The 141472-nt window shown below is 55.5% G+C and overlaps 1 protein-coding gene across 2 annotated transcripts; it reads left to right on the top strand.

Moving 5' to 3' along the window:
* The first annotated feature begins 66229 nt into the window (after positions 1–66229).
* TMEM132E (transmembrane protein 132E) lies at positions 66230–117406 on the top strand. Of its 2 annotated transcripts, XM_059670563.1 has the most exons (9): positions 66230–67816; positions 104723–105653; positions 107121–107267; positions 107529–107721; positions 108587–108730; positions 111142–111347; positions 113039–113324; positions 114219–114410; positions 115337–117406. In XM_059670563.1, the coding sequence occupies exons 1-9, from the start codon at positions 67750–67752 to the stop codon at positions 116372–116374; spliced, it is 3204 nt and encodes a 1067-aa protein (XP_059526546.1). In that variant the 5' UTR covers positions 66230–67749; the 3' UTR covers positions 116375–117406. The 2 variants fall into 2 exon arrangements, with proteins under 2 accessions (XP_059526546.1, XP_059526545.1); XM_059670562.1 differs by lacking the exon at positions 66230–67816 and having other exon boundaries at positions 104629–105653.
* The last annotated feature ends 24066 nt before the right edge of the window (positions 117407–141472 follow it).

The raw sequence follows: 141472 nt of genomic DNA, 5'->3' as shown, positions 1-141472 counted from the left end.
GGTTCTGAGAATAAAAGCCTTCTTCCTAGTTTCTCAGTCCCTGCAGGAGCTGCTGGTTTCTCTCTGGCCTCTGGCTCATTTTCCCTGCTGCTGCCGGAACTGCTCCTTCTCTTCAAGAGCTGAGCCTTGAGCCAGGCTCAGCTGCCTACAAATGAAGCGAAGCGCAGAGGGCAGAGGGCAGAGGGGCGCTGCCCTTGCCCCCCCCCCCCCCCCCCCCCCGCCGAGGCTGGAGTGCAGAGCTGAGTTGCCAGCCCCTCTCGCAGTGCAGGGAGCTGTGGGAGTGGAAGGAGGAGGGAAGCGGGAAGGCAGGATGTTCGCTGTAATTATTTTCATTGATTTGTCTACTCGGATCCCAAGAGCTGCGTAGCCGTTGTGACATTTAATAAAAATAATTCAAGGTAAAAATACCTCCTTCCTCCCTGCTCCCTCCTCCTCCCTCATCAACACCCTTCGGCTTTCATCTCCCCTCTCGGACTCAGGCCAATTACAAAAAAAAAGGCAGGTGGAAGCAGGCACCCACTGACAAGAAAAGGGGAGAAAAGGCTGGGGCGGGGACCAGAAGCCCCGAATTGGAGCCAGCGCTGGAACCAGCTGCCTGCTGACCCGGCACCCTGCTGCCTCTCTCTGAGTTTTGGATGCCCGGCCTGCAAAACTAGGAGGCGCCGCAAACATGTAATATGTCCTAATTCAGAGCCAGTAGTCTAGGCCTGGACCCTTCTGAGGCAATGAGACTTGCCTTTCACATTTCCTGTAGACCTTGCTCCCATCTGCTGAGTTTATTTCTGATTGCTAGCATTTGACCATGGAAGGGTCCCCGCCCCCCCGCCCCCCCCCCCCGCCACCAATACCACCATTTCTTGTTATTTTTCTGAGCCATGATAGCCCATCCTTCTCCTTCTCCTTCTCCTTCTCTATCTTTAATTCATTGTGAAACAAATACTATTCAGCCCATTATACAGAGAGGATAAACTGAGGTGCTAAAGTGTTAATTGGTTCCTTGTCATGCTCACCATCTATATGCCTCATACTTTAAGTATATGGGCTTGTATCCTGATAACGATTCTTCCCTATAGGGACTCTTGGGGAAACTGAGGCTCGGGGGAGGTTAAAGCTGCTGCCCAGAGTCACACACTGGGAATCGCCAAGACCAGACACTGACTTGGGTCGCCGTGACTCCGGAGCCCACGGCTCTGTCCACTGGCACTTGCTGCTTCTCCATAATGTGCCACAGCTGGCTCTAAACCAGGCCTCCTGCCTTCCAGGTCGAAAAACGCGGAGAAGCACCCTGACTCGGCAGAGTGAAGGGAGCGGAGGAGAGCTGAGTTTGGAAAAGCTCCTGAAGTCTTTCGGAAGTCTTCTGAGGCCTGGAGCCTTCCCGGGCTGTCAGGGGAGGATGTCACCAGGGTGACCTCATATGTTTCACCAAAGCCTGTGTTCTGGGGTAAATGACGGCTTTCCCCCGTCCCGCTGAGGAGAAAATCGATCGCCGCCGTGGAGATTTGGAATGGGACAGTGGCAGTTAGAAAACACGTCCCCAGGCAGGTGCTGGGAAAGGGGCCTCATTCCCCCTCCTACACATTCTGTCAGTGAAGCCGGCTGTGCCTCCTGCTCGCAGCAACCTGGGGAGTCCCAGCTGGGCCAGGGATACGGCTGAGGCCTCACTGGGGTCCCCCCTGGCTCCCAGTCCCACCTCCACTGCTGAGGCCTCCACTGCTGAGGCCTCCCTGGGACCTCTGCTCTCTCTGCCCAGGCCCCCACCCCCGCCCCTGCCCCTGTCAGCTAATGGATATTTTTCTCTGCACAGAGAGATTTACTAAACAACTGAACTAGGACGCATTAAGTCTGTGGGTTTGGAGGTTTGTTTTAGAGCGATTCTCGCCCGGAGAACCGGCCTCTGAAATTAAGATGCATTCTTCTCAGCAAATATTGATTTCAACTAGAAGCAACTCTAAGAAGCTCACCGCTCGCGGGATGTGAGCGCTGGCGGCTGCAGCTCGGACTCCGGGAGGGGTCACCTAGGTGCTCCCGCATGGGGCCCAGGTGAGGTGATGAAGAAGATTCAGGGTTAAGCACAAGCTGAAAACTCACCACAAAAATATACCAAACAAAAGCTCACTTTGAGCCTGGTCGGTGTGGCCTAGTGGTTGAGCATCGACCAGAAGGTCACGGTTCAATTCCCAGTCAGGGCACATGCCTGGGTTGTGGGCTTGATCCAAAGTGGGGGCCGTGCAGGAGGCAGCCAATCAATGATTCTCTCTCATCATTGCCACTTCTATCTCTCTCTCCCTCTCCGTTCCTCTCTCTGAAATTTTTTTTAAAAAATGTGTTAAGGAATGAACTATTGATACATGCAACACCACCATCTTAAGTGGAAGAAGCCTGACTTGAAAGGTTAAATACTACATGCTTCCATTTCTATGACATCCTAGAAATGGGATAGGTAGCCCTAGCCAGTTTGGCACAGTGGATAGGGCGTCGGCCTGCAGACCAAAGTGTCCTGGGTTTGGTTCTGGTCAAGGGCATGTACCTTGGCTGCAGACCCCTTCCTGGCCTGGGCCCTGGTCGGGTTTCATGCAGGAGGCAACCAATCAATGCGTTTCTCTCACATTGATGTTTCTCTCTGTCTTTCCTTCTCTCTTCCACTCTCCCTAAAAATCAATGAAAAAATATCCTCGGGCAAGGAGTAAAAAAAGAAAAAAAAGAAAGAAAAAAAGAAAAAGAAAAAGAAAAGGGATGGGGAATCTCTATATAGAAAAGGCCAATATGCTAAGTGTCTGTCCGGGTAATGACATCACATAGCAATGCTCGGCTTCCTCTCCCTAGCGACTAGCCTTCTTGCAGTTTCTTCAGCCCAGAAACACGACTTGCTTTATAGCCAGGTGGAAACATTTTACACTTTAACCAAATGTCTGTGAAGCATTTTCCCATGCCTCATCTCATTTGATCCTCACAGAAGTCCTGGAGTAGGTAGATAGGAGACTCAGTAGAATCCTATTTTCTTTTCATTAGCCAGAAAACCGAGATTTAGAAAGCTTAGAAACTTGACCCGACTGAAAAGAAGTAAAAAATGGTGGACCTTGAAAATGACTTCAGGTTTTCTCACTGCACAGAATATAGTCAAACACTGCAACAGTTAAATATTGTACCCTTTGTTCTCCCTGAGTGAGCTACAATAATAATCTGCTTCGTGTTGATATTTACTGCTGTGTTGCTGACAATTACCTGAAAGAGAAGTTGGGGTGCTTCACTGGGCTGGAAAAAATGTAGCTAAATCAGAAGGCAGGTCTAATTAAGAAGTTTATTCTCTCTATATGAAAGGCTAAGTTGACTCTCACATGCACAAGACATATAAAGCTCTCATTGGCACCAATTGCACATGTGTGTTTTGATCGGTCATTGTCGATCGTGAATTTTGTTGACTCTTCTATTATAGAAAAAATGCGAATAGCAATATTAAAATATTTCTTCTAATTAATTTCCTTTCAATGTGCACGAATTTGTGCACCGGGCCATTATTATATTAATAATTGCCAGGTGGAGGCCTCAGAGGAGAGGCTGACTACAAAAGGGCAACACAAGGAAACTAGGAGAATGACAGAACAGCACTATTCTGTGTCATGATTGTGGTGGTGACACCAATGCTATGCCTTTGCCAAAACCCATAGAACTGTCCTCTACCAAACAGCAAACTTGCTCTGGCAGGTGTGACTCGGTTGGGCATCATCCTGTGCACCGCAAAGTCGCCAGTTAGATCCCCCAGCACAGGGGGCATGCAGGAGGCAGAGATCGATGTTTTGCTCTCACATCAATGTTTCTCTCTCTCTCCCTCTCCCTTCCTCTCTCTCTGATAAATAATAAAATATCTTTAAACACACACACACACACACACACACACACACACACACACACAGAGCAAAGTTTTCTGTGGGTAAATTTGAAAATAAAATTTAAAACATAAAAACAAACAGCCACAAAGACTTTGTAAACATGGCCATTTGGACATGGCTCTGCCAAAATGATGGCATCACACAGGTCCTGTCTTGCTTCAGACCTCCTCTTCCCTCCAGCCCTGTTCTCTCTGGTCTCTGAGATGGAGATGGGAAATCTTTCATGGGGCGTGAAGGAATGATCGTGTGTGCCTCCTCCCCACTTCAACCTTTTCTGTCTTCCCTTTATGCAGCCGTTGGCTGTCAGGCTGAGGCAGGCGAGTCTCTGGGGGGATGGCGAATCCTCCTGCAGGGAGGGGCTGAGCAGGCTCAGGGCAGCCAGGGAGGCGGCCTGATCTGTGAGGGGTACTTTCCAAGACCCCCAGTGGATGCTGGAAGCTGTGGATAATACAGAACCTGATATACTACACTACATTGTTTCCTATGTGTGCATGCCTGTGATGAAGTTTAATTTATAAATTAGGCACAGTAAGAGATTAACAACAATAACTATTAATACAATAGAATAATTATAGCAATAATACAAGGGTCACTTACACAGGCACTGTGACACTATGACGGTCCATCTAATAATCAAGGCAGCTGCTAAGTGACTCGTCAGCGGATACCCTATACAGCGTGGGAACACCGGACAAAGGGATGATTCACGCCCCGGGCGGGAAGGAGCAGGACCGTACGAGATTTCATCACGCTACTCAGAACAGTGTGCAATTTAAAACGTATGAGTCGTTTATTTCTGGAAATCCCATTTAATATTTTCAGACCACAATTAACCCCAGGTACCTGAAGCCATGGAAAGTGGCACAGCGGATGAGGAGGGACTACTGTACGTGGAGCTGGCAGCTCAAGCATGGAGGACAAGGGCACCTCAAGGCCCCGTCTTCCTTGTTCAGCCTGAACTCCAGGGCAGAGCAGGCACCAGGCACCAGGGCAGAAGCCCAGGTGGGTGTAGAGGGAAAGAACCCCATAAACTCCCATGTCGGAGGACGAGGAAAGAGGTGAGGGAGAGTCTCACCATTAGTGCCCAACTGCCAGCCCGATTGGCCAACTCCATTTCCCCACGTACTTGTTGTGTATCTTGAGCACATTTCTGGTTGCTCAGATGTTTAAATCCATGAGTTTGGGTGGGTTATAGCTCTGCCTTGGCTTCTGTAAATGGAAAAATAATCGTACCTACCTCAGAAGATTACTGAGATTATTACATGAGTAAATATCCATTCATTTTCTCGACAAATATTTATTGCCCATCTATTATGTACCTGTCACTGTCTTCTGGGCTTACGATACAGATAAAAATGCCTGTTTTCACGAGGTTTGCCTTGTAGGGAGCAGAACAGATAGTAACAAAGACTAAAGATATGATGTGGTGGGTGGTGGAAATGCCGTGAAGAAAAGGGGCTAGAAATTGAGGGCATGGGGGCGGGGGGGAATTTATATAGGACAATCAGAAAAGGGAAGATGTGCCCAGGAGCCAGTGTTTGAGCAGGGATCTGATGGAAGTGAGAGAGTGGGTGGGGAAGGGAGCGTTTCATGCAGAGGGAACAGCAGGAGTGAAGACTCTGAGGCTGTGGTGTGCGTGCCAAGAGGCCAGCGTGGCCACTGCAGAAAGGAAAGAGTAAAAATGAGATCAGAGAATTGCGAGAGACCCGGTGGTGAGGGGCGGGGAGACCCTTGTGTGTGCTCTATCGTTTTGTTCAGAGTAAGATAAGAAGACTTTCAAAGCCTTTGAGGAGTGACATGATCTGACTCATGTTTTCAAAGGATCTCTCTGGACAGTTTGCGAAGAATAGTCAGTAGGGCAGTGCGGGTGAAGCAAGGAAGTTATTGCTCAACCTGGAGGAGGGAGGGTGGTGGCTCAGACAAATAGAAACACGTATATAATACAATAGAGCCCGGTGTATAGAAAGCACTCAGTCAATGTTATCTATAACTATTATTGCTAGCATCATCAAGTTCATCATCATCATCAAGGGTCGGAGCTCAGCGATACTGAAAACATAAAATAAATCTAATTGGTCACTTCTGAAAAATACTAGGAAACAAACTCATTCTTTTGAAAACTGGCAAATAAAGGTAAAAAACCCAACACATATCCTATCTTTCCCATACAAATGATACCACAGGTAACCAAATATTTCATGAAGAAAATTTCATCTTTATAGAAGAAGAATTACAGCTGAGAAACAAAGAGTGAATGACTGGTATCATTTTGTAATAACTAATGGGTGAATCAGTCTAGGGCAGGGTCGTGGACAGTTCCATGACCGAAAGACAGCTAGATATTGACACCTCCTGATGGAAGAGCACAACACGGAAATAAACCAAGCCTTCCTGATCTATCTAGTTGCCAGTTTAAGGAAATGTAGGGACAGAATAACACATTAAATGGGACCATGGCATTCAGCAAAATCAGAGTTTGGGAAAATCTACAGGACAAAGGACCCAGTTACTACAAAAAATTAATTCCGCGGGAAAAAATATATACTGGAAGTGGGAATTATAGATTAAAGGACATGTAAGAGACATACCAATCAATCAAAATATGTAGATCTTATTGGATCCTGATAAAAATAGAGTGCAAAAGAAGCCTAGAGGCAATCGAGGAAATGTCAATGCTGATTGGGTATTTAATGAAATTAAAGAATTAATGTTCAGTTTTTGGTGTGTGCATCAGTTAGCTGTTGCTGCATAACAAACCACACAAAATTTAGCGGCTTAAATCAAGGACTGTTTTGTTTGTTCATGGTTCTGTGAATCACCAGTCGGGGCAGGTGTCAGCTGGGATGGCTCCTGTCTGTCCCACATGGTGTGGTTGGTTCACCCATATGCATGGACTCTGTGGGAATGGCGGTGCTCCATATGGCCTCTCATTCACAAGGGGGCTAGCCTGGGCTCTGGGGTGCTTTATTTGGTGGCAGAAGCATTGGCAGAAAGCGGCAAGAAAGGGAAGACCCAGTAGCCAAGTGCTTTCTGAGCTTCTGCCTTGCATCGTGTTTGTTTTTGTCTCATGGGCCCAGAAAGCCACATTGTCAAGCACAGAGGCAATGTAGGAGGGGATGTCACAAGGGCATGAACACTGAGAGGCATGGTTCATTGGAGGTCATGCTGTAACAACCTACCACAGTGCGATTGTAGTTTCAAAAGACTGTTTATCAACTAGATATGCATATTAATATATATATATATATATCTAAAAGCCTAAGTGACCGAATGACCAAATGGCAGAACGACGAGTAGACCGCTCGCTATGATGCACACTGACCATCAGGGGGCAGATGCTCAATGCAGGAGCTGCGCCCTGGTGGTCAGTGCGCTCCCACAGCCAACCTCTCATGGTCCCTCCCCCTGGCCGGCTGGCCCGATCAGCCCCTATTGGGACTGGGCGAGATGGCCCCGATCGTTGGCCAGGCTGAGGGACCCCACTAATGCACGGATTTGTGCACTTAGCCTCTAGTTTCCATATAAAATGATATACTTCGAAGTAATCAGGGTGAGGAATGGAGGAGTGGGTGAGTGTAGAGATGAAATGAGATTGGCCATGAGTTTTTGAGGTTGATTGATGACTATGTGGTGGATTGTTCTATTACTGCCCCTACTTTTTCGTGTATTTGAAATTTTTAATGAGATGGAGTTCTCATTTTAATGTCTGGTCAACTGCCAGCACTAGGAGACCCAAGGGAGACAAGAGCATTCACACCATCGTTGTTCCTCTCAAGATATCGTGTTCTGCTTCCCAAAGTAATGAGGAGTGAGGCAGCACCAGGGAAACTCTCCTAGGCACTCTGCTGCCTTCCTCTCTTTGGAGAATAACGTGAAGCTGAACTGCTTGCATAAGCATCATGATAAGAATAACTCCATCAGCACCTGTATACCCAACACCTATGGTTTTATTTGTTAGTGTTCACTTTTCCCCCCAGATTATTGGAGGACTTAGGACATGGACCTATTCTAGATGATAAATTGCAAATTGTTGTGATTATTAAAAGAAAGAAGAACGAGAGAATGAGAGCTCAGGAGCCCAAGGGGGTGGGGCTCAGAGGCAGGGGCCTCTATTAACAGGAAGTTCATGGAGGAGAAGGGAGAGATGAGGAGATGAATCGCCTCCAACTGGGATCCACCAGCATTCACTGCATGCATAATGTGTGCCGAACATTTGTCTGGATAGAAAAAGGGAAAATTGTTAACGTTTAGACAAGATTTATTCCCTTAAAGTGCTTGCAATCATTTATTCACTCAAAACACATATTGAGTGCCTACTGCACGCCAGGCCCTGTTAGATGCTAAATGGGAATAAAAAGATGATTTAAGATATTTTTTCCAATCTGTATTAATGAGGACAATTCCAGTTGTAATAATAAATTACAACTCAAAGAGGCTGAAGCAGAAAAGATTACTTCCTGGCTCATGCAGCTGGAAAGTCTGGGGGTAGTAGCTTCAGGCACATCTGGATCCAGGTGCTCCAGCAACTGTCGCCAGGATCCTGTCTCTCTCCATCTCTTGCATCCGCCTCCCTCTGTGTGGGCCTCATTCCCAGACAGACTTGCTTTCCCACCGGCAGCCACAGGTTTGCCTCCGGCCACCCTGGCAACAAATGTCCCAGGACTGGGTCTCCCTGCGGCAGCCTGGCCCAGTGCCCGCTCCTGGTCAGGGACAAGGAATTAGCTGATGGCCGGGCCTAGGCTGTGGACGTGGCTCAGAGACCGAGGAAGAGGGGAGTCCTACCCAGCAACATAGAGTGAGAGAATCCCCAAAGGATAACCACCGTGTGGCCACCACAACAAGGAGCCTGGGTATTGGCTTGGCAAAGCCAGTGTGTTCTTCAGGTGCTTACAGTCATTCATTCATTCATTCATTCATTCACGCAATACATTTCCATTGAGTACTTGTGTCCCAGACTCTGTTCTAGATGCCAGAGTTACAGCAATTGGCCAAGACAGACAAAGCCACCGGGGCTTGTATTCTAGAGGGAGAGACAGAAAACAAAAAATGTCGACAATAAATTGTTATTTAAACTCCAGATCATGATTTCCTATAAAGCAAGTAATAATGAAGAATCTGAAATGGGCTGGCAGGGGAGTAAGGGGTGCACAGGAGGGAGGGAAGCTGCGAGGGCCAGACGTGAGCCTGGGTCTGTCCTGGGAGGAGCCCCCTGCCCTTCCTCAGCCCAGGCTGCTGTGTCTGTCCCCACCCTTTCCCATTAGGAAGTTGGCTGCTTCATAAATGTGTGGGGTGGGAAGAGCACTGAGCAAGGAGTCAGGGGGCCCCCGCCCAAGCCTTCTGCGCCCCAGCTTCACAGCAGCACCGCGGGCCACTCAGCCCGTCTCTCTGGGCCTCACTTTCATCATCTCTAAACGGGGTACCTCCATGTTTCGACAGCGAATTTTTCTTAGACAATGATGACAGCACTCATTGATTGCTGGAGGCCATCAGTTGTGCCTGGCCAGTGTTGCTCAGTGGTTGAGCATCAACCCATGAACAGGAGGTCGCAGTTCAATTCTCAGTCAGGGCACATGCCCAGGTTGCAGGCTCGATCCCCAGGTGGGGCTGTGCAGGAGGCAGCCGATCAATGAGTCTCTCTCATCACTGATGTTTCTATCTCTCTCCCTCCCTTCCTCTCTGAAACCAATTTTAAGAAATGTACAGGCCATCAGTTGTCATAGTCTGTCCATTACTGTCAGATTGGGCCTTTGGCCTTGGGATTCAGGACGGTGCCCTCGCAGCCAGGTAGATGCTCAAGGACCCTCCCAGAGCAGTTAAGACTAGGTTTGCCAGATAAAATGCAGGACCCAGGTGAGGTTTGGGGGTATGAGAGGCAAAATACCAGTCCTGAGCACCTAGCTGCACCCTCCATCTCTCCACTCCTTCCTCCCTCAGTCCTAGTCCACCTCCTTGTGGGCCTCACGCCGTGGGGCTGGGAGGATGCTAGAGCAATCGCAGGGCTGGGAGGGAGTGGGAACATAAGGGAGAAGGACAAAGAGAGAGGCAGAGTAACTGTATCAGAGAGAGGGTGGGGGAGGGAGGAGAGAGGCAGGGGGGACCTTTCTGGAGGCTCCTGGCGCTTGCAGGGGTGGGACGTGGGGTGATGCAGGCTCCGCAGAGCACCAAGTTCAGGCAGCAGCGGGCCCTGTGTTCCAGCCCCTGAGATGGTGGCGGCAGGAACCATAAAGCTTCTTAGAGGTAAATTGTCTCCCTTTGAGGCAGCCCAGACGCCAGCAGAGAGCAGAACAGAAGCCGATTACAGCCGGCAAGCGGGGGGTTCTTTAAGCCTCTCTCGTTCTCACTCTCTTACAGATCCAGTCCTGCCACCAGTCCTGTCGCCTCCAAGGGGGTGCGAGGATTCCCAAACCCCATGATAATCACTGTCTTCTTCTCCGTCGGGGGATGAGCACGTGGCGGAGGGGGCAGCAGGCTCCACTGAGAGATGGAGATCTCATTCCCTGTCTCGTCTCAGGATCCCAGCCCCCCCACTCCTCCCAACATTAGCCCAGTCCTCGGTGACTTGAGCCTCTGCAACAAGCAGCTGCACCAGCGTTTTAATCCTGTACACACACACACACACACACACACACACACACACACACCATGCTCTCTTCAAAAGCCCTGTCAGGTTCCCAAGGGCCCTCCCTGCACACAGCCCCCCAGGACTTCTATCCAGAGCCCAGAGGGACCTCAACAGTCAGCCTGCATCCAAGGCAGGGATCCCCACGCCCCGCTCAGCCCTCAGGGAGCAATCCGTCCCTGGGGGAGAGTGACAAGGGCCAGGGCCCACCCTACTCCTGCAGCCTGGAAGGGGCTTCGGGGAGGCTGAGGGGAGAGCCAGGAAAAGGGGGACCCGGGGACCTTAAGCCTCAGTGTGTGGGGGGTGGGAGAACGGTGGGGGCCAGGGGCTGATTCACAGCACAGATTAGCCGGTTCTTCTCCGGTTGCAATTAAATTTTCCCCGGGGTACGTCCACCTCCCAGTTGTATTTCCTCACCCCGGGGCCTCCGGGAGCTTGTGCACAGTCCTCCAAAAATGTGCAGATCTTACTGAAACTTCCCAGCCTGCCCTTCCCCAAGGCCGGTCCTTCAACTTTGCCCCAGATGGCTCAGGGTTCAGGGTCATCACCGCCTGCATCCTGTGTGTCAGCATCCATCTCACAGTGGAATCCCTAGGACTGGACACCAGGTTCCCACACAGAGTGGTTCTTTCACCTCCTTTACTCTGAGAGCCATACCTTTATTAATGCTGCCCAAGATTTTGCGAATTCTGGCCAAAGGTTAGACTGAGCTCTAGCCACTGACCCCAGTTACCGCGAGAGAAGAAAACTCCCCAGATGTCAGATATTTAAAGATCCCTGAAGGAGAAAGAGAAACTCCAAAGGCCTGAGGTTGGCTTTCGCAAATACTGCTTTCTCTCCCCCATGTTCTTTTCTGCTGTCTGCCATCCAGAGCCTCCCCTCCACCCTCCCTGGCCTTCCTTCCTCTTTCCTCCTCTTCTCACGCAGACTTCGGGTAACTGCATGACCTTGGGCCAGTCACTTTTGATAATCCCTGGCCGCTTATCTCACAAAACCTGCGTGAGACTCCGTGCAGATAATTAATGCATGAGAAAGCACTTTGAAAACTATTCAACACTGCACAAATGAAAGGCATTATTTATTTACTTGCCCACTTATTTATTAATCTTGCACATGACCCTGTGCTGAGAGTTCCATAAAGGGAGATAAATACGCAGAGCAAATGGCTGCCCAGAGCTTGAATCCTGGAATGTCAGAGCCAGAGGGTGGGGGTGGGGGGCAGAGGGAGCAGAGAGAGCAACCCCTTCATGGTACAGCTGGGGGAACAGAGGCCTAGAGACGAGGAATAGCTGGTGTTGTACTTTAGGGTGTTGACTTATTTAATTCTCCAAACGCCTATGCAGCAGGGACTACAATCACCCCATTTACAAGATGAGGAAATGGAGGCACAGAGAAGCGGGTAACTTGCCCCTGGTCATCCAGCTAACGGGAGCCACAGCGGAGTCCAGCCCTTCGCCACGGGCAAGGTCACCCAGTGCATCAGGAGCAGAGGCTGCCGGCCAGGGCCGCTTCCATTCCAGCCGCCCCCACATGGAGACATGAACCGACCACTCAACATGGACAGGGGCCTGGAGAGCAGCTCAAAGTGGCATTAAATGGTCCCCTCATGTGATCCTGGGGGCCAGTATCCATCCTCCTGTTCAGGGCTCCTCCCAATAGCCCTCCTGACTCCTTGCAGTCCAAGCCCCAGGGGCCTGTCCCTCTGTCCTGGGCTCCACACTGGGCCAGGCCTGAGGTCAGTGCTGCTGCAGCCAGGGCCCAGGGAAAGGTCAAGACGCCAGCCTGTCCCGGGCCTCTTTCCACGGGACTCAGATCCACTTCCTGAGCGCAGCCTTGCTGCCTCCCATCTTCACGCCCAGCCCTCCCTTCTCCTCAAGGCCCTCACCTCCTTCTGGTCCCACTGAAATACTTCCCACCCTCCACGCTCTTCGGCGTTAAAAAGACCAGAGTCCGCACCCCAGCCCCGTGGCTTAATAACAGCACTGCCTGGGCCGCCGGCTCCCCTCCTGGCTGCAGTGTCTGCATCTGTGAAACAGGGAGGATGCTGATGAAAAGTGAGGTTTACCATTGCCCTTCTCAACCCGCAAGTGCCAACAGTTACCTGGGGATCTTGTTACCAGAGACTGACTCAGCAGGTCTGGGTGGGCCGGAGTGTTTGCGTTTCCAAAGGCCCGCTGATGCCATGGGCACACTTGGAGCCACAGGGCTTTAAAAGACCTCGTCTGATGCCTAGCAGACAGCGCCAGCTCCCCGGTGGTGGCGGGGTGCGGCCGGATGGAAGGGACCCAGGATGTCCCTGGGGCTCCATGGCTCCCGGAAAAGGAGGTTGCTCCAGGCTGCTCCTCCCTTCACCCACCCTGGCAGCTTTTTTAATGTGCTAGCACTTTATCAGGGGGTGCAATCTTGGCCTTTTTATACAAATCAAGTTGCCAAGAACCTCAAACATGGCCTCAAAGATGGTCCCCTCCCTCCCAATAAATTAATTTATTTTAGCCTTTTAAAAAATATTTTTTTAAAATTAATTTCAGAGAGGAAGGGAGAAGGAGAGAGAGGGAGGGAGAGAGAGAGAAAAACATCAATGATGAGAGAGAATCATTGATCAGCTGCCTCCTGTGAGCTCTGCACTGGGGACCAAGCTTGCAACCGGGCATGTGCCCTGACTGGGAATCGAACCATGACCTCCTGGTTCCTAGGAGGATGCTCAACCACTGAGCCACGTCAGACGGGCTGTTAGCTTTTGGAAGAAAGATGATATGACAGTGGCTCCCAGAAGGCAGCCTGAGGGGCAAGGGGAGGGAAGGCACCCACACATTGCCTTGGCATTGGGAAGGGGAGCTGCGGGCAGCTCTGGGGGTGGCCCTCGGGCCTCTGCTGACTCTGAGAACATGCCCCCAAACTTGGGCTGAGCCCACTGTCCACCTGCATATCCTGCCAGGCCCGTGGGAGAGGGATCCTGGATCTAGTCCTGCCTCCAGGTGCCAGCCACCAGACCCTGGTGTGACCTGGGCCCCTCTGGGCCCCGTCTCCTCTCAGTAACTGGAGGGGGTGCAGTGGCGTCTCCCTCCTCCCATGAGGCTGCAATCAGCGGTGAGGATGGAGGCAGGAAAGGAGGAGGAGGGTGTGAAGGGATAAGCGAGAGCGCGTGGGGGATGGAGAACTGAAACACCCGAAGAGAAACATTCCACTTGGAAACTAAATAGAGTTACTTTGTCAGGAAACAGGGCACACGGCACCATAAATATTCAAGTAATTTACTATAAAACGCCATCCTGTTTTATTTTGTTTTATTCCCCAGTCAAAAATCACAGCGCGGACCCAAGTCAAGAACATCAACAGTGCGGGCAGGAGCAGAGGAGGAAATAAACAGAGGGCAGCCTCGCTCAGCACCAACTTGGGGCAAGTCAACCCCACCACCTGTCTCCATGGAAACGAAGCAGGGCCAGGTGGGCCACTCTGAGGCCAGAGAACCAGGGCACTGGCTCCCTCTGTTGGGTAAAGCTGGACACGGCGTAGCCCAGGAGGGAGACCCAGAGATGGGGGCCCCAGACTGGCTAGGGCAGGGTGGGGTCCAGCCTCTTAAAAGGTTCTGAACGTGAGCAGGTGCCCATCCTGTGCCCTGTAAGCACAGGTGCCCCCCGAAAATGAGGCTGGGCTCAGGGGAGATGGACAGAGCCAAAGAAACCAGGTTTTGCCCAGCTGGTGTGGCTCAGTGGTTGAGCCTCGACCTATGAACCAGGAGGTCACAGTTCAATTCCCAGTCAGGGCACATGCCTGGGTTGTGGGCTTGATCTCCGGGGGGGGGTGGGGGGGGCGTGCAGGAGATAGCCGATCAATGATTCTTTCTCATCATTGATGTTTCTAGCTCTCTCTCCCACCCCCTTCCTCTCTGAAATCAATATATATATATTTATGAAAACAGGATTCAAATCCTGTCCTACCTCTCACTGGTTGTAACGGGGTAAGTTGTGTAACCTGTCAGAACCTTAGTTTTCTCATCTGCAAAATGGGGATGATTCCCGCAGCTCCTAGGGTTATTGGGAAGATTAAAGGAGATCATCCATGTCAAGTATCTGACCCTCCTAGGAGCGGGCACTGCCAAGAAGTTCAGGGCCCTAAACGGGCCGGTCGCTCTGGGAAGCAGCTGCCTGCCCCTGCCACCCTCTGCCTCCACATCCTGCCCACCCCTGCTCCGCCCCTCCTTCCCTGTGGGCTCTGCTGGCGCATGAAGTCCCCACAACAATGAGGACAGCAAGCAGCACTGAGCGCTCTGCAGGTGCCTGTCTCCCTCAGGCCTCACAGCGGCCCTCACCCACAGGCATCCTGTGAGGAGGCAGAGATGTGGCAGCAGGTGCCCAAGGTCACACAGCGGTCAGCCTGGGGTGGGCCCACACACGCACCGAGGCCTCCCGGGCTCCGAAGCTATGCTCTTCCCTACATCCTCGCTTCCTCTGCTGCCGTGGAAAGAACACGCCCCGAGATCCGCACCCCAGTCTCAGCTCTGCCCGCGGTCAGCCGTGCAGCCTGGCGGGTCTCTCTCCTGCAGGGCTTCCGTTTCCCCACCTGTCACAGGGGCGGTCCCTAAGGGCCTCTGGCTCTGAGGCTCCCTACTGAGCTGGAGTAAAGGGGAGGTTTGGTTCTTCACCCAGAAGGTGATGACAGGGTCAGAGGGCTGACAGCTGGGCCGTGGGGCACCCGCCCAGGGGCCTGCCGCCTCTCCTGTCTCTGCCTGTGCTGTCCCTGCTGCCTGACAGGGACAGGCCCCGCAGAACCGCGCTGGGTGGGGACCTCTGATCCGAGCTGGGTGTAAACCTCTCACACTCATGCTCTGGCTCTTCCTCACTCGCTCCAGCTCCCCAGGGCTTCTGTGATCAAAGTGCTTTACCCTACGTCTCCCAGGGCAGGCTGCCAGGAGGCGGCAGGAGACCGTCCGACAGGCCCCAGCTAGGGATAGAGACAAGCTAGGCGGCTTCCCGATGTGCCTGCCCAGCCCGGGCTGTGGGAGGCTGGTAGGCAGGGTCTCTGCAGGGAGGTGTCAGCAGGAGGTAATAATGATGGAGGGGGGGGGCGGGGTAGGGAGCTGGGTTCCTGATCTTTCAAATAAAGACCATCGTGCCCAGCCCCCACCAGCAGATGCCTGATGTTGAACCAGAAGATGAGTCCAGTGTGGTCCCTAAGAAGCTTCTCAGTCCGGCCGTGCGATGTAGAGAGAGAAAAAACTTCGGCCCTCCCACCCCCAAATACCCTCTCCCTTGCTGTTACCAACCCCCTCCCCACCCCAGCCCAGTTTTCATTCATCCAGTGGGGACAGTAGAACCCACCTACCTACGACCTCCCTGTGATGGCGACCAGGCACATGCAAAAAGCTTGACTGGTGTCTGTGCACAGGAGGGCACAACTCACAGCCATCTGCCCTTTCTCCCCCACTGTCCCTCGAGGAGGCTCAAGCTCCTAATCTCTAACGCTCACTCACCACGTCCACCTCTCAGGGCGGATGTAAGCGTTAAGCAGCGAGCATAATGCACAGTTCTCCTGAATCTCAGTCTGCATCTGCGAACGAGCTAACGCTGCTCACTCCTCAGGCGACCAAGGGCATCACGGAGACGGGCGCGGGGCTTATGTGGCGTGTGGCGTGTGCCTGGCGCTCACAAGGGGCCTCAATACGCGAGTCCCAGGTCTCCCCCGAGGCCTGGAGTTCTGTGTTGGGTGCATCGCAGGATTTGCCGTTGGGAGCGGCAGCTGGTCATGTCCAAACACACAGGGCCGCCGCGGAGGGCAGCCAGCCGTCCCCCCAGGAGCTGGGGGACAGGCATCTGGGCAGCGCCGTCCTTCTTAGCCACCGAGCGTTATTGTTGCACAGGGACCACGTGGGTCGAGCCCTTACTCTCCTGGCTAAACGGTTGTTGGCCGTTGAGCAGGAGAGGGATTGGGCCAGGCGAGCGGGCTGTAGATCTCCCACGGCCTCCCACGGGGTGGCTGTGACAGTAGCTGCTCAGATTCATCGGGAGGGCCCACTCCCAGCAGATAAGCAGGCCGATATATCTCCGTCAGAGACTCCCGCTCAAGGGCAGCTCCATAAATCCCGGGGTGGGAGCAAACGAGCCAGCCAGCCACTCCTGGGCGAGCATCTCCCTCCGGGGCCCGTCACTCCGCACTCGGCAGCCGGAGCCTGCACGTAGCATAATCTGCAGTCCTGCGTCTGATCCATCAATAACCCCAGGAGAGGCGCCTCCCGCCCGCTCCGCGCTGGCTGAGACAACTGCCTGTTCTCACCTCCCCGGGAGCCGGGAGCTTCATTCTCCCCCTGGACCAGGATCTCTCTGGCTTCTTGGAACAGCTGTGTGGCTGCGTGCCTGCATTCTCCCGCTTGTCAACCCTTCCCAGCCTGGGCTCCTGAGGACAAGGAGTGCTCCCGACATCCCACGGGAGTGGGTGGGTGGGAAGGGAAGCAGGGGAGCCCCAGCAGGGAGAGGCGAGCAGGATGGAGGCCCAGAGCCACAGACTCAGGCTGCTTGGACCTGGATGGTCCCATCTGTGCAATGGGTCTCCATTCATTCATACGGCAAATACGTACTCGTCAGGCTTCGTTCTGAATGCTCTGTGTCGCCATGAACAAGCCCTGAGCCAGCGTGCATGCTGGTGCGGGAGATCAGCAGTGTCAGGTAAACACACAGAAAGGCTAGATCATTTCGAGCCATAATGTCTATGAGAAACACTGGAAGGGTGCTGGGAGAAAGAGCAACTGGGGTGAGGACACCCCTTACACGGAGGGTTGAGGGGAGTCGGAGGAGGTGGGATTTGAGCTCTCAGTGATAAGGAGTAGCCACGTAAGGACGTGAAGGACAAGTGTTCCCGGCAGAGGGAACAGCAAGTGCAAAATCCCGAGGCGGGATAGAGCGTTTCGTGTTCAGGCAGAAAGGGAGCCAATGTCTCTGGAATAGGGAAGGGGGATGGTAGGAAATGAGGTCTGCAAGGAAGGCAGAGGACAAGATCCCACGGGACCACGTAGAACGCAGACAGGCAAGGATTTCACGCGTAATGGGAGCCACAACATGTATAGGAAGGTTCTGAGCTGGGAGGGCCATGCCCTGGTACCCGTAACCCTGAACCAGACCCCTCTAGCTGCTTTGCGGAGAGCGAGGTGAAGGGGACAGGAGAGGGAGCACTTGGTAAGGAAGGAGGCCCCATAAAATGTGTGAATATTTGATCCAAATGAGCTTAGAAACAAGGCAGGTAGAAGGAAGCTCTGAAAGGGGCAACTCAGCCAAGATAAGAAAAGAGCCAAAGCCACCTCAGCCTGATCCGTATACCAGGCAGTCGGGAATCAGACACGAGGAAGATGCAATTCCTGCCCTCAAGGAGGCCCAGGCCTTGGGGGACACCAGCAAGGAGACAGTGACTCCAGGCACAGGCAGCCAGTGCTCAGTCTGACCCAGAGAGATCAGGGAGGGCTTCCCGGGGGAGGTGACTATCGGCCAACACTTATGGGAAGAGGGTGTTAGGACAGACAACAACACACAATAGGGGGACCCCAGACACAGTTAGACCCAAGGCCACGCAGAAAGACCAAGGCCTGGACTCAAGTCCCCCCTCCCTACCTGGAGAGGCCCAGGCTGGGTGACCGCCAGCATCAACGGCCAGATTCCAGCCCCCGCCTTTGAGTTTTCCAACGGAGGGCCCAGACATCGTGGAGCAGTGAGAAGCCACCCCTGCTGTGCCCTGACCCAGCTCCTGGCCCGCAGGCTCTGTGACATAATAAAGGTTGTTTTCCACCCCTATGTGCTGGTGACATTTGTTACACAGGCGGAGTAACTAGAACAGCTCCCCATTGTCTGCCCTTGTTATGAAGTTCCCGAAAATGCCTTGGCAGGCCCCCTCGCCCTGCCCTGCCAGTAGTCTGGGCTCCTGTCTTCCCTCTTCTCCTGGCACGGCCTTTGCTTCTGCTGGGCTGAAACACCGTGGCTTCTGGACCAGGGCACGCTCCCTCGCTTCACACTCCCCCGCCTTTCGCCCAGTGCGCTCACCCCTCTCCACACCCCCTGACCACTCCATCTCCGAGTCCCACTTCCTCCGGGCAGTCCCTCCTGAAGCCGGTGATGTGCCTCGGGGACTATACCCTCCACCCGCAACACGGCAGTTACCACTCCCTCCACGGTCGGCGCCCGTCCTCCTGTCTGTTCCCCTCACTCGACCGGGACCTCTGGGAGGGCAACAACTCTGTTCCTTTTGCTGTGTTGTCCCCAGCACAAAGCCTGGTCCAGACTAGCTAAAGAAATGCACGCTGGCGTGTAAGATGAGTTCTTCCTCACCGAGGGGGACCAAGGACACACGGGGCATCTCCTGAGCCCCTCCTATGCCCCAAGCACTGCTGGGTGCAGAGGACACCCATCTACCTCCCAAGCCTGGTGGGTGTTGTCAACCGGGAGGAAGCCAGGACGAGGGCAGCCAGAAGGACAGCTCCCTCCAGGGGCCCTGAAACGTAGACAGGATCCCAGTACGTGGACAGGGAGGGGGAAGGAGCAGTCGGGGAAACACAAGGAACTGTTGAGATTAAGTCCCTGGCGGTGCTGCTCAACGGGTGGGTCCAGGGACCACACGCTGAGTCGCTCTGGTTCCGTAGGACCCAGAAATGATTCAGGAAAAGTGGATTTCAAAAGGGAGAAGCCAGCCTGTGTGCCAGCATCTGGTCACTGAGAGCACACAGATGGCAGCTGCTCAGAGCAGGGGGTGAGGACCAGCCCCGGGCGGAGCTGGAGTCTAAGAGACAGAGTAGCCCGACAAAACACCTCCCCAGAGGCCACAGGGCCCCACCAAGACACACCCCTGTCCGCAGGGGCTGTTGGCCCCGTGGCCTCCATCACCTCCAGGTGGGTGCAATGGCTCCTCCCCGGTTTACAGTTACAGACCCTTTGAGAGGGTTAGAGCTGTGGACCCTCCTTGGAAACATTCCCACTGACACTCCGACCTGAGATTTCAGAAGCTTCCAGAATCACAGCCCTTCCCCCGCTAAGTACTAGAATACTAAGCAGCTCCTTGGACAATGTGTAGGAGACCCCCATTCCAGGGCCACTACAATCAGGTGGTGGGAGGGATGGCAAGGCACCAGAAGAAAGGTTGCAGGCATGTGGAGGCTGGGCAAGCAGAGGAAGGGGAACTTTTCAAGGTCTGCCTGAAGGCAGGGCGGAGGCTGGGAGAGGTTGCAGAGCCCGGTTGGAAGAGCTAAGGATCCTGGGCTGGAGGATTGAGCTGTGGGGAGGGGAAGAGGCCTGGAAGGCGGAGGCAGGCCCGGGGGAGGGCAGGGGGCTGGCAGAGGAGCAGAGCCCAAGTGCCTCTTGCCTCGGTCTTCCCACCTGCGGAATGGGAAGATGCTCCCCCTGCCCCCTTTCCTCCCCAGTGGATTCAGTGAGGAGGCTGAGATGAAGCCCGCCTCGCCGGCCCTGGGAGAGGAGCGCTGGATTAACATGCTCAGAAAGGAGCCATCTGTGCTGCCTGGGAAGAGGATGCACAGAAGCACCCAGCCTTCAGGGAGAGAGATAACAGGTGAGAGTGATAATGCCGGCCAAGGAGGAGGGAGAGCGACCAGTGGGTTTGTAGGGATAGGAGGGAGAAGGCAGCTTCTAAGACAGAGGGTTCGGGGAGGAATTGGGGCTGCTCCTGATGCTTCCACGGGGCCCTTCTCGGGGACAGGCCTTTGGGGCGTATGAAAGTGGAGGGGAAGCTAAGACAAGGAGGTAATTGGCAAATTGGGCATCTCTGACTGGTTCCTGTCCCCTTGAGGACATCCCAGTGGGATTAGGGGGAGGCAGACCCAGCCTTGGCCCTCTTGTTGACCCCGGGGCACCCAGTTCCTGAGTCCCCCTGAGTATCAGAGCCAGGAGGGCACTCTGTGGGTGCTCGCAACATGCCGGCACCCACGTGGCTCTCCGCCTCTGCAGACTTAGAGCGCGGACCCAAGGCCTCCGTGCAACTATCCCCGTGTATAGATGAGGAAACCGAGGCACCGTGCTCTCAGCCTCGAGTTCGTTACTCTGGCTCCAGAGGAAATGATTGGGGCCAGAAGGGAGAACCTGGAGTGTTTAGACCTCGGTAGGGATCCCTTCTCAGGGCTCCTGGAGTAGGCAGCTCTCTGACTAGGCCCAGAAGGATGAGGAGGCTGGAGTGGGAGCCGGCTGGTGGGGGCGGGGAGTGCAGAGGGCATGGCAGGCAGCAGACAGGGCAGCTGAGCTAGGCTGAGAGTAGAAGAGAGGCAATTAGCCATTTGTAACAGCTGTAACTTATTGATGGAAGGTCAAATCCACACAACTGAATCCACACACCTCTATGAAGAGGACTCGTTATCCCTTCGTGGCAGGCACTCAGAGAGGTTGAGTGACTTGCCTCTGGTCACACAGCTGGAGCCCCAAATTGAGCAAAGGTATGTGGGGGGGGGGCGCCTGCTTTGTCTGCCCGTCAAGTCAATCAGGGGCCTCACTGGGTCTCTGGCCTCTCTATGCCCGCACATGCCTGGCGGCACTGCCTTTGCCTCACATGTTAATTTTTCAATCTGATAAAAGCTCTTTGTCTCCCAGCCACCTCTCAGCCCTGCGGAGAGAGGCACAAAGTCCTGAATCCTGACTCTGGGGAAACAAATGCTGTTAAAAAGCCATCAGCCTTCAAGTGAGGCTCGAGGCACAGGGCGGGACCTTGTCACCTGGCTCCGGGCCCCGGGCTATGTGTCAGGATCATGAGCAGAATCCCTTCCCCCACCCCTTCCCTTCCCTCCCCGTTCACCCTGCACTACTGCCCCTTCTGGGGACGCTGGCATCTCTGAGCCGTACACTGGCCACCCTGCCTCTGTTATCATCCCTATTACACCAGCGTCATTCATTCACACATTTGTTACTTGGTTCACCCAACACCTACCATGTGCCAGGACCTACTATGTGCCAATAGTTGTGCTAGGCCCAGCATACCAGAGTGAAAGACATAGTTCCTGCTTTTGAGGAGCTCTCAGTGTAGCAGGGACACCATGGGAGTCAACAGATTTGAACCGTTTCAGAAAGGTGTGGTAGAGGTTAGGATACGGTAAGCCAGTGCTGTAGGAAAAAGGGGGCATCAGAAGGCATCACTGAACAGAGAGGGAGGGATGCGTTTAGTCTTAAAGGATGAATAAGAGTGAGCCACCTGGTCTTTCCCCTTCCCTACTTCCCATTTTTTGAATTTTTACTTAGCCGACAAGGCCCAGCTTAAAAATTCCTCTTTGATTTCCTTAACCTAAACCAGTCTTAATTTGCCTTATGTTTTCTCCACTTCCCCACAGTATAAGCTTTTATTCTTTTTTTAAAATGTTTTTATTGCTTTTTAGAGAGAGAGGAAGGGAAAAGGATAGAGAGATAGAAACATCATCAATTGGCTGCCTCATGCATGCCACTACTGGCATGTGCCCTTGACTAGAATTGAACCCCGGACTCTTAGTCTACAGGCTGATGCTCTATCCACTGAGCCAAACCAGCTAGGGTGCTCCTCAGATTATTTCCATCATTATTCAGACACTAGAGGCCTGATGCATGAAATTCGTGCAAGAGTAGGCCTTCCTTTCCCTAGTGGCCAGCACCGGCTTCCCTCTGGCACCTGGGACCCGGGCAGTCCCGGCTTCATCCGGAAGGTCTTCTGGAAGGTCTTTTGGAAGGATGTCTGGTCTAATTAGCATATTACGCTTTTATTATTATAGATGGGCTCCTCTTCCTGTTGGAGATTCCACGGTGTATATTTGAGTGGTGAGCGTGAGTGATGGCGGGAGCTGCAGCAGCCCCATCCTCACGCCCATGCTCTTGGATCCCAGCAACCTGGCCGGCGTGAGTCAGTGCGGGCCTGTGCCAGCTCTCCTGGAAGGCGCTAGCTGGGACAGGGGTTCTGCCAGATCCACTTTGCGTGGAGCCACTGTCACAGCACCCAGGGAGGCCGAGGAAGCAGGAGTGTTCACACAGCTCCCGCAAGGGTGCCACGAGGCTGAACAGATGATGTTTTCCAAGCTGTTTGAGATGATCAGGTGAAATTCCCTATATAAATATGATTCCCTAATGGCTTCAGGCAGCAAGGGAGATGCCATTCAACTGACTATTTAACAAAGCTGTTTAAAGAGGAAAACTGTGGGGATCATGTTTTATGCATTAGCTGTGAAAAATTCTCTTTAAAAATCTGTCTCCGTCATCTGAGCGCCAGAGTTCCGATACAGGGCCAGGTTTTCTGATGTGTGTTTTACAAGCATATAGACACTCTCACGCACACTCACAGCCTTCGCGGCTTTCCCCCGGCCCCGCCCCCATCCCTGGTCAAATCTTCAAGAGAGGCATTTAATCCTCCCCCATCCCCGAAATGTTCTGAGGCGAGTAGGCAATACCATTTTTCATGTGCGCGTTAATAATTCAAACTTCACACCAAGTTTTCAAACTGGATTGGCTTCCCAGGCTGATGTGGAAATGTCTGGGTCAAATATACTTTAAAGAAAAATTCCTTTAATTAGCTTCTTTTGAACACGACAGAAAGGCCCCAGCTCCATAGCAAGGCAGTTTCTTGCCATCTTGACATTGTTCATCAGTTCAAGGATTCGGTTGCGTCCGAGATAGGACATCTCGGCTCCAAAGGCCCTCGTGGGCTTGTGCGTTTGCTCTTTCTCCCCCTGCCCGCTTTGTGGGAGGCGCTGGGCGCCGTTCGCTCTGGTCGGAAGCGGGGAGCAGCCTGGGCGGGAGATCAAAGTCCTTTGGCCAAGGTCACAGGGAAGCCAGAGTCGGTTTCAGAACTCCCGTCTCCAATGTGTGTGATCTCCGCACGTTGCTCCATCACCCCAGCCTGAGTTTTCTCACCTCTGAAATGGGAATAATGACCACAGCTCCGCCCTAGGGTTGATGTGAGGATAACATGAGGTCATGAATGCTTAGTGAATGGTTGATGAACTTGAGCGGTGATCATGATGATCATTCCTCTTAGTCTCTTCTCATGTTGTTTTCTCTTCTCTCCATCCCTGAAGTTCTTGCACTAAAACCCGCTCCGATGCCATGATGTGGAAGAAACCCGACCGCCCTCTTAAAGGAACAGACAAGGTTTCAACAGCCTTGCCCTCTAACCCAGCGCTTGTCAACATTCAATGTGCACGCAAATCCCATGGAGATCTTGCTGAGTGCAGATGCTGGTTTTCAGTAGGTGCGGGGGGGGGGGGGGGGGGCCTGAGACTCTGCATGTCTGACAGGCTCCCAGGTGATGCTGATGTTGCCGGTCTATGGACCACATTTTGAGTAGCAAAGAGTAGCCCACAGGGTGAACATTTATTCCTAGAAAATGTACATGGTGGAGAGGAAGGTGGAGGAAGGAGAGGGTACTGGTCTTTTCCCTCTTTCTCTCCCCTCTTTCTCTCCCTCCCTCCCTCTTCTCTCTCTCTCTCCCTCCCTTGCTGCTCCCTTCCCTTCCCTCCCTTCCTTCCTCTCTTGCCTTTTAGGGTAGCTTTGAAATCAGACCTTCACAGCTGGGCCTCCACTGTGGGGAGAATGGAGAGGAGAACCAGTCTAAGGCAGAACAATTCAGCCATTTGAGCCCGGCCTCCTTCCTTCATCTTTCAGCAGCAGGAACTGAGACACTATGGCCCGATGCTACACACAGAAAGGCCAAGACACGAAACGCCCTTCTGTCACCAAAAGCATTTGTGCATCGAAAGAAGTCCTGATGGCTGGGAGGCTCTGGGGCAGGTACTTACATCGCCCTCTTCCAGAAGCTGGGGACCTGTAGTGCCCTAAAGCCGCTGCAGAGGTCACCGCCTTTGTTGTTTCCATAGCCACTGTTTTCACCTGATCAAGAGGTCAGAGGCCAGCCTGTTCCCAGGGACCCTGCGGGGCCAGAGGAGGAGAAGGGCCACAGCAACATGGACGCAGACTGCTCTGTTCGGTGGGAAAAGCACGCAATGGGGACAGACAGGCCGTGGGCTCCACCCGGGCTCTCCATCTCCCCGAGGCTGAGCCGGACCTCCTGAGCCCGCCTCCTCATCTGTGATGGACGGACAGGAAGAGCACTTTCCTCACTGGGATGCAGGAGGGGTGAGGTAGACCTGTGTGCCCAGCACAGCGCCTGGCCCGTCCTTCTCCCCCCAGGTCTGTGCGCTCCCTTCCCCGTCCGTCTGTCCAGGGAGCCGCGATTCAGCCTGCAAGTGACAAGTTGAACAGCATTGAATCACAGGGGTTGGTTCTTTTGTTTATTTCCCATCACAAGCCTGTCTACTCAATAATTCAATTCACCGAGCCCTGGCTTAAACGAACCTCATTCTAAGGGCTCTACTGCCCAACGGGAAAGATAGGAAAATAAAGCTAGATAAGCCCGTCCTCCTGCTCTCCAGGAACTTCCTGTCTTGGCAGGAGGAAGCCAGAGCCTCGCTCCCCAGAGGGGCAACGGGAGCTGGTGCGAAACACACAAACCACAGTCACAGGGCAGGAGACCGGCTGTGGGGACTGTAAGGACTAAAACTCATCTCTGTTCGCTTTAGAAAAGGGTTAAAACTCCTAACTTTTTATTAAGGGAGGAAGCAAAAACAGAGATTCTGACTGTCGTCTGAGGAAATGGCCGATGGGGTCCAAGCTATCTGAGCATGCTTGGAAATGCACTCCACGTGACAGCTCTGGGCTCAGTATGCTGCGATCGATGCCAGAATGAAGGCACCCAAACAGCCCAGATTCTTGGGGGACCATCACAATGTCAAACATGCCATATCCTGCTGTCCCCTTAGGTACACTTGCTCTTGCCAGACCAAGTGTCCTGATTTGGGGCTGGGAAAATGTCGTTGCCATAACGATCATACATAATCACCCGCCCTGGCTGCCGTGGTTTGGAGCTCCCGGCACAGTGCAGTAGAACCGACGGCGTACCAGGCTCGCCCCGTGCCTAGGCCGAATTCTCCCGGAGGGCTGGAGCTGTATCTTTTATCAGTGGAGGCTCTGTGCTGAGGGACTGGGACACCGTGGCTGCGTTTTAGATCAAGAAATAACGAAATAACCAAAGGCCCATTGTATTTGGCATTGGTGAATGAACTAATAAAGGGAGAAAGGGAGAAGGCAGGCAGGGGAGGAGGAAGGGATTAAAGAGAACGGAAGAGGAATGGATCCTTCCACCTGGGAGGAAGCGACCCTTTGAAGAGGCAGGAGTTGTGTCAGCTTGCGATGGTAATAAAGCCTGACTTATTCTGGCAAGTTCCCAAACCTCTGCCTTTCTCCTCCACCCCAATGTCTCCCTCCCATTAATGATCAATGTGATCATGACAGCAATGCTGTTCTCTGTGAGTCCGGGGAAGCCAGCACTGCTGGAGGGAAAAGGCATTTGGAGACACCTGCAGCTCTCAAACCACACGCAGGGCCTGGGGGTGCTGGGAGATGTGTGTAGCAGAGAGGACAGGCCAGAGCTAGGATCCTCTTGGAAACCCAGCGCTGTGCCCTCCATAACTCTCAGCAAGTCACAGCCACTCCCCCTGCCTGAGCCTTAGTTTTCCCATCTGTAAAATGGGCAGTTGCAATGTGATCCATGCGTTTCAAACTCTGTTACCTGCAGTTGTAAGGGTGCCACAGGGATGGCTGGAAAGAAGAGACTGAAGAAGGGAGAGGCCCAGCCCCAGCCCCACTGTGGTCAGAACAGCTCAGCTTTTGTCTATATATAGGCTGGAACTCGGCATAAACTTTCCCTTTGAAGAAAGGGTTTTGAGGTTAAAAATAAACTGCGGATTAATGGATTGGATGGCCTCTGAGGTTTCTCTCAGTTTTGACATTCTACTTCCCGTCCTTGAATCTATTTCTTGAGTCCCTTCTGCAAGGTAGGCACAATGCTGGCCAGGAGGGCCGGGCTGGTCCGCAAGCCCGCCCTGCACCCAAGGGCCTCAGTCCGAGGTAGGAACCAGGCAAGCCATGCCTGGTAGCCACCTTAAAGCAACAGCTGCAAGTACTTGGAGACAGGGGCCAGCTCCTAAGGGCTCTCACTTGATCCAGGCAAGATGGTACCCAGGTCATTTCTAGGAAAGGATACACAGGAAAGAGGTTAGACACGTAAGAGGACGAGCCCAGCGACCAAAATGTGGAATTGCCCTGGCCTCCATCTCTCATCCCCCAGGACCCAGCTCTGTGGGCAAAGGGACACAGGACATCAGGTGCCCACAGCTACACAGGCCCTTTCCCTGAGCTCTTTATCGCTGCCATCTGAGCACTTCATCGCTTCTTGTACAACGGAGGCTCGGAGCAGTGGCATGACCCGCTCACGTTCAAGCGGCTGAGCCCACCTCTTCTTCAGCCCTGCGTGCCACCTGTCAGGGGTGGGGAACCCTCCTTCTGCCAAGGGCCATTTGGATATTTCTAACGTCATTCCCGGGCCCTACAGAATGATCCACTTAAAAACCAGCCTGCTATATTGGTCAGACGTTTAACGAACTCACCCCTGATGCCTTGGCAGGGCCAGACCCAGAGATTTCTTGGGCCTTATATGGCCCATGAGCCGGACGTCCCCCACCCCTGCCGCACAGTCAAGGCCCCCTGGAGCCTTTGTGAAAGGCCATCCGCTCTCTCCTTGGCTGGGCTATGAGGTGTCAAGGGAAGGGCTTGTGTCCAGTGCCACTGAAGTCTCAGAGTCTCCCTGAAGCCGGCAAGATGGCAGCAGCAGAAACCAGAAAACCTTTGCAACGAGGTGAAACTGGAGCCCCAGTCAGGCCTGCTTCCCTGTTGCCCCCTCTTTCCTACACTCACCTTTGAAGTCTGGAGCCTTTCATCCAGGCAGGGGGCGTTCCTTACATCACGCGGGCTGGTGAGTGGGGAAGGAGGTCGACCTCGTCCACTCATGGCCCACGCCGAAGCCCCCAGAGACGATGGTTTTCAGGAGCAGCGCGCTGATCGTCCTCTGCCGGCCCCCGGACAAGGGCTCCAACAGCAGGAATCAAACTGACCCGAGCTCTAATTCCGGCTCCTCTGCTTATTAGGGATGGACCGTGAGTGAAGTAGTTATCCGCCTCTGAAGCGCAGCTTCTTTCTCTGTAAAATAGGAACAATGATACGTTACAAGCTTTCCTCACTTCAGCAGCACGTATACTAAAATAGCGTACCGGGTTATTCCCTATTTTAGGATCAGGATGTGATTTTAATTTAATTTTTGTTTTATTCTGTTACACAGGCTCACAGCTTAAGCACTAAATCTTTACACAAGACTTATAGGGGAAATAGCAGCCTTTGCCTCATTTCTGTTCCCCTTTTCTGACTTCCCTAAGGAAAATTTCCACTTTTTAAGCAGCTTTATTGAGATATATTCTACATATTGTACAATTTCCCATTTAAAGTGTACGATTCAATAGCTTTTAGTATAGTCACAGAGTTGTACATCCATCACAACCATTAATTTTAGAGTGTTTTTATTAACTCCTCCAAAAATAAAACCAAAAAAACTCATATCACTTAGCCATCAACTCTGGAATGGGTTGCCCCATTCCCAGCCTTAGGCAACCACTAATCTATTTTCTGTCTGTATAGATTTGCCTCTTTTGGACATTTCATAAAACTATAAAAGCAATCATACAATATATGGTCTTTTGTGACTGGCTTCTTTCATGTAACAGAGTGTTCTCAAGATTCGCCCCATGTTGTAGCATATATCAGTACTTCATTGTGTGTGTGTTTTCTTTTTCTTAATAATATCCTATTGTATGCATTTACTACATTTTATTTATCCCTTCACTGGTTGATGAACATTGGGTTGTTTCCACATTTTGGCTATCATGAATAATGCAGGATGAACATTTGTATACAAGTACTTACGTGGACATATGTGTTCATTCTCTTGAGTCTAAACATAGGAGCGGAATTGCTGGGTCACGTGGTAACTCTCTGTTTGACCGTTTGAGGAGCTGCCAGACTGTTTTCAAAGCAGCCGCATTGCTTTTACAAGCCCACCAGCATGGATGAGGCTTGGGGTTGTCCCTAGAAGGTTGAGCTGAGATAATGCTTATAAAGTATTGAGGATGGTTTCTGCCAAGTACTGGGAAAAACAGCAGTTCTCCGTTCCCCTTTCCTTATTACCATATCAGTGTCCAGACCACCTCCAACATTTCCTAACACTTAGCCTAAATCCTACAGTTTCCCTCTCCAATTTATTCCACATTTTCTGAATCAAAGGCACTGTTTCCCTCTCCAATTTATTCCCCATTTATATAGTGACGGTTTCTCCAACCCAACCCACCCCATGCACCCCGGGGACATTCTAGGAGCCCCACACAGCACCCCACTTGCTCATTTTCCTGGCATGATTGGGAGGACCAACTCTTGGCTTAATGGTGACTATTGTTCGTATTCCTGGCACTGTGTGGGTCTGCCCTGGCCAGGAGCACTTGGAAGCCTGCATCCAAATCAAGAATCTGCTGATTTCCTGGGTTTGCATCTTGGACGGCATGTGTCCTGCCTACCATTCAGTATCTATAGGTAAGGCCCATTGAACAAGGTCTGTCTAAATATAGAATCGCAGCCCTGACTACCTAAGGCGCCTTCAAACACAATAGGAGGCTGTAAAATGCTCTAAGATAAAAGGACATGCAAGATGCAAGAAATTGGTACAAGTACGAGAACAATGGAATGGGAAATTCATCTCAGGACAGCCTTTCCTGACTTTGGACCCCGGTACCGTTAGCTCGATGCCCACTACGGCTCACCCCAAGTCTCTCAGAATGCTTCCTTTGTAGTAATTGGGTTTCTTATGGTTGAAAGTTATAAAGACCGAATTCAGGATAGCTTCAGCTAAAAGGGGACTTTATTGACTCATTTAATGGAAAGAGAGGTGCATCTTAGATGAGATCACCAGGTCAGCATTCTCCCTCTTGTATGAATATGTATGCCTCTGTCCTGGGCCTTCTCCGGCTGGAGACAGGCTTCTCTGTGGGCTGGGTAGGAGAGACGGAGAAGTGGGGGTAGGTGCCATGCCTCAGACATTTCTGGGCTTAAATAAATCCAGCTTATTTATCTCAGAGGGCAGGGAAGGAGTTTGCTCCCCTACTGTTTGTATATAAAATTCCAGGAGGGGGACTCAACTAGGCCTACATTGGGCGATATGCCTACCTCTTGGCCATTCCCTGTAGACAGACATATGCCAACCCTGAGGCTCAAATAGGGTCACCATCCTGGGGTTGGCAGTCCCAACAACACCACGTGGAGAGGGAGAGGGGACATTCTCCAAAGGAAAGAGGGAGGCTGGTTCCTCAAGAGAGGAATGTTGAGTAAACAAACACAACAGGGCTCCCCTACACGCTTGTTCCACCTTCTCATGAAGCCCACAGCCCTCCCAGTGCCCGGCTCACATGATAGTCAGTCTCACTCTTCTCACAATGACAGTCCTCTTACTGAACGCCCGGGGCCCGCTGAGCACCTCCCCTGGGCTTTCTCTAGCCTCCTGTGTTCGCACCCCCATTTTACAAAGAGCCCAAGCCTCAAAGAGGTCAAGTCACTTGCCCAAGGTCACACGGCTAGGTAGCGGCTGAGCCGAGACTCCAGCGCTAAAGCAACATCGCAGCTCTTTGCTTTGTTCCTTCTCCTTCGTGGAAACCCCGCAGCCAGCTGGCATCCCTGCTCTCTGCCTGCACAGGTGTCTGCTCTCCGCTTCCTGACAATGACTGGAGGCTTCTGAAGCAGGCTCGCTGCCTCCCTCTGCTCCCCACCATCCTTGGGCAGCCTGGCTCCCACCCGAGGAGGCCGGGACATTCATGACAAGTCTAAGGAGCTCTGGCGTCTGTCACTCAGTCACAGCGCCTGAGTCAGCTTTGAAGGCCGCGGAGGGGCTGTCTCCTGCCGAACAGGAGGGGTGGGGCTGCGGCGGGGTAGGCAGAGTCTGGGAGCAGCAGCGGCCGCCCCCCCCCCCCCCCCCCCGCAGGGGCGTCCCATCCGGAGTGTCTGCGGCAACTGGTATCCATCTCCTCAGGCTCGAGGCTGACGAAATGACAGCCTGGGAGTCAGAGACTGCCGTTTCTATTTCCAGGTTTCAACAGGCAAGGCAGCACGTGGGTTCTGAGCGGGGCTGCTGGGGTTTGAATCCTAACTCTCCCGCTGACGGTCTCTATGAGCTTGGGGAAGTTACTTAGCTCTCTCTGTGCCTCAGTTTCCTCGTCTAGGTGTTGTCGCAGGGAATAGTAGGATAACACAGTGCTCCGCGAATGCCTGCCGTTACTATTCCAGTGTCCCGTGACCGAGGGGACAAGGGAGGAAGAGGAGGGGTGACAACCTCTTAGGCTCCAGGGGAGAGTGACTAGGCCTAGCTCGCCCCCAGGGGCAGCTGTGACATATTAGCTAGCACCCCAGCTCTGGCTCCAAGATGTCCTGTGACCCTGGACCGTTCCCTTTACCCGGAAGAGCTGCAGTTTTCTTGTCTGCAGAGCAAAGGGGATAACCCGCGCTCTGTGTGGGTTACAGCGGCGGCAGTATCCTGGGCACTCTAACGGCTGGTTAGCATTCACAAAGATGCCCCGGTAGCAATGTCAGGAGAGTAGAAACAGGGAAGGTAAGTAGGACTTGGGGGCCTTAAGGAGGTGGGAAAGCTATGACCAGGCTCTGGCTTAGGGTCTGTCGGAGCTACATCTTTGTCACTATCATCATCATCATCATCATCATCATCATCAAAACCTTGGTACTAGATGCCTGACTGCATACAGCAATGGGTAGTACTACTGATGTGAACCCTGCACTAGCCTGTGGATAAATTATTCTCTACACCAATGGTTCTCAACGGGGGATGACTCTTCTCAGCGCCCCCCCCCCCCCTCGCCCCCGCAAAGGAACATTTAGTAAAGTCTACAGACGTCTGGTGGTCACACCTGGGAGATTGTCACAACTAGTGCGTAAAGGCCAGGGATGCTGCTGAGCATCCTACGATGCATAGGACAGGCCCCTAACAAAGAGTTATCTGGCGCAGCATGTCAACAGTGCCAAGGCTCTGAGACCCCGCTCAATAGCTACATCCTTGATATTGAACGTGTGACTCAGATCCTGCAACACATGGGCGCTTGTTTCTCAGGCCTGCCAAATAAGCATCTGTCCGCCTATTGAGGTTTGAAAAACATGATCTTAAAAAATGCACAGAGGACCTAATCAGCAACGTAAACTACGAACCAGAGGGGCCAAATGCAGGCATCTGAGGCCGGGAAGAACAGAAGACAGACTAACAGAGGATCGCAGGTGGATGAATGGATTGGTGGAAGGAAGATATTTTTGCCAATCATCTAGCATGTGCCAGGCACCATGTATCTCATTTGCACAGGTATCTCATTGATCTCCAAGACAACCCTAGGTGGTAGGTTACTGCTACCAGGCCAAACCATGGCCTCCCTATTATATTTCTTGAAGCTTTCCAGAATCTGTCTACTACCGTCTAAAGCAGGTTATATAAAGGCTGTCATTTCACACTGATGCTTGCATGTAAAACCTTATTTACAGTTAACATTTAATGTTAACATCCAGCATCTCACGAGCAGAGGCACATGATTTTTATATGTGCAAAGATGCAATTTTACCCTTTGTTCTCTCTTTAAAGATCAATAAACATCTTGTTTTACCTTCCACAAATGTATGAATTCTCTATCATCTGCATTTGTTTCCTTTTATTAAGAGAATAGATCTGAGGTTAACAATATAATTGGGTAACATTGACTCTTTATGGTCCAAAAGCTCAATAAATGCATCACGGTGATATAATAACAATAATACTGATCATCTATTAAATACCTACTATTTGCAACATGTTTAGATCGGTGCCTCTAATCGACCACACCTCATTCCCATTTTTTCAAAAGAAGAAACGAAGACAGACTTGGGCATGGCACTAAAGTGACAGGACCAGGAATGGCCACGAGACCCGCCTGGCCAGAGCCCAAGTTCTCTGCCCGCCCCAAACTGCCTCCTAGTCAGAGTGGCCCTTGGTTTGCCCTGGGATGCCAGCTGGCTCTAGGGCAAGCACTCAAAGTTCCCATGTTGCTTGACTGCCCTCATCCCATCCCTGAGGCCTGTTTTCCCAAGTCTCCTCCTGCCCTCCTCCTCCCTCGTGCCCTCCCCCCCACCCGCCCCACCTCCCTCATCAGCAGAGCCCACCGTTCCCTCTATCTAACCTCGTTAGCCCTGGGTTCAGAAGTTATGGCACAAGATCCTCAGTACAGAGCTGGGTGGCTGCTGACCTGAATCAGGGCTCAGCAGACTTCCCCTGGAAAGGATAATGTAATGAATATTCTAGGCCAGCGGTTCTCAACCTGTGGGTCGCGACCCCTTTGGCGGTCGAACGACCCTTTCACAGGGGTCGCCTAAGACATATTTACATGACGATTCATAACAGTAGCAACATTACAGTTATGAAGTAGCAACGAAAATAATTTTATGGTTGGGTCACAACATGAGGAACTGTATTTAAAGGGCCAGAAGGTTGAGAACCACTGTTCTAGGCTCTCCAAGATACATGGTTTTTATCGCATTTATTCAGCTTTGCTATCACAGCACCAAAGTAGTCACAGTCAATATGAAAACAAATGGACATGGCTGTGTTTCAATAAAACTTTATTGACAACAACAACAACACCAGCAACAACAAGAAGGGGGCAAGCCAGAATTAGCCCCCAGGCTGTAGTGTGCCAACCCCTGCCTTTGTGATCTCTAGGGTTTCTTTACTCTCTGGTACTTATTTTGTGGCTTCTGCGTGAGAGAAAGTCCCCGACTAGAGGTTGAGAAATGGCGGTCTCAGCCACAGCCAGCCCACCAACAGGTTTGGTTCAACCCACACAGAGCGTTTCTCCTTTAATACAGTTTAAACACATCTGAAAACAGACCGAGTATAATGAGCCTGAATGAACCCATGGCTTCCGCCACTGCCCCCACTTCGCCAATCCCACATCACCTCTTCCCCCCACACATGTTTTTCTGAAGTATTTTAATGCAAACCCAGACATCTCATTATTTCCCCCCTAAGTACATCAACACACCTCTCTAGCAAATAAGCACTTAAAAAAAACACATAACCACACAAACATTATTATCACCCTAACAAAATGAAGGATAATTTCTCATTAGCATCTGGTACCTGGTGCGTATTTAAATTTTCCTAATTGCCTCAAAAAATGTCTTTTTACAGGTGGTTTATTTGAATCAAAATGCAAGTAAGGTCTACACATTGTATTTGCAAAGAGCTTTTAAATTTTTGAATTGGTTGTCAACATGTGAAAATTTGGATTTCACATAAGCATCAGATTTCCAAGTTCTCTTGGAAAAAAAAGAAGTATTTGCCACTTGGCAGCCTCATCCCCATGGCGACAGCAGCACGGAGCAGGCAGCACACGCCAGGGTTGAGGACCTGTGCTTCCCGGGAAGGCCCCCACTGCACCCCATGTTGTCAGTCCTGCAGCAGGATCCCGCAGGCATTAGAATTTGTGGTGCCTGCTCTGAACAGCCTAGCCTCTCCCACCTCACACAGGAAGTCACCTGAGCGCTTCCTGGCCAACCTTTCCCTCCCCTCCTCCCCCCAAAACTGTCTCTTTATATTTTTTTTAATTAATATTTTAAAAAAATGATTTCAGAGAGGAAGGGAGAGGGAGAGAGAGAGAAACATCAATGATGAGAGAGAATCATGGATCAGCTGTTTCCTGCACACCCCAAACTGTGGATCGAGCCCACAACCCGGGCATGTGCCCTGATCTGAAATCAAATCATGACCTCCTGGTTCATAGGTCGATGCTCAACCATTGAGCCACACCAGCTGGGCTCTTTATCATTCTTTTTCTTCCATCAAAGCAAATCTTCAACATCTACCCAATTCCAGGAGTAATGGTACAGTGTGGGGTGGAACAGAGAGGAGGGGTTTCCCAGAATAATTGGGCAGCCCTCTAGCCCCCGGGGCGGCAGTTCCCAGAACACTAGGGAATCCCCCTCACCCCTGAGTTCACCCCCACCAGCTCACCTTGAGCCTGATGCTCACTGAGCTCAGAACTCATTCCCCCACTGAGAGCAAACTTGCCTTGAATTCACTATGTGATGTCGAAGAAACCACTCACTCTTTCTGGGCCTCAGTTGTCCCTTCTACACAATGTGGGGGTTAGGGAGTTGGGTAAAAGAAGGTCAAGTTGAGTTCCTGGGTAAGACATCAATAATTTTTAACAATATTTTTTCATTGATTTTTAGAGTGAGAGGAAGGGAGACAGACAGAGAGATAGAAACATCAATGAGAGAGGAACATCATTGATTGGCCCCTACTGGGGATGAGCCCACAACCTGAGCTTGTACCCTGACAGAGAATTGAACCGGCAACCTCTGGGTTACTGGGTTGATGCTCAACCACTGAGCAACACCAGCCAGGCGACATGAATAATTTAGAGCCAACAATCTAGTGATCCTGTGATTCTATTGGTCATACATGGCCTCTCCACCCCCATCACCTTGATGGCCAAGGGGAAGGGGAGGGGACAGGTGCCACCCAGGGGCTGAGCAAGAAGAGGAAACAGTCCACACCCCTACTTTCCCTCTCCATCTTCTCAGGAAAGTGACGGTGATCTTCAGGCTGTGGGTGCATGCTGGCTCTGGATTCTCTTTCCCTCTGGGTACCGAGCAGCTGTGACCCTCCATGCCTCCAAGTGGCATATAGAGGAGATCCGCCAAGACAGGAGGGGTCCTGAGCAATGCTAAGGCTGCCTCTGAGCCTGTGTGCATAGGTGGGGGCGAGGGGCAGCGGTGGGATGGCAGTGGTGGGCTCAGGGTCTGAAAAATAGGATTTGGACAACAGCCCACCCTGGGTACTCAGCCATGCAGAGGAGTCCAGCAAAGGGAAACCAGGTGGCAGTCCCAGCCCAGTGGGGGAGTCAAACACGTAAACAAGCAATTATGATACAACTAGAGGTCCAGTGCATGAATTCGTGCACCAGTGGGGTCCCTCAGCCTGGCCTGCAGGATCGAGCTGAAACTGGCTCTCCAACATCCCCCTGCGGGGTCCTGGATTGTGAGAGGGCACAAGCCAGGCCAAGGGACCCCACTGGTGCACGATCGGGGCCAGGGAGGGACACAGGAGGTTGGCCAGCCAGGGAGGGACTGTGGGAGGGCTCCAGGGCATGTCTGGCCCGGCTCACTCAGTCCTGATTGGCTGGACCCCGGCAGCAAGCTAACCTACCGGTTGGAGCACCTGCCCCCTGGTGGTCAGTGTATGTCATAGTGAGCAGTTGAGCAGCCTTAGCATATCATTAGCATATTACACTTTGATTGGTTGACTGGACGACCAGACGACTGGACACTTAGCATATTAGGCTTTTATTATATAGGATGTGATAAATGCTAGAATAGAAGCTTGCGCCTGGCACATGGGAGCATAGAGAAAATAGTCTATATGTTTATATATGCCTCTACCTTGTTCCAAAAATGGTTTGAAGGGTCTAGCAAAGCTAAATACAGAAAAACAAAGTGGAAATTACGCAAATGAGTAACATAAAGTAGGGAGGACAAGGCGAAAGCAAGGGTAAAGTTAATACTCAAAATATCCACACTCTTCCAAGAACTGAGCCACAGACTGGACTCTGAGCTTCCCAGCAGTCAATGTAAAAGGAGAAATGCTCCAAGTTGTACAGCTCACAGTGCTCCTTAACATAAGGCACAGGAGGAACTCGGGAAATGCCCAGCCTTCTGATGCCAGAACCTGACAATTTTCCTCTCTGGGCAGTTCTCAAGAAGAGGTCCTGAAGCTTGGTGAGGCATATAGGGGAGCTCTCTATACCACATCTGTAACTTTTCTGTAAATCTAAAGTATTCCAAAGTTAAAGGTTTATTTTTAGAAAAACTTTAAAGTCCACAGGTGGAGCCCAACGGACTTTAACACTGCAGGCTAGACATGGGCTGGTGCTATTTCTGTTTGTAACTCCAGGGGGGCCACTCACATCTACACATTTCCTGACACATAGGTTCTCTAAATGCCGGCTGAGCCCCGCCCCTGAGGCTCAGTGGCTTGAGCACAGTCCCATGCATTGGTTCGATTCCCATTCAGGGCATATGCCCAGGTTTCATGCTAGCAGGGGGCTTGCAGGAGGTAGCCAATCGATGTTTCTCTCACATCAATGTTTCTATCTCTCCCTTTCCCTTTGTTTCTCTCACTTTCCCTTCCTCTCAGGCTAGAAGTGCTTGTCTATAATGTGTAAAGGATGTGGACCCTGAAATAAGGGAGTATCCAACAGACAACCCAAGATGTTTTAGGGGCATTTTAAGGTATGCCAACCGACAGGTGTCAACAACTTGACATTTTTGTCTATGTTTATTGGTTCCTGTCAGTGTCATGTACCTGGGCAGTGACAAAGTCACAGACCAGAATTTGGAGCAGAACACGACAAGATCTGGGAGCAACACCGATGGGAATAAGCCTGTGGACTCTAACTGGCTCTTTTATTGTCTTTTTCAAAACTATTAACTTTCAAGTGACCCAATAATTATTTTTCAGTTAAGAACCCGACTGCTCATGGACAGAACATTATCCAGGACATCTGACTTTAAGACTACAAGGGAAATAAGACAATGGGGAGGTAATTATGGAAAGCACGGGAATGATATTATGCCTAATTTTGTAACACACTGACTGCCTAATTTTAGTCACTCAAAATCTTGTTACATTCAGAATCTCCAGTTAATATCTAGACCAATTCAACAAACTACAGTCTAACTCTGCAACTGTGCCTCACAATAAATGACAGGATTCTTAATCAGGAAATGATTCTTAGAATGAAAATGCAATCATTTTATTACAATGCTATAATGGACTGTTTAGCTATATCTTTATAATATAAATAAACCTACTTGAGATTTCCAGCCTTCCCTCCCCCCCCCCCCAAAAAAAAATAATGTCCCTGCGTAATGGGATGAATGAGCAAAGGTCTCAATCAAACTAATGACAAACAGTAAGCTTCCCAGAAGTAGCCAGCTCCGCCTGCAGAGACCAGGGAAGTCTTCCCAGAGGAGGTGACTTTGGATCGAGTCCTCAAGGATCAGTAGGAACCCAAAACAATCTATAAATTCAACGCACTTCCCATTAAAGTACCAACAGCATACTTCAGAGATCTAGAACGAACTTTCCAAAAATTCATCTGGAATAAAAAAAGACCCCGAATAGCTGCAGCAATCCTGAAAAAGAACAAAGTAGGTGGGATCTCAATACCAGATATCAAGTTGTATTACAAAGCCACTGTTCTCAAAACTGCCTGGTACTGGCACAAGAATAGGCATATAGATCAATGGAATAGAATAGAGAGCCCAGAAATCGGCCCGAACCAATATGCTCAATTAATATTTGACAAAGGAGGCAAGAACATACAATGGAGCCAAGATAGTCTCTTCAATAAATGGTGTTGGGAAAATTGGACAGATATATGCAAGAAAATGAAACTAGACCACCAACTTACACCATACACAAAAATAAACTCAAAATGGATAAAGGACTTAAATGTACGACAGGATACCATAAAAATTCTAGAAGAATCCAAAGGCAAGAAAATCTCAGACATATGCCGAAGCAATTTCTTCACTGATACAGCTCCTAGGGCACTTGAAACTAAAGAAAAAATGAACAAATGGGACTACATCAAAATAAAAAGCTTCTGCACAGCAAAAGAAACCATCAACAAAACAACGAGAAAACCCACTGTGTGGGAAAACATATTTGCCAATGACATATCTGATAAGGGCCTAATCTCCAAAATTTATAGGGAACTCATACAACTTAACAAAAGAAAGATAAACAATCCAATCAAAAAATGGGCAAAGGACCTAAATAGACACCTTTCAAAAGAGGACATCCAGAAAGCCAAGAGACATATGAAAACATGCTCAAAGTCACTAATCATCCGAGAGATGCAAATCAAAACAGCAATGAGGTACCATCTCACACCTGTCAGACTGGCTATCATCAACAAATCAACAAACGACAAGTGCTGGAGAGGATGTGGAGAAAAAGGAACACTTGTGCACTGCTGGTGGGAATGCAGACTGGTGCAGCCACTATGGAAGACAGTATGGAGTTTCCTTAAAAAACTGAAAATGGAACTCCCATTTGACCCTGTGATCCCACTTCTAGGAATATATCCCAAGAAACCAGAAACACCAATCAGAAAGGATATATGCACCCCTATGTTCATAGCAGCACAATTCACCATAGCTAAGATCTGGAAACAGCCTAAGTGCCCATCAGTAGATGAATGGATTAGAAAACTGTGGTACATCTACACGATGGAATACTATGCTGCTCTAAAAAGGAAGGAACTCTTACCATTTGCAACGTCATGGATGGAACTGGAGAGCATTATGCTAAGTGAAATAAGCCAGTCAATAAAGGAAAAATACCACATGATCTCACTCATTCGTGGACAATAGAGACCATTATAAACTTTTGAACAATAATAGATACAGAGGCAGAGCTGCCTCAAACAGATTGTCGAGCTGCAGCGGGAAGGCCGGGGAGGGTTGGGGGGCAGGAGGTAGGGGGGTAAGAGATCAACTAAAGGACTTGTATGCATGCATATAAGCATAACCAATGGACATAAGACACTGGGTGATAGGGGAGGCTAGGGGACTGTCTAGGGCGGGGGGATAAAATGGATACATATGTAATACCCTTTGTAATACTTTAAGCAATTAAAAAAAAAAAAAAAAGGATCAGTAGGAGGTTGCCAGTCTGACAAGAGAGAGTGAGCAAAAGGATTTCCAGGCAGATGGAAAGGCAGAAGCCAGTGCATCAGATACCTTCTATTTGCCCTTCAAACGCTCTCTCTCTATCCTGCTGTGGGTCTCTAGCTGTACTGAGTTAGGCCCAGGGGATGCTGAAGATGTTAGTGCACATTCCCTGTCTCAGCCAGGATGAACTTCCTGCCTGAACCTCACCTGGGATCCTCACATGCAGAGAGCGATCATCTGTCTCCAGGTCTCTTCTGTTAAGGGCACTAATCCCATCATAAGGGCCCCACCCTCATGACCTAATTACCTCTCAAAGACCCCACCTCCTAACACCACCACACTGGGGATTAGGGCTTCAACCTATGAATGGGGAGGGGGGACACACACACATTCAGTTCATAGGATTGTCTTATAAACAGACCCCCATTCAGCCTGCTCACCCCTGCTCTTAGTTTTATGCCAACCTCAAGCCAAAAATCCTATCCTGACTCACTGGGAGGTCAGAGGTGAGAGGGACACAGCTGTCTGCCTACATTCCCATCACAGGTCCAAATAGGTCATTCCTTCTGTCAGGCATTTGCCCGGAAAGGGCTGGAATGCTTGCCCAACACAGGAAAGTCAGTACAGGGTCAGTCACAAAGCCGGAGCCTGTGGTCTCAGAGAAACTGCTCAGAAACACTAGCGCTTCCGCTCCTCTGCCCTCACCCCCTCCTGACCTTGGCCTTGTGGCATCTTCCCAGACCCTGGCAGGGAAAGAGTCAAAGGCCAAAACAATACTGCTCAGACTTTGCCGCACATCAGAATTCAAGGGGCTGTTGACAACACAGACATGGATGGTTAGCAAGCGCCCCTGGTGGCTCTGAGGCACACCAGAGTTCCAGCCCACTGGACCAGCGACATGTTGTGATGAGATAAAAGAAAGCACTTCTCTATTTTGTGGGTATTTATTATCGTCATTACTACAGGGCAGGGCAAAGTAGGTTTACAGTTGTGAGCACCTGCAACACAGAGTTTATTCTTATTTATTAATTGTTGCATTTTTCCCCCCATACAAACCACTGTAAACCTACTTTTGCCCCACCCTGTATCATTCAATTATTGAAGAATTGTATTTTACACTGTTTATAACAGCCAAGTAACTGAGTGATAATAAATACCACAATGATAATATCACAGGGCTTGTACTTACCTGTTACCAGGTTCATCACATGCATGAAAACACATCTTCATATAAACAAATTGTGGTGCACACACACAGTGGAATAGTATTCAGCCTTAATAGTATTCTGCATGCCGACACATGCTATAGCATGGATGAACTCTGAAGACGTTATGCTAAGTGAAACAAGCCGGTCCCAAAAGGACAAATATTGTATGATTTCATGTACGTGAGTAGTCAATTTCAGAGAGACAGGAAGTAGAATGTGGTTGCCAGGAGCTGGAGGGAGGGGGGAGTGGAGGGAGAGTGTTTAATGGGTGTGGAGTTTCAGTTTGGGAAGATGAAAAAGTTCTGGAGATGGATGGTGGTAGCGGTTGCACAACAATGTGAACGGACTTAATGCTGCTGAGCTGCACACATAAAGGAGTTAAAATGGTCAGTTTTATGTGATGCGTATTTTAGCACAATAAAAAGAAGGCACACACGTACAACAAAGCCAGGCGAGGGGAACAACCGTGAATGTCGGAGTCAGGCAGGTCTGGACGTGAATCCAGCGGATCGAGTGATCTGTGGCAAATACGGCCTGGCCTCTCTGAGCTCCCAAACTCTCTTCCTTAGTGTGGGGGGAGGGGAAGAACTAACCTCTCTGGGTGTTTATCATGGCAGTCATGTTGCAGGCAGCTTCTCCAGTCACTGTCCCACAGCCCTCGGAGGTGGGTGGGCATTGGTAACCTCCTTTTGCTGTCAAGGAAGTTGAGACTCAGAGAGGTTGTGTGATGTGTCCAAAGTCACACAGCGGGGGTGAAAGTGGTAGGGTTCCAAATAGAAATACGAGTCTCACACTGGGCACTGTGGTCCTCCAGATACCCCTGGAGGCACCTGCAGAATCTCACCTTGAATTTGAAGGGTGCAGACCCAGCTGCCTGATTCAGGGCCTCGTCTTCAGGTGCTGGTGTAAAATGTATTGTTTTGGAAGCCATTACCCAGCAACTCAGTTTATGGGGCTCCTTTATATTTACAAGTCCTATGAATGTGCAATTGAAACAGACCCAAAAATGTGTCTCTAGAAACTTACGTGCTTGGAAATCAAAGCACAACGGTGAAGGGAGAAGTTGTTCTGAAAGCTGAAGTCTAAATTATGGGAATCAAGAAGAAATCCCAGTTTGGGGAGTAAAGTTCAAAATGCACAAAGAACTGGACGAGATAACAGGTATTACTGCCAAGAGAAGGGAAAGGAACTTCAGCAGGAGAAAAACAAACCCAGGGAGCTCTCCGCCGGAGAACTAAAGGCTGCAGATTGCCATGCCTGCCTCGCTGCCAAGGGCCCCACCACGTACAGCCATAAAGACTGTGGACAATTCCGGGCTGGGGGTGGGGTGGGGTGTTTGAATGTTCAGTGATACGAATGGCATCCCCGTCAATTGTGCAGTGGGCAGCCCTCTCTGCCTCCACAGTAGGCGGATTTCTAAGGACATCGTGGTGGAGGTTCAAGGGGAAGTGATGAACAAAGGAATAGGAAATGTCCTAACTTTCCCAGAACTTGCAGACCAGGTCTTAGAAGGTGAAGGGGATACCGCCAACATGTACAGAACTGACTGTGTGCCTCCACTTTTCACCCATTTTGTCTCATTTCATCCCCAGCATCTCCCATTTGAATGATAAGGAAAGATGTTCAGAGAGGTTGGGTAACTTGCCCATGGTCACACAGCGAGGGAGCGGTAGAGCCAGCATTGGAGCTCAAAACAGTGACTCCACGTCAGCCCCTCCCTATCCAGAGCTGGGAAGACTGAGCCAGGCTGGGCATGGGTTTCTCTCTGCAAAACTGGGCTGAAACAGCCATCGGGGGCAGATGCAATGAGGAAATTAAAGCCACAAAAAGGCCACAGTGAGGGTTTGGGGGTAAACAGCGGGTGGGGGTAGGGGGGCAGTTCCTCTAAGCCCTGAGGACTGGGGGACTGCAGGGCAACGCTCTGACTGTAGATCAGGGAGCCTGGGGCAGGCACTTGGATCCAGAGGCAGCTGTGAGCTCAGGGCTGGAAGACAGGGTCTGTGTCGTCCTGCCTTGGAAACTTTGGGCCTGACTTGGGGGCAGGGGGTGTATTTTACCCTCCGAGACCCGGTTTCCTTACCTCCATACAGCCCAGGGAGGTTGACGTAGGTGGTATTTCCATCTCTCATATCCTCTGCTTCTGGAATTTTCCTCTGCTTCCATCAGAAAGGCTGGCAGGATGCCTCCTCCAGGGTGGCGGCCTCTCTTGGTCTGGGTGGCTCAGCTGTGCCCTGTCCTTCTCCCCCAGCCCCACACGCCAGGGCTCAGGCCTCATTAGCTGACCCACATGGGGAGCGGAATCATCTCGCCTCCCTTGGTCCCAACACCTCCCTACCTTTCTGAATTTTTAAAAGTGCCTTTACTCAGAATTCATCAAAGATTCATCAGGCCTGGGATTGGCCCGAGCTGTTGCCTGAGAAGCCAAGTGGAGGTGGAATGAGGGAGGGAACCAGGAGGCCGGCAGGCTAGGCAGGCTCGTGAGCATCCAGAGCTGCACTGGGGGCCTGCAGCCTCTGCCCGCCTCGATCAGGGCTGAGGGGCCGGAGACCAAGGAGGCACCCTGCCCGAGGAAGCTCCATTCCAGCTCTGGGAGGCCTCCATTCAGGATTCTGGCTTCACCTTCCCCACGGTGGGGTACAGCCTGTCTGCCCTCCCATTTCACAGTACGGGGTGGGGGGGGAGATCAGTGAGACCATAGGTGGGACCCCACTCTCTATGGGGAAGACCCAACCGACTTTAAATGAAGGCCTCTGAGTGCTGTTGGGCTGGTGCTGTGTGACAGACAGGCAGAGGCAGGGGCTAGGGAGGTGGGCGGGTCCTGCTCTGCTCTCTCCTGCTCCCTCCCTTTGGCTTCTACCAGAGATTCCGCAGAGAAAAAAGGGGGTACCATTCATTGTTTAAAGTCTGTGAATCATTGACCGGAATACCCCTTGATTTTGCAGAAGAGGAAACTGAGGCCGTGAGTAGACAAGCGATTTGCCCAAGACCATCCAGCCAGTCAGCGGCAGAGCTGGCTCCCAGGCCAGGGCCTCCCCTCGTCTCCACTGGCCCCACCTCGCCAAGGCCGTTGTCTGGGTGCATCCCGGTCTCCCCGACCAGAGGAGAGCTTACAGCACGCAGACAGCTTGCCTGACCACAGGAGGACAACCCTTGGGTCAACATCACTAGGGTGGTGGCTCTTCATGATGGAACGTTCTAGACTCGGTATGCCTTGTAAGTGCCCCCGGCTTGAGTGGTTCTGTGGAACAAAATGAAGTCCCTCCAGCCCCAATGGACACTTGGATTCCAGTCCTGAGAGCACTAGGTCATGTGGTCCAACTCTCCCAAGTTCAGAAGAGGAAATCGAAGCCCAGAGAAGTCGTGGGCCGAACTGGCACGAGGCTTCCGGGTGCCGGGTTAGTGCTCTTTCCACCTCAACATTGCCCCTCCCCAGGCCTCTGCCCCCCTTCATAGTGTCCCTCGGCCCCCACTGCCCCCTCCTCTCCTAGGAGGTGTGGCCAGGCCAGAGGGTGGACGCCTCTGGGGGTCTTCACCCCTCTGTCTCAGAGAGGCTTGGCCAGCTCTCAGCCGCCGAACACCCACCGAGGACCTAGTGAGACAATGAATGACGATAATCACGTTTTTAATAATCGCCTGGAGTTTGTTTAACATACAGTCGCGGCCAGCAATAAATCCAAATTAAAAGCCCAACCGGGAGGCCTGCGTTAAGCTGTGGGGTTGGGAACGGAAGACTGAGGAACAGGAGGGGGAGGAGAGGAAGGGCGGGCTGGGAGAAGGGGCGGGGGGATCATCCTCCAGGCTAGGATGCCCTCAGGAGGGCCGGCGTGGCCGCAGGAACACGGGCAGGTCGGGGCCTGGCTCAGCATCCACCCCAGCCCTGGCTCACGTCTTGCCTTCCTACCCCAAAAGGATTTCTTCAGTGGTCCCGGCGGGGGAAAGATCTGAGGTACCAAACCTCAGAGCTGAAAAGAGGTAACATCACACCCCTGCCTGCAAGCACTGAAGCTCCCTAAGGCAGGGACCTTGCTTACTGAGTCCTGCGTCCCCGGCCTGGGCATCTAACAGGTGATCAGCAGATATTCCTCTCCATCTATACATTCGCTCCTCAAATACCTATTGAGCACCTGCAGTACCTGGGGATACAGAGATCAGCAAGATCTCCGCTATCTAGGAGCTTACTGCCAAGGGTGCAGGAAAGCAGATGGACGACTCCTTCCGTGGGATGCATGCTGAGAGAGAGAGCACCCAAAGGGGTGTGGCCAGGCCAGGTGAAGGGCAGGATTAACAAGGGCTTCCAGGAGGAGGTGTCTTGCAGTGGAATCCTGAGGTCAATTCAGTGTTGGGAAGGGGTGGCAGGGAGAAAGTCGGGGGGGGGGGGGTGTTACTGACCTGAGCAGAGTATTCCAGACAAAGGGAACAGCATGTGCAAAGTCAGGAAGTGAGAGAGGATGCGGCCTGTTCCGAGAACTGAGGAATGTTCGGTGAGATGGGAGGACAGAATCAGGACTGGAGAGGAGGGGGGTGAGGGAGGGATGAGGTGAATGTCGGCCAGATGGTGAAGCGCCGTGGGAGCACGCTATGAAGTTTGGACTTTATCCTGAGGGCAAAGGCAAGTTATTGAAGGGTTTTAAGCCGGGAGATGACATGACCAGAATTACGGTTTGGAAAGCTCGCTCTGGCTGCAGTGTGGAGGATGGATTAGAGGCGAGGGAGCCTGGGGCCTGGCTGAGCGATGAGGAGGCTGCTGCAGGGATCCCAGCCAGGAAGAGTGATGGCCTGGGCCTGGCGGAAGCAGGAGGTGGAGGGACGCACACACATTCCCTGGGAAAAGTCCCAGAGCGGGCAAGGGCCCTGGTGACTGGATGCGGGGTGACTCCCAGGTGTCTGGGGTGGGTGGGCAGATGGCAGCGCCTCTGAGGGCACATGTTGCAGTAGACTGGCGAAGACACTGCCTCTCGGGGGAGAAGCGGACCCTGGCCCCTGTGCCTCTCTCAGGAGCAGACGGCAGGACACATCCGAGCCCCCAGACCAAGCGTGCCTGCCACGGGGAGCCCCGGCCCGGGAAGGGTGACCCTGACCTTTGGGGATGGAGCAGAAGCAAATTCCAGGACCACGGGGGCCGCTTGCCACAGTGCGTGCAGCGTCCGCGGGAGGACGCACTCCTGCATGCCTGCCCTACGTCCAGCCTAGTGACTTGCCCAGGGGCCTCTCCCAGAAGGCCAAGTGTGACTCCTCCTGTGTCCGAGCTGGAATGGGCCGCCCAGAAACGTCGAGATCAGCCTCTTGCTGGACAATCTCGGGAACGGAGGCCTGAGGAGGGCGGTGACTTGCCCAAGGTCACCCAGTGAGTTCGTGGTGGAACTGGGAACAGAGTCAGTGTCCTGACTCGGGACAGAGATGTCTTACAGGATCGGTCCAGGTTTCCTGGGTCATCGTCCTGTCCAGCCACGCCCAGGAGTACACTCGCGTCTGCCAGACTTGCGCCCCACTGACGGATCAGGAACACTGTCCTTGTAGCCACACCGCAGTGCAGAGCCCAGAGGGCTCATTACCCTATGGATTCTGAAGTCTAGACTGAACGACAGGGTGGGAAGGAAAGAGGATGGGGTGGGGGCATCAGGAGATCCCTGTGAGTCCTGGCTCTTCTCCGGGCCCTGCAACTTCCTGACCCTCTCTGAGCCTCAGTTTCCTCATCTGTGAAAAGGGAATCAAATGGGTTGGAGGTGCAGATTAAATAAGAACATGCATGACAAAGGCTTTCTGGATTGTAAAACAACACGGGAAGGAATAACAGCTTCCTGTCTTTCATTGTTGCCCCTTTCACCAGCACTGGCCAAGGCCTGCTCCATTCCAGATGTGCCTCTATACGCCAGGGGGAGGCAGAGACGACGAAGACAGGGGCCATCAGTGGGGACTGTGCCCTCCTCACCGGCACGGGCTCCAACGAGCCAGGACAGAAGGGACGGGGAGCTGGGGCTCAGTCATTTCAGCAGGAGGGCCCTTCCTGCCGGGGCCCGGCTGGCCACCTCAAGCCACACCCACACCCCCTCCGGGACCCCGAGGTCCAACCCAGACCTGTGATCCCCGTGAGGGCACGGCTCACAGGCCTTCCAATATTCACTCAACCATCCTCTCTCATGTGCAGGGCACTGTGCTAAGCGCTGGGCTCTCCACCCGCAGGGAACTTACAATCGATGGGCCCGAGAAGCATAAGGGGCCCATCTGCGGACAGAACATGTGGTAACACCACACTGAGGGTCAAAAAGGCCCTGGCAACCACACTGACGGCATGTGCCGGCTCTGCCCCTCACTCATGCTACACCCGCCACACGGGACCCCACCTGCTCTTTAAACATGCCAAGAACGGAGCCACTGCAAGGCCTGGGCACTTGCCACTCCCTGTGCCTGGAATGGTCCTCCCCAGGCACCCACGTGGTTCTCTCTGCCCTCATTCAAGCCTCTGCACAATGTCCTCTCCTCGGACAGGGCCCTGGCCACCCTATAAAGGAACCATTCCCGGTCACGCTCCCACCCTGCCTTGCATTTCTTCAGAACTCGTGCCGTGACCTTCCTCCTGCATTATGTAGATTAGACTTTTGTTTGCTTACTTCTTGCTTCTCCCAGAGGAATATAAGATACGAGGTTAGAGACCTGGTTTTGTTCACTGCACCACCTCAGTGCCTAGAACAGAACTCCATAAATATGGATAGGTGGATGGATGGACGGGTGGATGGGTGGACAGATGGACAGATAGGTGGATGAAGTCAATTCGTGTGGCCCTTGAGCCATGAAAGAAGCACCTACTGCATGTTCCTGTTTCTAAAACGACTTTTCAAAACCACGTGCACATCTCTGAACTGTAGAAATGTCCATTTAAAGCAGGGTTTCTTTTTCCCCAGAAGCTATTATTCAATCGATGGTGTAGCTCACAATCGATGGCATCTTAAAACTGAGGAAATGCACAAGAACCCAGAGAGGCAGGGACTCATCCTCCCCAAGGAGACTGGGCGGAAACTTCCCCGGGCAACGCATGTTTGGCAGAGCTCTCAGGATGAGCGAGCATTTTCTGTCTAGAAGTCCAATGCGCTATCCATTGCGCCACAGAGCCAAGTGAGCATTTTCTGCAGAAAGGACACCCCAGGCAGGAGAACCAGCACATGCAAAGGCACAGAGGTCGGCAATGGCACCGGTCCATGGTAGGAGCAGACCCACAGCTGGTGTGCCTGGGGTGGAAGATGTTAGGCGCAGTAGCGAAAGATGAGACGGGGCAGGAGGGGGGGCGGCATTTAGAAAGGGCCTCAAATGTTCCTCTACGGGTCCTGGAGGCAGATAGCAGCCATGGAGGAGTTCTCCCTCACTCTCCTGCCTCATGTGCACCCCATACCCAACCACGTGGAAAAGCATTCTTGTGGCTTAAGCAAGACAGGGTGAGTCCTAAATCTGAACCCCAAATGGCTGTGCTCCTCCCTCCTCTCAATTATCCTGGTTCTGTGTGACTAAGACCTCTTCCATTTGGCCTTCGGAGGCTGAGCCCCTGGGGCACGGCGTTCCCTCTGGCATGCCCTAGGAAGCCTGGGTGATGGCAGCAAAGTCCGGACCTCCGCCCACCCAGGACCACCTTCCCGCCCCACACAGATTGACTTCCCTCCTGCTCGGGACTACCCTTCCCCGGGTGGGAGAAGGTCGAGATCCAGCCCCGCTCCTAGTAATTCCATGTGCAAGTCACTGTGCCCAGCACATCACTTTCGTTACCTAGGCTCCTTGCGAGCTGAGTAATGTTATTATACCCATTTCACAGATGAGAAAACTGAGGTGACCATTCCAGCACCTGCAAATGCCTGGCCCATAATAGACACTTAATGAATGTTTCATTTCCCCATAAACATTAACTCAGCACCGACTGTGTGTAAGGCCTCCACCAGGTCCTATTCTCAGTAAGCCCTACGCATATCAGGCTTACGCGGGTCCCTGTGCACAGAGCCCTTCATCATCCAGAGGCTTCAAGATGCTGCTCAGGCACCACTTCTTCTGTAACCTCCCCAAGCAGGACCTGTCACTCCTTCCTGCTTCCCGGGCATTCTGCGGGGCCCTCTGCACAGCATGAGGGGTTCCCCTCTCAGCTCAACCCTTCTTCTAGCATGGAGACGGGGCCTAGCACGCCACCCGGCACACAGTAGGCCTCCCAAAGACACTGGTTAAATGTGTGACTGAGAGGATGAACAACCAAGCGATTGACAAAATGGTGCTGCCCTCACAGACAGCAGTATCAAAATGGGGGACACAGAGCTGAAACGGGAGTCAGGGAAGGCCAGCCCCCACCCCCACCTCCATGCAGCCAGGCTCCGTGGAGCTCTGAGCAAAGAGGGAGCGGCCCTGGGCTGCCTCCAGCCGGGGACAGAGGGACCACGAAGGTCTTCATTGAGGAGGTAGCTGGACACAGGGAGCACTTTCCCAGGAGAACTGGGAAGGGGGGCTGGATACTGTCAGGCCTGTCCGGACAGCAGCTACGCCTGGGGCAGCAGGGGGCGGGAGCCCTCCTTGAACAAATGACGCTGCCATTCCCCAGCCCCTCACCAGTAGAACAGAAGTAATCTTTGGGTTTTCAGCTAATTTGTTCTTCTAATGGACCCATCTTGTTATCAGCTATTAAAATGGGCTTTCCCCATTAGCTGCTGGAGACCAGGGAGGCAGCTGTGCCCCCGCCCTTCTGCCTTCACAAGGAGCGAATGGGCTGGCACATGTGTTCAGGCGTTCGGGGAGCGGGGGAGGAGGGCTGTTAACTTGCCAACGCACATTGGCTCCGAGGCATCAGAACCCTGTGGCGTGCCCAGTGAAACGTATACAGTGAACACAGAGAGTCGAGAGTCCCACCAATATTCACACACGGCTGGAAAAGACCCAGTGATTCCTGCCTGAGGGAAAGGCAGAGCGGAAAAGGGCCTGGAGACCACTGCGCTTAGGGCTCCTCTTTTGACAAAGGGAAAAGCCCAGAGAAGGAAAGCAACTTTCCCGAGGCTGCACAGCACCTTGGTGCGGGAGCCAGGCCTGGAACCCAGGTCTCCCAGTTTCAATGGTTTCCCAAAATATGAGCTGCAGAGGCTGGTCCCGCAGAGCTGGGGTTCCCAACAGCTCCCGCGGGCCCCTCTTCTTGCTCATTTTCCACTCCACCAGCCTGTCTCCTAAACAGCATCGCAGCTCAGCCCACACGAGTTACAGTAGCTACACTCCCTGGCTTGTGCACAGCACTTTACAGTGTACCAACCGCTGTACCTCATTAACTCTCTGTCTCAAAGGTAGACGGAGCTCGTGTTACTTTAATCCCCATTTTCCAGATAAAGAAGCAAGGCTCAGAGACAGTGAGGGATTTGCCCAAGCGCAAAACCAGGCCTCCAAAATCCAAATCCCAGTACACCCCCCCACCCCACCCAGGGCTGCTCTGCAATTGTGGGTGCAGACACCAAGGCTCCTTATCCCCAAACTGCACTCAGAAACGCAAGCAGGAACACCCAATGTACCCATCACCCCAATGCATGTGCCCGAACAAACAAGCAAGGCTGGAGTGTCCATAGACAGACGGCCGCCCCGCCTCCTACATCCCTCCCCCAGCCAAGCCTGGCCCAAATCTGCCCACACTCCAGGCACTTAATAACCAAAACATCAAGTCACTCAATCAATAGGCTCAGCTGTTGACAACAAGCGAGGGCTGAGCACTCCTAAGAGCTAATAATGCTTCGAGCCATAAACATGGCCATTAGCCGGCTCCCGCCCTGCCAGGCCGTCTCTGCTGTGATGGGCCGGGGCACCCGTGCCTGCAGCCAGAGGCCATGGCATTTCGAGGTTGGCTGAACCCACTTGGCATGCCCACACTGGGCTGCTGCTGCCTCCTCCCTCCCCTGGCTTCCTGGGTATCCCTGCCGAGAACCCAAGAGGGGCTGCCAGGATGGGCCAGCCCCAGTGGGACCCCACCAGAACCCCAGCAAGACCCTGTTCAAAGAGGCTGCCAGACTCCTGGCTCAGCCATAGCTGTTGGACCTTAGGGAAGTTGCTTGACTTCTCTGTGCCTCAGCTGCCTCACCTGTAAAGGGTGAATCACCACCACCTCCCAAGGTGACTGTGAGGCTTAAATGTGATCACTGAGCCTAGCAGAGTGCCCAGCGCATGGAAAATGCTTGGGGATCGAGGCAGCAAGAGAGTCACTCATGGGAGCCACCCGGGAGGAGGCAGCTCAGTGGGGAGCAGGGAGGAACATGAGCCAAGCGACATAGCTTGGTGTCAAACACAGTCAGGCAGCAAGCAGAGGGGCCGCCTGTGTCCAGCTGTTTTCTCCAGATGATGTCTGCCCTTAAAAACCCTGTGCATCCAGGGCAGGTGGGGAGGCGAGGGGTGGCAGACCTGGATGGCACGGGAAGACAGCGACCTGCCACGATGCCAACCCTGGAGTGAGGAGGGCATCGGGGGCTGCTTCACGGCTCCTAAGTCTGGGCACAAGATCACAGCAGCCTCACCTTTCAGATGAATCCCGGCCCTGGCAGGGAGTTGCAACATCGGAGGGTTGCCCTTAATTATTTGTTATTCCAGCAGATAGAATCAGGGGGCATGTACTTCTCCAACTTCCCAGAGGGAAATAACATGCCTTCTTAGTAAGTAGGATTATTTGAAAGAGGTGTCAAAACAGAAGCCTTTCTTTCTCTTTAGAAATATCTCAATATTTCTGACTTTCCAGTGGATTCTCCTCTCCTCTCCTCTTCTCTCCTCTCCTCTTCTCTTCTCTCTCTCTCTCTCTCTCTCTCTCTCTCTCTCTCTCTCTCTCTCTCTCTCTTGTCTCTATCCCTCTTTGTCTCCCTTTAACCCTGTCTCTCATTTATCTCTCACAGATAGTCGTATGTGCTCATGTAAACATATGCAATCTTTTTAAAAAATATATATTTTATTGATTTTTTACAGAGAGGAAGGGAGAGGGATAGTCAGAAACATTGATTAGAGAGAAACATCCATCAGCTGCCTCTTGCACGCCCCCTACTGGGGATGTGCCCGCAACCAAGGTACACGCCCTTGACCAGAATCGAACCGGGGACCCTTCAGTCCGCAGGCCGACGCTCTATCCACTGAGCCAAACCGGTTAGGGCAAGCATATGCAATCTTATTTCTCCTACGACTTACTCTTTTCAGCCAGTTTACAATCCCTGACAACTTTGGATAAGAGTTCCCACCGATGTCCCAGGACTGAGGCTGGCAAGTGCATTGGAGGTACAGTATCCTGGTTCAGCACCACGGACAGAGTTTTGCGTTGGCCAAGCTAGAACCTGCAGGCCGGGAGGAAGGGGGTGCTGCTCGCAGAGACCTGGAGCAGGGTGAGCCCCATGAGAGGGGGCTGAGCAGTATGAGAAGAAGCTCTGGGACTAGAGAGGGTGGAAGACGAGGAGCCCCCAGTCGATGAGAATGGGCAGGGCTGAGAGCAGAGTGAGGGTGGAGGGCAGAGGCATGAAAGGAGGTGAGCGTGCGTGGAAAGAGGGGAGGCTATGAGTTCAAGTGTACCTGAGCATAAGAGTGAGGCGAGCAGTAATGCGAGTACCCATGAGTGTATAAAAGATATGCATGTTCATCTGAGTAGATGTGAGGCAGGTAGGAGAGATGTGCAAATGGGTGCAACTCAGGATGACAGCTAGGCTCCCTGTTCCCTCCTCATTGCCTCCTGGGAGGCATCAGGGGTTCAGGGCTAAGTCTAGGGAGGGCGAGTGGCAGGCTGGCTGGGCCCTCACTTGGGGCCCTGCTTGCAGAGGGAAGGCAGGGAAGGAAAGCCGGCCGCTCCACCCGGCTGGTGGGTAAATATTTAGCGGGCTGTTTCCCATGGTATAAACACTCAGCCTGTCTGTGAGGCAGTGTGTGCAGAGGCTGGGAGGGGAGAGCTGGCCCCAGGCCAGCCAAGAAGCCTGTTTAAACCCTCTAACTCACAGCTCCCCCACCCACGCTGCACCGGCCTTCTGGCTCTCAGACTCGCACAGGGCACTCAGCCCATGGGCGCGCACGCTCACATCCAGCACCCTGCGTACGGGGACATTATTACACACTCAGGGCTGATTGGTCCTCACACAGGCACACCTGTGAACCCACCCATGGCACCCCCAGGTGCACACCATGTACTCCTAGCTAGACAAATGTGGATAGCACCTGCATGCTACCTCCCTCCCTCTCTCTCTCTCTCTCTCACAAACACTCCACACAACCAGACCACAAGCTCACATATCATTACAAATCCATCTACCGTAGCCTGTCCAGCATGGGTGTTCCGCCACATTCCCGATGCCAGTGCAGGCACTTTTGAAGTCGTCCATTTGTACAATGCAACTTCGGTGCAGCCCGCATGCCAGGCACTGGGCCAGGAGCTGGGGACGCTGAGATGAAAGACTAGGTCTCAGCCCCTGGCGAGTTCCCAGTCTAAAGGGGAAGACAGACAGGAACCAAACAGGCGGGGCAACTGCAGGGGCCTATGAGGCAGAGGAGGGTGTGATCGTCTTTGCAGGAGAGGCAGGGGGTGGTCAGGAGAACCTCCCAGAGGAAGCAACGGAAAGATGCGTGCCCTGGGGGCAGCTGGGAGGGGCATTCCAGGCTAAGGGCACAGCAGTACAAAGCAGCTGATAGCATGATGCCTTCAGAGAACACAGGCCTCTGCGCTGCAGCCTGAGGTGCAGAACTGAAGAAGAGTGGGGTGGGGGGCGGGGAGGGAGGGCAAAGCCATCAGGGGATGTGTGTTTCAGGGTTGCTTTGTGGAGTCCTTCCCTCCACCCATGGGAAGAAACCAGGTTGTCTCACCTGGGAGCTAGAGATCTCTGGGGATCCCCAGGCCCAGCAAGGCTTCCCTTCCTCCTAGCTCAAGCCTCCTCCTAGCTTGTGCTGGCCGTGACCTCTTACGGCCCTGGCCCTGCCTCATTTTCCTGGACTCTTTCATGCCCACGAGTCCCCTGCAGCCTTGGATTGCCTGCCCTCTACCCCAGCTGAAACCTAGGTGGAGCCTCTAGATGCCCCTTCAGTGTGGGCTTTGCAGAGACAAGACTGATGGGGAGTGGCGGGCTGGGGCGGGGGCGGGGCGTCTGGTGGTGGTGAGCGGCTCAGCCACCTCCAGGTCTTGGGCTGCAGCTGTCCCAGGGGCCCTGGAGGAAGCAGCTGGACTCTGCTGAGGACAATGGGAAGCCATAGAGGGGCTCTAACGAGGGAAGTGATGCTGCCGCATCTGTGAACGATACAAACGATGGGAAGATGCGCAGGATGGCCCCACGGAGTGCCCGGGACACTCAGCAGGGACGCGCCCTGGCCCCTCTGCCCAGAGAGCAGGGCTTTGGGGCCCAGGGTGCACTGATGGGAGCTGGTCACTTCCTCCCCAGACTCGAAGGAAGCACAGTGCACCCATTCCCACCTCATCATGAACATGGGAACCAGAGTCGGCTCACACCATTGCTTTACACCTCAGCCCCAGGTGGTAATGAGGACGGTGGTGATGATAATAGTGGTGTTGGTGGTGATGAGGATGGTGGTGATGGTGGTAATGGTGGTAATGGTGGATTGGTGGTGATGGTGGTGATGAGGATGGTGGTGATGATAAAGGTGGTATTGGTGGTGATGAGGATGGTGGTGATGATAAAGGTGGTGTTGGTGGTAATGAGGACGGTGGTGATGATAATAGTGGTGTTGGTGGTGATGAGGATGGTGGTGATGGTGGTAATGGTGGTAATGGTGGATTGGTGGTGATGGTGGTGATGAGGATGGTGGTAATGATAAAGGTGGTATTGGTGGTGATGAGGATGGTGGTGATGATAAAGGTGGTGTTGGTGGTAATGAGGACGGTGGTGATGATAATAGTGGTGTTGGTGGTGATGAGGATGGTGGTGATGATAAAGGTGGTGTTGGTGGTAATGAGGATGGTGGTGATGGTGGTAATGGTGGTAATGGTGGATTGGTGGTGATGGTGGTGATGATGGTGATGATAATGGTGGTGTTGGTGGTAATGAGGACAGTGGTGATGATAAAGGTGGTGTTGGTGGTGATGAGGATGGTGGTGATGGTGATCATGGTGACCATGCTCACAGTGACTAGTTATAATGCCCTGGTCCAGCCTCCTGGGGCTGAGGTGTGAAGCAATGGGTACGCTTTGGAGACAGCAGTCCCGCTCCACCTCACCCAGGGACTCCTCTTCACCCCCTGCCAGCCCAGGCTTTCCATCCCACCTTCTCCGTTAAGTTACCCCAAACCGCAGATGCAGGCTCCAGACCTTCAGCCCCCCACCCCATAGATACCACCCTCAGAGGGGTGTCCGAGTCTGTGCCACCCCTCTCTCTGCAGCCTCAGCTCCCCTTCCCGCCACCTCCCCAGCCCATTCCTTCCCTCCCTCACTCCTACGCCCAGGCAAGGAGAGTGAGCACTCACCGAGGCTATTTATACCCAGAACACCTCACATTTCCCCTGTCTTGGCCTCATTCCATTCAGCACCGGCCTGCAGCCAGATTTCTAAGACGGGAGGCAGGATGGACAGAGCCCTGCCTGCTGCCCACCCCAGTTCTTTCTCAGCTCCTGGCACAGGACCCCTGTGAATGTAAGAGGGTTGCTCAAGGGGTGGCACGAAGCCCAGCTCTCTGCCTCAGTTTCCCCCACATGGAAGTGACCTGTTAGTCTCTGGAGAGGATGAGAAGAGTGTCTGTCTATTATAGATAAGGGTCAGTGGCTTCTAAAATGTGTCATCACCCAGCCAGTCCTCAGCAGGCTGGAGCCAGAGGTGAGGGGAGGCTATAGGACGGTCATGGGACATCCACACCCTCCTCTCAGCACAGGGAAGGGTCAGGACTGGTCAGGGGACCAGAAGGGATTGAGAGCAGGCGGGAAACAGAGCTGTCAGCCAGAACTGAAGGCCGAGGCTTGGAGCTCTGGTGTCCTATCCCAATAGCGTCTCCCATCCCATTGCCCTTTCTCCTTGTGCCTCAGTTTCCCCTTTGCAGGAAGCACAGCCACTGCCAGATGCAGAAGCCCATTGGGTACCCTCTCCGCGGAACGGACAGGGCTGGCAGCCTCCCACCACCCTGGCCTCCCCGGTCACTCACAGACTCCCCCGTGCCTCCTCCCCCTGGCGTGGCTGCGCCTCTGACAGGCACCACTCGGAGATCAATCATCCCAGCAGAGGCCCCGGCCCCTGACATTCCAATTAAACACTTCACTCTGGCCTTGGTTGCATCATCTCGGCTTGGAATAACGTCATCTATCTTCCCCAGATGGACGGACGGAGCCTCCAGGCCAGGCCAGGGGACAGACGCCCCCCCGCCCCCCACCCCCATCCCCGGAGCGGGCCTCCTCACCACAGGGACGCGTTTCAATCAAGAGGAACTGCGGCAAAAGCCGTCAGCCTTCCCAGGGACAAGCACTCATCTCCGCAGGGGAGAGAAGCAGCCTTGGTCCCCGCCAAGGGGAGCCCCGTGTTCATGCCTCTGCCCTTCCCATTGGCCGGGCTGCCACTCGCCAGCCAGAACTCTGGGATCCCAGGAAAATGGCAAGCGGGGGCCAAGGGAGACCCAGGCAGGACCCGAGGGGACTCAGCTGGAGGAGAGTGAGGCCTCTGGTGGGGGGCCTTGCCTGGCGGACAGCTTCAGCCCCTCCAAGAGGCAGCCTCTGGACTGAGAGGGGAAGAGGCCTCTTTGACAGTCTGTTTTTTGGGAAAATCTCAGACTGAGCCCTGCCCGGGGGAACATCCTTTCTGATGGGGAAGAGGTAAGCCTGCCTGCGGAAAGCCTTGTCTGGGAGACACAGTCCCTGCCTGGGGGACCCCCCAACCCCTACCCCGCCGCCGCCCAGGCTTAAAGGGGACACACAGCCCTCCCTGGCGGCAGAGACAAGTCACCTGCCTTGGGAAACACCATGAGGGCAAACACGGACTCTATCACATGTTGAGTATCCCCTGCACCCCCACCAGTGGGCCCTGGGAGAAGGAGAACCCCCCCCCCCCCACATTCAGGGCTTCCTAAAGGAACGTTTGTGATCTTTGGCGTCAGGCAAACGTGACCTGAGTTCAAATGTCAACACGACGCTTTTCTTCCTGTGTGTCCTTGCACCAGTGACTCAGCCTCTCTGGGCCTCCTTTCTCTCCCTGGAAAATGGGGCCTGCCTTGAGGAGGAGGTGGTGAGGCTGTGTGTGTGTGTGTGTGTGAAGCACCTGACAGAGTGTCAGGCTCCTAGAGACCCACAGGGGAGGGCAGGGCCCCAGGTCAGACCCACTCACAGGATGGGGCAGAGAGGCAGCCCGCCAGCTCAGGGGTCCTGGCCCTGACAGGGGAAGGGAGCCCAGGTCCCACGGGGGAGTGACCAAACCAGCAGTGGGACCAGGAGTGGACCCCAGCCTGTTACAGCCCTCCTTGGGCCACCAGGAGATGGCACAAGGCCGGATGCCCCGGGGGAGGGACACGCTGATGCTGACCCAGGAGCCCAGATTGTGGGGGCTAGAGAAAAGGACCCACCTCCCAAAGCCACTCCAACTTTAAACATTAGGATCTATTACCCGGGAGCGACAGAAGAGGTTCCGCGGACGCCCCCACCTCCAAAGAGCTGCTTCTGAGCTGGCACTGTTTCCTTCGGGGCTATTTTTAGCTTGTTTTCCCACTAATGATTCTTTTGGGTAGATTTCAGGGTTGTAGCTGTGTGTTCTCTGGGAGACAGGAACGGTATCGAGGAGAGAGAGAGAGAGAGAGAGAGAGAGAGAGAGAGAGAGAGAGAGAGAGAGTTGTTATTCATAGTAATTCCACTGGATTTGTAAAGTTATTATTAAGCATTTGTCACCACAAAAGTCACTTTGATTTGGCTTTTCTCGGAGCTTTTCTCCAAGCCCAGTTTTGCTTCCTTATCTCACAGCGGAGGCCTGGAGAGTTTAGGGGGAGGAGGGTGCTGTCAAGAACACAGAACAGTCGGACAACACGCTTCCCAGAAAGAGAAGAGAAAGGGCAAACCGTTTGGAGCATGCATCCCAGGGGGAAAACAATGGGTAATAATGACAGCAAACGCACAGAGTCTTCACCATGAGCCAGTCCCTGCTTCAAAGAGCTTTAAGCACTGTGGGAAGGTCCTATCAATGTCCTCATTTTTCAGATGAGGAACTGGGCACAGAGAGGTTTAGTAAGTTGCCCGAGGTCACACAGCACACCTGACCTGAGTTCAAATTCCAACACTACTACTAAGCTTTCCTTCCTGTGTGTCATTCAGCCAGTGACTCAGCCTCTTTGAACTTTCTTTCTTTACCTGGAAAACGGGACCTGCCTGGATTTGAACCCAGCAGTCTGGTTCCGGGAATCAGGCTCTGAACCATCCACTAGACAAGCCCCTGGCAACCGCCTGTGAGGATCCGAGAGATGGTGGTGAGATGGCAACGAGAGTGCCTTCCCTTAGCCCGAGGAAGGGACAGGGACCTTCCAGTGGGAAAAGCACTGCTGTCACCCCAGGCTCTCTTTGAGTGTCCCCTGCTGATGGATCTTGAGGAGGGCCTGGGAAGTCCTGGGGAGACCAGCCTAGAGGGCATTTAGCATCAGATGTGCTCTGAGCAGGTGAAGGGAACACAGGCTTAAGGGGCAGACACACTTGCAGTCAAATCCCCGCTCTGCCACTCTCGAGCTGAGGGACTTCAAGCAAGTTACTTGGCCTCTCTGAGCCTCAGCGTCCTCATCACTAAATGGAGATAATGTTTACATGCCACTCAGCATTATTGTGAAGGTTGAAAAAGTAATGGATGGGAAGCACCTGAGACATTGCAGGACATTGGTGTCCAAATGATTGCCTCTTCTGTCATTCATTCATTCATTCATTCATTGCTTAATAAACATTTATTGAACACTTAACGCATGTATGGAGCTGTGTTCAATTTTGTGGAAGACTTAGAGATGAATAGATAGCATCTTTGTCCTTAAAGAGTTTATCAGTGAATCCGGAAGCTGAGAGGTCAGGTGAATTCTACTGACGAGCCAGACAGGAGTTGATTCCATCTTGAGAGATGAACAAGGCTTTGCAGACAAGCTCCCTGAGGGGGTGGGAAAGGAGGAACGGGTTTTCCAAGCAGAGGGAACAGCAGGCAAAAGGCGCCGAGGCAGAGAAGATATGGCCTTCTCGTAGGAGAAAGGACTAGATGAAAATCTGAGGAATTTGGATGATTTAATCCTGTGGGCAGTGGGGAGCCATAGATGGTTTTATAGCAAGAATGAGACCTAAGGAAGCTGAGAATCAGCTCTGGGAGGTGGGATGGGAAATGAAAGCAATGATTCTCATCTTGAGGGATCCAGAAGGAGAACCTGGGTTTGATCCCAACTCTGAGATCCGCTCCCTGTGTGAAGCCAGGCACACTGCCCACAGCTGTGGGTCTTATGTCCCCACCTGAAATGCTGGATTTCCCAGAAGTCCTATGATGGTCAAATTTATGGTGTAAGGGCTTCCTCCCAGTCCCCAGCACCCCGGCCTCCCCTCTCATCTTCCCCGACAGCCAGCCTGGCATTCTCCACCCAAAGCAGGTGTCCTGGCCACTGCCACCCCCAGGAACCAGGCAGAGCTGACTCCACAACTCTGTGAGGTCACAGGCAGAGATCTGGGAAACTTGGGGATGGGGGGGCAGAGAAGATGGGCCCCTGGCTCTTCCTCTTCCACCTGCAGCCAAGTTGGCTAACAAAAGAGATGTTGGGAAAGGTGCAGGAACATCGAGAGTTTACTGCCGTCTAGCTGCTGGGCCGGGGCAGAGAAAGCATGCTCGCTCACTCTCGGTCTCTCTCTCTCTCTCTCTCTCTCTCTCTCTCTCTCTCTCTCTCTCTCTCTCTCTCTCTCTGGCTCTGCCTCTCTATTCTCTGCTGCACATTTGATCAGAGCTCTGCCCTGGAATTAAGTGAAGCCATGTGGGGGTGGGGAGGAAAAGACGGGGGAGCCCAGCCCAGCCCAGCCCATATGGCCTGAGTCCAAATCCTCCCTTGGCCAGGTGCCCGGGGGTGGTCCTAGCTTGCTGTCCGCATGTGCCAGGCGGGAGGAAGGGAAAGGGGGCATCTAGAGTCAGGGCTTGGCAGAGGGTGGGGGTTGGAGGGAGGGTCCTTTCTGAGGAGGAGCTAAAGATTAGAGGGCTCTAGGGAAATGAGAGCAGAAAGACTGTAAACAGACAGTTCAGGGGGCAGCTCATTTTGCAGAGTGTGTGTATGTGTGGAGGGGGGGGGTCTGAGAGTGTGTGTGTGGCTGTGCACATGCTTACAGTGATAAGATGCTTTAGAAGCATCTCAGAGTCTTTGACTATGTATGTGTAAAGCTGTGTGTAACTGCATAGCCCTGGGAGTGTGTGTCATGCAAGCATGTTCGTACCTTTGTCTGCTTGCCTCTCCAGCCTCCCTTCTGAGCCCACCCAGCTCAGTGCTCCACCCCTGCCATTTCCGGGTCACACTGCATGCCCCTAGCTCCAGGTCCTTAGACACACTGCTCCCTCTTCCTGCAGCAGCTTCCTCTCCTCTCTCTTCTCCCTACTCCCCCGCAGCCTACACCAACTTGTCTTTCCTAAAAGCTCACCTCCTCCAGGAAGCCCTCCCTTTCCCTGCAACATCCATGACATAGACTGAGCTAGATGCCCCTCGATGGGGCAGCACTCGCGGCCACCCTCTGCTGTGATCCCGTGTGCCTGGCCCCTTATTTCTCCTGCACAGTGGTGTCTCCTTGGGGACAGAAACCACTTTATTCAGCAGGCATAGCTCCAGACACAGAGTAGGTGATTAATAATTCATTTATTCAATAACCATTAAGTGAACATCCAACAGATGTCAGGAGAGGGGCATACAGTGGGGACAACACAGACACAGCACCTGCCTTCCTGGGTCTCCCTCTATAGGAGGAGACGGACTTACCCACACAGCCCTCTGCATGCTGACCTGCAGGAAACGGGCCTTAGAGGTGCGCAGAGTGGGGACGGGTATGAGCAGAGTCGGGGAAGCTGCAGAGAGGAGGAAACGCCCGAAGTGAGACGGACTGAGTGAATGAATACATAAATGCAATGACCGAAACTGGGGTCCAGGGTCAGAGCTGAACCAGCAGCCACACCAAATCAGGGTGAACCCCCAAATAATGCCCTGGGAGCCTCAGTCCCTCTAGCAGAGAACAGGTCAGTGCCCAAGTCCACGGTGGGACTGAGCCGGGAGGTGGAACTTTGGGGATGGGCACCCTGCAACGCAGGGAGCCAGGCCCGTCCCTCCACGGGGTTATGCTCCTGGCTGTGTCCGGAACTGGCTGTGTGACCTTGGGCCAGTCACTTGCTCTCTCTGGACCTCCCCCCCTTATCTATAAAATAGGAAGGGGGAGGATTCTGATCTATAACCTAATTAAGAATCCCAGAGAGGATTTACTGTGTCGTGGTGCCTGGGTGCTCAAGACGTGGAGGGGGATTGAGCAGAGAGCCCTGCCATTAGGACTCGAACCCTGACTGACTCCATAGCCTCTGTTTGTCCCTTTTCCCCATGAGGCCATGTAACCATATCACACGGAGTCTGGGAAGACTCCATAGAGAAGATCCCTGGGCGGAAACTTTAAGATAAACGTTAAGATTTGAATTGGTGGAGAAGAGCATTAGTGAAGCATGGGGTATGGCAAGAGTGAAGGTGTGGCCTGGCCGGTGTGGGTCAGTGGTTGAGCACTGACCCATGAACCAAGAGGTTATCAGTTTGATTCCTGGTCAGGGCACATACCCAGGTTGCTGGCTTGATCCCCAGTGCAGGAGGCAGCCTATTGATGTTTCTCTCTTCATAGATATTTCCCTCTCTCTCTCTCTCCCTCTCTCTCTAAAATCAATAAAAAAATATATATTTTTTTAAAGAGTGAAGGTGTGGGGAGAAGAGTGAGTCTGGCATAGAGACAGACATCCCTGGTGATGGTGGTGGCCAGCACCTGGCCTGTCTGGGGCAGAGGACTCACATGGGGAAGTAGTAGGACAGGCCTATGGCTCCAGCCTGCAGGCTTTCGGATCCTGCAGTCAGGGTCAGACTGGCATGGCAGCTAGAAGAACTTGGAATAAGGCACAGTTAGAGCCAAGACAACCAAGAGGCGCATCAGAGACTAAGGTGATCTTGGCAGTGGCCTCCCAGGCTCTGGAAGGTCAGGGGAGTAGTGAGGTGCCAGGCAGGACCCTTATGTGAACTCAGACCTAAGACCTGAGTAGAAGGGCCGGGTAAAAATCACTGGCCCGATTACCAAAATAAATGAGTATGCGTAAGTAACCCCATGAGTCTATTTTGTTGAGCACATACGCCAGGCACTGTTGAACAGTTCCTCTAAAAGAATCTTGGCCTTGGGGAGTTTATATTTCATCAAAGGAGACAGAAGCAACAGACAAGTTATAAGATGAAATGTCAACGGCTCCGAATCCAAGCAGGGTAGGAGAACAGAGCAAAGGGCAGCATGATAGCTGTGTTGTTTGACATCCCGTGGTCAGGGCAGGTGAGTCAGGGGGGGTGGTAGGTGAGTAGTGACCTGAATGAAGTAAAGGAGCAAGACGCGAGGTCCAAGGGGAAAGCATGCCAGATGGAAGAAACAGCAAGTACCAAGGCCCTGGGGCAGGAATGTGCTTGACACATCCCCGCAGGGAGGCCTTGGTGGCTCCAGCGTAATAAGACAGGACAGGCGAAAACTGAGTTTGGAAAAGCAGCTGTGGGTCAGATCATCTAGGACCTCATAGACCATAGCGAGCAACTTGGGCTCAAGAATTATGAGTCAACAGTACAGAGCACACGTTTGTGGCCAGTACTATTGAGTAATCAGTATACATTAACTGGAATTTTAAAAGGGACTGGGGGTGGTGTGATGATCAACATTGAACAGATGGAGGAACTGAGGCCTGGAGAGGTGAGGCCTGGAGCACCGACCCTTAGCCTACAGACCTGCTCCTGGCTTGAGGATCAGTATGGGTCCCAGCATCTGAGCTGGGAGATCAGTCTACAGGGGGAGGCAAAACGGTCCAGCTGCAGGGTAGAGGCTGTGTGGGCCCTGTAATAGCCACAGGTGTGCTTGACTGTGTATGAAACTGGGTGTATATCTAACAGCAGCAGGTATAAGTTTGTGTGCTGAAGGGGCGGGGGGCGGGGGGCAAGAGGCTGAGACACTCCGTATGGTGCTGTGGAGAGGACACTTCTCTCTGGTCAGAGGCTCCAATGCCCCCAGAGCCCCTGCTGGCTACCACATCATCCTCCCTGCATTGAATGGCCTGTTTGTGCCGGTGCCTCCTCCAGCCATGATCGCAGTGGCTCTGTCGTCTACCTAATCCTGGGAACTTACACCTCATGGTCCAAGTGGCTAAGTGGGTTACATACCTGAGGGATGGCTCTGCTGCTTTCTAGCTGTGTGACTCTAGGAAAGAAACCTACCTTCTCTGAGCCTCAGTTTCCTCACTGGGAAACAGCAATGACAATAGTACCTACTTCACAGGGTTGTACTGAGGACCCAGATAATGCATGTGAAATGCCCAGCTCAGTGCCTGGCACGCAGTAAGCACGCAGTTAGCTATTCATATGACTGGGCGCTCAACGTGGAGCCAAGTTCCTGAACTTCCACAGCGGAGTCTTGTCTGACTTAATCTATGTTCAGGTCTCTCTCCCCTGCCCCCCCCCCCCGCCCCCCGCCCCTACTATCCTACAATAAAGCGTTCCTATGAAATCTTTTATAAGTGAAATGGTGTAACGCAAAGAAGTAATTACCGTAGGACATGTCTTGCTAACAGATGCACAAAATAAATAGAGATGAAGCACAGATGCTCGCAGACGCAGTTCAAAGGTATGGTGGCTGGAGGCTGAGATGCTGAGTGTTATTCCCGGGGAAAGACCTTGGGGAGCCACTCTCGCTACTCAGGGTGCACGGTGCCTCTATAACTGGCTCACTGCAAAACAAACAGCAAAAATGAAAAAGCAAAAATCCCCTTTGGATGTTTTCCAGTTAGCGAAACAGGCACGAATCTGTGTTCTAAAAGTGAAGGGGCATATAGTGAACTTTTGAAAAGTGCGGGGATTCCTGTATTCTGTTACCGAGCACAATGCTTCACACATAGAGTTTGATTTTTTAAAAAATCAAAGTAGTAAAAGAACAACCAACAAAGGTCAAAGGGAGCGGAAGAAAGGAAATAAGAAAGACCAGAGTAGAAATAAAGGAAATAGAATCTTAAAAAACTACAAAAGATCAATGAAACCAAGAGCTGGTTCTTTGAAAAGGTAAGTAAGACCGACAAACCTTTAACAAGACTCATCAAGAAAGAAAGAGAGAGGACCCAATAAATAAAACCTGATACGAAAGAGGAGAACCAATGACTGACTCCATAGAAATACAGGGGAGTGTAAGAAAATATTACGAACAACTATATGCCAACAAATTGGATCATCTGGACCAAATGGATAAGTTCCTGGAAACATGCAATCTTCCAAAACGGAATCAAGAAGAACCAAAGACTCTGAACAGACAGATTACAACTAGTGAAATTGAAGCAGTAATTTAAAAAACTCCCAACAAATGTCCTGGGTCAGATGGCTTCACAGGAGAATTTTACTGAACATTCAAAGAAGAACTAACACCTGTCCTTCCCAAACGACTCCAAATAGTTCAAGAGGAGGACGACTCCCAAACTCTTCTTACGAGGCCAGCATTATCCAATTCCAAAACCAGAAAAAGACACTACAAAGAAAGAAAATTATAGGCCACTATCCCTGATGAATACAGGTGCGAAATCCTCAACAAAATATTAGCAAGATGAATTCAGCAATATATTAAAAAGATCATACACCATGACCAAGTGGGATTTATTCCTGGGGTGCAAGGTTACCACTGGGGCAGTGCCAGGATCCCTGTCCTCTGGGGCTGGAGGAGGTGTGTGGGTGGAAGGGGCAAGCCCATCAGAGCAAATGGCCCTAAAGTGAAGGGCCGCCTACCCAGAGGCCACAGGTGAAGGAGGCAGTCTGTGGGCAGCCCAGGGTTCTGTTTTTAGCTCTGCCCTTTAACTGCTCTGTGCCCTGGAGGAATCGCTTGCCCTCTCTGTGCTTCAGGAGCCTCACCTGAATACAATGGGCCACAGCTGCACCTCCCAGGAGCCTGGGGTGATTGAGTGTGTGTGTGTGTGTGTGTGTGTGTGTATGCCCTGAGGGCACTCTGCTTCCTTGTCAACACCCCTGCCTCATCACCCTTCCCTCCCCCAGCCTTCCAGGGACTGCATAGGCCCCTCTGGACCTCTTGCGTGGACTCTGACAGAACTTTGCTGTCCTGTCTCCTTCTCAGTCCCAGCTGTCATTTGGGGGCGGGGGACAGGGGTGAGAGACTTCCCTGCTTCTTTCCTCCTCTTTCAGGAGCCCTCCTGTCTCTGGAGGTGTCTTCTCCCACACACAGCCTGACTGCTAGCTTCCCTCTCACTGGGATGGTTAATAAGCCCAAGGGTGACATTAATTGCCATCAGGCATTAGGAGTCTAATGAGAATCATCTTCCTTGACGACTCCAGCACCTTCCATCCCCAGGGCGTCCAAGATCCCGCCAGCCCTCTCCATGCTGCACCTCCCAGCTCCAGACAGATGTGGCAGGGGGGAGGGGAGAAAGCCGTTCTCTGCTCTGGGCTCTCCGCAGGCCCCAGTACACACAAGCAGAGGCAGCAACAGCACGAAGCCAGGGAGGAGGGAGGTTTCCAGGAACCGCCCAGGCCCATTTTCCAAAAAGAAAATGCCACTTCACTGGATGAACAGGAAACTCACAGGGCCAAGAAGTCTGCCTCCCGGAGAGGCAGATGGGGGACACAGACTGAGCCCCCAGCGGGCCTTGCTCTGAACTACCTCCTCCCCAGTCAGGCTGGTGCAGTGCAAATCCACAGGAGCCTCACCCCACCCCCAAGACTTATGTCCATAGGATGGAAGACCCTGTCCCTCCAGAGTAGTGTGGGATTGAGACCGGGCCCTTGGGTGCTGAGCCATGATGCCCAAGGATGCTGTAAAATCATTGCCATTGATTCCATGCCTGGCTGACGTTTGACAGTTGACTTGTCGGGTCTGATCTGGGTTGCGCTCTAATGGAATGGGCCTGATGGTGGGAAAGAACTCCACCCACCACCCCTCCCCCTCGTCAGCAGGTGCCTGGGTGAGTCTGCAAGAGGGTTAATACCCCCAGCCCCACCCCATGGCCCGGGAAGGGTTTGCAAAACAACCTGTAGGCAGGTACTTCCCTCCTCTCCGCCCACCCCCTTCCCCAGCAGCCCAGGGGGTTTTCCCCTCGCTGCACCCCAGGATCCATCCCCAAAGGAAGCTGTGTGGCCAGGGCGGGACTGGGCGCTGCAGTTCGGCTGATCCCCATCCAGTGCCCCGCAAAAGCCCCACGCAGCTTCTGGGGGTGGGGGTAGGGTGCCCCCTCCCCGGCCTCAGGCAGAGCGGCTGTAAAACACCCCCCGCGCCCGGCTGGGAGCGTGCATCCTTCTCCAAAGGACACCGGTGGCTACAGCGGCTTCTACCCGAGGGAAACGCAGCCACCGCAGCCGGCCCCACTCGGGCCCCAGCGCTGGCCTGCACTGGGGAGAAAAAAAAATAAACATAAAACAGGGGCGAGCGGATCGCGAGGTCGGCCCTTGCCGGAGTCTCATTAAGGAGCCGCGCGCGCCCCCAGGCCTGGAATGCGGAATGGACACGTGGCCAGGGGAGGGGGGACTAAAACGAGGGGTGTCTCCGCGTTGCGCGAGTCGTGGGCCGCGCGCTCGGGGCCACGTGACCACGGGGAATCGGGGGGGGGGGGCGGGGGGGAGGGAGAGAACGAGCGCGCCCGGCTCCACGCCCGCTACCGCCAGGGTGGGCTCTAGTCCCGGCCGCGGGAGGAGGGCGGCGAGCGCGCGTGTGTGTCTCTCTCCAGTCATTTACGGCGGAGCAGCCGGCGCGAGCGCCGAGGCGGCGGCGGCTGCTGGGTACTACTATGGCTCCCCCCACCTCCACTTCCTTTTTGCTCCTTGATTCTTCTCCCCACACACACGTCCATGGGGAGCCGGCCCCCCTGCCAGCACCTCCTCTCCGCTCGGCCCCGTAGATACCAGCTGCCGCCTCCCTGGCCGCGGGCTGCGCGGGCGCCGGGTGCCCCAGCCCCTGGCGTGGCGCCCAGGTCTCGCCGCCCGCAGCCCGGGCTGGCGCTGCGCTACGCTCGCCCCAACTGACTCCGGGAGAGCGCGCCGATGCCCGGCTGCACCGAGACGGCGGGCGACCGGGCGTCCGGGGGCAGGGCGGGGACGGCGGGCAGAAGGAGACGTCGTACACTCTGAAGCCCGGAAAAGTTCAAGGTTTGTGCAGGTCTCCCCGGGGAAGGCGAGGAGCAAGGAGGAGCAGTGCGCCCATTTGCTGAGCCAGCGAGACCTGGGAGGAGAGGCGGGCAGCCGGGAGCTGCAGCGGCTGGCCGAGCCCCTCTCCCTCCTACCGCGTTTACGACCAGGAGGCTGGAGTCGGCGCCCCAGGCGGGCAGGGCTCGGCTCAGGCTTTCCCTCTCCCTCGCGTCTCCAAGCCCCATCTCCATGGGGCAGCCTGTTCCGGCCGCGCCACCCTCGCTCCAGCGGCGGAGCCGCGCCCCGGGCAGGCGGCGCTGAGCCGGCCGGTGTGCAGCCCGGGCCCCGGGCGAGACGGGAGAGCGCGCTGGAACCCTGCCTCGAGCTCTGCGAGGGGACCAGCCGCTGGCCGCCCGCCTCCGGCATTCAGACCCGGCGGCGTCGCGGAGGCTGGTGGAGACCGCATCGCCGGGCTCGGTGCTACGTGGAAACTTTTCCTTCTCCAGCTGGATTGAAGTTGCCCAGATTGTCTCTTTCGTTGCGAAAGAAATTGCCCGTTTGCACCTAACCTGGGATTTGTACGCTGGAGCTGCTGCAGGGCGCTTGGAGGAAGGAAGCCGCGCTACCCGTGTGAGCATCCCACCCAACCCGCAAACACCGGGGCTGGTGCTGGAGATCTGCACCCTCGCGCGAGTTCGGGTTCGAGCTGGACCGCGCGGCTGGGGGACCCAGCACTCGGCTCTGAGCAGTCCCGAGACGCCGGCGGCCGCGGGGCCCGGCCCGCACGTGCGGCTCCCCCCTGGCCGCTCAGAGCCTGCAGGGGGCACCAGCCGGGAGGCGAAGGCTCCTCCCGCCGGGAGCTGCGCCCGCCCCCACCGGCTCGAGGGTGTCGCCGGCGGCGCCTGGGACGCCCCCTTCCCTCAAACTGCCCCTGAATTGCACTCCCTGGCCCCAGAGCCTTCGCGGAGACAGCGGGGCGCCACGGCAGTCCCGAGTTGGATGTGACCCAGACCAGACCGGGGGCCGGGTCGTCGTCGGCGGCTGCCCCCTCGGCTGCCCCCCGCTCCCGCCGTGGCCATGGCCCCGAGGATGTTGCGCCGCGGCGGCGCCGCCCTGCTCTGCCTCTCCGTGCTGCTCGCCCTCGGTAAGTGTAGCGGCGCGGACTCGCGGGTGAGGATGCGGTGGTCGCTTCCGGAGGGGCGCAAAGGAGACCGGAGAAAGGCGACTCCCCATCCCCGGACTCGCAGCTCGAGTTACCTCCAGCCCCCGAGCGCTTTGGCGGGAGCGGAGGAGTCCCGCCCCGCCCTGGGGACCGAGCCCGGCCCAGGAATCCGGGGGTTGGGGAGTCACTCCGGTCCTTTCCCGATGAGTAAGAAGGGTGCAAACCCGAGTGTCCGGGGGTGTGTCCGCCCACGGAAATCTATGGGGATCCGAGGGATCCGCTAAACCGGGTCTGAGCCGCCCCTCCCGTCACTCCCTCCCCCGCAGCCGGCGGGGCGGGGGGCCGCTGGGGGCCGCGGGACCGTGCCTCCCCTCGCCCCTGGCTCGCAGGCTGGTGCGGGGCCGCGCCGCCCGCCGCCTCGCTCCCTGCGGCGGCCCCGAGAAAGGAAGCGGACTGCTGGGGCTCGGGAGCCGCGGCGGCTCGCCCACCCGCCGTCTTGTGAGCTGCATCTAAATGGCCGGCTTAGCCGAGCCCGGAGGGAGGGGGTCTAGGCAGCCGGCGCAGCCAGGGCGGCGGGCGGCCGGCGGCGGGTGGAGCGAGCGGCATCCGCGCTCTCGCGTTCTGCAATCTGTTGCGTCTGCTCCCCAGGCTCGCCCCGGGCTCCGTGGTGAAAGGTGTGGGAGCGGGAGGGGCCGGGTTGGCGCGTTTGGGCAGGGGGACGGCAGGGGGACGGGTGAGGGACAAAGGGTCTCTGCACAGCCCCCCGAAATGGGAACTCAGATCCGACGGGCCTTCCGCAAGCTGGAGGCGCCCCAGGAGGTGAGGGGCTCAGACCGAAGGGAGAGGGAGAGAGCTGGTAGGGGAGGAGAAGGATGGGGAAGAGAAACCCGTTTCTTCCTCCCAACAAGAAACCAACAGGCCTGGGACACGTTTCCCCATCCAGCAGGGAGCGTGAGTGTGAGTGTGAGTGTGTGTGTGTGTGGGGGGGTGGGTGGTCGATGCCCCTCGCTGAGGGGTGCACCTAGACAGGCTGGAGAGAGGCTTGGATGGAGGGGGCAGTGGGCTCTCCGCGTTGGGGGACCCCTGATGTGTCCTACTCCGCTGCAGCCCACACCTGCCCTGTCCCTAAGAGCCTCCCTAGGCTCAGGGTGAGGGCACCCAAGGTCTCTAACCAAGGGCTCTTACCCGGACCCAGGCACTGCTCTCAAGGTTGAGAGCAGCAGGAAAGGTATGGCTCTGGGTATCTAGGGTCCTGGAGCTTGGAGGGATGGGGGACCCGCTGGCCTTCCTCTGCGGGTCCTGGGAGCTGCTCTGCGTTCATGTCACCAGACCCAGCCAACCCCTCAGTTCTCTATCAGAAGAATGGGGCAGGGCAGCATGGGGGAGAGGGGTGGTTCCTGTGTTTGTGTGTGTGTGCGTGCGTGCAGCTGGGAACCTGAAATTTGCAAGGCTGAGGGTGGGGAAGGGCTGGGTGGGGAGGAGGGTTCTGCATGTCTGTGCCCTGGAGCTTGGCAAGCAGGGGATTTGGGCACCTGGCAGGGGGAAACTGAGCTTGGGCCTGGGTCTAGGCGTGGTTCTGCCCCACTTCTGCATCTGGCTACCAGAGTTCCCTTCTGAAAACTGACTTATGGCCGCATCTCCCCCCCCCTCCCCCCCCCCCCCCGTAGTTCAAATGCTCTTCATAGTTCCCATTGCCCACCTTCCTGAGTCCTCGTCCTGTTACTAAATATCCATTCTCCGCCCTCACCTGCCAGAATCCTACCTTGCTGTGCTGGCGCTGCTTCTCTTGGAGTGTGGGCAATCTGCCTCGTTTCCTCCTTCGAAGCCAGTGTCTTCTCTGTGCCCTGTTAGGCCTGGACTGGTGGTGGCAGAACCGTGGGCTGATCCTCCTCTGTCCTTTCACGCAGCCAGTGCCTGGTACCGGCATGGCCCAGGGTTGGCTGATGATCAGCAAAAAGCTATTTGAGGAGGTGGGGTGGGGCCCCCCACTGAGCAGGCATTTTTTTTTTCCCTTCCTGATTATCTATCTGGCATCCTTTCCAAACTCCTTCCCTGAGTCCCTAGCCCATGCCTTAGTCTCCCCTTCCTCAAGGAAGAGTACCAGAAGATTCTGAAAGTTTGGGGACCCTCCCCAGATGGATATGGCCAGAATCACTGAAATCCCTCCTCCCCAAACCCCATTTCCCCTGGGCCTTCCTCTTTCAGGGCTGCCTAACACCCACACACCCACCCAAACCGTCCCTCTGTCCAGGAAAGGGGTACTGGATTTATTCTCAATTCGGGCTAACTCTTGGTTGGGAGTTCCAGGCTCTTCGAAGATGCTGGGGAGTGGAGCAGTTGCAGTTTTTTGTGTGTGTCTGTCAGGCAGAAGGATTCTGACCACACAGCCAGACTGGGAGCCAAATAGCCTGGGTCTCTGTCTAACTCTGGCGCCACGGGGCGGGGTGACCTTGGGCTGCCTCCCTCATGTTCCCTGTCTTCCACCAGCAATGTGGCCCCTGGCCCATCCCTCGCCTTCTCAACTTTCTGCCAGTCCTGCCGGGCAGATCCAGAACCCCGCTCCCTTTCAGGGACCGGCTCAGCCTGTGGGGTGACAGCCCCTAACCTGCTTCCCAGTCTCCAGGCTTCCACCAGATGACATCTGAGAAAGCCACTTTCCTGTGTCTGGTCTTTGAGGATACTCTCTGCTCCATATCCAGTTTGAATAGGAGTTTAGGGGGGTGGGGTGGTGGTTAAACCTGTTGGAGAGCTGATTATGCCAGCCCCCTCTTCAGTCACCTTCACTGGCTCCCCACTGCCTATAGGAGACAGATACACTCCTTGCCCCCGTCCCCCCAGCATCCAAGGCCTTTATGATTTTGTATCCAGCTACCTCTTCACTTCCGTGGTACTGCCCTCCCTCTGTCCTCCATGCATCTTATACGAGAGCACTCTTCTCACCTTCCTGTCTTTCTGCTTTTGCATCACCAGACCCTCCATCTGGAATACCCTGCCTCCAGAAAGTCTTACCTAGCCTTCAAAGCCCAACTCGAACATCATCTCCTCCAGGGAGTCTGCCTGGATTACTCCTTAGCTTCTCACCAGCAGGCCCCATCCCTCTAACAGAAGTAATTGACCTCTTTCGAGTGCTGCCTTGGCCCTTCATGCTGCCTTTGCAGCACTCCTCACAGGCTGCAGTGCCTGTGTGTGAAGGGTGTGTGGGCATATTTCTACAGGATCCTCACAAACTTGCATTTAGGGGCAGGAGTCATGTCCTCTTGGTTTTTGCCTCACTCTCCAGGGTTTGACACATAGTCGATGCTGAGAAGAAATGAAAGGGGTGGGAAGACAACTCTATATATTGGGGGGGGGGCCCTCCCAGTGTCCATTGAAAAGGGCGCTCTGGGGTGTGGGGCAGAAGAGGGGAGAGGGAGGAGGCAGGCAGAGACACCAGGAAGAGAGCAATGAGATGGGATGGGGCAGGGCCATGCCACGCCCCTTGAGTGGCCCATACAGGATACATGTCTCCAGGGTGACATGTTATCACACAGCTTCATAGGCTATGAATGCAGTGTCCCACGGGGCTCTGAATACATGGTCACAAACGCATGCGTCCTCACCTTTGTGCTCACCAGCCTGGCAAGCTCGAGTTTCTCCTCCACGTTGTGTCTATGCGTTGCCTGTCCCCCTCATTCCCTAAGCGCTGGGCTCCTTGGAGATTGCAGGAGGGACACACAGCAGGAGGAATGGGTCAGCACCGGGGTCGTGGACAGCTCTCTCACAGCTGGAGTGAGGAATGATGCTTGCCCCCACCCCCACCCCCACTCCCAGCACACACACACCCATCTTCCTTCTGGCCACACACAGCCCTTCGCCACAACACAGCTTTGTAATGTTTCAGACCAGTAGGTGGGGATGTGCTATAAACTTGGTGCTTGGCTGGAGGAGGTACGGCCACTCTGGAATAGCAGGGCGAGCATCTTCTCAGCCCTCACTGGGGGCCTGTCTGGAACCGATAGACCCCAGGCCTGAGGTTGGTAACGAGTGCTGAGTGCTCGTGATGCTGCAGAAGCTGAGACGCCGAGAGGCACCAGCTCCAACCAGCAGGGTCTGCCCACCCACCGAGGACAGGGTATGTGTGCTGGGGGGAGGATCTTGCTTTGTTGTCCTATGTATAATGATGTCCGTCCACAAGGTTGCAACGGAATGAGGTCCACCCTCATGTAGATGAGGAAATGGGCACTCGAGGGGGTGGGGGGGAACTGGCCGACGTCATCCTGCCACTTGGTTCTGGAATTAGGACCAGTACCAGAGCCCAAAGGGGGTTCCTGATGGACTGAGGGTCCGCTCTGGGCCCCTCAACGGAGATTCCACCACCTCTGTTATTCCCTCTCTCTGAAACTTCATGCCAAGATGTGCTCCGGCCCCAATCTCATCTCAGGTCCAGGCAAGGAAGATCATCAGTCACCAGTAGCTTTAATAAACCTTGCCAGGCACTTGCCAAGCGGGGATGTGGAGGGGTTCGGGAACAGATCTTCAGCTCCCTTATGTGAGCTTGAAGTCCAGTTGAGGAGATGAGAAAAAGTCCTCGATTCTGAAATTCAAGGCAGTTTGAAATCGGGAGTCCCCAGGATACAAGAAACAGGGGTTCAAATCCTGACCTTGTCAACTTGCTGTGCAGCCCCAGGAGAGTCGCCTCCCTCTCTGAGTCTTTTCCTCCTCTGCCAGTGAGAGGATGATGCCCACCGACCTCCTACCAACTCCCTTGTTCGGTGATCGTGTCCTCAGCTTTAAGGTGAAGCCTCTCATCACCTCCTTTGTTTGTCCGCCCTACGGCCGTGCCCCCTCCACTGATGCGCACAGCAGACGCTAACTAGCGGAGACGATTCTTCCTCCCCATTCCCTCCCCGGGGTCTTCCTTACTTCTCTGCCAGAGCTCAGTACAGACTGCTGGTAAGAGATTAATGAATCAGTTGTGTGTGCTTTCTTAAAGAAAATAAATTTCTTTTTCTATTTTTCTTCTTTGTGTTTGTAAATGAAAAGTGGGCCTCCTTATCATCAATTCGGCTGGCTGTGCCATACTCGGGCGGTCCCCAGGGATGAGGCAGTGTATCAGGGAGCACCACTCTGCTAGCTGCGGCACCCGTTTCTGGAGGACAAATAGACGGGGGTGGGGGAGGTGGGTACTGAGACAGGTGAGGCCCGGGCAGTAACAGAGGGGACAAGCTCCTCTAGGGACACAGGCTGAGAGGCCAGAAGTCATGTCTCCTTTCTTGTTTGCCCCTTTCAGCTCCTCTTCCTCTTGCATCACTCCCCAACACACACACACACACACACACACACACACACACACACACACACACACGCACACCTTCGCCCCAGGCCTGCTGGCTGACAGACAGCCCAGCAGGATGAAGTGCAAAATGGGAGCAATTACCTGGATTATTCAATGTTTGTTGCATGAATGAATGAATGCAAGAATGACTAATTCAGTGCAAAAATGAAAAAAGGGTAGAATACGTAATTGAAGAAAATCCCTTTTGCCTGAATTATTATCTAGATAATTATCTGTCTTTGAAAAGTTCTGCTTTTTATCAAACTCGAATCCTTCCTGCTGCATTGTCACTCACACCTTTTTGACCTGTGAGGATGGCCAACTAATCACTCCCTTCTCTTGAATGGTTTTTCCCATTCAGTTCAAAACAGAGGCCGTAGCAGGTTGCGTGCTTTCCGGCGGGATCTCTCAGCTTATCTCTGTTTCCTCGGCCCGTCTCTCAGGACCTTCATAGCTGGGAGAGCAATAGGCCAGGGTCACCTGGATAAATGCGCTGACACTCACAATGGTCCCGGTTCTCAGAGGCATCTCCATCCAAGAATCCAGGTCTGAACAGCATCAGACCCCACAGGGCAGACCCCTGGCCCTGAGAGAGAACAGGCAGCCAGGACACCCTCAACCCTGAACTCCTCCCGGAAACACACCCCAGAGGTGGCTGGCCCTTAAACAGATTCAGCCACAGTTACACTGAGTGACATTCTCTGCCTTTCTGAGGGAGAAGATGTAGTGGTGGGGGTGGGGTCAGGGGGGAGGGGGAGAGGTAATATGGTTTCTGCCCCCAGGGAGTGCCCAGAATGCAGAGACACAGAATGTCATCTTCAGAGAGGCCCAAATCTGACTAAGGAGGCACAGCCCCAGCTCTCACCAAAGCTGACCACCTTTGTCCAGAAGGTCTAGGACCCCACCTTGCAGGCCTCCCCCGACCCCTGCTTCCTCCAGCCCCCAGGGCTGTTGGAGAGCCTGGCTTTGGCCAGAAGCGAGTGTATTTTTGATGGCTTGGTACAGATAATGCTGCAGACTTGTCGCGGCAGGAGACGGTGTCGGTGGGAGCTAAGGGCGCAGGCGCACGCTCACAGGCACACCCACACAGTGTGGGCACACGCGGATATGACTTGCTTGAGAGTTCTAATGGTTCTTTGGGGTTCAGATCCACGACCACATTTGTTTCTCACAGCAGCCACTAGTCAGTGATGGTGAACCTTTAGAGCTCGGCGTGTCAGCATTTTGAAAAACCCTAACTTAACTCTGGTGCTGTGTCACATAGAGACATTTTTTGATATTTGCAACCATAGTAAAACAAAGACTTATATTTTTGATATTTATTTTATATATTTAAGTGCCATTTAACAAAGAAAAATCAACCAAAAAAATGAGTTCGCGTGTCATCTCTGACACATGTGACTTAGGTTCGCCATCACTGCACTAGGTGAAGGCAGCGATTGTGATCCCATTTTACAGACGGCAAAGCTGAGGCACAGCACAGTTCTGGCCGCATCAGCTCTTGAAGTCATGTTTTCTGACCCTACCTATGGAGGTCATCTTGTCCTTCCTCTCTGCCTCGCACACACAAGGAATAGCACAGACTTGGACAGACAGACACACAGACCCATACACCTAAGCGAAGCCCCCCCCCATCTGACCCCATGATCTATCCAGTCTCATCTCGAGCCCTTCTCCCCCTTGCTCTCTAGCTTCTTCCAGTGCCTTGAACGCGTCATGCTCTTTTCCATGTCAGAGCCTCTGCTCATGATGTTCCCTCTGACCGTAACACTCTTCCACCCCCGTGGCCTACGCAGCCTTCAGGCCGGAGGCATCCACATTTCCTCCTGGAAGCCCACCCTGATTCGCAGATGAACCAACTACCCCTTGCAGCTCACTGGTGATTTGCCCTGTTTGTACCTGCGCTGCCTGACCTCTCTGCTGGCTGTCGGCTCACGTGGACCCGGGGGGTGTGAGACCACCCGGCCACTGGGACGTCTGGAATAAAGTGGGCACTTAATTCTGTGTCAGATGAGCTGGTAAATGCGCGCATGCGCACGTGCTGTACACCTTCCCTGTCACTCAACAAGTGTTCAGTTGGCGCTTCCTATGGGCCAGGCCCTGGTCCTGACTCGTGAGAACCACAAAAGCCCTGCTCTCATGAGCCTGTGTTCCTGTGGGGTGGGGGAGAGCAGACAGTAAGTAATAAATATATTCCATAAGTCAATGATATAATATGTAAGAAGGCCGAAAGTACTAAGGAAAATAAGAAAAAGAAAAGTGAGGTGAGAGAGAGAGAGAGAGAGAGAGATGGGTGGGGCTATGCAGTATTAAAATGAATGTTCAGCTAAAAAGTGTCATTAAGCAGACTCGAAGGAGGGGAGGGAGCAAGCTAAGGGAATACCCGAATATTAGGGAGGGACCAGTCCTGGGGCAGGAGTGGGCTTAACCTTTCAAGGTGCAGCAAGGAGGCCAGAGGGGCTGGAGCACAGGGTGGGCGGGGAGGATCGGGGGAGACTGGGTGGGGGAGGGAGGCCCTGGTAAGACATTGACTTGTGGGCTGAGGCAATGGGGAGCCATAGCAGGGTTTGGAGTAGGAGGGACCTGAGCTGGCCCGCAGCTGCAGGCTTGCAGAGCTGCAGAGTCCACAGGGATGGGACTGGCCCCCAGTGCCACAGGGAGGGACCTCTGTTTGCTCTCCTTAGCTCCTTGCTTCTCACAGTCCTGCTGTGGCTGCCTTTCCTGCCACCCCATGGCCACCCATTGCAGGCAGGGTCGGGGTGCACAGGAAGCAGACTGCAGCAGAGGCCACCCAAGGACTGGCAAGGTTGGTTCTAGACCTGCCCTGCCGAACTCGCTGGGTGGACGCCCAGGTGTCTTCCGTGGCAGGGCCTCCTGTCTGTGAAATGGGGCTGCAGCACCAGGTGCTCCCACAGCCACTCCTTGCTCAACGCGCCCCCCCCCCCCCCCCCGCTTCTGCGACAGGGGCCAGATGCGTGTCCTCATCTCAGCTGGGGCGTCCGGGACACCAAGCCATCCTCAGTTTCCTTGGCAGATTCTGTGGGGTTTTTTTTGTTTCGTTTTGTTTAAAATATATTGTTATTGATTTCAGAGAGGAAGGGAGAGGGAGAGAGATAGAAACATCACTGATAAGAGAGAATCATTGATCAGCTGCCTCCTGCACGCCTCCTACTGGGGATCGAGCCTGCAACCCAGGCATGTGCTCTGACTGGGAAACCAATCCATGACCTCCTGGTTCATAGGTCAACACTCAACCACTGAGCCACACCGGCTGGGTGATTCCGATTCTTTAACTAAGCATCTACCTTTACAGGAAGCCCACTATGGGGGTGAGGGGAGGGGGGGGGCATGCACTTGCTTGGGCAGTGATCTTGCACCACTCTGACTTGGGGCGTATGACAGCCAGGATGTCTGCAGGCTGTTGTGCTCAGGGAATGCAAAGTCTCAATTTCCCCGGATCCCCGAGCGCCTGGCAGCGACCTGGCTTACCTGTTGCTGTGACCTCTCTGCTGGTCCCTGTCTTATGTCTGCAGGTGCTCAGATGGCGGCCCCCTCCTCCCACCACCAGCCACCTGCCACCGTAGGACCACTGCAGCCTGTGCCTCTTAACCAAGGAGGTGACCTGCCCCAGACAACCCACACTCTCCTGTGGGGAAAGGCAGGTGTATAGGGCCCTTGTCCAATAGGAAGGAACTCTTGGATTGGAAATAGGAAAAATTGCCATTTTCTCAGCTGCCAACACAGCAGAGAAATGATCTCAATTTTCTGGGGCTGTTTTCAGCAGGAGAAAAACGGCCAGCCGCCAACCCCGTGCATGAGAGGTCTGAAACGCTGGGGAAAGGAGGCTGGAGCTGAGGGAGGGGGTGGGGAGAGAAGCAGAGGGAACTGGCGTGGTGCAGAGGACTGGGCTCCCCCTTGGGCACTGCAGCCTTCTCCCTGGGGAAACCCCTACCCACCCCAGAGTCTGCAGCCTCTGACCACACACCTATGTTGGAGCAGCTATTGAACTATGTAGTTATCGTAATAGTTACTTCTATTAACTGGGCACCTACTATGTGCCACGCCCTCTGCTGGGCACCAGAAGTCATTCCCTGGGAGCCAGCAGTAGACTGCCCCGGTTCAGCGTGGTCCTGATGTTCACAGCTCTCCTCCTCACCCTTTCCCTGCACTCGGCTCTCACGCCAAGCTGCTGGGCTTCATCGCTTCCTGTGTGATTTGGCTCAAGTTACTTAACCATTCTGTGCCTCAGTTTCCTCATCTGCAAATGGTTATCAGCAAACCCAACTTATAAGGTGCTGTGATGATCCAATGAGTCCTAATTTCATGTCAGATATTTAGAATAGTATCTGGCCCTATTAAGCCTCCAAAAATTGTATCATTGTTATTTACATTATTAGTACACGCCAGGCGCTTAGTACAGATGGCGTGTTCTTCATTTTTAGTAGCTGGTACTTGTCTCATGAGGAGCTTCTAAGGTGGTGCCCTGGGGAAAATGAGCCATGTCTGCTCGTATGGTGATAAAACGCAGCCATAGGCATGTTGGAAAGGACACAGATTGTGTGGAGCAAGAAAAATCTCCTAATTGCTCAAGAGATTTGGGGAGGCTTCATGGAGGAGGCGCCACTGTGGGAGGCCTTACCCAGGTTAGAGAATTCTGCCTCTGAAGACAAGTAAGTCAGCATCTATCATGTGTCTGATCCCCTGGGGAAGACAGAAATGCAAGGCAAAATGGTCTCTAGCCTACCAGCTCTAAGTCCAGCAGGAGAAAGCAAGGCCGCCTATGAAGGCATAGCAGGGGGCTAAATGCAGGGTGCATGGTTGGTAATTCATTACCTGGGTAATTTCTTAACACGTCTCAGAACTTTGACTCTACCTTTCCATGGAGTACTGGGGAGCTGCTGAGTGTTAGGGAGTGGCAAAATCAAGGCAGGGTTCAGTGATGACTTGGTTGGGGGCCATTTGCAGACTGGGGCAATGTTGAAGGAAGCCGGTGCAGCAGCTGGTCTGGGAGTGAGAGCTCTAGGGAGGGGGGCTGAGCACTGGAAGTCACAGAGACTCCACCAGGGAGCCGGACCTGAGTGTTGGCTCTGCCACTTACCAGGGCCCCGATTTCTCTTTTCCGCTCCTTGGCTTCCGCCTCTGGAAGATGGGATGGCCAGTGTGAGGTGCAGAGCCTGCAGCCGAAGGCTCAGTCTTTGGAGCTGACTTTGTTATTTTAGCAGCGAAGGCTCAGGGAGCGCAGGGGCCTTGTCGGCAGCACACAGCCAGTTCTGACCCCCTCGGGGTACTTTAACCTGCAGGCAGGAGTCCTGCGGAAAGTGGCCGAGGACCAGAACAGAGAGACAAAAGCTCTCCCTCACTACGAGACGCCCAGCCTCCTCCTCATGCCTCACCCCCACTGGCAGCCAGAGGCTGAGCGGTCCGACCTGCGTAGAGGTCACTGTCAGCGTTTGAGCTCCTGGGGAGCCTCAGAAGCCCTCGTGTCAGGGGGTGGTGGTGGGGTTTCAAGTTGCACAAACGTAGGTTGGACTCCCAGCCCCGCTGCAGTGTCGCCGGGGGACCCTGGAGCCCTGGCCTGCCGGGTCTCCCTGCGCCTCAGCTTCCCATCGGCTGAATTGGGCACCCGGGCATCATCTCTGCTGCAGGCACGAGATACCACCGTGTGTGTGCGAGTGCCCAGGACAGAAGCCACGTGCCTGCTGGGGGCTCAGTAAACGCGGTAGTTTCTCGTTTCCTTCCTTCCTGCCGGGAGCCAGGCCTCGCTGCCTGGAAGCACATGTAAGACAGTGCCAACGACTTCCCGGAGAAGCTGTGTTCTGCAGCTTGGGCTGTTCTGTTTTGTGTAGGGTCTGATTTTTCTCACCCTCAATGCCTCCTAGCAACATGCTGCTTGTTTTAAGAACAGCAGTGGCCAGCTGCCGACCCCTGTCCCTCCCTCCCTCCCTCTCTTCCCCGCTCTTTCCCTTCCCAGGAAGGCAGCCACCGGCACGGCCCCCATGCCCAGTGTCCCTCCAGCCCCTGGTGGAGGAGGCATTCCTGGGTCCAGCAGCTGGCCCCATGGCCATGCAGTGCCCGAATTGTACAGGCTGGTGAGGCTGACTCCTCTCCGTCCACAATCTCAGAGTCCCGCTCTGCAAACAATAGGAGGATCCGCCCCGAGGCCCTGGGCTCCCCGCCTCCCACCGCCTTCCTCCTCTGCCTCGGGAATCCTCTGCTCCCGGCTGTTCTGTTTGTTCTCTCAGCCAACCGTGTGCCCTCAGACCAATCCTGTCCTCCCGCTGGAGTGACTGTCCCTGTCTTTGCAAGATGGGTTTACTGAGCTGGGTCAGTCCTGTTCAACAGAAATATACCATGAGCCACGTATGTAATTTAAGTTTTTCTAGTTACCTCTTGAGACAAAGTAAAAAAGAAACAGGTGCAGTGAAATTTTAATGACATATTTTAACCAACATATCCAAAAGATTATTTCAACACGGAATCAGCATCAATGAGATATTTTACATTTTTTAAAAAAATGTTGTATTAAATCTTCAAAAATCCCTTGTGCACTTTATAGTTGCGTTACAGCACATCACAATTCCAACTGGCCCCGTGTCAGTGGCTAGGCGGCCACGTGTGACAAGTGGCCACCATCCTGGACACGCAGGGCGAGGTGTCCAGGGGCCTGGAGCCAGTGCTCCGAGGCCTGCGAGCAGGGCCACTCTCCCGGGAGATTCCCTGCCCGGCGTGGAGCCTGCTCGGCTCCTCCCAGCCCTGGCATGATTCACATTGGTCATGGCGACTCCCATTCATGCCGCGTTCCCTCCCCCTCTGCCCACAGATCCTGTAAACCGCGGGTCAGATGAAGTCAGCCTCCTGCTCAGAACCCTCCACATCTTGGAGAGTGAAAGTCCAGTCCTCACACCACAGTGGCTGACAATGTCGGCCGCGTGCTCTGTCCCTTTTCCCGGCAATGCCTCTCTGACTGCATCCCCCCTCTTGCCTGCTGCACGGAGGCCACACTGTCCTCTTGGCTGTCCTCACCCAGGCCAGGCACCGAGCCTTGGGAACCTGGACCTTGCTGCATCTCTGCCTGGCATTTCCCCCCAAATAAGCATGACTTACCCCCGCATTGCCTTCAGGTCACCACTTAAAAGCATCTTACCAGAGTGGCCCAATCCTAAAGAGCCCTGCCCCCTCACCTGCTTCATGTTCCTTCACCTGACATGTTGTCTGTTATGTGTCTTCTCCCCGGGGATTGACAAACCTCCCCACTGGGAAGGAAGCCCCCGAGAGCAGGGGCCACATCTGTGTCGTTCACTGCCCTATGCCCCACACCTGGGCTGCAGGGAATGAATAAAAGGGTTGCTCCTTCCCCTCCTCTCACCTTTCCATCCAGGGAGCCGCTGGGAAAAGAGATATGAGAGCTAAAGGAGTGACAGGGACACATTCATTTATTCATGAATTCATTCTCACACTCATCTGCCATATCCTCGCCTTGTGGGCTTGGGAAAATGACTTGACTGCCTTGCGGCTCAGTTTCCACATCTATAAAATGGGATAATAAGTGTATCTTCCTCATAGGGTTGGTTGTCGTGCATAAACAAATCAATGCATGCCATGTGCTTGGAGCAGCGCCCGGCTTGCAGTAAGTAAGGGCTCACTAAAAGGCAGCTATAGTTTCATTGAGTGCATGTTTTTGAAGGCCTCCTCCACGCCAAGCACTGTGACAAACACTGAAGGACGTGGTTAATGATGTCACAGACACTGATGTGGGCTAGGACGCAAGTGACTGGCCTCACCCGGGCTTTGGAGAGGGGCAGGTGTGGCTTCCTGTCATTTTGCAGCAACCACTGCCAACATCTCTATGAACCACGGATGCTCAGTAGATAGAAGATGCTGTTGCTACCCCCCTAGTGCTACCCCACTGGCTCAGGTCACAGATGGGAAAAGGCAGAGTGGGACTCTGGCTCCGGACACCGTGTCTTCCACTCCTCCTGGGCCCTAACCTCCTGACCGTGTGGCTCTAGGTCCCAAGGCCCATCCATCCTCCAGCCCCCAGTGGCACAGAGGGAGCATCACACCCACTCAGCTTGATCCTTGTGTCATCAGCTCACCCATGCGGGTGCCCCCATTACAAAGGGGGAAACCGAGGCACAGAATGACCAGCTGTCCTCCTCCCTTGTCTCAGCCCTGTGCCCAACATACACTCCCCACACATCCCTTTTCCTCGGCCCCCGGCTGCTGTCTCTCCGTCTCCCCCACCAGATCGGTCAGACCAGAGCTCTGCAGGCCTCCGGCCCCTCCCACACCCTCAGAAACCAGGTTCTCCTTCTCCATGACCCTGCAAAGCCCATCTGCATAAAGCCATCCCCGGGCCTTGCCTTTAAAAGTCTTCATCTTTTCTCTTCTCCCTAAACGGCCCCTAAATGATTTCTGTAAATTGCTCTAAGTAGCTCAAAAAAAAGAAAGAAAGAAAGAAAGAAAGAAATAATAATAACTCAGTGACTGGCTGCCTGACCGGAATGTCAATGGCTCTCCTGCCTAGCTGAGCTCCAGCTCCTCCCCACCGCGCACTCGGACACGTGACCCCTCTGCTCCCAACCCAGGACCGGGGAGCACTCACTGAGTGATCAGGCAGGAGGCGGCCCAAGCCGGGTGCATCCTCCTCAGACAGGGAGCTCCTCCAGCAGCAACATTTTCCCTTCCCTCTTCCCTCCCCTACCAGCCTGGGGACTTTCCCGGGGGGGGGGGGGGTGGTGTGCGACTGTGCCTCTCTCATCAGACTAGGGGCTTCCCCAGGAGAAACCGTGCCTGCCTCCTCAGACAGGGGTTCTCTCAGAAGCCCCTCTGATTCTCACTTTCCTTGTTCTGCAACCAGTCCCCCACCCTTCCACCCCCAGAGCCTCATTTCTTTCACCTCAGATTAGAAATCTGGATCCTAATTCCTAGGCTGAGCTGTTTCACCGATTCAATCATTCATTCATTCATTCATTCAATCATTCATTCTACTAACGCAGGGGTGGGGCATGTCCAGCCCATGGGCCATATAAGGCCCGCGAAATCATTTGGTCTGCCCTGCCAAAGCATTAGGGGTGAGTTAATCAAGTGTTTGAGCAAATACAGCAGGCTAATTTTTTAAGTTCATAGTTTTCTATGGCTCATGAATGACTTACAAATATCCAAATGGCCGGCCCTTGGCAGAAAAAAAGGTTCCCCACTAAAGCTTTCCAAATACCTACTGTGTGCCAGACCCTGACTGGATATGTGTCCTTCTTCAGACTTAGCCCCTTTTGAGGCAATCCTGTGACCGGGGCCCCCAGACGTGGACCTGGTTCTCCTTGGGGTGCGGCATCCAGCCAAAGGGCCGGCTGGGGCCCCAGGGACATGAACCCAGCCTCAGCCCCTGACCTGCCCATCTTCATCACCTCTTGGGCTCTCTCCAGTGTGGGCCAGAGAAGGGCCCCTCCGAGGGAGCAGAGGCCAGAGGTGGGAGGACCCCACCCACTCCAGGCAGGTGCCTCTGTGAGACCCTGGCCTGGCTCATCCTTCCATCCATAGTCTCTACCCAGAGCCTCCTCCTCACTGCCAGCCCGTGGAGCTCTCATGTCATGGCCAGGAGACCTTGGTCCTAGCAACCTAACCCCTAAGTGAGCAAGCCTCTTCCCTCTTCGGGGCCTCTGTTTCCTTTTTGAGATATGACAGAATTGGATTCAATGCATATTTTGTTTTGTGTTTGCTTTTTGGGGGGGGGGGCAGGAAAATACACTATATCTATACTAATAAAAGGGTAATATGCTAATTAGGGTGGACATCTTCCAGATGTCCATCCAGACAAAGCCACAGAGACTGCAAGGCCCGTGGCTCATGACAGCCCTTGGCTCATGCAGCTGTGGGCTCAGGCAGCCATGAGCCCCAGTGGCAGCGAGGCCTGGGGCTCAGGCCTTGCGGCCCCCATGGCCGGCAGTGGCAGCAGCAACAACGGGGTGATGGGGATGGTGCCTTCCCCTGATCAGCCAGGTCACCTCCTGCAGAGGGAGGCCAGACTGTGGCTTAGGCCCATTCCCGGCAGGGGAGCAGGCCTAAGCCATCACTAAGACATCCCCTGAGGGCTCCCGGACTGTGAGAGGGGGCAGGCCAGGCTGAGGGACCCCTCCCCCCGCCCCCACTGCATGAATTTTCATGCACCGGGCCTCTAGTATATATTATAATATATAAGGGTTAATACATAAGTTGTGTATAATACAAAAATTACATGTAATCCAGATTATATAAGATGCAGATCAAAGCAGAGTTGCTGGTTGAATGGAGTGGAGGTATTTTCCTGAGGCCCCATCTGTCTCACCTTCTCCTGTCATCCCCTAGCAGCCCTGGAGACACCCCTAATGAGCCCAGCTGGCAAGCCCTTGGTCCACTCAATCCATCCCTGAGGCCCCTTCCAGTGTGCAAACGGGGAGTCTGGGTAATGCTGCCCCCGATAGGGGCCATCCCTTCAGCTCTCTGTTCCCGCTTCCCTGGGTCCCCACTGAGTTTTCCAGTGGAGGTGAAGCCCATGAGCAGAACTGGCTCTTGCCTGGGCACCCAGCTCCCCCGAGGAGCCTTGAATGAGTCCAGGCCCTGACAGAATGCAAGCCTGAGACATGCTCAGGAGGCCGCAGGTGGGCCATCTCAGGTCAGCCCTGCCCACCCCTGACGGAGGGCGGAGGGCGGATTGTTCCAGACGCCCGTGTGCATCCTGCCCGCACTCCCTTTGATGTGCAGGAGGAGGAAGGAAGAGAGCAAACACAGACACGGCCCTCCGCTTGCTCTCTGATTTAATTGGAACCCAATTAGGTGAATAATTGTTACAAATGTGAAGCCACCTTCCACCAAGTTGGAGATGTGAGCCTGCGGGAATCAGCCTGAGCCTGTAGGATGCAGGCTGGCCCCCGCCTGGCCCAGCAGGTCGGGACTTTCCCAGGGCAGGGAAGTGAGTGGGGACCCGCAGAACTCCTGACCCTGCAGCTAGAAGAGATGCAGGGGGCCAGTGCAGCCCCTGTTGCTGGAGCCTGAGTCTCAGTGGTCACAGCCAGCCAACTGCATTGATCCAAGATGACCCACCGTTCCAGACCTCAGGCACTTGCTCTGTCCAGGTCCCAGTGCAGGGAAGTAAGTGTCACCGTTGAGGCATGGACAAGGGTCCCAAGGAGAAACAGGGAGGGAGCCCAGTGGAAAACTGCAAGCCTTGTCCCGCTGGCGTGGCTCAGTGGTTGAGTGTCAGTCTATGAACCAGGAGGTCAAGGTTTGATTCCTGGTTAGGTCACATGACTGAGTTGCAGGCTCGATCCTCAGTGGGGGGCATGCAGGAGGCGGCCGGTCAATGATTCTATCTCATCATTGATGCTTCTATCTCTCTCTCCCTCTCCCTTCCTCTCAGAAAGCAATAATAAAAATTATTTTTTAAAAACCGAAAAGGAAATTGCAAGCCTTAAGCAAAACCTTTCAAGGAATGGGGGAGTGGGGTTCCCTGGGCTGCCCAGAGTGGGTCTCTTTATTTATTTTTTAAAAATATGTTTTTATTGACATCCTCAGAGAATGGCTGAGGCTGCCCTAGCCGGTTTGGCTCAGCGGAAAGAGTGTTGGCTTTGGGACAGAAGGGTCTCAGGTTTGATTCCGGTGAAGGGCATGCACCTCAGTTGCAGGCTCGATCCCCGGCCCTGGTTGGGGCACGTGCAGGAGGCAACCAATCGATGTCTCTCTCTCACATCCGTGTTTCTCTGTCTCTGTCTCTGCCTTCCACTCTTTCTAAAAATCAATGGAAAAATACCCTCAGGTGAGGATTAAAAAGCAAAACAGAAGGAATGGCTGAGGCTTCCGCTTTCACTGTGCAATGCGGAGGGGAAGGGAGACGGGGGAGAGAACAGGTATGAGTTTGGGGAACCTGTCAATTCCCTTTCTCACCAAAGGGAAAACTCCCGTGAGACTAGAACAACTTCAGGCAGTGGTTCTCGCTCTCGGCTGCACACGCGAGTTCTTTTTCAAATGCCGATGCTTTGGGCCCCAGCCCTAGAGATTCTGAGTTCACTAGTCCGGGGTATGGCCTAGGCTCCCAGGTGATTCTAAAGGGAAACTGTGGCAGAGACACAACTAGAGCAAGATTTAAACATAGTGGGAGGGGGTAAGGGGGAGGGCAAGAACTACCTGCTCAGACCCCCTGCCCCCACAAACAGGCTGAATTAGGAGGGCTGGGAGGGCCTGGAAAGCCTGCATTTTAAAAAGCCTCCTGGAGCTGGGACAGGCCTAGAGGGGATCCCACTGCTGGGGCCCCGCTGCGAAGGGGAGACCTGGAGGCACTGGGGGTCAGAGGGAAGGCGCCTGGGAAGGAGGAGGAGTGTAGACGTGGTGTTGGTGATGGGCCTGGCCTATTTTTAAATGATTCGAAGAGAAACTATTTTTCGTGTTCTATCTCCTCATCGTCCTCGCTCTCACTTAGACCTCTGTTTCGGGATCCAGACCTCAAAGCAACACTCTTAGAACCGCTGCCTAGTCTCATACACAGAGCAGGCACTCGGGAAACACTGACTGAGCGAATGACAGGGCGAGTCTGTCCGGGGGGCTAGATGGGGATGTAACTGCTACTGATAATATTGTCTCTAAAGAGAAAGGTGTTGAAATGCCTTTCCAAGCTTTGATCGTCCGTTTCCACTGAGTGTTTGATAAGCAGCCCGCCTATAAGTCGGGGAGAAGGAGAGGGAGAGAGAGAGAGAAGAAGGAGAGAGACGGGGAGAGGGAGGGAACGAGGAGGTTCTGCCCTCCGTGACCGGGCGTGGACTCCAGCCTCGCAGGTCTGCACAGAGGTGTATCAACCCCAGATCGAACCTCAGGGAGCATTTATGCAGATGCAGAGAGGAGCGTGGTGGTGGCTTTGAGGGGAGAAGCAGCAGGGGAAAGGCAGAGAAAGCCTGGTGTGTTCGGCGTCTAGGGCAGGTGGAGCCCTGGGTCCGAGGGCCGGCAGAGTGTGGCCGGGCAGAGCTGGGAGCCCTGGCTGGAGCTGTGAGCCACACAGCGGGTCAGGGCACTTCTCCCAGGGCCTCAGCTCGGGCAGAGTAAGATTCCAGGCGGGAAAAGGACAGATGCCGCTGGAGACTGGGCGCTGGGACGGGGAGGCCATGAGGCCACGGGACCGCCTGAGCCGGAGCTCCTGGGCCCAGCCCAGCCCAAAGGGGGCGCTCTGTCAGTGTCTGCTGTGGGAAGGGGCAGGGACGGGCCCCACCGGGGAGCAGGCAGAAACCAAGAGGGGTCTGGGGTGGGGAAGAGTGTTCCTCCTGCCTCCTCACCGTGTGGGATTTGGGCCGGAGCCGTCGGAGACCAAGGACAACTCTGGCTTGCACCTTCTAGACCAGTGGTTCTCAACCTTCCTCATGCCGAGACCCTTTAATACAGCTCCTCATGTTGTGGTGACCCCCAGTTTCATTGTTACAAATTGAACATAATTAAAGCATGGTGATTAATCACAAAAACAATATGTAATGATATATGTGTTTTCCGATGGTCTTAGGCGACCCCTGTGAAAGGGTCGTTCGACCCCCAAAGGGGTCGCGACCCACAGGTTGAGAACCGCTGTTCTAAAGGTTTCAGGAGACCCCCGTTGGACCATCACAGTCCTCAGGGAACACCGTGGAGAGCTGAGAGAAGCACAAGTGGTCCTGATGCCTGGGCAGCGAGGCACCCCCTTCCGTGAGCCCCGGAAAGGGCAGGAGTTGGGCAGCACCTGGGAGGGGTTTTGATGGTCAGCCTCCGAGGGGCGGCCATTGAGCTCAGAATGAGGGGCTTGGGAGGCCCCGGCTCCCGGGCTGCCCACACCAGACCAGGCTGCCTGCTGAAGCCAGGCTCAGCTCTGCCGGGAGCTCTGACCTCTGCCCGGAGGCTGTCCTTGTCCCCAAAGGCCCAGCCCTACTTCCTGCTGAGGGGGGACTCCAGAGAGGCAGCCATTCACAGGGGAGATGACCCCGCTGGCCTTGGGGGAGGCGCCGTCCTTGACCACACAGGGTGACAGTGATTAAATGGACCGACAGCTGGGCCATGGGGCCCTCCCTGCTGCTAATTTGGGTCAATTAAGCCCATTTGTCTTTGTCCGACTTCAAGTCCTTTTCCTGTAATGGCTCTGGCCCCTGGGGGCCTCCGAGGAAGGCAGTCCCTGGCTACCCGGCTGCCTCTGCCCCAATCCTCTCCCAAAGCCCCAGGCGCAGGGACATTCTTAACCTTGTGACCCCTCCCACTGCACTGCCCGGGCCCCCACAGCTGTCAGCCCCACAGCTGACCTGTAAGGTAGGTCGGGCAGGGTTAATCCCCATCCATAGATTAGCAATCAGGGGCCCTCCGGGGAGGGGATGGCTCCCAGTCAGTGTGACTCAGGGGCCTATCTGTCTCTAGAGCAGGGTAGGGAGGCGGGGCCTGCCTCATCCACAAAAGTGAGGATGGGGTCAGAGGCCAGTCCCCAGACTGAACCCTGAGTTGTGTGAGCTCAGAGAGGCCCCTTGATTCCTCTGGGCCTCGGGTTCCCCATCGCTAGCACTGCAGGGTCTGCAGAGGAAGTTGGGCCAGGACCCTACAGGCCTCCCATGTGATGGATGGCCCTGAGGTGGCGGGGGTGCAGGGGGAGGGGCTCTCCCTTCCGCCTCTGTCTCTGTGCTGAACAGTGAGAGCAGGTGGGCCGCTTGGCCACATGGGAGACCGGCAGGGACAAGGAAGACCCAGAGCTCCCAGCATCCGCTGAAGGAGGTGGCTGCTCAGATTTTGTCCCCATGAGCCCACCTGGGCCTAACGCTCAGAGCAGAGGGAGGGCATGGCGGGGCAGTGGTTTCTGGAGCAGGTCATGGGGAGAAGAGAATGGGGGAGCCGTGCACTGGCAGAGGCGGCGTCCACCATGGAATTGGTCCGGCTCCCCTTTCAGACCCCACCGACGGCTTCCTTCACCCATCCTTGTGACCAGAGTCATTTACCCCAAGGGCAGATGGCGGGGAGGCAGGTCTGAGCGGATGGAAGCAGGGCCTGTCGCAGAGATGTGAGTCACCTCTTAGGAGACCTTCCCAGAAGTGCTGGTGCAAAACCCCAGCCCAGCTCTTCCCCGCGGGCTGTGCCCGCCGGGGTGACCCCCATGGCCTGCGTCCGTTTCCGGGGGTTAGGCTCTTGCACTGTCATCCTTGTGGCTGCATCTCGGCTGACAGGAAGTGGGCTGGGCGAGGGTCAGGGTGCAGGGCAGTGACAGATGGAGGAGAGCCTGACCTCCCAGTCATCTTCTCCTGGGGCCTTTCCTTCGAGGATGAGCCATGTTGCATCTCAGGGTGTGACCTCAGATTCCCCAGCCTGTGGGCGGGTGCAGGAAGCTAGAGGGTGACAGGCTCCCAGACCCCCTGGAGTCCTGGGGCAGAGGCTGGCAGGGTTGGGAGCGACCCAGGGAGGGGCCGGTGGGGAGACTGAGGCCCAGCGAGGTCCCACAGGAAGGAGATGGCTCCCCACCAGCACACTGTGCAGATGTGCCCCACGGAGGCTCAGCTGAGCATTGCTATCCTGGTCGTATTTAATACACCTCCATGCCGTGCCCGGTCCTGTGGGGATTGGGGATGTGTGCCATGCCTGCCCCTGCACAGGCATCCAGGGGACCTCCTCTCCTGCCCTCTCTCTCCCCAAACACACATTCAGTGCACTCACCACCCAGATGACCATCGGTGCCTGGACTCACTGAGCACAGAAGGTCCCCAGGTTGTCACGCTGACCCGCCCCACCCCTTGCTCTTCCTGGCAAACTCTGACTCGCACTCCCAGCGGAGGGGTCTCCTGAACTTCCCAATCCATGCTCCCCAATCCATGTGCCCTCAGCATCTTAGTTAGCGGCCTGTGTGTCTGTCCCCCCAGAGACCAACTGTCCCCCTCAGAGACCAACTGTGACCTCCCTGTGCCCACCCGGCACATGGAAAGCCTTTGAAGGCCCAAATAAAGGAATGAGTGCATTTTGAGGAAGATAAAGTCCTAAGTCTAACGAGAATGATTTGTTATTAATACCATTTATTACTCAGCACTTCTGTGCCAGGCACCGTGTGTAACACTTGCCTTGTAGCCTCGTGGCAACCCCATCAGATGCCTGTTACTGTTGTTAGCACTTTACAGGAGAGGCAGCTGAGGCTCAGAGAGGGTGAGCAGCTTGCTCAAGGTCACACAGCTCACAGGAGCAGGGCGGAGATTCAAAGCCAGGTGTACCCGAGTCCAGAACCTAAGCTGCAGACTTCTACATCTGCCACCCAGCTGCCCAGAGCTGCCCAGGATACCAGGGGAGCCTGCGGGGGCCAGCGGACGTGTAGGCAGCACCGAGAGGGGCGTGCCTGTCCTCCGCTGCCTAAAGAGCTGCTTGCATTTCCTACTGCGGTCAGCAGACTCAGGTCCCTCATCCCTGACTGCCACACGGGCAGTTGGGGCCCTCGGAGCAGGAGCCAAATGATGAGTGAGGCTCAGCCCAGCTCCAGAGCCGCACGGCTCTTCAAAGCTGGGCCCAGCAAAGGTGCCCCCTTTTGGAATAAGGGGGTCAGGTGTACTCAGCACCTCAGTGGTGGGGTTGAGCAGGAGGAGGGGTTGGCCTTCTGGGCAGTTCCTCTGGGGGTCCTCCCTGGACATCCAGAGCAGGCCCCATGGAGCCGGCCTCCCCTCCCCCTGCCTCCACACACCCCTCGCATCAGAACAGCCTAGCCCTGTCCTGCTGTCCCACTTGGCCTTCGGACAGGGAACTGCCCTGGGCCTCCGACAAGCTGGCCTTGTGTATAGCAGGAGGCTGGACGACCCTCCACCACCCCTCATGAGCACCAGGGTTCCACGCATCTGGGGAAGGTTGATTAGCCAGCTATCGCCATGATAACGCTGCATAACAACTGCCCCCAGATTCCGTGGTGTAAAACAATGCACGCTGACTTCTGTGGGTCTGCTGGGTGCCTGGGTTTGGCTGTTCTAGACTGGGCTTGGTTGGCTGGACTCCAAGCTGCTGGGTGGGTCCGGGTCTGTCCATGTTTCTTGCCTCCTCTTTGGACCAGATGCCTCTTGAAGCTTATTCTTCTCATGGTAAAAAGGCGAACTGAGCCCAGCCAGTGTGACTCCGTGGTTGAGCATCGACCTATGCAGCAGGAGGTCACAGTTTGATTCCCGGTCGGGGAACATGCCCGGGTTGTGGGCTCCATCCCCAGTAGGGGGCATACAGGAGGCAGCCAATCAACGATTCTCTCTCATCATTGATGTTTCTATCTCTCTCTCCCTCTCCATTTCTTTCTCTAAAATCAATAAAAAACATGTATTTTTAAAAAAGTCCCAATTGTGCAAGCACATTTCAAGCCTCTATGTGTGTCCCATCTACTAAATTAGCTAAAGCAAGTCCCATGGGCAGGCCCCAAATCAGGAGGTGGGGAAGTACACCCCACCCACCACAAGGCCATGGCAGGGGTGTGGCTGACTCACAGAATCACGGTCGGAAGGTCACCCAGGCCAACCCTCGGCCTGTGTAGAAGCCACTGTGCAGCATCCCCAATAGAAATCATCAGCCTCCGGTGGCTGGGATCCTTCCAGGGATGGGGAGCTCACTACCTCCATGAGGCAGCTCTTCTATTGCTAGGCTGCTCTGACCCCAAGAAATCATCGTCTCATTTCTAGTTCCAAGTCTGCCTCCCCCAAAATTTCATTCACTGATCTTAGTTCAATATTTAAGGAAAACTTACTCTACGTCTACTGGGGTCTGGGGATATAGAGCTGAGAGTCACTGTGCACATGTTCCAGGGGCCACAGACAACAAGGGAGACAGACAAGTGTGCGAGGCGACAGGTGCCTAGGTGTGGGGACCGTGGTTATCCGGGGAGGACGCCTAACCTTCATGGGGCAGCAGACAGGGATCTCTTCCCCAGGATGCCTTGCAAATGCTTTGGTGCTAGTCAGACCTGGATTTGAATTCCAGATCCATCATCGGTTCGCTGTGACCTTGGAGGTGGCCAGCCTGCAGCATCCTTCTGTATAAAATTAGGATAATGGACACATGCTCTCCTGGGAGAAGGGAGGCTAGAGGCATAAAACACTTGGCACCTGGACGAGCTCAAGGAAAGGTGTTGTCGTCGTTATTGTTGTAAATTGTTCGCCCCACGATGGATGTCGCGTTAAGCACATCTGCACTCATAAAGTTAAACCTCCGACCTTCAGAAACGCCTCTATGTTTGTCCCCGAGTTGGAGTGAGCCAAGAACTGTTGGGAATGTGACTCTGTGATCGGCCTTCTTGTGGCTTCCTCTCGGAAGTGAGGACCAGGGCACTCCACTTGGTCAGCAACGAGACCCAGCAGTGGGTGTTCAGCCTGCGGGAGGGTTAGGGCAGATCTTTCCAGCGGAGACGGGGGAGCGGGTGGCCTTAGCACTGAAGAGGGTGTCATGTGCTCTTGGGCAGCCTCTTCCAGGATCTGAGGGCTGTAGGGGACCTCGAAAATGTCTGATTGAAGACCCCATCTGATGCTTGGAGTCTGAAGGGTCAGGACTGTGGTGACGTGGGTGCCACTGGTTCCCCCCCACACTCACAGCTGACATGACTCCGCAGTTACGGCTCTCCTTCCCTCACGTGAGGACTGATTCAGAGTCATTCCCCTCTCAGACTCCTTAGCAGAGAGAGAAGAATCTCTAGATAGCACCTTACAGCAGTCCAGGCAGGCTTCCTGGAGGAGGCGGGCTTTCAGGATCCTTAAATCGTGGGTGGATCACAGGGAGCAGAAGTGGGGAAGGCCTGTTGTAGGTGTGGAGTGTGGGGGTGTCTGGGAGGGGCCTGTGCACAGTTCTGCACAGGGCTGGAGGAGAAGTCTCCTGACCGGCTCCCCTGTCAGCACCCTCCTCGGAGGTGCCCGGGGAGGGAATGTGAGAAAGAGAGCGAGAGGGACTGGAGGGACGGGAATGGCGATGGGAAACAGGAAGAGGAAGGCCACGGCGAGCAGCAAGAGCCATCAGGAGGCACCTGCCGGCGGTCTCTGCCCCTTCACTGCAGGGTGCTGGGAGCTGAGCGGGTGTGCAGGGAGCCCGTTCCTTCCTGGCTGGGCCAGCCACCCGCCAGGGTGCTGAGATAACAGCAGCGCAGAAATTAATTATAGCACTTGCTTCTCGTGCTCCGTATCAGCCCCTCAGAGCGGTGGCTTCATCCATCTTCGCTGCTTTTGCCCTCCTGTCCGATAGTGTGTGTGTGTGTGTCTGGGAGGGGAGCAGGGAGACAAGGCCAGGTGCCACCTCATGGCCTCACTCCCCATGGAGTGGCTCCCATCGCCATGGCATGATGGGTGAACGTTTAAAGGCATAGGCGCTATTCTCCATGTAAAAGTCTATGAAAATCAGTGACATCAGAAGCTGCTCTGGATCCCTTGCAGCGCCTGGGACCCTTCCACAGAGCCCCAGGGCTCCAAGGAACACAGTTTGAAAACCCCTGCGACAAAATCCACACACTCCTCTGCCTGGCATTCGAAGCCCTTTGCCCTCTGGTGCCACCCTGCCCACCCAGTCTCAGGTCTCCCTGTTCCATGTCACTCAGTCCAAAGTTGCCTTTAATCGCAGTCGCCACCCTGTTTTCTCCACCCGAAAGGTCCCTAACCCCCCCCCCACCCCCCCTCCCCCACACTAGGCCCCATCTCACCCAGTCAGTTGTTGAATTTCCACCCCACTACTCAACCACTCAGATCACTCCTCCTTCCAGCGGTTCTGTGCCGGCATCTGGCTCTTCTCAGAACACCAGGAGCGCTGCACTTCTTCAAAGGCCTGAAGCACTTCCTACCTTTTAGCGTGGTTATTTATGAACTTGTCTGGGCTCCCTGTTAGCCGGCAAATTCCTTAAGGGCAGAAACTATCTTCTTTATCTCTGTCTCCCTGGCAGTTCCCAGAAGGTTCTTGAGCAGAGAAGGGGCTGGATAAATATTTATTTGTGGAATATCTTTATAGTGTCCGCGGCAAGCCCTAGCATTGTACCAGGCCCTCAGGCTGCATGGTGAGAGGCCCAGTCCCTGCCCTCAGCAAGTCTCCGTCGTACAGGAAGCAAAGCTACAAGCCCACATTTGCAGTACAGACAGAAAACAAAGTGCAGAATGATGGCTGGGAGCAGCTCAGAAGCCAGTGCCTCACCCAGGCAAGGGGTGGTCCAGGGAGGGCTTCCTGGAGGAGGTGACACCTGGGAGAAGTCAAAGGACAAGAAGTCAGGGGGAGGTGTGGGGAACAGCACAGCAGGCAGATGGAACAGCATGTGCAAAGGCAGAGAGAGCATGGCTGGAGCTGCGCAGGCTCAGGTGTGTCTGCCGGGGAGTGGGAGAGGGCATCTAACTCAGAGCCCTGAGGGGAAAGGGAAACACTCACGGGAACATGGGACTGGAAAGCAGGAAGCTTCCAGTGGCCTCCTGGGCTGCAGTTAGAGTGGGGCCGGGGGCAGGAGCGGCTGTGGGACCCTAGGAGGGGTTTCCTCCTCTCGGAACCTACCTTCCCATCTGTAAAGGGGGTGGCTTGCGCCAGAGAGTCTTGGAGACCCCTGTCCAGCACTGAGTTAGAAATGCCAATGGAGCAGCAGCTGGACGACTGCCAGTCAATCAATGTGGTGCCGAGAAAAAACCAGGCAGGGCAAAGCTGATCATGGAGGGCCTCAGGGAGGAGGTGGTGAGGGGCGGGGCTGTGGGCCAGGGTCCTCTATTCATCCTCACAACACCCACATGTAGGCAGGTTCTGTCAGCCCCATTCTGCAGATGAGGATGTTGAGGCTTAAAGATTAAGTGCCTGAATCCCAGGCTGAGGTTTTGATCCTCTGAGCCTCTCCCCAGCTGGCAGGTGGCTCTCATCTTCCGGGCTCCCATCCCCCACCCCCTCCTGCCAGCCATGAGCTGAGGCCCAGTCACTCCTTGCAGGTGGCAGGGCCCGAGTCCCTGGGCTGGGCTGGCTCCACTCTCAATGCACGCACACTTTCCGTCCTGGGGTTCAGCTCAGGAGGGGGCCTCCCTTCCTGACCACCCACTTCTCCAGGCTTCCCCCGGCCGGGCCGGGGCCGGGCCTGCACCAGGCTCCCTGGGGAAGACACTGGAGAGCTGGTAACTGAGTCAGGGAAACCTACCGGGGCTCAAAGCACCACAAGGGCCAGTGGGGGGCTCCTCCTCCAGGGCTGACATGACAGCTTGGAAATGCCCTACTCCTCCTTTCCTGGGTTGTTGCTCGCTCCTCCCCCACAGGAAGCTCCCTGAACTGGGCCTTGGCTCCTGTGACCCAACTCTGCAGACCCCCATCCCCACCTCAGGGATCAGGAGTCTGAGTTCCAAACCCCATTCTGCCACTGAAGCTGCAGGACCTCCAACAAACATCTTCCCACCCCCAGGCCTCCCTGAAGATGGGGCTGGGGCGAAGGCTCGCCCCCCGGGATTGCAGTGAAGACAGCAGAGGTGGTCAGGGAAATGCACGGGGGCTGGCGAGGAGGTCCTACCGTCGTGACCACGCGCACCCGGGCGCAGGTTGGGAAACGCAGTTCCGTGGACCGGTACACCCGGTCCCCCACATCCAGGCTCCAGTGCGCCCAGGAAATGAGCCCCGAGCCAGGGAACTCAGGAGGGCCAATGAGGCTTAACCCAGCTGTGTGTCCTTGGCCAGGCCTCAGCGTCTGCTCCGGGTCCTTCATTGGCGAACGCAGGGATGCTGGGTTATTGTGAGGATGTGTGACCCGTGTAGCCCGGCCCAGCACTCCATACGCAGCCTCTACACGCGAGCTGGCCCACCCCGCATCTCGGGGGCCCTGCGGCTCCCTGCAGCCCTGACCCTGGACTGGGGCAGCATGGGCTGGAGGGGTGATGTGGTTCCCTTGCTCTCCCCAGGCCCCACCCTTTCGAGGCCCAGCTCCCAGCCCACCCCTACCCACCATGGGCACACACTCCAGCGCACAGGCTGCTCTCTCTCACACACACTTTTTTCTTTGTTTGCGGCTAATTGTTTATTAGGAGATGCGGGCGGCTGCGCCAGTGGGAAGGCTCAGCTTGCTCCGCTATAATTAGGATAATGCACATTAGTCATTTAGTGTAACTCCGAGAGCAGCCCCCTCCCCCCGCTCCCCTCCCCCGCTGCTACTGCTGCAGCTCACTCAGCTCCGAGGCCTGGCCATACAGGTTTGCTCAGGAGGCCTGGGCTCAGGCCACTGCCCCCAGCCTCCCTCTCCCCACCCCCTGCCCTATGCACACCTCCTTCACCTCCCTCTTCCACCCTGATGGCCACCCCCCTCCCTCCCCCCTCGCCCCCCTAATCTCGCCTCCTGTTTCCCTTCTCCTGGTCTCCTCTTTCTCTACCCCTCCCCTCTTTTCCTGACTCTAGGTTTCTTTCCTTTTCTCAGCACCCCCACCCCAGCTTTCTCATCCTTGCCTTATTTACCCCCCTCTCTCTAAACCCCCTCTCACCCCCCCCCCCCCCGCAAGCCCTCCTGGGTGGCCTGAAGCAGAGGTCTGGTTAGATAGGTTAAGCTAGGGATGGTCTGGGTTTCCAGGCCCCAGGGGTGTGATGTGACCAGGTGGTACTGTCCAGGCCTCCCCCTCAGGCCTGCACCCTGGAGGGTGCCCTCCTGCCTGCTGACCTCCCCTCTGCCCTGCCCTGAGCCCAGCATTTGTTCCCAGAGGACTGGACTGGCAAAGGCAGGCCTTTGTCTTCAAATGGCCCTTCCCCTGAGCACATCGGTGTGGCCCCATTGCCCCATCCCCCATTCACTTATAGTCTTCCCCCAACCCTGGCCCCACAGGAAGCTAGTGTGTTTGGGGGGTCAGGGTGGGGGCTCCCAGAGGGCTGGTGGGAGCAGCGGGCCCTCGGCCTCACCTGGCCTGAGCTGGGCCAGGCAAGGTGGAGGGTGTTCTCAGTCCACAGAACAAGGGCTGTTCCAACAGCGTCCTTTTGTCCCAGCCCCCCAGCCACTGGCAGACTCCAGACCTGTCCACAAATGAAGCGCCTGACCCCTCTTCCTGCACCCCTGCGCCCCCACCCCACCCCACCCTTCCCATCACAAAAGGGACCTCACATCAGGCCCATTACAGCTGGGAAGACTGCGGTCTGGGGCCAAGGGGTTGTGGGGGGGCGGGCAGGGGTGAGGATGGGGCCCCTTTCCGATTTTCAGAAATAAACGCAAGAGCTGTTCCCAGGGGTGAGGGACGCTCGCCTGGCGATACAAGGCCTCCTTGTCTCTGCGAGCCTGTCGGAGCCTCTGGTCCTGGTCCTGAGATCACAGATGCAGACAGACCCACAGACAGACACACGCTCACAACTCACAAGGGCAGGCTCAGGGCACAGCGGCGTCAGGGGCCAGGCTCACTGCGCCCTTGGAGGGGAGGGGGCAGGGCTCCGCTCCGGGACCTCTTCCCCTCCCCCGCCTCTGTGCCCCAGGCTCCCGCGGCCCAGCAACCCCTCAGCCCAGAGACACCGTTCCATCTGGAATTGCACATCTTGAGGGCGTTGCCCCCACGGCCTCCATCACTTCCTCCCGGGGTTCCTTCCCCTTCTCCGCCTCCCTCTCTGTCATGGTCCATGAGGCTCTGAACCCCAGTGCCAGGTGAGCGTACAGGCTCCCCCGAGAACGGGAGCTGTGGGGGAAGGGATGGCCTTTGCCTGGCCAGTCTCTGGGGATCAGGAAACCTTTACTCCTCTCCCCTTGGGATTGCTCCCCTCAGGTGTTGAGGTGACAGGGCTAGCAAGGAAGTGCCCCTGGGACTAGCAGGGAGCCAGGAAGCTAGAAAGTTGGTTCCTGTGGGTCTCAGGCAGGGGTGGGCAAACTTTTTGACTCGAGGGCCACAATGGGTTCTTAAACTGGACCGGAGGGCCGGAACAAAAGCATGGATGGAGTGTTTGTGTGAACTAATATAAATTCAAAGTAAACATCATTACATAAAAGGGTACGGTCTTTTTTTTCAATAGCTTTATTCATTTCAAACGGGCGGATCCAGGCCGTAGTTTGCCCACGGCTGGTCTCAGGTCTGCCTTGCTGTGCACCCAGCAGGGCGTCCCTCCCTGGGCTTTGAGCGGCCCAGGAGCAGGGGCAGGGGCAGTCCTAGCAGCAGCCTCTTGGGGTTCCATGGCCACCTGACCCTCTGTTGCCCTGTCCTCTGTTGGGCTCCAGGAGGCCTTCCTAGCCCCAGGTGAGCTGAGCCTCCCCTCCTCCCGGCCTCCTCCTGTGTCTCTCTGAGTTCCTCCCTTTTCCCCACAGGTGAGAGGTTGCAGCTCAGCGGCCGGCAGCAGGTGGGGAGAAGGATTTTAGGCAGAGGAAGCAAAAGGAGTGGTCAGGCTAGGGTAGATGTTCCAGGAGAGGGGAGGGCAGGGGAGTCTGCAAGAGGAAGACCAGCACAGTGTGTGTGTGTGTGTGTGTGTGTGTGTGTGTGTGTGTGTGAGTGTGTGTGTTAGCGGACACAACCTCCCAGGGTCATCACAATCACTCACTCATGGGGTTCTGTGCTGGATGCCAGGGATACAGAAAGCTACAGGTTCCCCGCCCTTACAGCAGGCAAATCGACCGCAAGAGAATCAGGGTTGGGGTTCATACGCGTAGGGGCGGGGAGCCGTTCACTGGGTCTCGGAGGATCTCTGGGCCCTGTGATGATAACAATTTAATTTAATTTACTTAATGATGAGGCTAATAGCATGCAAACAATAGCTCACATTTAAAGAGGGCTCACTGTGGGCCAGGCATGGTTGAAGCCCTTTGCAGGTCATCTTATAGCACGCATGTCTCATTCTCACAGAAACCCAGTGAGAGAGGAATTGCTGTCACCCAGTTTACAGTTTAGGAAGCCGAGGTGAGGGCTGCCAAGTTATTTGCCCAAGATGATGTAGCTGGTAAATGGCAGAGCCCATCTGCTGGGAGCCTTCCTGACCCTCAGTGTCTTCATCTATAAAATGTGGGGAAGGGACCTGATCGCAGGGAGTTAGTTCCCAGGCGGGTGGCAGGAGATGACCTGGCCAGTCACCAGTGCTCCTGGGAGGAAGCAGGCAGGGGGCCTCTTGGGAGGGGATTTAGGGCAAAGTGGGGGAGGGTGCCTCTCCTGCAGGCCCCTCCCCCCAGCTGACTTATTCCAACATTGTGTTCCTGGGGGCGGGGGGGGGGGGGGGGAGGGGGGCGGGCGACAGTATGGGAAGCTGCTTCTCCAGGATTTATAGTCTCTGGGGGGAGAAGGGGTTATGGGTTGCCGGAGGCTTCAGTTGCCCTCTCCCCCTCCACAGCCCGCCCCCCCGCCCCCCCGCCTCCAACCCCCAATGCCCACTGCAGGAATAGTTATTACATAGCACACTGGCTGCAAGTTCCGCCTGGGAGCTCCTGCCCAGCCCAGGCTGCAGGCACGCAGTGTTGGGGACACAGAGGAAAAGGGAGCTGCCGGGGTGGTGGAGGAGACACTGTCCAGCTCTGGAAAGGGCGTAGCGAGGTGGAGAAGGGAGTATGGAGGGGCTCAGGTGGGTGTGGGCGTCCCTTTCCGGCCCCAGACCTCAGGGAGGCACCCATTCTTCTGCTGGGCTCCTCCTCCAAGAGGTGGCTCATCAAGGCTCCAGCCTTGGGTGGGGACACCCAATGTACATGGCCAATTTGTCAACGTAGAAAAAGACAGAAGCGGTCCATGCTACGTGCGAGGTGCCAGGCTTGGTGCGCAGAGCTGGGCCCGGGTTTCAGTCCCTGCTGGCTCCCTGGCCAGCATCTTAGTGCAAGACCCAGACGCTCAGTGGTTCTGTGATGATACTACAGCGCCTGGGACACTGGGCAGGCCCTGTCCTGCAGGGCGGGGGAGGGCATTGTTTGGGGAACGCCAAGCCCAGCTGTCACACGCCCTCCCCTTTATCCTGCTGACCCCTGTGTGGCCCAGGACGCACCAGGACTCCCTGCACACGCGGCCCCTGCTCACCCCTCGGTTGCCCATGTAGCAGGCAGGGAAAGGGACTACTTATGTCTCCCAGATGAGGAAAGAGGGGCCCAGAGAGGGGAGGAAACTGCCCGAGGCCACACAGCAGGGCAGTGGCTTCCTGGGCTGGATTCCAGGGGCCCCCACAACGAGCACTCTGTCCAGCTTTGGTGCCGCTGTCGCGGTCTTTGGGGAGAGTCTGCTCTGTGTGCCTGCCATTCCTGCCTTTGTCCCATTTAGCTTAACCGACATTGACAGTGGACCTGCTGGAAGCTCAACAGGCAAGTGCTGGAGAAAAACGGCCCAGCTTTTCTCCTCTCAGAATGAAATGACCAGGGAGAGTGAAGTGAATGAATGAATGAGCACCAGGGCTGACTCGGTACCAGCAACGACACCCAGCAATTGCCTGTGGAGTCAGGACCACTCTATGTGACGGGCTCTGTCCAGGGTCAGAGTGGTTAAGGAACTTGCCCAAGGTTACACAGCAAGAAAGTGGCATTTGAATGTTTTTTTGCTCCCAAACCACACAGGTTCTTGCTTCTTTTCTTCTTCTTCTTCTCTCTCTCTTTTTTAAAAACATTTATTCTCTTGTGTGTGTTTTTCTAATTCTTGGAACAACTTCAAACATTTTCCCTTCATTTTTAATGACATTTATTGTTTTCCTTCTAATTTTACAAGCAATCCATGTTCACTGCAGACGACTGGAAAATACATAAAAACGCAAAGTAAAAAAATAACAATCACCCATAATCCTCACCCCCCAGGGACAACCCCATTAGCATTTTGATGTATTTCCCCCAGAGTCTGCATTTTTTTATATAAAATGGGTAGCATGCAGTATTGCCAGTTCTGCACCCTGCTTTTAGTTCAAACTATTTATTTGCCGTTCCGAGTAAATTGTGTTTTTTTCTAAAAAAGCCAACCTCAGTCTGTAATGGCTGCATACACCCATTTGTGGGTGTTTGCTTTTATTGGGCCATTCCCTGCTTCTGGACATTCGTTTCTAATTTTTTACTAATAAACATATCATTGCGGTGAATATCTTCCTGGGAAAATCTTTGGGCTGATTTCTGCTTATTAGATTTCCAAGGGGGAGGTTTTTGGGGGCGGGAAAGAAACAGTTTCGAGGCCTTTAAAACATATTTTGAAAGTGTGCTCTAGAAAGTGTGCCCAGCTCACCCTCCAACGAGGAAGTAGGAAGCATGAACACACCATTTCTTAAAACTGTTGCTAACACAGGGTATTACCAATGAAAAAACCCCCACAAAACAAGAACCTCTCTCAAGCCATAGGTTTCCCCGCTTCAGCACCCTGCTCTGCAGAAACTGGTATATTGGTTGATAATTCCCCATTTTGCCGATGGGAGGACAGGGCCCCGGAGAGCAGACGTAGACATACTTGGCCTAGGTCAGATGCACGGATTAGCCGAGGAAAGGCAGGCCCGGAACACAGGCATCCTGCCTCTTAGAGCCTCTTTCCCGTACCCTCCTGGAGAGCTCCCCCCACTGCAGATCTCCTGGGCCAGCGCTGGCCTGCCAGGCCACACCCTCCTGCAGGCTGGAGGTCTGGGTTGGGCGGGGTCACTGGGCATAGCCCATCCCTGGCCTCTTGATCAGGGACCATGTGGCCCCTAAGATCCTCTCCACCTGCACAGCCATGGTTTTTGCTCCCTCTCTTCCATTCGTTTATAGATTTGGCAAGGGCACTGGTCCAGGCTCCGGGCAATTGATCCTTCGCTGTCGGCCACGCGAGTCACAGTCCCTTCAGTATCTCCCAACCCTTCCTGCTTAGAGCCCTGTGTTTTCCAAACTTCTGTGATGATCACGGGCCTGGGATGCTTGATAAGCATACGAATCACCAGGTCTTCCATCTGCAAAGTGACTGTAAGCCTGGTTCTGGCCCTAGAATCCATTTGCTATTGTTGTTTTGTTTGTTCTGATTCTTACATTCAGGCAAGTTCAGGAGCCAGTGGGGAAGGATCCCCAAGCACTGACATCTGGTGTAGTGCACGCGCTCACACACACACACACACACACACACACACACACACACACGCACAGCTCTGCCCCCTCCGGCCCTGCTGGCTGCCCTGCTGTGCCCTTAGCTTCAAATTCATCAAAGCTAATGACAATCTTTTTTTTCCCCTCTGATTTGCAAGCGATTAGTTTTAATTTGGGGACAATTAGAGGTAGAAGTAGGAGGCATCTGATCTTGATTAGAACCAGGGAGATGGCCAGAGGCACCCCACCTCTCGCCCGCCTGGCCCTGGCCCTCGCCTCCACGCAGATGAATTTATATATTCAATCTTGGGGCGACACTGGCGTGTGTGCCTGGGCAGAGGGTGCGAAGGTTGTCGGGGGTGGCCAGAGACCGTGCTGTGCTCCCAGAGACCTGGGGCCAGCCTGAGATGAACAGGGAGGGCCTCTGTCCAGCCACTGGCCCAGCAAGAGGGTAGAATTGGCATTTGCTAAGTTATCTACTGTGTGTCACCCCGCGTACTATGCAAGGCTGGTCTAGACCCAGTGTCTGCCCCTACTCCAATCCAGCTGGAAAGGCAAACGTATAGACAGCTACATGCCTTCTGGTGTTGGAAGTGGCTGGAGAGACTTCTGTCTACACTGGCAAAGGGGCACATAGGCCAGCACCCTGCCCCCAGGGAGCACTCGCAGAACTAATGAGATCATTTGCACCTCGCACTCATACCAGGACGTAGCTCCTGGTCAGTCAGAACCAGAGCTGGACAGAGCACAGCAGCAGCAATACACCACCCAGGTGGTGGCAGTGAGAGGCATCAGGGAAGGCTTCAGGGAGGAGGTGATGCCTGGGCAGGTCATGGAAAGAGGAAGGGACCCCACACCCCACTACATAAGCACTAAAACTGTTGTACCACAATACCATCTTGTCCGCTCCCCTTTCTGAAAGCTAGCTGTTTTCTTAATGCACGTTGCTGCCCCTTCCAGAATCTCAGTCTCCTTATGTTCAAGGTTGCTGGGAGGGGTCTAGAGCCCCGTGTCAGCAACCCTTCCCCTCGGTGGCCATCCAGGCTCCTCTTGGGTGCCTCAGGGAGGAGGCACTCGCTAGCCCACAGCCTCCTAGTCAGTGCTGGGCAGCTCATCCAGAGAATTCCATCAATGCAACCAAAATCTACTCAGGGCAAGGTGTGCTTGCAGACACGTTTCTCCAATCCCTCCCTTCATGCCCCTCTGAGTCTGCTGCCCAGCTGGTGGCCCCTGCCCCCGCTGTGTCGCCAAGGGGTCCAGATGGCCAGCCGTGAGATTGGGACGATAAGAGGGTCAAAGGGGACTAAGTGCTACTTAGCAGGCTCTGGGGTCTCCGGCGGATGCTAAGTGAGGCAGGGCCAGTGGCCTGACTTCCACATCCCCCCCCCCGCCCCACCCACCTGGCCTGAGAATGGGCAGCTACAGCTCCCTGACCACAGCTGCCCTTCTCCACCTGCAGCAGGACAAGCACGGCGGCATCTCCCCATCTCCGCCCGCACATCCCTCCACATCGAACAGTGTCCCTCCTCCCTCCTTGGTTTCCTGTGGCTACTCTCAATGTCCCTGTGAGTGGGCTGCTGTCACCACCTCAGTTTTAGAGGTGAAAACCGAGGCTCCAAATGGAAGCAACTTGCTCACCGAGTGTGGCAAGGAGGAGCCTTGAACTTGCGTCCTCCCCAGGCCTCTGTCTGCTTGTCTGCTTCCTGCTGCTTCCAAAGCATCTGGTTGGCTGCTGTTCCCTGGCTCAGACCTTCATCCTGGACTCCCACCCTCGTGCCTTGGGGCCAGCCTCGTCCCAGGTGGCTGGGGTACCGTCTCAGAGCCTCCAGGGGTAACTGGGGGGCAAGATTCCAGGGACCCGCCTTGCCAAATATCTTCCTGTCCTCATCTGGGACTCAGCTGCCCACCTCCATCCCACCATTAGCAGTGGCATATCCTGCAGGCTGCAGAGGAGGGAAGGGTGGCCTGGGAACAGAGTTCTGGGAATGGAGGGAGCAATCTGGTGTAAAAGCATGGGCTGCCCAGAGCCCAGCAGTGCCCCCAGCTGGTCCTAAGGGCACTGCTCCTCTTAGAACAACTGTCCTAGGGCTTTTGCAGAAATTGAGCATGCATCTTGGAGGGCTTCGTGGAGGAGGTGACTTTGGAGGAAGACTCAGATGTGGATGTGTGCAGATAGGAAAGGAAAGAATTCGACCCAGAGGGCACAGCATGAGCAAAGGAGGGGCGAGAAGGCAGCATCAGCAGTGCTAACGCCAGGAGTTGTCCAGTTATTTTGGCAGTGGGGCTTGGGAGGAGGATTCCTGGGGGAAGGGGACCCTGGAACCCCATTCTAGAGGGCCCTGAATGCCACCATCACAGCCTGGATTTTATTTGGGAAGCAGAAGGAGAAACCATTTAATAATACCTACTACACCCAGTTGCATTGTGTTGTACAATTTGTAGAGCACTTTCTGATTTGATTCTCAGAAAACAAACAAATGACAACACAACACCCTGTGAGACAGCATTGCTATTATTACCCAGTTTCACAGGGGAGAAATGTGACTCAGGGGCGCCCTTGGGAAGACCCAGAACTGGTTCTCAAACCTCGAACCTCCATATCGTGGTCCTTCCTGCTCCGTGACAGTGTCCAGCGGGTGAGCTGGGAGTGAGGGGCCGACAGGGTCCGATCTGTGGTCGAGAGGAACCGATCACTCTGGCTGCTGTGTACGGGAGGGGAGGCCAGGGAGGGGGTGAGCTGGAGAAAGGAGGGACTCAGACGGTGTCATGTTGTCATAGCAACAAGAGTGAAGCCAGACTGGGGCAGGGGCCTGGGCATGGAAGACAGGGGGCAGCCTGGGACATACCAGCGAGTTAAGAGGTGGAATTGCTGGAACCTGGCGGCTCCTGCGAGGATGAGGGGGGAGGGGACTGAGAGGAGGGAGAGGTCAAACCTGAGGCCGACATTTGGGTTTGGAGACTGAGGATCGAATTCCCTGTATCTCCAGGGTGTGGAGGTGTATGAGGTCCCTGGGAACCCACACCATCTGAGGCAGCTGGGCCAGTAAGGGGCTTGGGTTGGAGGGTCAGGCTTGGGGACAAGTTACTTAAGCGTCTTGCACCTTTATCTGTGAGATGTGAAAACAGGCTTTCGAAAAAGAGAAGTTATTGATGGAAAACGGGTTCAGTCAATGGAGATTGTAATCAGATTTGCTCAGAGGATTGATCTGAGGATGAAATAAGCTAATGCTGTTGAGCCCTGGGCGAGGCGATAATGGTGCGAGCTCACACTTCCTCAGCCCCACACTCCGCCCTCGTGCACACGACTTAGTAAGACCTCCTAGTGGCACCTCGAGGCAAGAAAACGTTATCCGCCTTTCACAGATGAGGATGCAGGGGGATGAAACCTCTTTAAAGCTCCGAGACGCTTTGCGCCGGAATTAACTTTACCCCCACGTGGCAGATAACGAAATGAAGGCTGCACCAGGCCAGGGGGGCAGCTCAGTGAGGGCGTGAACATACCTGGAAAGGTGGGGCCAGGCTCAGAGCCTGGGCAACCTGGCACTGCCCCCCCCCCCCAGGACCTAGAACCAGGCTGGGCGCTGCCCCCCTGTGGAGTGGATGGCCCCATGTGAGAGTGGCCGCCCGGGGTGTCCTGGGGTCCGAGCACAGCCTCTCCTGACCACCGTGGGGTCTTTCTTCTGTCTGTCCCCAGCCTCCGGCCGCTCCCACCCAGCCAGCCCCAGCCCGCCGGGGCCCCCGGCCGGCCCAGTGCTGCCGATCAGCTACCGGCTGTCCCACACGCGGCTGGCCTTCTTCCTGCGGGAGGCGCGGCCCCTGCCGCCCGCGCTGGCCAACGGCTCCCTGCAGCGCTCGGAGCCCTTCGTGGTGTTCCAGACCAAGGAGCTGCCCGTCCTCAACGTCTCCCTGGGGCCCTTCAGCACCAGCCAGGTGGTGGCCCGCGAGCTCCTGCAGCCGCCCAGCACCCTGGACATCCCCGAGCGCCTCACGGTCAACTGGAAGGTGCGAGCCTTCATCGTCCGCGCCCGTGTGCCCGCCTCGCAGCCGGTGGCCCAGGTGCTGTTCTACGTAGCCGGCCGGGACTGGGACGACTTCGGCGTCACCGAGCGGCTGCCCTGTGTCCGCCTGCATGCCTTCCGAGATGCCCGGGAGGTCAAGAGCTCCTGCCGCCTCAGCGGGGCCCTGGCCGCCTGTCTTGTGCGGGCTGAGCTGCCCCTGGCCTGGTTCGGGCCCCCTGCCCCGGCCGCACCGCCCACCGCCCGACGCAAGTCTCCGGAGGGGCTGGAGCCCGAGTCCGCAGGGGAGAGCCAGCAGGCTGAGCTGTACTACACTCTCCACGCGCCAGATGCCTCGGGGGGCTGTGGGGGCACCTGGCGGGGGGCTGGGGCCGGAGTGGGGGCCCGGGCGGAGAGCCCTACCCAGCACCCGCTGCTGCGCATAGGGAGCATCAGCCTGTTCCGCCCGCCCCCCAGGAGGACCCTGCAGGAGCACAGGCTGGACAGCAACCTGATGATCCGCCTGCCCGACCGGCCCCTCAAGCCGGGGGAAGTGCTCAGCATCCTCCTCTACCTGGCCCCCAACTCCTCCTCCCCCTCCCGCCCCAGCGTGGAGCATTTCACACTCAGGTAGGCGCTCATGGGTCAGGGTTGGCTTCCCTCTGTAGGGCCTCACCAGCCTGCCTGTCCAGCCTCCTAATCCCAGCTCTTCCACTCGATCGACCTCAGGAAGACATGTCACTTATTTGAGCCCCAGTGGTCTCATCTGTCTAGTGGCGACAGAAATCCCCGCTCTGCCTCCGTATCTCACAGAAATGACATCCCGGTAAAGGAGAAATGTCCATTTTCCCCAGCACGGACGTCCAAAAGGAGAGAACTGGGGCTGGAAGGGCCCTTAGACGTTAGCTGGCGCAAACCTCCCATTTCACAGATGAGGAGACTGAGGCCAAAGCGGAGAAATGGAGATCAGAGAGCAGCTCCTTGCTGGGAGCCAAAGGATGAGCAGGAGTGTGTGTGTGTGTGTGTGTGTGTGTGTGTGTGTGTGTGTGTTGGGACATTTGTCCAGTCCTAGAGTCGGGAGAAAGCTTCAGGAGATCAGCTCTTTCTGTAGCCTGAGGAGGATACCGCTCACCATTCAGAAATGCCTTAAATAGAAACACATCCCCACAAAACATGAAGACGGCTCACAGTAGGCATCCATGGTTTGAGCCACGTTGGAGGATTCATAGGAAAGGCCCCCCCCCCCAAAACGCTCCCTGCTCCCCCAAGCAAGAGAACCTGAAACATGACCGTTAGCTTCTGACTTCTTTAAGTCTCGCCCCCTCTCCTGAGTGAACTGAAAGCTCAAATACTTCAGGAAAGGATCATATCTGACTCAGCGATTGATACCTGAATGTGACTAGGAGTTAAGTCAGTCACCAGAGATCTTGGGCTGCATTAATAGGAATAGCGCATGTAGAATTAGGGAGGTGATGACCATTCTGCTTCAGTCGGCATTTGTTAGAGCACAGCTGAAGTATTGTAGGTAGCATAGGACCCTACACCATATATGTTCAGTGTCTCGAGGGGGGTGGCTGGGATACCAGTGACTTGAAACTCTGGGAAAAGCAGCGAGTAGAGGAACTAGAGATGTCCGGCCCAGAGAAAAGAGAGCTCAGAAACCTGCTCACCTTCCCAGCTTTCTGAAGAGCAGCTACAACCAAGAGCAGAGATGCTCTCTCTTGCCCCAGCAGAACCCATAGTTGTCATATTCCCGCTAAACATAGGGAAGGGGTTCCAGTCCTTAGGGGCTCCCTGTAAATGGAATGGGGGGTGTGCAGAAGCAGCGAGGCCCTTGTCGCCACGGTGTGTAAGGAGCGGTAGGGCAAGGCGTAGCAGAGACAGGGCGGAGCTGACTGCAGCTTCCACTGAGGGTCAGGGGTTGTAGCTACGTGATACCATACTCCCCAGGTTAGTCTCGGCTTTGAGTCTGGGGCCCAGGGTGACTGACTCACCTGCTCCCCCTGCGACCAGCCCAGCCTAGGGGCCGTGACCAGGCGGGCAGTCGTTGGGCCCCAGGCTGACTCTCTCCTCCTCCTTCCTCCCTCTTTGTCCCAGGGTGAAGGCCAAGAAGGGTGTGACCCTTTTAGGCACCAAGTCACGGAGCGGCCAGTGGCACGTGACCTCGGAGCTGCTGACTGGGGCGAAGCACTCAACGGCCACCGTGGATGTGGCCTGGGCCCAGGGCTCACCCCTGCCCCCGTGGTGAGCCGAGGTGGCGCCTCTGCCCACCTTTCTGCAGGACAGGCCCCTGGGGGGTGGGGGAGTCCTTGGTGGAGGAGGCCAGGCTTGTGGGAGGGCTGGGCTTAGTCTGTGGGGGCTCTGAGTCCAGGCGGGGCACCTCGGGTGGCTGGAGGAGGCTCGGAGGGCCCCAGGGCCAGGCTGCCAAGAGGGGCTGGGGTTCCAGAGCTCCGGAGCCGCTCCCAGCCCTTCCTCTCTGACTCTCCTTCCTTCCTGCCCCGGCAGGGAGGGCCAGGGGCCCCTGGAGATCCTGCAGCTGGACTTTGAGATGGAGAACTTCACCAGCCAGTCGGTCAAGCGGAGGATCATGTGGCACATCGACTACCGCGGCCATGGCGCTCTGCCCGACCTGGAGCGGGCGGTCACCGAGCTGACGGTCATCCAGCGGGATGTGCAAGCCATCCTGCCCCTGGCCATGGTGAGCAGGGCGGGGACCGGGCTGGTGGGTGCGTGTGTCCATCGTGGATGCGTGCGTGATGGGAATGTGCACGGCTCAGTGTGCGTATAGGTCAGTGCACATGTGCCTGTGAGCCAGTGTCTGCGTGTATGATTGTCTCCTGGACCATGTAAACGTGTGTGTGTGTGTGTGTGTGTGTGTGTGTGTATCACGCACTCACAGGAGGCAGGCAGCACTCCACCTGGTGCTGGAGTAGGACAGCAGATGCTGAGGGGGACTAAGTGGGGAGTAGTCACCTATGGAGGGACCACTCGGGGGATGTTTCCTGGAGGAGGCGGCCATGCAGTTGAACCTTGAAGGCCGTGTGGGGGAAGGGCTCATACAATCAGAGAAGGTGAGGAGGGTGCTTCAGTCAGGGGACCATGCAGACAGAAGGTGCAGTGATGGGAATGTGAATGGTTGGTCCAAGGGAGCAATGGGTTTAGGAAGAGGGCATTGGGGTGATAAGGCTGGGATGATGGGCTGGGGCCAGCCAGGAGCACCGTGAATGGCCAGGCAAATGCGTTGGACTTTCCTCTGTGGGCCCTGGAGAGCATGGAAGGCGTGGAGAGAAGATGGGAGGGCCCTGGGAATGGTTGTTTTTGGCAGCAGAGGGAGGTAGACTGCGGGAGCTACTGCACAAGACCAAGCGAGCTGAGCATCTGAGAAGGTGCGAGGCTGGGTGGACGCACCTCCCTGCACATGTGCGCACGTGTCCCCATGGAAGGGTGCACACCTGACAAGTGGGGGCAGTCGGGAGCCGGGGCCTTGGCTGGCGTGTCCTGGTAGAGGAGGGATCTGCAAGCACCTGGCTCAGCAGAGCCCTACCCCCCTCTCCTCCCCACAGGACACAGAGATCATCAACACGGCCATCCTGACTGGCCGGACGGTGGCCATCCCTGTCAAGGTCATTGCCATCGAAGTGACCGGCCTCGTCCTAGATGTCTCTGCCCTGGTGGAATGTGAGTCTGACAATGAGGACATCATCAAGGTGAGCTTCCTGGCGGCGGGGCCCCTGGGAAGAAGGCCTTAGACCTTCGGGGGAGGGGGGCCCCAAGCCAGAGGGGCGTCCACGTGCCGTGTAGGTTCCCTCGCCGTGTAGGTTCCCTCGGCAGGCAAGAAGACTTGGGATTGGGAGCAGGAGTGGGAAAGAGCTGTGGGCATCCCTCGTTCAGCCTGAGTGGGGTGAGGGAAAGCCCTGGGCACTGCCCTGCCAGCCCCGGAGGGCTGCCTGTAGGAATGGGGAAGAGACTGCCTGCAGACCATGGGGAGAAGGCAACATTGACAACTTGAAGTCAATCCAATCTGGCAAGAGGTTCTGGAGCCCCTGGTATGTGGCAGACACTGGGCAAGGCAACGAGGGGGCAGGGGGTGGGCCCCTCAGAGAGATGCTCTGAACCTGGATGCTGGCTCCAAGTGGAGGAGACCCAGCACAGGGAGGAAGCTTCCAGAAGCATGTGAGTTAGGCCAGGAATGAGGGTTGTACAAGGAAGGACCCAACCCCTCTGGGCACACACCCCAACCTCCTCCAACTCCCAAAGGCCCCTCCCTGAGCTCCTCCCCAGAGACCCCCCCCCCCCCCACCCTGGGCCCTGGGTCCTCCATGGCCTAGCAAAAAGGGTATTGATCTGACTCAAATGGCCCAGTTGCCACCACCCCAGGAAGGCCTCCAGATTTGTCCCTTCCCCTGGCCTTGGATAGTGGTCAGAGGCAGTACAGCGGGCAGTAATGCAGGAGGGTGTCCAGCCAGCAGTTCGACTCCGGAATCTGTTCCCTGTTCTCGTCAATCTTCCAGCTTGAAGGAGAGCGGGAGGAGAGGGATGCGGGTGGGCTCCCTCTGGCTCCCTGGGGCTAACCTAGCGTGCATGCTCTCTCTCCAAACTCTGCCCTGGGTCCCCCCAGGTCTGGGAGGCTGGAGCTCACCTTGGCTATCCCCCATCCAAGAAGAAGTCCTTCCAAGTGCGCTAGAGCAGATGGCGTGGTCCCCCACCCCCATCACCTCCTGGGAGTAGAAGCCTTGGCCAGGCCCAGGGGCCCTCCACGGCTGGCAGCTGGCGCGGGAAGAATGGGCCTGCTCCCAAGAGCCCTGCACCTTTCTCTGCTGCCCAGACACCCCCACCCCGGCCCCAGAGGGACCAGAACAAAGTCGTGATGGCTGAGGTACCAAAGGGAATTAGCGAAGATTCTAAATGGAACTTGGTTCCGTTCTCAATGAAATACACTCGGGTTCCTTATGGAGTCTGCCAACATTCTAAGTGGAACCTGCCAGCCTTCAGATGGGATGCTCTGCCTCCCGAAGTGGGAAATGAGCATCGCTGGCAGGGCTGCAGTCCCACTCCCTGCTCCCGCCCCTCTGAGACGGTTAAGAGAGCGAGCAGGAGTTTGGGACGCCCTGGGCTCATCTCCACAAATGAGCTCCAGCCCAGCACCTCCTGGCCACCCCCCCACCAGAGCCTTCGGGGTGTGATCAGCCCACAGGCTGCATCCAAACGTGAGCATGTGCACCCACGGGCATGCACCAGCTGGAGCACCTAAATACACTGCACACAGTGTTCAGTCCAGGTGTGTGTGTGGGCGCATGTAACACGTACACGCATCTGCATCTGTCCTGAAGGACTGGCGGCGACACCTTTGTGAGTGGGCACAGGTCTCCGCCCCCCAGAGGTGTTCAGCAGGCCTATGCCCATCCGGGGAAGCTCTAAGATGCAAGTTGGTATCCAGAGGGGCATGCACTTGCAAAAGCTGCAGCCCGTGGTGGCAGTCATCCGCCGGTCTGGGCTTGAGGTCCTCTGGTCCTGATTTTCCCTCTCTCCTTCCCTCACTCCCTCCCCAGGCTGGAGCAGCCCCCTCGCCTGAAATTAACCAGAGCCCGTTTTCCTGGGACTGCTGCTCCAGAGGGGCCCAGGAGGAGCCAAGTCCTGCCCTTCACCCCCCACCCCCCACTTGACCTCCTCCTGGCTCAGTGCAGCACCTGTGTCCTGCTCAGGACAGGCTGCGCTTTGGTGCAGTGAAGGGCTCTACCTGCCGGCACCTGCCCAGGTAGTCATGGGGGGAGGCGAGCCAGTCCCGAAGACGCTCAGCCTGAAGCCTCCTCGAGGTGTGATCCGTGGCCCCAGAGGCTGCCCCTTGTGGAGGCATTTGCATCCACCTCCCGCAGTAGCCCCTGAGAGATGATCTCTGGAAACACAGGATGGAGGCGGGGACACAGAAGCTGACACCTCCCGGAGGAATTGAATGAGGAGGTGCCTTCTCCCCCCGCCCCCTCCCCTTCAGCCTCACGTGACTGGTACTTTCTCTCTCCAACAGCCTCTGGCCCTGCTTGTCAGACTGCAGTTCCTTGCACTGTCCCGCAGGATGACCTGTAGGGCAAGACATGCCAACCAACCTCCCTCCCCTCCCCAGGTATCCAGCAGCTGTGACTACGTGTTTGTTAGCGGAAAGGAGTCTCGCGGGTCCATGAATGCCAGGGTCACCTTCCGCTACGACGTCCTCAGTGCCCCCCTGGAAATGACAGTCTGGGTCCCCAAGCTGCCCCTGCACATCGAGCTCTCGGACGCCCGCCTCAGCCAAGTGAAGGGCTGGAGGGTACCCATCCTCCCCGACCGGAGGTACAGCCCCTCCACACACGGCAGATACTCGGGACACTCGCGGGTGACACAGCCCTGGCACACGGTCTGACCTGCATGTGAGCCTAAGGGCCGCGATGTACACAGTCTGCGGGCCGGTTATGCACTCAACAAACTTTTACTGAGCAGCTACTGTGTGCCAGGCACTGGCGGGTGCTTGAGATGCGAGATGAATGTGGCCAGTGCCTTACTCAGCCAAGTTCTGGGTCCACCAGGGAAGCCATCATGTATATGCCACAGAGCACAGTGGATGCAGGAAGCAGGGAATTGAGTGGCACAAAGGAGAGAACCACCTCTCTCTCTGGGAAAAGTCAAGGCAGGCTTCCTGGAAGAGGTGACTCTTGAGCTAAGTCTAAAAGGATGAGTGGAAAGGAGTTGTCTGGAGAAGAGGGTGAGAGACCAGCCCAACAGCAGACAAAATGGAGCAGACACAGTAACACAGGAGCACACACGTGCCCCAGCTTGGGCATGCCGAGGCACATCAGCTGGGCACACACCAACTCACATTGGGTCCGCTCTCTGGGGGGCAGGCTCACACACCTGAGTGCCCAACTGCGGGGCATGGCTATCTGTACTCAGCACATCCCACTCACCCACCATGGCTGCTAGAGAGAAAAGCCAGCAGGAAAAAGGAGGAGGGGCAGGGCTAGGGAGAGGAGCAGGCAGCCGAGTGAGACTTGGGCTCAGTTCAGTTCTGCAGGATTTGGGAAAGCAAGGCCGGGTGGACCAGAGCCTCTTGAACTTGAACGAGCACACGGCTCACCTGCAGATCCTGTCCGTTGCACATGTATTTTGGACCAGCTCCTGGGTGATGCTGATGCCGCTTTGAGTAGTGAGGACGCAGTAAACTCTGAAGCCAGACAACCAGTTGGCTCTTTACCAGCTGGGCAACCGTGGGCTATGCACATGACCTCTCCATGCCTCCGTTTCCTCATCTGTAAAATGGGCACATTAACACTTACCTCACAGGACTGTGGTGAGGACTGGATTTGTTAACAGGTAAAAGCACCCTCTGTGTGGATGAATATTCTAGTGCTTGATTCTTCTAAGCACTAGCAAAACAGTAGCCACACGGTGACTCCCTTGCTTTTTGCATTGTGGGTAATTCTGACTAGGCTGAGCATTCCCCAGACCATCACGTCCTGGGTCCCTTTTGCTCACCAGTTCTTCCCTCAGTTTTTCTCTCTCCTTTTTGCATTTCACTATGAGCAGCAAGAGAAACCCAAGCCGCCCCTTCAACACTTGGCTTGTGAATCTCGGCTGACCATCCAGGTTGATCACTTACAAGTTCTGTTTGCCGCACAGTGAAGGGCGAGCCAGCCCGGCTCCTGGCACTCCGTAAAGGAATCGCCTTTGCTCCAGCGCAGAGCTGAGAGCAGGGCCAGGCTCACGCTCAGCGCTGAAAAGAGGTCGCACTCCTTAGGGTTTGATGCCAGCTTTTCGCAGGCGTGGGGGAAGCCAAGTGGAGGCAGAGAGACCAGGGAGGGCCAAGAAGGTGCCTTTTTAGGAGGGAAGAGCCTGGGCCTCCCAGCTCCACACTGGTCAGGAACAGGAGTGAGCCAGGGACAAGGCTCGCTATTTGCACACGGCCATCCACGGGAGCCGGGGAACGGCTAGCAGGGCCAGGGGAGGGAGGGGCTGGTGCAGGTCACTGATCCTGTGCCCCCACCCAGGTCAGCCCGGGAGAGCGAGGACGAGGACGAGGAGGAGGAGCGGCGGCAGAGCAGCAGCCGCGGCTGCACCCTGCAGTACCAGCACGCCACGCTGCAGGTCTTCACCCAGTTCCACACGACCTCGTCCGAGGGCACCGACCAGGTGGTCACCATGCTGGGCCCGGACTGGCTGGTGGAGGTCACCGACCTGGTCAGCGACTTCATGCGGGTGGGTGACCCCCGCGTGGCACGACTGGTAGACAGCAGCACGCTGGCAGGCCTGGAGCCGGGCACCACCCCCTTCAAGGTAGGCACAAGGGCAGTGCCAGGAGCCCTGTTTACCTGTGGGCAGAGGATGCAGATGTTCTTAGGAAAGGAATTCTAGGGTCTCGGCCCCCAAAACACACTTTCTTCCCTGCCTGCGCCTCTGCCTGATGTTCCACCATCAGAGGCCAAGGTCCTTTAGCTTCACCGTGGTGAAGGGTCTCCCTCCACGCCTGACCAGTACTATCAACCTTGCATCACCGCATGGTCCCTGAGAGCAGGTGTGGGTGAGGCGGAAGAGCAAGTGCGGGCTCAGGCAGCTAGAGGCCCGGAGAGGGAGCTCAGGAGCTAGGAACTCAACTCTGACCTCCTTGACATTTGCCCGAGTAGAATTCCTCCACCTGGGAGATGGTGAACAGTGACCCGTGGGCTGGAATCTGCTTGTACAAACAATCGATCCTACATTTGAAAATTAGAAAGCTTCTCATTGGTTAGAAAACCAGATTTCTGGTTTTACAAAATATAAATCTGGTGACACCGGGCCTGCCTTCCCACCTGGGAATACGCTGCTAGAGTCAGTACTGGTGTCCCCTTTCCATGAGCATGAGTTCTCCCGTTGGCCACAGTCCCCACCACTCCCTTTCGTCTCCCTCACATTGAGGTTGGAATATCAGTTGCTATTTCTCACTGTGCGGGCCTACTGTTTTCCTTTACATCTGCCCATCTTTCTCATCTGTGCTCCTGCAAGCCCCGCATGCCCCCCGCCCCCCACAAGAGACCCCTGGACCCTGGTTCCCAGGTGCAAACCTAAGGCAGAGCCTCCCAGCCTACCCCACCCCCTGGACCTCTCTTCCGGTGGCCCCGGGACTCCCCCCGATGGGTGACCCTGGGGTCCTGCTTTCCTGGCCTTCGCCCACCCCACCCCTCTCTGCCTCAGGTGGTGTCCCCACTGACGGAGTCTGTGCTCGGGGAGACGCTGCTGACCGTGACAGAGGAGAAGGTCAGCATCACACAGCTGCAGGCCCAGGTGGTGGCCAGCCTCGCCCTCTCCCTCCGGCCAAGCCCCGGGAGCAGCCACACCATCCTGGCCACCGCCGCCGCCCAGCAAACCCTCAGCTTCCTCAAGCAGGTAACTGGGTGCCCCGCCTACCAGCCTGGGGCTTGGAGTGTAGAAGGAGGGCTTGCGGGCTCTGGCCTGCCCGTGTGCCACAAGCGCCCCAAAATTAGGGCGTTGGGCAATGGAAGATCTCTCTACCCTCCATGCCCTGTGTGCCTGCTCCACCCCACCCCACTGCGGTCTGCCCGGGGAGTCCGGCCAAGGTCTCGCTTTCTACACCTGCCACCCTGAGGTCTTCCTGCTAATCTGGTTCCCCCTCCCAGATTCCCAGAGGGCCTATCAGCTCTGCCTGTACCCCAGGAATTACACTTACCTATTTCTGGAGCCTCAGCTACAGCCCACCCCACCCCCCGAAATGCCAGGACACTGGCTGCAGGCAAAGGTGGAAAGGTGACAGGCAGAAGCCCAGGGAATGAGAAGGCGGGTGTTGAGCACCAAGCCAGGAGTCAGGAGCCAGAAGCCAGCTGCCTCCACTCGCGCCCTGACCCCAGGCCAATCCCTTCTCTCTGGGCCCTACTTTCTCACCTGCAGGGAGGCCAGTGTAACCAACAGGGGAAATGGGTTTGGCGTGTGTCCTCAAATCTCCAAGTGTTGGATGGGGGTGATCCCAGGGGCAGGCATGGAGAAGTGGAGTAACTGCTGCAGCAAAAGGGACTTGAGTGAGACCCAAGGCAGAACTTACCTTTAGCTCATCCAGGGGAGAAAGGTGAGGTGGGCAGAGGAATTCTCAAGGCAGCAGATGGCCACCATGTGCCCTGGACCCTCTTCACCACCTCCCAGTCAGTCATTCCAGAGCACCTGCCACCTGCCAGGCACATCCAGCCCTGGGAGTCCCGCCGAGAGCCAGACACCTGGGTCCCTGCCCTCACAAAGCTCATCCAACAGGGAAGCCAGCCCGACCAGCCTCTGACTCCTCTCCCCTTCTCCTCCTCCTCCAGGAAGCCCTCCTGAGCCTCTGGCTCTCCTACAGTGACGGCACCACAGCTCCACTCTCCCTCTACAGCCCCCGGGACTATGGGCTGCTGGTGAGCAGCCTGGACGAGCGGGTGGCTACGGTGACCCAGGACCGGGCCTTCCCGCTGGTGGTGGCTGAGGCGGAGGGGGCAGGGCAGCTGCTCCGCGCGGAGCTCACCATCGCGGAGAGCTGCCAGAAGACCAAGCGCAAGAGCGTCCTGGCTACGACCCCCGTGGGCCTGCGGGTGCACTTTGGGCGGGAGGAGGAGGACCCCACCTACGACTACCCAGGCCCCAGCCAACCGGGGCCGGGTGGGGGCGAGGACGAAGCCCGGGGAGCCGGCCCTCCGGGCACGGGGATGTCCCCACCCGAGGCTCCGGGGCCGGTCACCGCCAGCCCCGCGGTGCCGCCCACAGAAGATTTCCTGCCGCTGCCCACGGGCCCCCAGCGGGGGCTGACGGACCTGGAGATCGGCATGTACGCGCTGCTGGGCGTCTTCTGCCTCGCCATCCTCGTCTTCCTCATTAACTGCGTGGTCTTCGTGCTGCGCTACCGGCACAAGCGCATCCCGCCCGAGGGCCAGACCAGCACGGACCACTCCCACCACTGGGTGTTCCTGGGCAACGGGCAGCCGCTGCGGGCGCAGGGGGAGCTGTCGCCACCGGCCGGCAACCCGCTGGAGACCGTGCCCGCCTGCTGCCACGGCGACCACCACAGCAGCGGCAGCTCGCAGACCAGTGTCCAGAGTCAGGTGCACGGGCGGGGCGACGGCTCCTCGGGCGGCTCGGCCCGGGACCAGGCGGAGGACCCCGCCAGCTCGCCCACGTCCAAGCGCAAGCGGGTCAAGTTCACCACCTTCACCACGCTGCCCACGGAGGAGCTGGCCTATGACTCGGTGCCCGCCGGCGAAGAGGAGGAGGACGACGAAGAGGACCTGGGTTGGGGCTGCCCAGATGTGGCAAGCACCACGCGGCCTGCTGCACCCCCAAACTACATGCGCAGAAACAAAGAGATGGCGTAGAGGCGCAGTCCCCCGGGGGGTGGGCTCCGTGTGGGACAGGGCCAGGACCCCTGCTCGCCCGGGCTGCTGGCGGCGGACGTGGATGTTAAAGGCCCTGCCCCTGCAGCTTTGCTCTCTGCAGGCGCCGCCTCCCCCCCTCCCCCCCACCCCAGCTGCCTCACAGGGTTCCCTCTCTGCTGCCGCAGGTGGGGGGGGCCCCTTTGGGAGCTCGCTAGGAGGAGGCAAGCCCCGCCCTCCTACCTTTTCCAAACCTCCTCCCATACGAGACAGCCTGCCCCAGGAGCGAGGCCAGGTGGGCCCGCTCTGTGAGCCGCCCCTGCCTCCCATGTCCCCGGGGTCCCCCCTGTGCTGGGGGGATCTGTGGGGTCTTGTGTCACAAGCTGCACAAAGACTTTTCTCAAACCACTATTCAGGGATTTCTGTCCTGCAGGGCGGGGAGGCAGCAGCTGCCTGCCCTGCCGAGGATCTTGCTGTGGACAAAACTTTGGGGAGGTTGGGGGACACGTGTAGCATCTTCTGGCTTTCTGGGACCTCCCAGTCCCTTCCTAGGACCTGGGAGCAGACCCCAGAGGGGTCTGTGGCCAAGCCAGGCACCTTCCTAAGAGCCCAGGGCTCCCTCCTCTGCCCCCAAGGGCTATAGAAGTGGCCGAAAGGGGGAGGAGTCCTCAGCCCACCCCTGGCCAAGCCACAGCCCAGAGCACCATGGCCTGGGTGGGCCCAGGGAGGCCTGCCCCCTAGCAAGGCCAGCACTCCGCCTTAGCCCCTCCAGCTCGGCTGGCCTCTCCTCCCTGCTCTGCAGGGGCCACCACCCATCCCCCCAGGAAGTGGAATCCGGTGGGAATGGAGGGGGGCACCCACCGAGGAAGCTGTGAAGGACCTGGGGATGGGCAAGGCCGAGGGAGCGGGCGTCTCCCTACCCCATCTCACAGCCACTTTTCTCTCGGGTTCTACCGCCACTGTGTCGGGTTTTTTCTTAAATAAATGGAGGCGACCAGATTGGAGGTGGGGGCAGCAGCTCCCAGAGAACAGACAGTGCATGGTGGCTGGCTCCGTGTCTCTGCTTTATGTGCACGCATGCACACTCACCCCACACACCTGTGTACACACATGCACACGTGGGCACAGTAAATGACGTGAGAGAGAAACACGGCTGAGCCCTGCTGCCGTCCTGCTCTTCCCCCTCCAGCATCCAGGGCTCACGGACCTCAGTGCTGGCCCGTTTCTTCCACAGCCTTCAGCCCTCCCCTCAGAGGAGGCTCTCCCATCCCCACCCCCATCCCCGCCTCTCAGGGAGGCCTCCCTTCTCCATGGGTTGATGGAGAAAGCTTGGTGGTCTCCACGGCAGGAGCCAGGCCGGAGAGAGCCACGGCTGTTCAGGGTATGCCCTTCCCACAGGCCCTTGGCTGGCCCTGGGAGACCGCTCGCTCTCGGGCACAGGCAGCAGCCCCTGGGGGCACAGGGGCGCCTGACCTGAGGGGGAGCCTGGCCAGCCTCCAACAGCCTGGAGAGGTGGCCCAGCAGCCACCTTGGAGAGGGGAGGAGGCACAGCAACCAGCATCTGGCAGAACGGACCAGGGGCAGGACAGGCTGCACTGGCACCTGGTCCAACCCCTGGGAAACACACCTGCCTCCCACAGGCCTCTGCTCCTCGGCAGGGGCAGCCCTGGGGGCACCGTGAGGATTGGGTACCTAAGCTCCCTGCACGGCGCCCAGCGGCAGCCAAGCTCCTGGCACAGACAACGCATGGAGTTTGCCACCTTCAGGTTGACTTTTCAGGGAAGGTCAGCTCTGCCCAAGATGGACTGGCAACAGGGAATGGGTGTAGCTCAGTGGCACGAGGAAGCTACAGGGAAGCCATGGCCAGGGCAGAACCCGGGGCAGAAGTACTGTCCTCGGGTTCCCAGAGCGCCAGACACCTGCTACTCAAGTAACCCCAACAGTGACCTCCTAAAGGGGCCCCCTTAACCCTCGGTGCCTAGAATCGGCAAGTGTTCAACAAATGTTTGCCGACTAAAGTCCAAACAAAAACCATAGATGGCCTCCTCACTGTTCTGCATTTGGGGATTTTCTATACCCTGCCACCTTACCACGTGATCAGTGCGGAAAGTCACAATTACAGAGAGAGATGGGGCATAGGTGTGAGTCAAGGAAGAGGGAATATTCTAGCCAGGGTGTGTGCGCATGGGAGGGGGTGCTGGTGCTAAAGTTGGAACACGGTTCCATTTGTTTATGCAGCACAGAAAGCTCCTACTATGTGCTAGGCCCTGCCAGGGAGTATGGAAGGAGCCCCAGCTCTTCAGGGAAGATGGGCAAGTCAGCCGACCATCACCAGCTGGGACGATGAATGCTCTCCGTGGTGGCTTTGCCCTGGGTTGGTGGGGGACAGCGGAGAGGAGGAAACATTTTCGAACCGGATTTGCTGAGGACGGGGCCAAGGACATTCCAGGAAGGGAGGAGGCCCAGAGGGCGTGCTTTCTCTCGCTTCCCTGTCTCCGCATGTGCTTGCCCCCTGCCTGGAGCAAAAGACCCTGGGGATAGGGAAATATGAGCACATCCCTGCAAAGGCATGGAGGCCAGAGGGAGTGTATGTGTGCGGGGGAGGCGGGGGTGATTAGCAAAGATTTGGGAGTCAGGCTCAGACCCGAGGTTCAGATTATCCTCTCCCTGGGGGAAGGAAGGAAGGATGGAAAGGGCTCGGGCCCCCGTGAGGAAGACGCTGCAGCAGGAAGGAGGAGGGCCAGCGCCGCGGGAGTGGAGACCTGGTGCGTGGCTGGTTTTCAGCTGCAGACTTTGCCAACTGCTGATTCCCCAGGGGGAAGACAGGGAGGAGACTTGAGCTGCTGCCTGGCAGAGACCTTCCCAATGAACCTGGGGGACTTGGCCCCTCCAGGGGAAACAGTGGACGCCGTCATGATGGTATCTGTCCGCATCCAGGCGTTCACACACAGGGACGTGAGGACCCGGAGAGGGTACCACTGGCCGGAAGTTCCACAGCCAACCTAGCGACGGGGCCCGCTGCCCGGCCTGTGATTTGTGTCCCCTTCTCGTCATTCCTCACTCCCTGCCCAGATGCCAGGGCTCAGAGGCAATTGCTGGAAACGGCAAGGCCTGACCCCCACGCAGTTCAGGAGGGAGCCGGCGTGGAGGCACGCGGCGGGACATTAGGTTAACAGCCCCTCTGGAATGGCCCTGGCACTGAACTCCTCTTTAAAAACTTGTCTTCAACCCCGAAAACGAATCGAGGGACCTTATAAAGAATAGTTATTGACAGAGAGCTGCTCTGGGAGCACCGGGAACCAGGCCCATGAATCAGCTTGCTGGTAAAATGAGCCTCCTCAGACAGCCAGGGCCGGCGAAGGCAGAGCCGGAGATGCGGACAACTGGCCGTGAGCCTGCACCAGCCCCCTGCACCAGCCCCCTGCACCAGCCTCCCCACGCCAGCCCCAGACGCAACCCCATGCCCGTCTTCCACAGATAATGGACAAGCACCTCCGATGTGCCCCCTGGAGAGAAGGCTTCTGCTCAGGGAGCCGAGTGGAGAAAATGCACTGAATGGGCCAGAGAAGGAAACTCACTTGCAGTGACGACAGTTCCTAAGCTGGGTGCAGGGGCTCCGGGATCTGACTGTGCCTTTGCTGCGGGACCTTCCGCCAGTGCACCCCCAGCTCTGGACGCTTGTTGCCGCTTCTTACAAACATGCAAGTCACCAGGACAAGGCGTGTCCACTGAGACAACGGAGAGGCCCCGCTGTTTCAGCACCTGTATCGCTAATGAGCGCCTAGAGAGAGAGGGGCATCACTACTCCCGTCTTACAGATGAGAAGTCGGGAGCACAGAAAGGGCAAGTTGCGTGCCCGTGGTCTCCAGCTTAGCCGTGACCTGGGAGGCAGCTACCAGCCTACCCTCTCTCTGCTGCATCCCGAAGCCCCATTGATGATTAAAAGGGGATGAGGTTGGAGAGATTCGGAGATGGGAGGGGTAGGGAGGGGGTCTCTAAAGACTTGGTGCCCTCAGTGATGGGGACCCCCACTTAAGATTTAATTCATGGTCAGTGTTTGGGGGCGGGTGGAATACCACACGCCCTAAGGCCTCAATGCCATTGTTAGATGGACTGTGCTCCCTCCCCTCCTGGGAGCTCCATCCCCAGCTAAGTGTCTTCAAAGCCAGTCACCCAACCCTCTCTTAGTCACACCTTCAAGCAGAGGACCACAGGGCTTTCCTGAACAAGGTGCTGAGCTGGGCTTGTAAGGAGAGCTGGTAGCACAACAGAGATGCCCCCTGAAGGGGGGTGGGTATGAACCAGCACCTGTGCTCTCCTTTGGGACACTGGTTGCCCCTTCAGTCGCAAGAGACACTGGGAAGCGGAGGCCATCCCTATGCGCACACTCCTGCCACAGTAGCCTGCCCAGGTGTCGATCAGATCCTTGCCATTAATCTGACCAAGGAAGTAGGGGTATGAAATAACAATCACTAACCTTTTCTGAGAGCCCATGACACTAATAATCACTTTAGATCCATCACATCATCGATTCTTCAGGGTAACCAAGTAAGGTGGGTGCTATTATTATACCCATTTCACAGATGACAAAACTGGGGCTCAGAGCAATTATATGAATTATCTCATGCCACACAGCACATTTAAACAGCAGAGCCAGGGTTCAAACCCAGGTTACCTTGGCTCCAATTTCCTCATCTTCACACTGCCTTCCGTGGTGGGGATCTGGAGTTCAGAGAATTATTCTGACGCCACGGCAGGAGTACAAGCGGGAGTCCAGGGGCTTGGTGGGAGGTCTCACTCTGGCCTTGCCTGGTCACCTGGCCATGAGGCCTATGTCTGGAACAAGTCAAGACCCTCCACTAGATTCCAGGGGCCAGATGGTCCCTTTAGTGCCTTCAGACGTGATGGTTCTCAGGTCTCAAGGTGTGAAGCCCTGGGCACCACCCAGCCCTGCCAGTTCACACCCCCCGCCCTCCACCCTCCACCTCCTAGAGAGATCGGCGCTGTGGGGTGAGAGGCGCGGGTCAGAGTCCTCCAAGCTTTGCCAGCTCTGCCATCCTCTACTTCATGCCACCCTGGGCAGCCGTTCCCAGGACTTGGGGGGTGGGGGGAGCACAGTGAAGGTGTGAAGGGGGGCTGGGAATGATAACTCCCCAGGTGTGCCAGAGCGGCCGTGAGTCTCAGGGCTAAGACGGAGCTTAAGGTTCAAGTTGCCAGCGCCCTGCCCATGGGGAGACCCCATCTGATGGAAGAGGAACCGGCCCTGTCCTACAGCAGCTCCCAGTCTGAGGGGGAAACCACCACTCAGTTTGATGAGGGAGCTGACCACACCCTGAAGGAACGAATCATCCGTCAGAGACACATGCAAACAGGTGCCCAGGAGGACACAGTGGCCTACGCACGCACTCAGCCCACAGAGCAGCGGAAATAAAGGAAACGTGGAAGCCGGGCAGTTAATCCAGGAAGGCAGCCTGGAGGAAGGTTGTGGGCAGCAGCGAGGGGTCTGCAGACGGCTGGGAAGTCAGAAATAACTACTTGAGGATTAGGAGGTGGGATGGACGGATCCTGGCTGAGGGGAGGGAGCCCTGCGGGGGCCTGGCTGAGGGGGGGGGTGGGGGGAGGAGGAGGCGACCCTCCCTCAGGTGACCCCAGAGAAGCCCCGGGCTGCTGGGGAGACCGCTGCTGTTGTCCAGGTTTGGGAGGGGCCCGAGAGGGGTCCCAACCCTTTTCACTTCTCAGGAATATAGAGGAGCCTGTCGCACAGCAGGGCAGCCTGGACTGGGCACAGGGGCATGACTTCCAGTCCCCTGGGCACTGCCACTCACATTGTGGCCTGGCATGAGTCCCTAGCCCGCCTCTGCGAGACCAGGGGTCTGGAGGATTTGGCCTCAGTGCACACCCAGACTGACCTGTGTCCTGGCCGGCAGCCCAGTGGTGACCTCCCGCTGGTGGAGCCAAGCAAAGGCGTCCTGCTGCCTGGCAACCCCTTTCCTGAGTGGGGCTGGGACGCAGAGTGGGCCTCAGCCCCTCGTGGCGCTCCCAGCCCTGTGCACCTGCAGCTGCAGGACCCCCGAGGAGCGAGCCCTGCTGCCTGGAGCCCCAGTTCTGCCGCTGCCTGCCAGTGTAAGCTCAGACAGGCCCGGCCTTCCTTCAGGGGGCACCACCCTCCCCCTGCCCTGCCTCCCTCTTCCGTGATGGAAGTTCCCAGCAGGCCGTCCTGAGACTCGCAGGCAGGGGCGCTGGGGCCGGTCCCTGTAGCTCGTCCCACAGGGAGAGCGGGCAGGGCCTGTAGCAAGTTCTGCAGCCCCCCCCTTGCGCTGGAAGTGGACTCCGCCTGCAGACCCCTCCTGACCTACAAAAGAAGAGGGTGGCTAGAGGGTTGCAGATGGTGGGAAGTGGTAGGTGAAGGGTCCCTCTTGCCTCCCTTCTCTCTGCCCGGGGCCTCTTACTCTCTGCCTCCACAGACACACACACCCCGCCCTCCGCGAGGCAGCGAGCAGAGCCCACCTTCCCTGGTGGGATGCGGTTCATCAGCACCGACAGGAGCTGGGATTCCGTTCAGGGACTCCTCCCTCCCACACTCCTGCCCAGGGGGCCTCCTTCCGCAACCTGTTCCCCTCCCTTTCCAGGCTCCGTTCCAGACTCCAGCCCCCCCGTGGGATGGCTAGATCCAGGAAGGGGCAGGCCCAGGGGACGGCTGGTCTGTGGTTACCCACTGGGCAGGGACCGCAGCCCCCAGGGAGGGGAGAGAGGAGGAGGGGAAGCAGAGAACGCCAGCTGCTGCAGCATTTCCAGGAACTCTCCGGATGCCAGGGCCACAAGGTGACCTCCACCCCAGCAAACCCTCCTCCAGGAACACACACAACAAGGCACCCAACGCGCCCGGTGATGAAAGTGCCGCCTTTGTCAGCCGATGAGGGCAGCAGGGCAAGCACAGCGCACCTGCACACATTCCCGACACACACAGAGCACGCATCCTCAATGCCCGCTCTCTGAGCACCCCTCTCATTCAGGCAGCTACAGACGGCCCTTCTACACACATATGCATGTGCATGCATGCACACCATGCACACACACATACACCCCCTACAGGCACACATGTACACACAGGGCACACACACACATGCACACCAGCAGTTGGAGCCCTCCTCCTCCAATGCAGTCATAACCTGAGGAAGCTACTGCCTGACCACAGTGTGGGGCAGAGCCCTCAGCCCCTCCACCCACCAGGAGGGAAGGCGGAGGTCACAGGGGATGAGCAGGCGGGTCCAGAGCTGTGAGTGAAGGACGGGTGGGCCTACCGGAGAGGGGCTGGAGGAAAGGCAGGTGGCACTCTGGCTCTGGTGTACCCAGGGGCTCTGCAGAGGGCACCGGCTGCCCATCTGCGTGAGTCACCTGCAGAATGGCTGACTGGGTGGGAGCTTGCTGGAGAGAGGGGTGGTCAGGGGCACAGTTACTCCCTACTTCAAACAATAGATAAACAGTCACTCAGAAGAATACCTACCCATTTACATGCAAGCCATGGCCAAGTTAATTACAAAGATTCCTATCTGCTCATTAGAGCTGACTAGAGGACCCTCTGTTTGGAAACACTCTGCAGTGAAAAGGGCTATGTCATTAACTCTAATGAAATGATTTATTTTGGGCCCCGTGCCTGGTGAGGCAGAACCTGGGGCCGGAAGTCCTCATCCCAGAGGTGGGCCCTGGTTCTTGAGTTGACATTCATAAAAAACAAAACATATATTTTTATTGATTTCAGAGAGGAAGGAAGAGGGAGAGAGATAGAAACATCAATGATGAGAGAGAATCATTGACCAACTGCCTCCTGCACGCCCCCTACTGGGGAATAAGCCCGTAACCCGGGCATGTGCCCTGACCGGGAATGGAACCGTGACCTCCTGGTTCATAGGTCAACGCTCAACCACTGAGCCCCACCAGCCGCTTGGGCTGATAGTCTTTGCATGGAAACCAAGAAGACTTCTGGGAGGAAAAGGACAGAGATCCTGGAGAGATGAACACCTCTCTCCCGGAAGAGGAGCCGGCTGAGGCTGGTTGGAAGGAGAGGGCGCCACGGCAGGCAGCAGAACTGATTTCTCCCTACACTCAGTTCCCTGCCTACGAAATGGGGATAAATAGCACCTACCGCACAGGGCTCTTCTGAGGACTTAATGAGTTCTTGCCTGTGAATAACTGAAAATGTCTGGCCCAGGACTCACCCTAGTAAATGCTAGCTATTACTTTATTGTTCTCCAAGGAAGGATGAGTTTTCTAAAGTGATGTGACACGGAGAGCTGGTCTGCTTCTCCATTTGATTCTCCGAATCTTTTTCTTTTTTTCAGCTTGGTGTTCCGATGCAGCCTTCCCTCTTAGATGGAGTCACCTCTCTGGGGTCCCTCAGCAATTTTGAGAGGAGGTTGACAGTCCCCAAAAGAAAGATTTCGATGTTTTCCTCATTTGGGGCAGGCGCGGCCCAAGCAGCCTGTGTGACAACCCCATGAAGATCTGCCCTCACGCTGGTAGCATGACACCTGCCTTTAAGGCATTCTCCAAGACAGACCCTTTACTGATAGTCTTTGGCATTTCCCTAAACTTGGAAGGCCTCCACCGAATCTCGTGTGTGTGCTGGGTGAGGAGAGGTGCAGAAAATCAATATTCTTGGTTCAGGTGACCTCCTAGGGGATAGGCATGCTTGGAGGGCAGCTCCTAGAAGGCCAGGGACACTCAGCTCCCAAAAGCAGGCCCTGGGCCAAGGCAGGCCAGGGAGCAGTCTGCAGGCCACAAGGAACACCGTGCCCCTCCTCAACCTGGCACAGAGCTCAAAGGCCTGCTGTGGGCCATCAGCATCCATATGCATCTCTGCAGGGGGCAGAGAAAGGCCAGCTTCACAGCAGATCTCCCACTGGCCTTTCTCTGGGTTCCTTTCTCAGGCTGGTGAGGTCAGAGCTGGCTGGCCAACTGCCTCCAGCTCCTGCTCCATCCTCCCATTCCTCGCCTCTTCCAGGCCTTCATCTGTCCCCTGACTGGGCTGTGCACCGGGATAGGGGTGCTCCAGGCGCACCAGCCTGGGCCCCTCTGGACGGATGACTTTCAACAGTCAGGGCCACCAGGGTGAGAGAGCAGCAAGGTGCCCATGGTGAGAGCTGGGACCCTCCAGGATCCTCCCGTGTCTCCGAGGGCAGAAGCACCCTTTCCAGGGCAGGACATGGCCCAGCAAGACCTGCCTCACCCACAAATGCTCTTTCCTCGGTAGGAGCCTCCTGGCTGGGCTGTGGTCTTGACGGCGTCCCATATGTTCCAGGAGATGCTCAGACGGGCCAGGCCACCGGAAAGCTATCTTCTGCCACTCCCCGCCCAGAGCCAGACGACACCATTGCCCCTGAAGTCAGCTTTGTGAAAACTCACCTCGAAGAATTGCTCCATGACCTTAGCAGGGATCGACCTCTGCTCAGCTGTCCCCTCCTCAGAGGGGCCTTCTCTGACCCCTCTACCCAAAATAGCAATGCCCAGGCTCTCCCTACCCCTGCTGCTGGCTCAGTCCTTCCCAGCACTGCTACCACTGGCCCCGCGTGCAGTTAGGGTTCTGTCTGTCCCCCAACTGGAGGGAAGTCTCCACGAGGGACCTTGTACACAACACTGTATCCCCCACATCTCAGCCTCCTCACCTGACGGCTTTCGCAAGGGTGAGGGTCAGGGAAGGAGCCCTAATGGCTAAATAGATAGACAGGGCAGTAGGAAGGTCAAAAGTTTCTTCTGGAAACAGGATAAGGAGCCCTCGTGCTGGCAAAGACTCAGAGCTGAGAGAGAGGGCCTGGGTGTTGGACACTCCCAGCTCTGTGAGCAAGCTAGGAAGGCACGGGAGGCAGCACCGGGAGCTTGGCGTGGGCCCCGAGGCCAGAGAGCACCAGTGGAGACGCAGAGGGGCTCGAGATTAGGTCTCAGAAAGATGGCAGAGGGCCGAGGCAGGACTGGGACCGGTGAGAAAGGGAGCTACGGGCGTCCCTGAGTCCAGGAATGGGCATGCCTTCCCAAATGCCTCTCGAAGGTCCCACACCCCTCCCTTCGATCGTTTACTCCTCTGGAAGAGTCTCTAAGTCCAGGCCCGAGAGGCTCTGTGCCCTGGGACTCAGGTCACCCAGCGACCAGAGAGGATGTTGGAGGGACAGGGCCGGATTGGACTCTTGGTTCTGCCCGTGACTGCCTGACTTCGTGACCCAGAATGTCCAGTGGGGCTGAAGGTGGCCTCTTCCCAAGGTTCTTGTGAGGACAGATGTTCTTTTGCATCGGGTCTCAGTCACGTGGTAAGTGCTCAATAAATGGTGGGACGTTGGCATCACGTCTTGAGATTCCTGGCACATCACCAATCACCAGCACTGGAAGGAATCCATTCCCATTTTGGAAGAACACAAGACCGAAAGCAGTGAAATGGTTTGTCCAACTCCTGGCGTTTCACTGATAAAGAAGCTGGTATTCAAATCCAGGTCTCCGGGCACCTTCCCAGCTGCCTCACGCCAGGCCAGCGTGGCCTTGGGGCATTCAGTGAAATGCCTGCCCTTCGTGTCAGTTCTAAGACGGAGTAAGGTTACCAAATGCGAATCAATATATATTTTTTAAAATATATTTTTAATGATTTCAGAGAGGAAGGGAGAGGAGAGATAAACATCAATGATGAGAGAGAATCATTGATCGGATGCCTCCTGCACATCCCCCACTGGGGATCAAGCCCACAACCCGGGCATGTGCCCTTGACCGGAATCGAACCCTGACCTCTTGGTTGAAGCTGAACCACTGAACCACCCTGACTGACTCGAATCAATATATTCTCTTCACCTCTCCCTGGTCTCAGCCTCACCTTCTCTCTTGTCTTGGAGCATCTCCTTCATCAAGGCCCTGGCCGCGAGGCGCAGCGCGGGCCACCCAGTGGAGCGGATGGATCTCGGGAGAGAGAAAGAGCCGAGGAAGCAAAAGATGCAAAATGTTCATCTTGTCTCCTCTCTCTCCCCCGGGCCCAGCGCCGGGCTGAGGGACGCGCGGTGCTCTGTCAGCGGGCCGTCCGCGATGGATGTGGAACCTGGTAGGATGGTGTCGGCAACACTTGGTGAGATTCATTCTCCCGTGGCTGCTCGGGGAGAAAAATGTGGCCTCCGCGCCATCCATCTGCTCTGCAGCGGCGTGGTAAACAGGCGAGCAGCCGGGGCACAGCCTGGAGCGGAGCCCGGCTTATCAGGCTCCCCGCAGGGGCTGGGGGACTGGGGCGGGGGGGGGGGCAGCCCTGGGATCTGTTTCCATGGGTGCCCATGGCTGGACCACTCCTGGATGGGGACCCATCGGGTGGGACCCTCAGTGGAAAGACACACACCTTCAAGAACCAAAAGTTAGGAAGTGAGATGGACTTCAGCACCATTCTCACCTCGGGATGAATCCAAGAGAAGAATGGCTGGGCCCCCCCACCCCACCCCCCAGGGCCCTGAAGTCGTGCCTTTCATGCCACCCCCCGCATTGAGCTGCTTCTCTCTCCCTGTCACTCTCCCGATCCCACCCATGGTCAGCACACAAGTCATCTCCTCCAAGGAGCCCTCCGAGATCCTCCCAGCTTGATCTCCCAATGCCCTTAGTAGGTATCTTATCATCGCATTCGGCTGTAGGTAGTTGAATGCGTTTTATCCCACCTCCGTCCCCCAAAGTCAGAACATTCCTGAACCTCATTCCTCTCAGCTGCCCCTCGAGTGAGTTGCATGTGTTGCAGGGCAATCAAGGCCTGGGCTCGAACACGTGCAGAAAACCATGTTCGCCTCTTCCCGCCCAGGTCAGCGGCCACCTCCTGGCGGGCTCTGTCAACTGCTCTTGTCACACACATTGTGCTTGGAGAACAACTGCACGCCTTGGGTGAGGTTTGACTCTCTTCTCCCGACTCCTCCCTCCACCCCTCCATCATTTCCTCCTACACAATTTTCCTCAGCTCCTGTGGACAATCCCTACGTCTGTTCTCTACAGGCATCAAAGCTCCTCCATGCCCGCTCCCCTGTCTTCCGGCCTCATGTGCTAACCAAGGGTGGCTCCTATGATTCTGTCCCATCTAACAGAGCAGGAAAACGGGGCCAACACAGAGACACGTCTTGTCCTGCGTGACGCGAAGTCAAAGCAGGGACTGGGGCCGGATTCATCCTGACCCCTCAGAAGCAATCTCCCTCCACATTTGTTTAAGTTCCCAGCGCCAGTGTGAGGCCCTTCTTGCTCCTTGGTCACCAGCAGCGACAGGGCTCACCCCAGTGCTCCATCTCTGTCCTCCCACCCCCTCCTTCTCACCAAGATACCACAGTCCCCTCCCACCTGCGCCCCCCCTGCCCAGCCGTCCCCACTGCACCCCGTGGCCTCAGAATCTCCTTTCTAATCTCTATCAGCTCATTCACCCCTCCCGAGGCTGCCCTGCGCCCCTGGCCCCCCGGCAGGTGTCCTCTAGGAATGGCAGAGATCAGGTGCATGCTGCCCAGGTGAGGGTCCTTGCAGGTGCTTTCATTCTGCCTCCTGAGCACCAGAACCCCCTCCCCCCCAGAACCCTCTGGGGAAGCAGGTGGTCCCACTCATCCACACGGCTACACACACCAGACTTTGAACCCCCTTGTCTCACCCCCCAGGCCTCCCACCCCGTGGCTCACGAGGAGAGAGAGGATGGGGGGAGGGTCAGGAGACCTGAGTTCTCTCATCCTGTGCCCCTCTTTAGCCAGACATTGGACTGCAGAGACCATGGGGGAGGTGAGGACAGTCACCACCAGGACCCACACGCCTGCCCCGTGACATTGGACGAGCCCCCTCGCCTCCCCACCTGCCAATCAGGAGGGCAGAATCCAGATCTTAACTTGGGGTGGGGGAGTACGGACCCTTTAGAGAGGCTGATGGAAACCATGAACCCTCCACCACCACCTTTCCAAAGACGTCCTCCTTGTACAACATTTCACACTCAGTGGGGGTGGTCCCCTGAGGACTTCCCAGGGGTCCCCCCTTAAATCTCTGGAGGCCACTTCAGGAGGCCCTGTAACATGGTCCCTAAGGACCTCTCAGCGTTGGCGCTCTCCGCCGACGTCTGCGTGCCCAGGAAGAAGCCGGCTGAGAGAGAGCAGCCCCGGCTGTCCCTGGCAGCCGGCCCTGGAAGGGGAGGGGGGGACGTTTCTCCCCTCATCCCTCACCTGGGGTGTTAGTGGAACCGGCACGGCCATTACTCACTGAGCCAATCTCTCACTCTAGCGCTGGCCCAGCCCCACCCCTCCTCCAAAGAACAAAATTAAAAGAGATTTGTTCTCAAGCTGCGACAGTCCATCTCTCTCACACCAGCAGCGACACGTTCCCTGGGCCCGCGGCTGCGCTCCAGGCGGGGATTGCCCCGGGGAACCTGGGCGGGAGGCCCGAAAGCCCGCGTCCGTGGCCTGGGTCCTCCTGCTTTCCCAGCCCCTTCCCCGCTCGGACCCTCCCCACCCCCTCCAGCCCCCTCCTGTCCCACTTTCCACCAACGAACATCTTAAACGGATTCCATTTAAAACTTCCGAAGCAATCCCTTCCCACAATTTTAAAATCCACAGTCCAGGGGTTGTACCCTCACCCCCCATTTGTTCCTGCTGCGTTCAACAGGTGGTTCATTGGTCACCTTTCTGCTGAAGCCTTCCTGACCCTTCAAGCTGGATGATGGTGTCCCGTCCTCAGAGTCAGCGCCTCCTGGAGGCTCCTGTCCTCAGGGGAAGGGCTCCAGCTGCCAGCCCCTCCATCCCTCCTGCTGGGGAGGGGAGCTACCTGAGGGCAGGACCCTTCGGGTCCATCTTTGTAAGCCCTACCTGTGCTGGTACAGGGCACATCCACAAGGGCCAGCTGCTTCTACTGACTGTGGGCCCACCACGTGCCCAGCACTATGTAGATGCCCTGGGCCCGACCAAGAACCAGGCATCTCGTAGAGGAGGTAGGTGCCGAATGTAACAGAACGCGCCGTGACCAGTGAGCAGTAGGCGTGAGCAGGCCCCACCGCAGCCCTATACCTGTCATCCACTTACCCCGCATCTCTGACCGCACTGCACACCCTCTGGAGCCGAATCGGTGTCTCCCAGGTTGACAAGATGCCCAGTTGGCCAAGATCCCTTGACCATTCCCAAGACAGTGGGGCCAGGACAGCTGAGTGCCAGCTCTGCTCCTTGAGAGGAGAGAAGAGGATTATGGGAAATTCCCTGATGGCTGCTCTTGTAAAGGATGGACAGGAGCTGGCCGAATGGAGGAAGGAAGGAAGACCATTCTCTTGATCTGCCCCAACCGCTTGCTGACTTTGGCCTCACTGGTGAGAGGATATTATCCCAAATGCCATGGGAGCAGAAAACTCTTTGCAGAAAACAACTGGAAGCCCTCAGAATTGAACTTGGAGAACCTGCTTTGGGGGACTTTCCTAGCCCCCCTATAGCTCCTTCTTTAAGGGGCTTGCAACTGGAGCAGAAGTCTAGACCAAATTGCCGTTGCATATGAGGTCTCAACTCAAGGGGCCCCAAAAGCACTCAGGCTGAGGCAAGAGGGGGCCCTGCCTTTGGTCAGTGAATTTTCTTAAAGCTCCAGATAGCAAACATTTCAGGCTTGCAGGGGCCGCGGTCCAGGCTCCGTTAGAACCGTTCTGCTCGTATAGCTCCAAAGCTGCCATAGACAATGTCTGAGTAAATGCTGCAGTACAGCTCTATTTACACAACCAGGCAGCCGCCCGCTGAACTCCAATATCACATACACGCACACACACCCCCTGAAGAACACGTGGGCACCTCTTGCCACTCAGGATTATTACGCTCAGCACTGGCATGGCATAATCCTAAACATCTGCTCTCCTGATTAACACTGTTTGGGCCCCAGGGGTATGCGTCTCCTCGTCTTATGCTCTAGGTTTGCAAAATAACAGACAGCAGAGTCAGAACGTCGGGAAGGTTTCTGGAATCTGCTGCTGACGTCAGGCGAGACCATGGAGAGCGTTCAGGCAGCAGGAGCCCTTAGGTGAGAAAGAAGATGAATTAATTAGCTTTGCAAATCTTTGCTCTTAGATAGCAGGGATAGATTCTTGAAGAGCAAAGCGTCATTTGCAAGTAATGTCAAGTGCCCATTTTCTAGCAGCCTTGCTGTTCCAATGAATGCGTCTGGAGGCACTCACCATCACCAGGTTATCAGTGGCAGCACGTGCTGCAGCCGACGCCGGCGGCCAAGGAACGTTTGACTTCATTAAAGAGCTCTTCGCAATCGTAAGGTGCATGCGTAGGTCTGGGTGTAAAAAGCAGGAGGCTGGGCCATGCCATTAACAAACACATTGGACAGTTCACGCTGGAGTTGTGAACTGTTGTATTTTTTTAAATGAAAATATTAAATGCTATGTCAATAGCATTTTAAAACCTTGAAGGTGCAGCTTTATTTAAATAATTTTGATTGAAATGTTTGATAGTCAGTCATTCTCCTGTGAATCATACCTTTTGATTTTAATAGGCCATTTTGAATGCTTTTTTGAAAACATACATAAAAAAGGTAACTTTTAAGTGTTTTACTAGCACTTGAACTTAAATGCTCTTGAAAATATACTCAAATGTTGGACTTTGAGTACAGTTGCATTTTAGTTTATTTTTTTTTATCTCTTGGATGAGCTGTTAATCGAGGAGCCGCTCTCTACCTATGACAATTGCCACTGGGAATGTGGCCGGTTTGAGTGAGATGTGCTGTCCGTGTGAAACACAGCGAATTCCGGAGACCTGGCATGACAAAAGGACCGCAGACTAGGTCATCAGCCATTTTTTGTATTCACTAGCTGTTGAAATAACATTTGGACATCTCGGACTAAATAAAATATATGATTAAAATGAACTTCATCTGTTTATTTTCACTTCTTACAATGTGGCTCCTGGAAAATTGTACCTGCAACTCGCACCCGTGGCTCCCTGTGACAGGGCTGCTTTCCCCCGTTACTGTGAACACACATTTATGAAATAGAACACACAGGATGTGAAAATCCTGTTTATAATAACGAAATTGGTGCTCTTCATGGAGCTAATTTGTGACTAAGTATTATACCCATCTATATTCGTGTGATTTTTAACACTGGTTTGTTCTGAATGTCTCATGATTCTGATGTTATTACTTTACTGTTATTGTTGTATTTGAGGGGGGATGTGCCTGTGATAAAATGTCATTTTAAGAATACAGCTGGATGAGTTTGGGTCAGTAATATACACCCTTTCTACCTACACCCCAACCTGGACACATGACAACCCCATCACCCAGACAGGCCCCTCGAGTTCCTTTGGCGCTGAACCCGCCTCCCACGCACAGAAGCGTGGTTATCTACGCTTTGCATCTGCCTCCTCTGGCAGGTCTTTATTACCTGGCTCCAAGTGGCTCCCCTCTGAGAAATCTCCCCTGGCGTCTTCGATCTGAATTTTCAGCCCCTTCCCCTGAGAGCCCAGGGCACCCTCCTCTCACTTCTGTCACTGCGTGCATCCTGTGTGCTGGGGGCATTCGTCACTGCATCTGTTCCTCCCTCCGGGCAGAGCTCTCTGGTGGGGGTGGGGGTGGAAGAAGTGATGTGCTGAGGCCTGCATTTGAGTCCTGGTTCCACCGCGTAGCCGTTCCATGACGTTGCCCTGATGAACTAGTGTCTCTGAGTCTCAGTGTTCTTGTCTGTATAATGGGAACAATGATAGTTACTTTGTATCTTTTTGTGTGAGAATTAATTATGTCTACAGTAGAAAGACACTGAGTAAACGTTAGTCTTCCCACACACGCCCATTCCACATACCTTTGTTTGGGAGGCCTGGGACCCCCAAAAGGGGAGTTGACGACTGTCACCTGCCCCCCGCATCCAGGCCTGGCAGAGCAGATAGGCAGCTGCAATGGTGAGTGAGACTGACAGAACCGACTGCAGGCTCGGGGCTCCTGAGTCCCCTGTCCAGTAGTGTGCCTGGGTGGATTGGCTCCCGGGAATGTGGCTGCGGGTATGGGAGAGATGCTTCTCTAGGCAGCCTCCAGGCCGGGGTCAGCTGCCAGGGCAGGCCTGAGGGGTGGCAGGACAGTCCCAGAGCAGCTGGGATCCAGGTGGGCACGGCCAGGAGCAGGTGGAGGATGCTGACGCACTGCCCAACGCCGCTTCCCAAACCCCATCTTCTCCCCATTCCCACAGTGCGGCTGCCACGCCGCCAACAAGCCTGGCAGCCCCTGGCACCTCCCTTTCCAGGGCAGCCTGGGAGCCGGGGCCTTTGCCAAGCCAGCCACCGTCGAGCTGAGGTGCCCTGCCTGAGCCCCAAGCGTAAAACCCCCGTCCACCCCACCTCCAAGCTCTGGGCTCCGAAACTTGGTGCCCGTTGTCCTGGAACAAAGTCCCCGGCCCCCATCCAGGCCCATGCCCAGGCCCAGGCCCAGCCCACTCCCGGCAGAGAAGGCCGAGCCCGGATCTCGAACTCACTGCTCCATTGCTGGCTCCGTCTTTGACCTGGGCTCGTCCTTTTCTTCTCCGAGTGTCCGTTTTCTTATCTATAAGATGGGAGAATACGCTGTCCTCACTGCCTCCCTGCCTCCCACAACTCGGTGGTCATACAGTGAGACCGTGTCCGGGAATGCACTGTACATGTGGGTCCACTTGCTGTGTGAGCTTAACCGAGTGCTGCCCATCTCTGTGCCTCCGTTCATATGAGGCGGCACGAGGGCAGGAGCTGGCATAGTGCTGCCTCCCCCCGGAAAGGAGGGGAGAGCATCTCGTAGCGGGAGCTGCCTGGGGTGAATGCCAGGTGTCCCTTCCAGAAAGCCATGGCTTGCTTCTCCCTCCTCCCCCTCCCCCATATTGCCACCCATCCTCAGAGATGACCAGGGGGAGTGCGTGTGTCCTGGACAAAGTCCACAGGGCTAGTGTCCTGGGAGATAAGTCCACAACCAGATGCCAGCTCTGCTACCGGCCGCCAGCCTGAGCTGGGCCCCTTGCTCCCTCCCACGCTCATTATCGCCGTCCCTGGCAGCTCTGCTTAGAAGCTCAGTACCCACACCTAGCCCAGCGGGTCTCTCCTTTTCCTATCAGTCCTTCCATGTCCCTCCATGTCTGTCCTCCCTCCTCCCTCGCCGCCGCCCCCAAATCATCACAGCCAATAGGGATTCACCCTGAGAGTGCAAAAGTCCTGGCCCTGGACTAGGCCTGGGACACACAAGTACATGAGACACAGCCCTGCTCCATGGAGCCTACGGACAGAACCGAGCCTAGCGCTCCGAGCCCAGTGCTGTCTCTGCGGGTGTCTGGTAACGGCTCCGTGTGGTGAGTGCGCCCCAGGTTCCAGGAACAGGGCCGAGGGCTGATGTGCACTGCCTCCTGCAAACCTCCCAGCGCTGTGCGGTGGGGGCCTGGCAAGATGAAACGGCCCCTTTTAGAGAGATGACCACTGAGGCTCAGAGGGCTGTGCACGCTCCAGGCAGCATGCCTCGGAAGTACAGAGCCGGAGGTTAGGCGCAGTCCATCCGGCTCTCAGTCCCTCGCTCGGCACCTCCGACATGGAGCACAACCGCAGCTGAGTGCGAGGATCTGAGCTCTCTGAAGGGAGGTGACTTTGCAACAAGGTGGGCCTGATGGATAAGATAAGACTCTACCAGGCAGACGAGGAAGGAAAGGGAACAGCGTGGACAAAGGTGCAGAGGCATGGGGTGCACGACAGGTTTAGGAACTCCAAGCTCTTAAGTACGACCAGACCCACAGAATTCATGGGACCACGCAGGTAATCCCCCTTCTAACCAATAAGAGGCTGAGGCCCCAGAAGGGCTCCACATTTCCCGCCCCATCCCGCCCCCCCCCCCAAAAAAAACACACACACACAGCCAGGCAGCCGGACCTGAGCACGGAGCTCCAGCCCCACATTTCCACCCTGGACTTCTGCTCCCATATCCAACCACCCTTTCGTTTGTTTATCTTTCCTCCCTTTATCACTCCCTCACTCCCTGCAAACCTCTCCCAGCCCCCTGCCACCACAGGGCTCCTCCTCCTCCCCTCCCCCCTCCTCAGGATCATCACCTCCAGTGTGCTTTGTACCCAAGGCAGAGGGCACCTTCAGCTGCCCAGCGTGAGGTCGTGGGAATCCTTCTACTGTTCCATGCAGAGTGCTGGCTCAGGCCTCAAACTGCTTCCCAACAGGCAGAATGCAGGTCTCAGAGCGGCAGCGGGACTCAGCCCGCTTCCAGGCTGCGTGCAGGTGGGCCGGGCACAGGTGGGCCGTGCACAGCACCAGCAGGAGAAGCCCCCGCACTGGGAGTAGCCAGCCCAGTGCAAACATGAAGAGGCGGGGCCTTCTGATCTCTTCCCTAGACCCTGGTCCTGCTGTCATTCACATCCCAATGCAATCATGCAAAAAATCATAGCCAGAGAAATGCAACTGATTGCTGGTCTGTGGAGATGGACTCGATTTGCCAGTTTGGGCTTTTCCTGGGTGTCTCCAAAAAATGTATACACGCTTAACAGCTGATAGCTCAATTGCTGTTTCTTTCTTTTCAGAGTTAACCCACTGGAATGAATAATTATTCAAAGTGTGTATGCCTTTTTTGGGACACCCTGTATTTGTCAATTCATGTCAGCATACCTTATTTGACTATATACTCTGAATCTAAATTCTCCTTTAAAAGGGTATAACATCTCATGAGGTCTCTCGCTAATTACTGAGCTCAATACAATCTTTGACTCATGTTCATTTTATTTCAGGATGAGAGTCATGCTGGGCCTTTTTCAACATAAATTAACCTTTAATACTCTCAAATGACTACGAGTTTCTCATCTGAAAACTAGGTTGGGGTGCGGTTCAGGGTAGGGCACCCCAGGGGCAGGAGTGTGCACTCCAGATGTCAGACTGGCCTGGCTACTTGTTCCTTCTCCTGGCTCCGTGTTCCCCTACCAGGGGCTGTGGCCAAGGGGGTGGGGCTGTCCTACCTTTTTGCAAACAGAGCCGGGGAGGACTTCAGCGTTCCCTTCTGAAGCGAGGACCCAGCCCCCCATTCTGAGCAGAGAGGGGTCTTCCTCTCCCCAGTCACACCCAGTCCATGGTCTCACAGCAGAGGGCTCTGGATCGTTTGCTGACTCCTCAGCCAGACTGTCATTAACTGAGCACTTACTATGTGCCAAGTGCTCTGAGAGGACAGCCAACCACGGCTCCCTCTTCTGGTCTCTCTCACCTTCCCCAGGCCTCAGCCCTGCTGTTACTCTCGTCCCAACTGGCCCAGGCTTCAGGTGGAGCCTGCGGAACCAGAGAAGCCCTGTGCTCCCAACCCTGCCCCACCCAGCAAGCTTGGCCCTAAGATCCCCCTATGGGAGCAGGACTCTCCAGACCCCAGGGCAGCTGACCAGCCCTGATGGTCACTCCCTCTCCTGCCGTGGGACCTCCTTCCCCAGGGAGGAAGCAGGCCCTCTCTGCACCTGAGCTCCTGGGTCTCTAGAGCCCCCCCCTCCCGCCCCCCGATAATCCAGCGCTGAGAACACAGGGCAGAGCGTCAGTCAGAGTAAAGGTGGGGTCCTGGCCCTTCCGCTAATGACTTGCTGTGTGTCCTTGTGCCGGAGCCTCACCTGTCTGGTCTCCCACATGGACGATGGGGACCACAACAGCCCCACCTCATGAGGTTGTCAGCACTGAACAGGGCCATGCTAAGAGGTCTTGCCGCCGTGCCCCACACGCTAAGCTCTGAATACATGCTGCTGGTATTCCGTGGTTATTAATTATTAATCTCTCCCATGAAAGGCTAAGTGGGGTCAGGGTTGCTAATGCCATCCAATAAACTGGCAAATTGAGGTCCAGAGGATAAGGAGATTCAAAATGTAAGTTCAAGTACAAAGCCCAGAAACAAGAACCAGGAACCCCCAGCCCTGATTTAAATTCCCCTCATCGATGCCCTGGGAAGGAAAAAGGACGGACTATGTAGTGAGCAGATAGGACAGAAAGATGAGAATGGCTGCAAGGCCTGGCCACCACATCCCAGGCGTCTGTGCCGTTTGCTGGGTCCACCCTGGCGTAGTTCGGGGGCCATGTAGGTAGCACACTGCTCCTGGCTCTGCAGCTTGGAGCCCCAGACACCCCTCCACCTGGGGCTCCCACTCAGGATGCTCCACCCCCACCCCCACCCCCACCCCCTCTGGACCACACCACCCTGCGGGGGGCAGCAGGCAGGCTCCTGGGAAGCGGGTGATCCTGCAGGCCCCATGGAGGCTCACTGAAGAGCGTCTGGAGGCTCCCACTGCGAGCCCACAGGTGGAGGGATGGACGAACAGGAGGCGGGAGAGCTCTTCCCGGAGACCACAGCCCCTCCCCCTGCCCACTCTCGCACTCCTTTCAGTCACCGTGGACATGGCAGTGGCTCAGGTGAAGAACTTCCAGAGGGTGGGTGTAGGGGAGGGGGTCAGATGCGCTGCCTGTGCTATTTCGTTTCGTCCTCACAACCACGACCAAAGGTGAGCACTGTTATTATCCCCATTTCACAGATGAGGAAACTGAGGCACCGAGCTGTTAAGTAACTTGTCCAAGCTAAGCAAGACCTCCCTGGATTGTTCTCACAACAACTCGACGGTAAAAGGGATCGTTTTTATCACCATTTTACTGAGAAACTTGCGTAAGGCCATCCGGTGAAGGAGTAGGGGAATATGAGTTAGAAAGCCTGGGTTTTAGCCACTCCCTACTCCACGTCTGGACTCCTGATCACCACGTCCCATGGCCATCCGCCCTGAGATGTCAGTGCATCATCACCTATCCCATTCTCCAGAGGAAGGAACCGGCTCCAGGGGAGGGGAAAAGGGACTAGCCCAGGGCGCAGGGCGAGTGACACGTCCATCCGGACTCGAGCCCAGCCTACCAGTCTCCGGTTCTCCAGGATACCCCACACTCCCGCCCATGTGGCCACCTCCTCCCCATCCAACCGGCACTGCCAGATCAGGGGCTTGACACCCCTCCACCTCCAGCCCCCCTGCACAGGGTCTCCAGCCGGAGTAGCTCTGTGTGGGGGGATGAAGTTTCCTTAGGCCCAGGCTCTACAGACTGCCTGGCATCACAGTGCGGAGTTTCCAGTCCTTGAAGGTCTGCACCAGAGAAGAGGCGAGAGGGGCTGTAGGTGTGGGCTTACTGGGCGGGAGGGGGCCTGTGGGGGAGGGTCTGAGGGGGCCAGGTTTCAGAGAAACGTCAATGTTCTACCCAGTTCCCAAGAGGTTCCCCTGGACTCCTTGACCTTTTTGTTGTTAGTTCTCACCCCAGGATATTTTTCCATTGATTTTTAGAGAGAGTGGAAGGGACGGGGAGAGACACAGAGAGAGAAGCATCGATGTGAGAGAGACACATCGATTGGTTGGCCCCGACGTGTGCCCCAATGGGAGGCCGGGGATCGAGCCTGCAACAAAGGTACAGGCCCTTGATGGAGCATTGAACCTGGGACTCTTCAGTCCTGGGGCCGATGCTCTAACCTGAGAAAAACCGGCCAGGGCTGGGCTCCTTGACCTTTGGGAGGCCCCCACACCCCCTTAGGACCTGCCCTCCGACGCTGAGAGTCTCGGCCTGAGGACAAGCAGGAGCTTGCGGCTGCCCCGGCTCCAGGCTCTCGTGTCCCGACTCCCCTGCTCCTTCCTGGTGGCCTGGGTGGCAGGCTCTTCCACTCCGGCCCGCTTCCTGCAGGGGAAGCAGAGGGCCGCCCCCTCCAGGTCCCACACACATCAGCCGTCAGAGCACCCGCCTCATTGGAGGCAGCCGGGTCCAGGACATGCAGAGCCCACCCAGTGGCCCTCATGTGGCCTCACCCTGGATTGGAGACTGTGTGAAAGGCCCCTGCGGAGAGGGGCTACCTGTGCCCGATGGTGATGAGACAATGCGCACAGAGCACACAGCGCGCAGCAGGAGAGAGGGGGGGAGAGCGGAGGAGGCAGAGAGGGTCAGAGACCCAGCGATGGGGAGAGATCACTGACAGAGGGACAGAGCAACATGGGGGAGAGAGACAGATGGAGGCTTATGAAGATGGAGAGAGAGAGAGAGAGAGAGAGAGAGAGAGAGAGAGAGAGAGAGAGAGAAACTGAGATTCACCGAGACAGAACTCAGGGAGAGACCGAGATGCACCTACAAATCCAAATATAGACCTTGAGGAAGACAGGCAGCAAGAAAGCAGGGAAACGGATATAGAAAGAGAGGAGGAAGGGGAGGAAGGGAGAGGGGAGAGACAGGGAAGCTAAAGGGAAATTCCTAAAGGAAAACAAAGGAGAGACGGAAAGACAGAAGCCAGTGGACTGTCTGGAAGAGAGAGAGGGAGGAGAGACAGTGGGCCAGCAGGGAGCAGCCGAGGTGGGCCCCCCAGCCCGCCGCCCCCACCCTCCACATATGGCTCTTGATTTCTAAAGGCACGAGAACAGTAACCATTAATCTCTATAAATAATTTTGTCCACCGAGCCTCCTAAATGGGTTCTGTGTCTGTGAAAGCTTTTAGAAACCATCGGCTTGGTAAACAGGCAGGCAGCGAACAAAGGCCTGTCCTCACAGTGGGAGGGGAGGCGGGCAGACCAATTAGGCCGAGGGGGTAATTAAAAGGAGCGTGTGCTGACCAGCCCCCTGCCTGCCTGCCTCCCTCCCTCCCAGGCCGGGAGCCAGCTCACACTGCCCATCCAGCTCAACGGTGGGGTGCGGGTCCCCAGCTCTTCCCCCCACTCCCCAGTGTGTCCTCTCTACCTGGCTCAGCGCTTGCAGCCACACCCTGGGGCTGGGAGGGACGCCCCGTGGGCGCTTGAGACATTGCCCAGCCCTGAGTCAGCGCCCACACACAGGGCATCTTATTCTCCACAGAAGCCTGCGGGAAGCACAGGTATTCCTAAGGGCTCCGGAAGTCCTTCTTGTCTGTAGCCTGAGTCCCTCATGCTTCTCCATGCCCTCCGGCCTTTAGAGCTGGGGTTTTCTCCATCACAGCTGGAAACAGACGGGGTGGCCTCTCAGAGAGGGAACGTCTATCCCCGACTCTAAACCCCAGTGCGGTGTGCGGGCCACAGGCCCTCCTTCCAAAGTTCTCAGGGCTTCTCCGGACCAGCCCTGGGTATTGACGTCCCACTGTTTTGTTTTTAATCTTCACCTGAGGATTTATTTTTTTATTGATTTTTAGACAGAGAGGAAGGGAGAGAGAGAAAGAGAGAGAGGGGAGAGAGAGAGAGAGAGAGAGAGAGAGAGAGAGAGAGAGAGAGAGAGAGAGAGAGACATTGACTGGTTGCTTCAAATACTTGACGACTGGGAATCGAACCAGCAGCCTTTTGGTGTACGGATGACGTTCCAACCAACTGAGCCGCCCACCCAGCCAGGGCTTGGTACCCCACTCTGTCAATATCCTTCCTAAATCTTACACTGGGAACTGGACGTGCCCAGAAAGGAACCATCTTGCCCCTTATTTTGGCTGCTGTTCTGGTGCTAACAGCCGGAGAGCATGGGCGGCTGGGGTACCCAGGCCTCCCCACGGAGCCTCCCTGCTGCCTGGTGTCGGCCGTCTGACCACTGGCTAAAGCCCCCAAGTTGTCACTCCTGCTGGGCCCGGTCTTGGCTCATGGGACCCCCAAAGCAGGTGTCTCCTCTGACCTTGTTAAGCTTCCAGTCAGATTCTGGTCTTCACTCCAACCAACCGACATCCTGAGATACTGATTCTATCACCCACAATCCCTTTGGCCTCTACCCCACCTCTGGGAGCTGGGCACGGTCCGGGTGGTGTCTCCCTTCACTCTTCAGCATTGATCCATGTGTGGGATGCTCTGGCTCCCTGCACTGCCCCCTGCCATGCAGCCACCGTTCATGCTGCATGCAGTCACCTCGCCATGTCAAAGAGCCCCCCTGAAGACCCTGGCTTCACGGGACATGCCCCCGTGTGGCCGAGAGTGGGCCAATGGTGCTGAGGCACCACCAGCCAGCCCTCCCTGACCCCCAAGAACCGCAGTTTCCTGACTCTATGAACTTAGGACCCGCACTGGCTCCAGTTTGCAAAGAGGGTCCCCCCACTCCAGTTGTGACTGAGCAAGAGTCTGCCCCCCCCGCTCCCCCCCCCCCGCCCCCCGCTGCCCAGAAGCCTGGGCAAGAACAACTGAGGGAAGGAGGGTAACGAAGA

Source organism: Myotis daubentonii, chromosome 16 (assembly GCF_963259705.1).
Source record: "Myotis daubentonii chromosome 16, mMyoDau2.1, whole genome shotgun sequence".
Classification (NCBI taxonomy): Eukaryota; Metazoa; Chordata; class Mammalia; order Chiroptera; family Vespertilionidae; genus Myotis; species Myotis daubentonii.
This window is presented reverse-complemented; position numbering and strand designations above follow the sequence as displayed.

Bases quoted from the DNA above. Each gene is read 5' to 3' on its own strand.
- TMEM132E (XM_059670562.1), top strand. From the start codon at position 104,629: ATGGCCCCATGTGAGAGTGGCCGCCCGGGGTGTCCTGGGGTCCGAGCA. The intron at 105,654-107,120 runs GTAGGCGCTCAT...TCTTTGTCCCAG, and splicing joins GTGGAGCATTTCACACTCAG to GGTGAAGGCCAAGAAGGGTG. The intron at 111,348-113,038 runs GTACAGCCCCTC...GCCCCCACCCAG, and splicing joins CCCATCCTCCCCGACCGGAG to GTCAGCCCGGGAGAGCGAGG.